Here is a 144179-nt window from a genome sequence, read left to right on the forward strand (position 1 = left end):
CGTGAAGTTTGGTCTATTTTTACTGGTCTAATAAATTTTGACAGGTCCATTTTTGGAATAAATTTGGACCAAAAAATGGACCACCGGTGAAGTTGCCCTAAGTATCAGCGTGGTGATTTTTCAACAGATTTTCGATTCCACCCCTGCATTGGGATGCTTGTTTACATTTGGAAACGTCAAATCAGGAGCGTGCTCAAACTGACCGTGATCCTGGTCAGGACGCCCCAAACACGAGCGCCAACGGAACTAACCTCAAATTACTCAAAAAAACGTTTTTGAACCTGGTGCAACCCGTTCTGAATCATAGTTTCAACCCCAACCAGATTTAGGTCTTCCTGTATACAGGAATATATTTTCCTTCACAGATTCAAAATTTAAAATCACCCCTAACAACAAATCTCTCATCCGTCCAAGAGTAACGGTATCGCTTGCGTTACAGAACCGTGTAGTGTTCGCCAGGTGCAGTCATAACCGGCCGAAGCGATGAAGGTGGTTTCCGCGGTGTTAACGGAGATTTCAGGAACCGTGAAGAAAATAGGTAGGGAAACCGCAAAGGAGCCCATTATGATGAATGAAAACATAAACAAAAATCATCTGGTCATGCCAGCTGATTATGAATTCTCCACAACGTGGTAGCAAAACCATAGGGGATAAAGGGGTCTGCATTTTTTCGAGGTTGTAGGGGACCGAGGGTTGAATTAACGTGCCGCAAGTTTTTCATTGTTTCCTAATAGTTAAAGGCTACAAAAACAAAACATATCGATTCCTTAGGAAAGTTTGTTCAGTAAATTAACAGAAAGCATATAAGCCAATATTTTTATTCACGGAAATGGAATATTTTTATTCACGGAAAATTACAAAAGTATCGCGGCATCGGCTTGGACTGCCGAGAATACGTAAGTTCCCCTATAACATAAGCCTGCATAAGTATGCAACCTCGCATTGCTATGTTTTTTTTTCACAGCTACCATTATCTTATAATCATGTTAGACAAAATCATCAAACATAGAAAATTGTGTTAGTTCCATCGATTGATACACCTAAAAATTTATGCGTACATATGAATCAGTTTGCCGTTCATGAAACTCGAAATAATTTTGTTTTCTCTCTCTTGGTATTTCGATCTGTTTGTTATATTCTGTGCTATTTATTCGATCGCGCATAACAAACATTCTATTTTTTATCAAATGTGAATTAAATCAATTTTATTCTAGATATCTGCCCCTTTCCGCCAGAATCTAGCTTTTGGTTCTCTGTCTTTGTCCATCAGATACCTTTTTTCACGGATTTTTGCCTATTTTTATCAGAAACCGTCAATTTTTCTTTCCTCCCATGTCCGTCGGAGACAGCTTTATGAATAATTTCATGGGGTTTCTGTTTTTTTCCATAAAAAACTTCATTAGATGCTAGACATTTTAATATTTCTCACCTTTATTCTACCGACTGCGCCAATGTAGTTAACTGGAAGCGTCTTTCCAAGCCAAGATTAAACTACCGTTTTGATTCATATTACGGACAGCTTCAAATTCCGGACACTCTACTTTGCATGGGAAACATTTCACATGAAATGTTTCAATTTTCGCCGTTCAAAAGTTCTCAATTTCATAGCTCGTTTCAGTAAGCTTTTTCCATAAATATTTTTCAAAATTTATAATACATGACTACCTTAGATGTCTCTTTAGTGGTTTGACGATTTCAATTGATGATTTGACTGTTCCATCAATGATTATCATGAGCTGTCCGGAATTCAAATCAAAGTGTCCGGAATATAAGGCAAAAGTAAGGAAGCGTCCGGAAAAAGAATCATGAAATGGCCACACAATTTGATTGATTTAAAATTATTCAAGTTTCGGAAGCGTATTCTTTACCCACCGTTCGAAAGTTAAGGGCTTCCGACGCTCGATAACGCTAAGGAATCAAAAAGAATGAATCATCATTTTGTATGCTCTATGCTGGGTTATACTTCACTGAGGCCTTGAGGCCGCACGGGACGTCATCATAATCACCCTATCCATTTCAAGAAGCAAATCTCAAGAACCACTCCATATATCGATGCGAAAAATGTATCACTATGATTCTATATATGTAGTACACAACCCGATACATTTTCAGCTTCATCGGTTCACTAAAACTCGAGATTTGCTTCCACAAAGTTTTGATGATGATTGTTAGAGTGAGACAAAAGATAGGGAAAATAACACGGTCTCCCGTGTCGCCTTAAGTGTCCGTAATATGAATCAAAACGGTAATAAGTGACAGTATGTTTATTATTCGGTTTCCTTATAAAATTTCTCTAAGCCTGCTAATCATCCGTTTTTCCTAAATAGATTATTTGAATACTAGTCATTACTTTCTCATAGGTCAAGACACAAAAGTCAATTTGGACAAATTGAGATGTAAAAGTGTGAAGAATAATAGAATCGTTCTGGTGGGCTTCGATCCCACGATTCCCAATACGTTAGACTGGGCGCGTTAACCAACTACGCCACAGACGGGTAACAATTCTGCTGCGTAATCTGCCAACCCGAAACAAAAGTCGGCCACGAACTCATATTCTCCTTCAAAACCCTACACCTCCTTCGGCTTTCCGAGATGTCTCTTTTCTGTTAAGAGTCCTTCAATTTCTTATTTTTAAGGCACTCAGTCGCTACCAGCCCGTCCAAAAGCTTTCTTAGTCTTGTGATAAAGACTGGCATAAAAATGAGGGGTAACAAGCACGGGTATCAGTGACAATAAACTAGTTTTATAATAATCTACTTTGCAGTTTTTTCAGCAATTTTCATTCTATACTAATTGTATGGTAGTCAAAAAAGGCAATCTTCTAAGAATTATGTATTTTTCCTGTTGAGCGGGAAAGTTACCTGAATATATCAGTAGAACGCTTATAAACAGTAGAATTCCCTCGTTTGAGCCCCTCAAATATAGTTACTTTCAATTTCCAGCCCATGGTTAAAATTGTTCTTAGCTTCACGGTGCATAAAAAAATTGCAAACGTTCACTGAGGTTTCATTGCAGTGGGCGAAATGACTATGTCGGAATGTTGGACAACAGCAAAAAATAACAAGGTACCTTGAATGGAAGGTATCGCAGCGGAACTGATCAAAATGGGTCCGAAGTACAATGGTTTTTGCGTGAAATAACTTTCAATGTCGTTCGTCACCATCCCCACCCCCATCAACAGAAACCTTGGCTACGACAGAAAATAAGCTGATTTTGGAAATGTGAACCAATAGTTAGAATAATTTAAGAATAAACAACATTCTGATTACTAGCTTCAAAGATGATTTATTGTAATAAGTCTTGTACTCGAAATATAAGCAAAATAAACATAAACGGGTTTGTAACAAAAAAAAACACTATCATATGGATGGAATAAAAAATACTTATAACCTACTAAAATATCAATTTTCTTGCCTTCGTGATTTGTTTTCTGCAATGCTCTAAAGCATTTATATTAATCAAAAAAGAAATAAAAAAAAACTAAAATCGTACTACACTTGACATGAAGTGTTCTAAAACCAGACTTAGCACATGTGTTGTTAAATGTCAATATGGCGGAATGTTTGTATCTAATTTCCTATCGATGCACCCCTTCCAATCAGTAGTGTTTGGAAGATTTCCTCGAGCCAGCTGCCGATCCGGAAGGTGTCCCGATGCGTATGGTGCTTCCTTCGTCACCATCGCTTCCTGGCTTGGCGGAGTGTTTGGTCATGCTGTCCGTTTGGAACACCTCTTTCAGCACGTGATCCATAACGACCAGCAAAAGGCGCGTATTCAGCTTTTTGTTCTGCAGCATTTGGAAAAAGTTCAGCAAACCGGAGTTGCACGTTACCGATCCGACGACGTGCTTTAAGTCGTCCGAGAGTAAAGCGAAAAGAGCTATTTTGGCGGCGAGTTTGGTTCGCAGTTTGGTGCTGTCTTCCCGGAGCGGTGGATTAGGATTGAACTGATCGCCATCAGGCCACATGTTGTTTCTGAAAAAAGGGGAAGATTGTTAGTTAATCCGTTAGTACGCAGGATGATAATACTGTGCTAAAAATGACATAACTTTGCGATTTTCTGATATTTTTATGAACAATTTTCTTTCAAATCAAAGAGAATACGCTTTTGGAATATTTTTTGACCGATATACGCGTCCAAACTACTTTGGAAATATGCCATTGAAGACCTAAGAAACAAGAAGCTTAAATTTAATGTTTAGCAAAGTTATCAAAAAGATTTGTTCTGATGAAATTTATGGAAAACAAGCTGTTCATATGGCTAGAAACCAAACTCATCATTTGAAGAATTAGCATATACCTTTCATTCCTAGATAAATTCATCGATACTTTTTCAGTCAAATCAATGTTTTAGAAACAAGAGAGACTTTCAAAATTTTCTGATTTTTTTTTTCAACAGAGCAACAATGAATGTCATACCAACATTCCACCCCTTCCCCGATGACCGTAAGGACGTGGCCAGCGCCGTTATTGACTTTATAATGTTTGGAGTTCTCGAATGTGTACATTGAAAATGAATAGCTACTGCCAAGCTACATCTCTTGATTCCTTGTACAACTTCGATTATTCTGGTCAATCACGGAATAGCAACTACGAATTGTACGGTCATCACTGCAAGCATCATTTAAGCACAAGCATACTTAAAAGGCGTGGACGAATTTTTTGCACTCTTATGCTTATATCTTTTGACTCAATTGATCCATTCTCAAAATTTTAACAGAATTTTGTAGGGAATTAGTTGCATATCCTTTTGCATGTACTAAAATTTGGATACAGGCTTCCAATTCGGATACACGGCCGGAAATATAGTGTACACCTCCAATTCCATCAGTGATTCTAAAAAAAATGAAAGTTTTGTTCATCTGAAACATTTTTGAATCCCCATAATTACTTGGCCACCGCTTTTTTTATTCGATCCAGGAGAACCAATCGAAATCAAATATTAATTCCCATGCTGTGCCAAATAAAATCATATTCATTCGACAAAATATGGCCCTTGGAAGCTGTTCCATTGGTCGTTTTTGGTTCCAAAAGACCGATTATGTTATTAGAAAACGGGGCGTCGCGCGACTTTTACATAGAAGCTTCTCTCACTGTCATCGGACGGCGAGACAATGACAGCAGTTTTCTATAAATTCTCTTTCATTTTTCCGTTGCTACGGATTGTGACGGAATTCTAAACTGGACAATTTTTAGCTCGTTATCTGGTATGATTGTTATGATTATAGTTGGAATCATGAAAGCATATCCACTTTACTCGTAAAATAGGGAGTCGATGCCGGTTATGGACCCTTTGCGTATTATGGACCCCCTACAGAAAAACATAAAATTAACACTCAAAGCAACCTTATTCCTATGAAAATCCACCGGGGGAACTTCGATTGCATTGTTAGTCAGTAGTTTCAGGCAAAATATTTGGTTTGAGGCGCATTAATACAGATATTTGAGCAGTTTTGTAAATGAAACCACACAAGAGGGTCCATAATACGCATTTCCAGGTGGGTCCATAATAAGCTCGTCGGCAGCGAGTCGGATTACATGGGAATCAAATGAAGGGTCCATAATACGCAACGTCAAATTTGTAAACAATCCTATTATGGACCCCGGGAGGGTCCATAATAGGCATTCGGACAACAGTTTTCCAAATTTATATTTCTCTGGGAAAATCGTATGAATTTGTATGTTGAATGGGTGTACTGTGAAGTAAAGACATTGAACTTGTTATTAGACTCCACAAAACGTATATCCGCCTGATATATAATTGCGGAAAGGCGTCGAGAATGAATTTCAGCTACTAAGGGGTCCATTACTAGCATTGACACCCTACAATCAATTCCTGAAATTCTCAAAAAAAAAGTTAGAAATTTTAAAAGCAAAACAACATTACAATTGCTCTCGTGAGAGCCCCGTCATTGCGACCTGATGGAGTGAGTACATGAACCCATTTTAAAGGGTCCAGAGAGCAATTCTCTTGAAAAGAAAAATAATTACGCTTTTTTGTTTAATGATAGAAAGGTATTGAAATCATTTTCTTTTTTTACTGATTACCAGTTTAAATAAAATAAATAATCACTAAATTGAAATTTTATCTTGAGTAAAAAGTAGAAAAAAGAACAAACAATTAAAAATGGATGAAATCAATGGTTTGGTGTCTTTTAGTTAAAATACCGTTTGGATACCTGTTCTAAACTTTCGTTTGGTGGGTGTTTTAGAGATTGTGATCGAACTCTCCATTCGCACTTAGGTCTTTTTGCAATTTTTCGTGATGATGTTTTGTAAATGTATTAGGTAGATTTTTCAAATCTACCACAGCCACCGCAAATTTGTTTACTTATCAATGCTATGGATCATTACGTCCGGAAAGTTTAAAGAATTTATTGACAACTCCAAGAATTCCCCTCAGGAATCGTCAATATACTATCCTAGCAGCACAGACAAACAGACGTAACCGGGTGCAGGTCGTTAGGCCGAATGCCGTAAGGCCAAATAACATTTGATAATTTACTATTATTTCAAATGGCTCATTCATCAGTGTTTTTTCCTTTTTTCAATCAAATGTTGGCTTCTAGGTAATGCAAATTATCCTGAGCCATCCCTGTTAGTTACCCAATCGACCTTACGGTTCATTACAACTAACGGCCATTTTAGGCCTAATTACCCTTTCGGCCTAACGTAATAGAACCCGAATTTATTGATAACTCCAAGAATTTCCCTCAGGAATCGTCAATATACTATCCTAGCAGCACAGACAAACTGACGTAACCATTGATTTATTTTCATTGTACAACGAAAGAGCACTCAAATCTAAAAGTCCAAAATTATAGACTTTATTAGTAGTCGTGCAATAAAAATGTGCTGGAATTTATGGTATATTGGAAAATAACATTAAAATACATTGAATGCCTTTCGAATATCTTAAAATATTTAAATAACATCATAAACGTCTATTTGCACTATTTCAAGGTACTTTGGGTATCAACGAATGCCTGCTGCATGCGCAGAGTGAATATGAATGGCGCGGGAAGTGGATAGGACAGGTAGGACATGTACTACGCACATAAACACCTGGGTAGAGTGAAGCTAACTGTTGGAATTGTTACAAGAAATTTCTTTAGCCATTACAAAAATAAACGGAGCAATCCTCTCCGGCATTTCTGAAAGAATCAATGAATGGTTTCCTAAAAAAATCTACGCCCAACCCTGTATATGTTCTTGGACAAACTGCCGTGAGCATTCCCGGAAGTTATTCTTGAGAAGTTTCTGGAACATCCATAATGAAGAAAAAATAATGAATGATAACGTAATAAAGACTAAGACCAGTCGCATCGTTCTACACACAGTACGAGAGTGATGATGCTAGCGATTTCCAAACGGGCTATCATTCTTGATATAATTTATCAAAGCATTGCTACACAATTTAAGAGAACTTTCGATGTCCTGATGCAAGTGAGGTTTCTCCACCAATCTTCTAGAAATACTTACAGCGATTTTTCAAAGGATGCTTAGAAGAAATTTCTCCGGAAATTGTTCCAAGCGCTCCAAAGCTACTATTTTCAGTAATTTCCTCAAATATTATTTTGATTTTCTTCCCTAAAACTATCCTAGAATTTCCTCCAGATATTTTTTCACTATTCCTTCAACCGAATTCTCCAGTTGTTACTCTAGGAGATCTTCCATAGATTTGTACAGAATTTCATCCCAGGAAATCCACAAAGGTGTATTTCAAAGTTTTTGAAGAAAAAATAGCTCAAGGGTTTTTAAGGAATTCTGCAAGAATTCCTTCGCTTGTTCATGTGGATTTCTTCAAGTATTCATCAACAATTCCTCCCAGAAATTCCTTTTAGGAGTTCTTCGAACAAGTCTATTTTTTCATGGAATTTCTCCAGAATTTCATCCAAGTATTACTCCCACAGTTTATCCAAAAAAATCTTTATAAGTTAAAAAAAACTCCCATGCAATCTTCAAAAAATCATTAAGGTTTTAAAACCAGTTAATATTACAGATATTTTTTCCAATTGTTCCTCCAATCATTCCTGTACAAATTTCTTCTGTCCAATCTTTTTCGAAAAATTTATTTAGAGAATCCTACGGAATACTATTCCGAGATTTGATTTATTTTATCTAAAAAAGATTGAAGGATTTTACCAATGAAATCTACTAAAACTTCGTCAAAAGTCCAGTAGTTCTTTCAGAGCTCCTTGTTTAATAAGAATTACTTTAAAACATACACAGGTTTTATCAGAGGTACTTGAGTTCACAAGAAATGCGCATATACTGAAAAGGATATGGTTCAAATAGTTGATTTTCGTAATTTATATTTTCCATTAGATTGAAGGTTTGTAAAAAATATCAGTTTTTAGTGTCACAGATCAGGTAAAAAGTGAGGTTACGAGTCACCCCTGATTTATAAATTCCCTACGGATTTATATTTCTGAACAGATTTCTTGGCATTTTACTGTCTCCTGGAAGAATTACTTTAAAATAAACTTTCAAAACTTACTTTAAACAATCTTAGCGCAGAAGAAACCTCTGAAGCATTTGCAGACGGCATCTTGTTTAGTTCAACCTATTCGTGATCAAACGTCAACATCCCACCGCAAAATCGCTAGTGTTTGGAGGTGATTTTAACCTCCAAAATGCGAAATCATCACCTCCAACTTAGTTCTAATACCCACCGTCATATAAATTATGGTGGCGCGTCGATCGTCGTAAGTTTCTCGTTAAACAGTCAATAGGAAATCCCTTGTAATTTCTGGAGGCGTTTTTGGAGAAGTTATTGATCGAGTTTTAGAAGATGTTTTGCCCAGGAATCTTCGAATGTCTCAGGGAAATCGTTGTATGAATCACTGGATAAAATAATCTTGGTGGAGTTAGGACTGTTTAAAAGAATTTAATCTCAGGAGGATCTTTTTTTTCTGTGGTACTCTTTGGGCAAATCCAGGTTGAATTCTTGAGGTATCCTTAACAAAATTCTTGGAGAAATTCCTTGGAAAATAATTACTAAATGTACTGCTTCAGAAAACTTCTGGAGTAATCCTTCAATAATTTCTGATGAAATTCCTAGAGAAGATCATAAAAACACATACACAACACGAGCAGTAATACTTATTATAATGTAACGACGAATTATAAAAAAAGTGTCTTAGATCATTGATAAATATGTGCTCTGAGGGTATGAAGAATCAAACCCTTATCTCCTGGCTCCTATTAGGTTTTGTTTTGTTTTCTCTATTCGTTTTCAGTATTTTTTCGGCCTTTTTTTGATTACTTTTAGATTTCTTTTTTTAGACAAAAGGTCTATAATTTCCTATTCTGAAGGTCTTCGATAGATGACAGCCCTGTATTGACGAAAAACTTTCTTAGTCTAAAAGTAACGACTGGCACTATTTGCGTTTGAGACTCTTAAATATATTACAGTCATCCCTCCATGAGTCGATGTTCCATTACTCGATATCGACTCATGGAACCATACTAAAAACATAAAATCACTGTTACTATGATGGTCCCTTCAAACAGCTTTCCGAAAAATAGCTGTTCCATGACTCGATATTACCATGAGTCGATGGTCCCTTCAATATCGACTCATGGAGGTTTGACTGTAGCTTTCAATTTCCAGCCTAAGATTCCATAGGGTTCACATTTTTTTTTCACGGTATACAAAATATTTGAAAACGTTTGTCCTACCCATGGTTTAGACGTGGACGCGCCTCTACGGAGAAATATTTAACTAGGGTATGTGTACCAGTTATGGACAAAGTGGTTCCCTATTTAGCCATACGTGATTACTTTAATGTCTCCAAATTTTGAAAATTTTGGTTTGTTGTAGTAGTTAGGTTTAAGTTATAGCTTGATGTTAAAACATTCAAAAATATTTGAAATGTGATACTTATCAAAATTTTACATATGGCCAAATAGGGAACCCTATTTAACTATTAATTCAATTATCAAAAAAGTATCCCAAAAAGTTTTGGCAAGAAATAAAACAAGGATTTCACCGGTTATTTTTCAACTAATGCATCAGCTGAATTTTTCAGCTGTTTCTCTAGGACATACACTGGGGCAGAATCGAAAAAAACACGGGAAAACCTGTAGTTCTTCTGAATTAAGAGATAGACGTTTGATGTCTTCTACGAAAATGATCGTTTTAATGAGATGAGGCCGATGGTTTGAGATGAAGTCATATTTTTAGTGTTATTCGCATAAATGACTCAAATGCCATTTCGGTCAAATGTAAGTTCAGGTGTATGGTTTCTTCGACAAAGTTGATCTCTATGTTATGCTGAAAATAATTGCTAAAGACGTCAAATTTCCAAGGCCTACTATTTTTGAAACAGGGATATTGCGTATAGGCCATTCTTGCGATCGGGCAAGTTCGGGCAGGTGTTTTCATCGTTATCCACTTACGAAAGGTCAGAGCATTCATGTCTAATTTTTTTCAAGGATATGATATTTATTATATTTTTTCTATGCGATCTAGAAGTATGCTAAGTATATAATAGAGTTTAACATTGTTGTATATGACAATGTAAAAGTATTCCAATAAAAACAAAAGTTCAACATAATCATGAGAATTCTTGCGGTTTACTGGTAGCTAAATGTACTTAGGGATCGTTTAAATATTACGTAACGCAACAGAGGTAGGGAGGGGGTTTTACATAGTGGTTACGGTCCAAACAAAAATTTGTAATTTTCCATACAAAAGCTGTTACGTGGGGGAGGGAGGTGGTCTAAAATTACCAAATTTTGCGTAACGTAATATTTGAATGAACCCTTAGCTATTTGCTTTTTACATTGCTTGTATATTCGCTATTCGCAAAAAGTCCCAAGTGCCAGACTCATTATATCACACCATTTAGGTCGAATTGAAATTTAGATATGTGATTTCTTCGGCAAGGTCAATCGTTATTTCAAGCAGAAAACAATTGCTGATGACAATGACAATGATTTTATTGATAATTTGTGCTAAAACTGCTATAAGTTTTGTATTTGTTAAGTTTAAACACCATTTAACGCCCCTGATTACGTCATTCATTGACATAAGGCAGAGCTGGTAAGAATTTGATGGTAAAAGAAAAAAAAAATATGTTTGATTGCTGCAAAAATAGCCTTTAGGCAATAACCCTGTTATTTTTATAAGTTTTTTTTACATTTGTTTTGTTTTTTACCATCAAATTCTTACCAGCTCTGACTAATCCCAATGAATGACGTAATCAGAGTCGATAAATGGTATTTAAACTAAAAAAACACAAAACTTATGTAAGGAACGGTTTTAAGCACAATTTATCAAAAGTTTGACAGTTTTTCAAAAATTGGTTGGCTTTGAAAATTTTACATCTTCAGCAATTGTTTGCAGCATAAAATGACGATCGACTTTTCCGAAGAAATCATATAAGGTACCGTGGGGCAAGTGGGTAATGGAATTCGTATAGTTGAGATTCTTCGAATTCTAGACTTCAAATTGAAACAAATGAGGTCGTGTACATTTTTTTGCTTGACTCTCACCAAATATAAGCAGTATGCTGAAATTGATTTTTATGTAAAATTAAAGATAAAAGAACAGAAAAAGTTTTTGACAACTGTCTTTTTACTTTTCACTTGCCCCACAAGTGGGGTAAGTGAAAAGTTTATCGTTTTGAACAATACATTCAAAAACTAACAGTTATATTCACCATTTCTGTTACTTTGAATATTTGTTAAGGCGTCTCAATGAACAATAACATAAGTAACATGTAAACAAAGAAAATTTTATTATACTTCTTTTGTTCAGTTATGTTTGTTGCAATGATTCGACAACATTATAACTGCAACATTTTCAATGTTAGTTCTTTCATTATGGTACAGCAATTGCATTTCCGCTCTGTAGAATTTCCACCGCTCGTTATTTGTTTTTAAGAAAGTCGGATAGGACGTCGGATAACTCTTTGGGAGAAATCAAACGGAATCCTTTATAAAAGTATTCAGAAACTTTTTTTTTATGTGGAAAGACCTATATTTCAAAAATAGTAGGCCTTGGAAATTTGACGTCTTCAGCAATTATTTTCAGCATAAAATAACGATCAACTTTGCCGAAGAAACCATACACCTAAACTGCCATTTGACCGGAATGGCATTTGCGTCATTTATGCGAATAACACTAAAAAATATGACTTCATTTCAAAACATCGGCCTCATTAAAAGGATCATTTTCGCAGAAGACATCAAACGACTATCTCTTAATTCCGAAGAACTACAGGTTGTTTCCGCGTTTTTTCGATTCTGCCCAGTGTGGGACATCTTCTAAAGATTCCAACAAAAATTCTCCTAACAAAATCCACAAATGTTTTTTTTTTCAGAAACGCTACAATGATTCTTTAACTTTTGCAGTACTGCGTGTTGACATCGAAGTTCAAAGTCAAACTTAGTCATTGTTCGATCGATTTTTCAAGAAAACCAAATGAGTTATGTTTTTTTGTACAGGTAATGTATCAAACATTTCATGTTCGGTGATGGTTTCAGATTCTGGTCCTTATTTGTTGGATGAAATTATGAGAAAACTTTTCAAAACTATAAAAATGTATAATTATTTAACAAACGGTCACCGTAAATCGATTCCGGTAGGGAAACAAAAGGAACATTTCCATGATGAATGCTTGAATTTATCAAAGTAAATAGAAAGCTTAATTCAAAACCATCCATGAAGACAACATTTTCAATGTATGAATTAAAAATGGTACTCATTTTCCTGAAAATTTCATCAAAATCGATCAAACGATAGTGAAAATACAGAATATTGTAACTTTCATGTGCGCAACCAGTACTGTGAAGGATAAATAATTAATGCTAGAATAAACTTACAGCACCGCAGACAGCACTACTTCCACCTTGTCCATCCCCAAGAGAGAACCAGCGAGTTGTACTATTTTCTTATTCGTTGCATGGCTGACCCAGGGGGCGCCCAGCAGTCGATTGATCAAGCCTCTTCGCAGCCACTGCGATTTGTTCTGCAGATCGAACACCTCGTCCAAAAGATTTAACGCCGACGTCAACGCAGGATACTCGGATTGTTTCATTTCCAGTGTGGGTATATCTTGGATGTCGTAAAAGGTTCGCTCCTTCGTGGGTCCTTTCCCCAGAATCATTCGGGAAATTCCACCGACTAAAGTATCTGGCATGTTCCGAATTTTACTCATACCGGACTTGAAGCTTTCAATCTGTGAATCAGGAATATCTCAAGAATAGTTCTAATTAGAGAAGGTTTAAATCAAACTCACCGTTTTTACCACAGCTCCACCGTGCATCTTCCGGTCGTCCGTATCCGGTTCCAGAAAGTTTCTCACAATTCCTCGAATGTCGTCGCTCTGTTCCGCCCTGTTGCAGATTTCCTCCAGGAATTGATTCAAAATTTCCATCCGATGCTCTAGAACGGCACGCTGAGTATTCTGGAATGCCTTTTTCGCTGGGAATGGTACTTTGGTCAGCTGCGGGAATCTCTTCACCAGAACCTTTTTCAATTCCAAGAATTTCGAGTATCGTCGGTAGATGTGCCAACTCTTCTGTTGGTTGTCCTCGATGACCTGAACCTGAATGGCGTACACTGCGTATTGGCCCTCGTTGAGTATTGCCGTGTTGATGATTTTGGCCGAAAGTTTCTGCTTGAAGACGAGAGAGTCGTCGGACCTGTTGTCGATTAGAATCTCCACCGGTGGCTGCGGTAGATTCTCGCCATCGACTGTGTCGGCCCAGAGAGTTACATCAGAAGGCGCTGTGAGTTCATTACCCGATTCGTTACTCGAACAGTCTGAGGACTTCAGTTGTTCTATGTTGAAATCGCTGATGGTAGAGAACATACCAGTGCAATCGCTATGGGATCGAGCATGTTTGATACTGGCCACCGTTGGTAGCAGATTTGATTTCGCACCTTGGATTGCACTAGCTCTAATATCGTGTTCTTCTTTGATGTCGCTGTGGAACATCCCACTCGGAGGTCCTGTAACCGCATCGTCGTCATCGGTCTCATCGAAGCGAATATCTCCGGAGTTGGTGTCACTCAGGCTGTCCAATTGATTTGAAATGCCCAAACTGTCCAACGATGGCAGATCGTGGTCTTGCGCACTGTTGAAATCCAATTCTCGAAGCAGTTGCTTATAGCCGGAACTCTGATAGAAGTTGTTCAGGAATACTTCTTCGTTCTTCTGTTTCTCGTACACGTACTTGCAAATTGAATCGAACCAGGTATTTTCTGGTGGCATGGTGGTCTCGTCGATGCGTATCCTAAGTGCCTCAATCAAACCAGGATCAATGTTGAGGTAATTAGCAGATTTTGGAACTAAATACTGTAATGAGAATAAAGAAATGAACGGTACGTATATCTGAGGAAAACATATAAGTATGGTAATTTGGCTATTATTGTGGCCTAGGCTAGCAGTTGGTTGGTAAAAGCTGTGCATGGAGTATCATTGATACCTTGCGTACCCAAACTAAACTGAAATAGACCCTTTTGTTCGGCCTTGAATCTCCTGCCCAGCAACTCCTAACCCTACCTCGTCGTGAAACTGGCTGGGGTACAAAAACCTTAGAAAAGATCGAATAATCAACCTCGGTGGGAACTTGGTTCGTAGGCGTACAGGGAAAGAAGAACAAACCTGTAGCATCTGATATACATGTTGGAAGAAAATCACAACAGCACATGGTCGCCATGTACTCTGCGTACTACGGGCCTTCGGAAATATTAGGGGGTTGATGTCAGGCCCTGCAAGCCAAAGTCAAAGAGAGAATACGGACCGGAACAATCGGCAAAGACCACAGCGACGATAATAGACTAGCGAATGGGAACTCGGTACGTAGAATTGAATAGCTCACAATCCAACTCAAACTGCTTTCTTTCAAGTCATGGTGGCTAAACGCGATACCTGCATAGGTTCGGGCACTCAGAATCTCCTACGTGCCTGATTTGGCCAGGAGTGGAGGAAACATCGGAGCATATCGTGTTCAATTGCCACGTGTCCCACTTGTTTAATGTGTTGGCATGGTGTGCCACTCACGAGAAGCGTGCTTAACCACTAAAAAAACAGTCCCTACTGCTCCGATGCATCGATCTCCTTCAAAACTACACCACGCAACTTCTTCGGGTGAGGGAAGGCTCTTGCACTTCTTCAATCCCAACCTCTAGCCATTCTGCTAGTTCGCCATTGGAGCCGTTGTCGTGAAGAACGCTGTTCACTACGACTTTTTAACGGTGTCTCTGCGATAACTCGTTTAACCCAACTAGTGGTTGAATATCGCCCGGGTTTGGCACGACTTTCTGTGCGACGACGCATTCTACTCTTGCGGTGTGGCCATTGTCATGTCTACCTATCTCATGTGATAGTCATTATCCTACTATGACTTTGGTACCTTTCACTTGATCGTACCCCCTCAACAAAAGGAGACTTCCCGGACTGTGGACTGATTAACATATTATTTTATTCTTTATTTGCAGGATATAAAAGCCATAGTAACGCGTCCGCGTGCGCGAACGCGATGCGATCAAAGGATTTCTTATTGTTGATATTTTGCTTTACGGGCTCGCACACGCACACACATCGCAGGAAGCGTTTACTATGGCAGCGCCCTTGGGGTGGCTTCACGTCAGAACCCTGCACTGTGCGCTCATTTTCGCTTCGCTACTCTACGACGACTCGTTCTTTGCTGCTCTACGCAAATTGCTGCTTTTCGAGCTCTCCTGGTTGACCAGTTGGATACTGAGGTCGGTTCAACGATTCCGGTTGGATGATGGGCTGTGCATCTGCACTTCTATTACGCTCTTGATGTTTTAATGCTCTGTGCTCTTGCACTCTGCGCAGTCTGCTAGTGGTTTGCGCTTGCATGTTGAGCAGACTGTTTTTTCATCTTCCTCCGTTTCTCTATCTCCTTTCGTCGTTCATCTTCTTCTTCCCTTCTTGCTTCCTTCTTCTCCTGACTTCCCCTCGGCGTCGGAGGTTGTCACCAGTACCGGTTGGAGAGACGTCCGCACTAATAGTGCCCGACTACCGGCGGCTTTCTCTGAAGAAATCTTCGTCAGGCTGACTCGAGTGCCGAGGTTGGTCAAACGATTCCGGTTGGGGGTTGACTTCCGGTTCATTAGCGTCCCGACGACCCGATGCCAGGCACTGCTCTCTGCCTCTCGGTTCGCTGCGCTTCCCACCAGTTTCTCTGCAAGATAGACGTTATCTCCATCACCATATTGTTCGCCAGATTCCAAAGGTTAGGAATGATTACCATTTTGTTTACCATTCTGTCTGCATTGAAGTCCTGTCCAAAAGCAGCCGCCACTGCGCTTCGTTCCATGTTGAACCTCGGGCAATCGAAGACAACATGTTCCGACGTTTCCTCTCTCTCACTACACACGGGACAGAGTGTTGACAGCGCGTGGCCGAACCGATGCAGATACTGTTTGAAGCAACCATGACCTGACAGGAACTGTGTCAGGTGGAAGTTCACTTCGCCATGCCCCCTGTTTTCCCAGATCGGCACTTGCGGGATGAGTCTGTGGTGCCACCTTTCTCAGAGGCACCCCACTCTTGCTGCCATTTGACCAGCGAGCCAACCCTCGCCAATTTTCTAACCTGTCTAGTGCCTCTCCGCTGATAACACTCGACGTCTTCACCCAAGGTGATGTAAATCGGAATCATAGCTCTGCATAATCTGGCACAGATAGCCAAGAACCCGCATTCTATACAGCTTTGTGGTGATGGCCTCCTAACTGGCGCTATTGAACGCGTTCTTAACGTCTATCGTAACTACGGCGCAATAACGATTTCCTCTTCGTTTTTGCTTCGATGCCTTCTCGGTCCTCTCCAGGATCGTCCAAATTGCGTCTACCGTCGACTTTTCCTCCCGGAATCCAAACTGTCTTTCTGATAGTCTTTTCTCGTACTGTTAGCCACCCTGTTTAGTATGACCCGTTCCAATAGACCATGTCCGTGATTGTTTTTTAATATATGCTTTCTGTCAATTAACTGATCAAACTTTCCCAACGAACCCATATGTTTTGAAGCCCCTGACTATTGAAAAACAATGAAAAACTGGCGGCACGACAGTACGCCCCACAGTCCCCTGCAATTTTTATCTCTCCGATTTTTATTGGACCCCCTTTTCTCTTAAGATTTTTTTCTCCACGTTGTGGTGAATATTTGATCAGCTGATTCGGGTCAATCATGACAGATGTCTTTATTTATGTTTTCATCTGCCACTTCCACCGTGGCTGGAAACAACAAAACCATCCGGAAACTATTTTGGTGCTGCTGCTGGTCGGTTCCACCACCGGAATTTTAAGGTTAATTGTGCGCGCAAATAATATTATTGTCCCGTTTTTATTTGTCTCAAGCACTTTCCATCGCCGTGGCTTTACTAATTTGATGGTAAATATGTAGAAGAGATCCAGCACGACGAAATCTTTCACGAGAACGACGAGTATCCTTTTCATCTCCATCGCCTGTGGCTGCTGTGGTGCTCTGCTTCTCTTCCGGTTTTGTGGCTGGCTGAGAGTGGCGAAGACATTTTGCTGAAATCCGGAAGATCGCATCTTTCGAGATTGTTCATCATTCTGTTCGGATTTCTGCATTCCATTGGAATCGACTAATCGAAACAGTATGATGAGGCACAGTAAAATCTTCGCCCCCAGTTGGCCACCGGGCACAGGGCCGTTGGGGCGGAGGAGAACCATTTTCGAGGACTATCGTGGAGCGCGGCAAAGGCTTCCGGCGGGAAGATGAAATGGATATGTTTTATGGTTGTGGAGGACTTTTCGGTGAGATCTATGAGTGGTAAAATGGGGGCACATATTGGCCATTGGCTATATGGTTCCGGAACAGTTCAAACGGTAATTGTTATCCGTTGAGTCTCAGATTTCTTCATGTCATTGACATTTCGTTATCTCTACAAATACTTAACGCAGATTGAAAGTTGTGGAAAAATCTCCACTTTGTTTACCCACAGGGTTGAAACAACTGTGCCGCACTACTCAAAATGTGGTGAATTTTCAAGTTTTCAAAAATTTATAATGAAATCAGGAGTCCGTAGAAATTAGATCTGAAAGCGCCAATAATCATTCAAAATATTCGCCTTTCGAAGAAAAATATAAAAATAGGGGGTAAGGTCTGACGGAAATAGTCTATTGTTTTCCCAGCGTATCCAACAAGCATATGGGCCTGTATGATGATCACCGTGTGGTTTTCCTGGCTTCGGTAGCAGCACCAGTTTCTATGTTTGAAGAACTCTATCACTTCGATGGTTCGTCCAACCAATTTGTTTCGCGTGTGAGGAACTCGGACTCAATATAGGATATAGTTTTAATTCATGTCGAAAAAAGTCAGATGGATAATATACAAATATACAATATACATGTTCTACTCGATGTTGTCCGGCAAGGACGCTTGCGGACTCTGACATCATATCGCTTCGTATATCCCTGAATCGAGGGCAGTCATGCTCCAGTGTCTCCTCGATATTTGAACAGGCCGGACAATGTGGAGACTCTGCGTGTATGGTTTTGTATAGACATTTTTCGGAAGCATTTATTTTTATTTTTATATATTTGATGGGCTACAGTTCGCTACGATGAATCTGCGCCGCATGGATGAGTCTTCTCCACTGGGCTCTGGGTTGAATATTATCTTTGCTTGTCGTTCTTCCGGCATACGGGCAACGTGACCAGCCCAACGCAGCCTGCCGTGTTTTATGCGCTTGACAATAGCCACCTCTTTATACACTTGGTACAACTCATGATTCATGCGACGCCGCCAGATTCCGTTTTCTAGTTTATCGCAGCACTTTACGTTCAAACACCCCGAAAGCTCTCCGGTCGACTTCCTTCCATGTCCATGATTCATGGCCATATAGGACAACCGGAAGGATCAGTGTCTTTCGATTGCAGGCTACGGTACTTCAGCTGGTTACGGAGTCCAAAGAAAGCCCGACTCGCAGCTGCAATACGTCTTTTCACCTCGCGGGTAATATCATTATCGCATGTCACTAGTGTTCCAAGATACACAAATTCTTCCACCACTTCAAACTTATCACCACCTAGCACCATTTCGCTACCACTAACACGTCTGGACCCACGTTGACCACCAGCTATCATGTACTTCGTTTTTGTGGTGTTGATCGTGAGTCCGATCCTCGCTGTCACCCTCTTGAAAGGCACGAACGCCTCTTCCACTGCCCGACGGTCAATCCCGATGATGTCGATATCGTCCGCAAAGCCAAGGAGCATATGAGAACGTGTGATAATGGTACCGCTTCTCTGCACACCGGCTCTCCTGATAGCACCTTCGAGCGCTATGTTAAACAGCAAGTTAGAAAGAGCGTCACCCTGTTTCAATCCATCTAAGGTTACGAACGATGAAGAAATCTCGTCCACCACCCGCACACTTGATTTCGATCCATCAAGCGTTGCACGAATCAGTCTAATCAGCTTCGCCGGAAAGTCATGTTCGGACATGATTTGCCACAACTTGTTTCTCTTTACTGAATCGTACACTGCTTTGAAATCTACAAACAGATGATGAGTCTGCAAGTTGTACTCCCGGAATTTATCTAGTATTTGACGCAGGGTAAACATTGGATCCGTCGTTGATCGGCCTTCTCGTAAACCAGCTTGGTATTCGCCAACAAAGGACTCCTCATACGGTCTCAATCTGTTGAACAGAATTCCAGACATGATTTTGTACGCCAAATTAAGGAGTGTTATCCCTCGGTAATTGGCGCGCTCCCGTTGATGCCCTTTCTTGTACAAAGGGCTAATGAGACCTTCCAACCAACTAGTAGGCATTTGTTCTTCCTCCCATATTCTCGAAATGATACGGTGAAGGAGTTCGTGCAGCTGCTCACTTCCGTGTTTGAGAAGTTCGGACGGGAGCTCGTCCTTCCCAGCAGCCTTGTTGTTCTTCAGCCCATTAATAGCTGTCTTTACCTCATCTAGCGTTGGAGGTTCCACAGCCTGTCCATCGTCATCGATTTGGATTCCACTTCCGTAATCTCCGTTTAACAATGACTCAAAGTACTCTTTCCACCTGGTGGCCACCATTGCTTTATCAGTCAGCAATTTTCCTTCACGTTCGTTGCACATGGCGGGAGACGGCTCTGTTTTTCGGATTCGCAGAACCGTTGCATGTCATTCTGTTCCATAGCTTCTTGCGCCTGAGCAATTACTGCTTCTTCATGCTCCATTTTCTTTTTGCGATGGATCCGTTTTTCAGCTGCCCTTGCTTCCTTGTACCGCTCTCTGCTCTGCCGGGTACCAGACACCAGCATTCGGCTTCTAGCCAAGTTCTTCTCATTCGTCACTCTCTGGCACTCCTCGTCAAACCAGCCGTTCCTTGGTCTTCGTTGAGCAGTGCCTACCACTTCTCGCGCTACTGTGCTCACCGCTCCGTGGACTGACTCCCACAGATCGCTAAGGTTGACGCATTCGTTGATTTCGCTAATCCGCTCGTCGAGCTTCTGATGGTAGTCCGCTGCTACACCATCCGCTGACAGGCGTTGAATATTGAAACGCAACGATTGTCGATTCCTAGAACTCGAAACGGTTGATAATCGCGCTCGAATTTTGCTTACAACGAGATAGTGGTCTTAGTCGATATTAGGACCCCTGAAAGTTCTAACATCGATGACATCGGAAAAATGTCGGCCGTCTCCCAGAACATGGTCAATTTGGTTGCAAAATTCGCCATTTGGGTATTACCAGGTTGTGCTTACGTGCAAAGTAGGTGCTACTGATGGACATCCCCCTGGTGGCAACAAAGCTCACTAAACGTAGGCCGTTGTCGTTGGTAACAGAGTGAAGGCTCTCTGTATCAATGATAGGGCGGAAGAAGTCCTCTCTTCCGACCTGCGCATTAGCGTCGCCGATGAGAAATTGCCCCAAATCCTCAATACGCAGATCCGCTCGTTACCGCAAGAACGACGTCATCTGTGAACCCGACAATCTCGACCCCATTCGACAGTGTCAATGTTAGCACTCCATCGTACATCATATTCCACAGTGTTGGACCAAGTATTGACCCCTGTGGAACTCTCACCGTTACTTTGGTTGACATCTTCTGCTCTTCTGCTTGGACGCTTTCTCCGCGCACGCCATGACCGTTCATGAATAGTATCCATCGTCGAAGTCTTTTCCGGAATCCGAACTTTGCCTTTTCGACAATCCGTTCTCGCATTCCGTGGAGATAGTCATCCTGCTAAGGAAGACCTTCTCCAGATGTTTATCAAGAGTATCCAGCAGGCATAGAACAATATGAAGCATGATCTCCTGGGGGTTCTTCCAGTTTTGGCAGCAACATCAGGTTCTGCACCTTCCATCTGTCTGGGAAGCAGCCTTTCGCTAGACACTTCAGCAACGCCATGATTGCTGCCCTTAGCGCTACGTTAGGGATACTATCTGGACCGGAAGCTTTGTCCAGCTTCAATTATTTCGCAACCGTTATCAGTTTGGCGTTTGAAGCTTGGATATCGACATTTTCTTTATTATGTCAGCGTACGGTGTGGGTGGACACGCGATGGGAGCATGCGTAGGAAAGAGACTGTCCACTATCACCTTCAGTTTGTTGGGCACATTTCAGCTGGTGTTACTGGGCCCTTGAGCTATACCATCACTACTCAATAAGCGTTGCCGCAACGATTTGCGTCTCCCGTTTATCGCGGCTCTGGCCAGCCGGTACGCTCTTCCATGCTGGCTATCTGTACGCGCCTTCTGGATCTTAAGCGCTCTCCACGGAGAGTGCTGAGTCTGTCGTTCCACCAGTATGCAGGACGCAGTTGATTCCTTGGCTCCAATTTTTTCGGCATAGTTGCATCACACGCTCTCGTCAACGCTTCTGTTAGCTCTGCTTGCCATGTTTGGAACGTCGCTCACTGCTCGGAGTGCTTCGACGAAAAGATCCTTATCGAAACCCTTATCTTCCAACTTCGTTCTTCATTCCTCCTCTGCCATACTGCACAATTTTTCTGGTCAACGTAGTATAGTGCATCGCTTGTAGATTACTGTAGATCAGCGACAGGCTGCAAATGGTCACGTCGATGATGGATTCCCTACCGGGAAAATGTGCTAGCAAGGCCGTCGTTGCACAGCCTTACGTCGAGCTAAAGCTAAAGCTTCCAGCAAACTGTACGCTCTTGCGTTGGTCAGTCTGCTACCCCACTCCACAGTCCAAGCATTGAAATCTCCTCCGATGATTACCAGCGTTCGACCGATCAGCTTGTCGATTAGCGCATCCAAATCTGCGTGTACTGCTCCAGTGCCCTTCTCAGGGAAGAGTCACAGCTTCACGAAGACTTCGTTGATTTCAACAATTACAAAACCCTCGTATGAGCATATGACTACTTATTGGATGGTGAATCGGCCTATTACTTAGATTACCGTCTCTACTACCCAATTGCAATACGCTTCTGCAATGATTGCAACGCCGCACTTTGTTTCCATTGTCGACTGCCGCAACAGTTGTTGTGCGGCGTCACAATGATTGAGGTTCCCCTGCGTTTATCTTCATAATCATTACTACCTGCCTTCACTTTTTTATATTTTGGGCATTTGAAGTCACTCGTCTGAAACATCTCTCTCGAATTTCGGCTCCCCATAAGGCACACTCTAGTTTCAACTTACCTCTTGAAATATGTTCTTCGCTTTATCTCTGATAATTCGCATAACCTCTTCCCGCGAAAGCTTAGACTTATTGATCTGCATGTCAGAGAAACTCTGAATCGTTGTAAATTTCCATTCTGAAACAAATCATCAGTGAATGAAGCATCAAAACGCATAAACGACACTCAAACACCAACCTTGAGCAGTTAAGTAAAATATCACATATTTTTGCAAGTTCAGCACACTGAGGTAATCCAGGTAGTACGAAACGGCCAGATCTTTGCGGAGAATGATGTCCAAGCCCAGCAGGGGCAGATTGGGCGTTCCCCGGTCCAGTTCACTGGTCTTGCCCAAGTCACTCTTGTTGCTCTGCAGGTGGCTGATCCGCAAATCGATCAGCTTCTGCGTGTATTTGAGGCTGGCCAATTCGGCACCGGAGTTCTTAATTTTATACTTGTCGTCCATTTCTTTGGTTATCAGCTGTCGACAGGCTCTTAGCTCCGAGAGGTCGTGGGACTGTCGGATCATTTTCAGGAGAAACTCTCCACTGGGGGGATCTTTGGCGAAATGCTTGGCAATTTGCAGGTTGATAAAGTCAGGATCAGTTAGATTAGAAACCAATGGTTTGAGAAGATTGTTCGCCAGGATGTTGCTGAGCAGAGCCCTTAGGGTCTGGCAGTTGAAATCTTCTTCAGGTAGTGTGAAGTATAATACTGTTTCTGCGATGCGTTTGAAGTAATCTGAAAAAATGAGAGAATGTAGATGATTTGTAATGAACTTTAATTCAACTATACCAACCGAGGATTTCTTCTTCGCTCATGCATTGTTGCTTGTAGTCGTCACAGAATCCAAAAAACGAGTTCAAAAGCATAGCTTCCGGATCAACCAGTGACTGTTCGTCTGCTTGTACACCGTAGAATTTGGAGTTCGCTACATTTTTCTGCAGGGCTGCATTCCCCAGATGCCAAGTAAGATCGGTTTCACTTTTATTCCGCCGATGTCCGTTTCCTCGTTGATTCCTTTTCTGAGGTGATAGCTTCTCGTGTATCTTCAGTCTTTTCTGGTCGGTCCCATTCATTTGCTTGGAGCTATTTTCCTGAGTGGCAAGTCGGTAGAATCTGGTGTGGCGTGCCAAATCGTCTATTATTTTAGTGGTCATCAGGGGAAGCAGCTCGGCGGATTTAACCCGTTGGCACACTTTGAGAATCAGCGTTTCTATACTGTTACGTATGTTGGTTTCGCTAAATTCACGACTGTCGGAGACGGCCGTGAACCATGAGTCGATGAAATCTCGGATTACGTAGTCTACGATGGTATGGATGAGTTTGTCAACCGATTTGTTTCCGCTGAGAATTTTCTTTTTCTTAGGCGATCCGGGAGGGGAATCTCGATGTAGAAGTATTTCCGGGTGAGTAATGTAAGATTTGAAGGATGCTAGCGGCGATGAGCTGGAGCTGCTGGTCACTTCTTCTCCAACTTGAACGGCACCCACTGAAAGAAGTTGATAGAACGTTAGCACTGATGAACATGATTTCTAGAATATCAAAATATTTATCTAAACGAACAATTTCATACCATCACCCAGAATGCAAATTTCCGGAAAACCATTCATCGGAACACCAAATCTTCCATTTTTGACGACCTTTATCAGTTCGTTTCGATACAATTTTGTACGAATTATGTCACATTAACCATGGACATTTTCGATATTCTCGAAAGACATTTCCAAAATGCTACAGACAAAATATGTTGTTTTTTCTTGCCGGCGTTAACTTCGGTGATCATTCCAAATAATTTCCAGTCAACATTATAGATAAACATATTTCCGGTAAAGGGCCTTTCCGGGTAATGGTTTTCCGTTCAATTGCATTCCGGGTAATGCCGGAGAATCTTTGAGAACTGTTTTTCTAATTCTTTTGTATTTTCAGCTCGAAAATCAGGGTGTCTACTCATTAACATAATTGAAATTCACTTGAGATTTCCAGGTTTTAAAGAAATTCTCCAAAATAAACAAATTTAAGGTGACTAAAAACTTTTTTATTCAAATGAAAGGTATCGTAGAAAATAAATAAATCTAGAAAAAAAAAATACAATCAAAAAAATTGGTGAATTTTGTTTATTTGACACGAAAATCCAGAATGTTATCAAATGATCTGAAACGGCCTTTAATCATCCTTACTTTGATGATACTTTGATATGAAAAAAATAGTCGATGAAATCTTAAGCAAAAAAAAATATCCTTTCCCTTAAAATGGGATTCAGTTGTATGGACTTCTGGAGAGTGTTTTGCATTTTTTCTTTGGGAAAACCAAGGCTGGTAGTATTGAAAAAATAACTTTAGAGACCTCTTAGTTAAAAAAACGAGACAATGTATGTATAATGCATACTAAGAGAAACGTAGCAGTAAGCACGAGATGAGATTGCTACGTTGAACAGGCATTTTTCTAAGTAAAATTCTAAGGTTTTGGAATTTCTCATGACATTATGACAAGTATAATAGCTCGATTTACTATAGATTTCTTTCACATATTACTCCGCAGATCTCTTCAGGAGTTTGTTTTGAGATTTTTCATGAATTTTCTAAGTAATTCTTTCAAAAATTTCGTTTTATATACCATCAGTGCACTAGTAGCCGCTCATGTTCCAGTAGCCCGCTCACAACGAAAAAAGATAAGTTTACGCAAAGTAAATTTAAAAACTATAGCCGCTATACGGTTCAAATCCACAAATTGAATCATATTGTGGACATTTTTTGTGTATTTACTCAAATTACCTTACTTTTTAAACTCGTGAGCGGGCTACTGGAACATGAGCGGATACTGGTACGTTGACGGTACCTTCATAAATTCAATCTTGAATTTTTCCAAGGGTAACCACATCAGAAATCATCCATCGAAAAATTATGTCATTGATTTCTCTAGGACTTCCTCCAACATTTACGTTTAGAGTACCTTCAAGAATTCAAAATTCCTTGAGGAATTCATTTTTTTTTAAATTTATTAATGAAGTTTTTATAGTCATTTGTATAAATTTCAAAGAAAATTTTGAGTTTGTTCTGGAGAAAACAAAAAAAAATCTGCGCTGAATTTCGAAAGAAAATCCTGGAGTACCCTCAGATGAATCTTGTGTGAGTTCTAAGTACGCCTTGTTGAATTCCTTCGATGAGCTCTGAAAGACCTCTTAAATGTTCCTAAAATTTTCATAAAATATAAAAAAATATTTTAATCTACAAATAATGTCCTACAAGACGTTTTGAAGAAAATAATTGGAGTAAATCGGACCGAATCCCTGAACCTTGAATAAAGTTTTAAAGAATCCAAGGAGATCGAGAAATTTTTTAGAAAAAATATTAAAGAAATGTTTGGCCCACAGCAACAATATTTTGCTGGAAACATACCAAGAAAAAATTCTGGAGGAACTTAATTAGGAATCTTAGAATCAAATTCATCGAGGAATTCTTTGAAAAGTTTATAATCGATATCATCGAATAATGCCTGAAGGATTTTTGGAGCAATTCCTGAAAGTAATCCTGGATGAATATTTAAAAAATCTTTATGAAAATGCCTGGAGCACATGAAAAATTAGGCTTAGGAATTATTGTAGGATTTCGAAGAAAAATGTCGAAACGTTGTTTTTTTCAAAAACTCTGGAATAACTTTTGTAGAAGCGTTAGAGTGCTCTAGGATTTTTGGACCAAATTCTGAAGAAATTCCTCTAAGCATCTATTGAAAAATCGCAGGAAGCATCCCTGAAGAAATTTCTGAAAGTATTCAAGAGGAAATCATTGGAGAAATTACTAGAATTCCTGAAGCATTCCTTGAGATCTGAGAAAAATATCATTGAGAACTTGTGGAATAGTCGCCTAGAAGGTTGTGTTTGTTTCTCTGGAGCCTCTTAAATTTTGCACCATGATTCACTGCAAGCTATTGAAAAAGTGACTTTTAGGATATTTTTTTTATTAAAATAGAGACTGTAGAGACCATAACCAAAAATAGAGACTGGCATTGAAATAGTGATCAAGACTGAGAAATGTAGGTACTATTTTTCTTGCCTGTTGTTATTTTTTCTCTTTTCCTACTTAGTTTATTTATTTTGTATTAATAATTGCTTTTTTTCATGAACGACACACAACCGGAACTGCATTAACTAATTTAGAAATCTTAAGTACTGATTCCTTGTTTAAACATGTTTTATGCTGAATAATTAAAAATAGTTAAAAGGACTGAACATGTCAACTAGCGTTTTTACAGCGGCGCAGCCGAAAAAAAAAATATGATTAGGGAGATTTTCTATCACAAAAACCACATATTCTACCATCTATTACTGTTTCAAAATATTTTCCCTGAGTGTAGCCGAAATTCCCTGAGAATTCCAGGTTTTTCCAGGTTGAATAAAATTCCCTGATAATTCCAGGTTTTTCCAGAGTAGACACCCTGAAAATGTAGTAAATGCTATCAGGTTAGAATACTGATCAATTAGAGAAATAAGAAGTCATGAATAGAGATTTGTTTTGGAATTACTCCAGGGTTTCTTCAAAAAATAGCTGAAGGGATTTTCCAGGAATTTCTTCGGTAGATCTCTACATTTTTTTTGAAATATCATTTCAATATGATTTTTTTTAAGGATTTTGCCAAGATTGTGTTCCAAAACATTTTCCTAAATGCAGCCATAGATTTATCCTGAAATTCCTCGAGAATTTTGAAGATATTTGTAAGATTTTTTTTTCTGAGAATTTTACAGGAATCCCTCCAGAAAATCCTAGATTTGTAGGAGTTTTTCTGGAATATAGTCAATAGATTGTCTCTGAAATCACACTAAAAATTCCTACAACATTTCTTCTGATAGCTTCTGCAAAAATTATTTTTAATTATACCATCTTATCAGAGACTTTTATAGGAATTTCTCTAAGAAGTGCGAATTCGGCCATGGATCAGAGATCAACGTAAATGCATCTGGAAAATTTCCAGTTATTCCCTTAAGAATTTCTGAAAATATTTAAGATCATCGGGGTATTTCTTACAGAGTTACTCCAAAGGTTCCAGCAGGATTTTTCATAACATTTTTCCATGAATTCTCGCATGAGTTTCTTCAGATTTTTTTTCAAATATTTTCTTAAAATTTTACTACAATCTAAGTAATTTTTCAAAATTTGATCCAAGATTTTCTCCAAAGAAATGCACAAGTAATTCGTCTTAAAACCACTCCAGGATTTTTAGGAAAGTCATGCAGAATTTTCAGGCATTTATGATGGAATTCTTCCCGAAAATCCTACAGGAGTCCATGCAGCAAAGATTGATAACAAAACGATAAGATATCTTATTATCTGGTTATCAACATTTGATGACTGATTCTGTTATTATCTTAGCTGATTTAACAGCCAACATAACAAAAATTAGAACTCAAATTTGTTCGTCCTATAGCAAAGTTACTGTAAATTCTGTTATCATTATGTTGAATGTGCATCATATTTTTTTATTTTTTGGATATTATGGTCATAAATCACAGAAATTTCCTTTGAAATTAACATAGGAGTTTCCTATTCAACATGTTTTGAAGTTGCATTGGAATTTTCTTTAGAATTTAAATTGAAATGATCATTGGAATTTCCATTGAAATTTCCATAGGATTTTTTCTCCGAACTTTCTTCAATTTTTTTCCGAAATTCCCTTTGGAATTTCTTTTGGAATTTCCTTAGGAATTTTCTTTGAAAATTCGTTTGAAATTTAGTTCAGAATTTTTTGATGAATTTACTTTGGATTTTTTTTAAATTTCTTTCTTTTTGAATTTTTTTCAGAATTTCTTGGAATTTCCTGAAAATTTCTTTTGGAATCTCCTTTAGATTTACTTAGAAATTTCCTCTGGAATTCCCTTTATAATTTCCTTTCGAATTTCCATTGAAATTTCCTTTGGAATTTCCTGAGGAATTTCTTTTATTTATTTAATATCCTTTGGAATTTCTTTCGGAATTTACTTCTGAATTTCCTCTGCAGTTTCCTTCGGATTTTGCTCTGGAATTTCCTTAGAAAATCTATATAGGAATTTCCTACGAAATATGCTTTTGTGTTTACTTCGGAATTTCATTTAAAATTTATTTCTGAGTTTCCTATGGAATTTGCTTTCAAATTTTCTTTCAAAAACCTCTTTGGAATTTCTGTTAGAATTTATTTCCTAATTTCATTTGGAATTTTCTTCGGAATTTCCTTTGAAATTTCTCTCGGAAGTTCCTCCAGAGAGTCCATTCAGGAAGTTCCTTCGAATTCAGGATTTTTTGTGGAATTCCTACAGAATTTATTCGGGGAATCCACTTCATGCATTGCAGTCCCTCCACAAATTTAATTGGATGTTCTAGGAAAATCCTTTGGAAGTTCCAGTAAATTCTTCAAAAACTCCAAAGAAAATTCTGAAGGAAATTCCGATGGAAATTTCAAAGGAAATTCCGAAGAAAATTGCAAAGGAGATTCAAATGGAAATGGTGGAGGAAAATACAAAAAAAAAAATCTGAAGAAAATTCCAGAAGAAAATTTCAAAGATAATGGCGAAAAAATTCCGAAGAGAAATCCAAAGGAAATTCCATAGACAGTTCCTAATTCCGAAGGAAATAACAAAGAAAATTCTGAAGGAAATTCGGGTGGAAATTCCCAAGGAAATTCAGCAAAATCTAGATGAAATGCCGAAGAAAATCTCAAAAAAAATTCCGAAGGATGTTCCAAAGAAAGTTCCGATGGAAATGCCGAAGGAAAATCTGAAGGAAATCCCGTAGTAAATTACGAAAAATATTTAAAGATCATTCCGATCAAAATTTCTATGGTAATTCTAGTAAAAGGTATTCCAATGGAAATGCCGAAGGAAAATCCAGAGGAAATTCCAAAAGAAATTTCATATAAATTTCGAAGGAAATTCCAAATAAATATCAAACGAAAATCCGAAGAAATTTCGAAGAAAATTCCAAAAAATTCCGATGGAAATTCCAACGGAAATTTCAAAGAAAATTATCATGGAAATGCTGAAGGAAATTTAGCAAAAGCAAAAAAATAATCCGAGAGAAATTTTAAGAACACGTCCAAAGAAATTAAAAACAAAAAATAATTCCCAGTGTTAGCGAATAGTGTGAATTATTATCTTACCTAAATTGAATTTGAAGTACTTAAGCTAAACATGCAAATTGAACTTTATTGGCCACCCTAAAACAGCTGTAACTGTTCTAAAATAAGGGTAACTCAAATATTATTCGAACACACTATTGTAAAATGAACACTTAACACAACACATGCAACACGAAGTACAACGATCGGTTCGTAATAACATGCGGATCGAATATACAGTCAGTAGCAAACCGATAGCCAACCAATAAAGGCGGTCAACTATACGCGCGCGTTTCTTTGAATCAATAAATATAGTTGTAATTCAATTACGGAATAAAGTGGCTAAGTTTTTGAACAGTTACTGAAGTGGAGTTGATTTGTAGAAGGGAAGAAAAGGTACTAAGTGCAAGGATTGGAAGATGATTGATATTGTGTCGGGAAGGATTGAGGATTTAAGGAATCGGAGTCGGAACGGGAAAGAAATTGGAATTACGGATTACACAACGTAGGAAACTTCTTGGAGGTAATTAACTCGACCCCAAACCTACCAACCCCAACACACAGGGAATCCCGAATGAAATCCCAAAAAAATCCCATAGGAAAATCGGAAGAAAACTCCAAAGGCAAATGGAATTCCGAAGGAAATTTCAAACTTAAATCAGAAAGAAATTCAAAAGTAAATCCCAAAAAAAAAACAGGCGGAAATTCCAAAGGCATATCCAAAGACAATTCCAAAAAAAAGCACAGGGAATTCCGAATTCCGAAGGAATTTCAAAAGAAAACTTTAAATTCTGAAGAAATTACGATGGAAGCTCCAATGGAAATTTCAAAGAAAATTCTGAAAAAAATTCCAACGAAAATTCCAAAGGATGTTTAAAAAAAATCTTAAGGAATTCTGAAGGAAGTTCCAAAGGGAATTCCAAATGAAATTTTGAAATAAATTCCACAGGGAATTCCAAACGAATATTTAAAAGAAACTCCGAAAGAAATTTCACAGGAAACTCCGAAGAAAATCAAAATTCCGAAGGAACTTACCGAAAGAACTTCCCAAAGGAACTTCCTGAAGCAATTTCCTGGAGATCTTTTGGAGGAATCTCATGGATACACTACCAGAGAAACTACCCAGAAGAACTTCCGGAGGAACTTCTTGATGGAACTACCAGTACGAACTTTTCCAATAAACATCTGGAGGTGGAGGATTTGAGAAAAAAAAACTTCCTAGATGTCTTCCGGAGCTGTAAGATTTTGGCAGAGATAGTAAGCAACGAAACTTGGTAAGAATAAGAGGAAGTTGAATCATAATATCAGCTGTCAAACAATTTCACCATAATTTCCAGTGTGGACGGGTTTCTTGACACAGTTGTATCACGTTGCTTGTATCATGATATAACTTCGTAGTCTGAACAAGACATAAAACGCTATTGTAAGATTTGTGGTTGAAATAATAAACAAGCTGTTTCCGGCAAAATCAATCGGAAGTATTTTCCACCAGAAAATTTGCGCTTGTGTTTGTGACAGCGTTCGGCGAGAGCTCAATGGAACGTGACGAGAAATGTCGAATGTTTACAGCACTGAGTTTGTAGGATTCCGAAGAACTGTTTCTGGAAGAATTCCCGCCAGAATATAAAATATACCACTAGAAAATGTTCAAGAAAACTTTCTGGATAAATAAAATATATAAATAAATACATCGTCTGAAAAACCTCTGAAGCAATAAAAGAACAGGAAAATTCTAGAAAAATCTCAACATATTTAAAGCTAAACCAATACAAAAGTTTCTGGAGTCAATCTGAAGATAAATTCTTCAAAAAGGTTTAAGGAATCGCATATACTACTTTGAGAATTGCGATTTGTGCTGCAATTTCTTCACGGGTCCTGTAAATTTGTACCATCAATCTGTATTCGAAAAAAATCTAAAAACTACTCATTGTTTTTCTTTTTAATTTCCTCTAGGAATTACTCCCGAATTTCTATATCTCACAGAAATAATTCACAGAGTAATTCAGAATTGTTTCGAGAATCACCTCCAGATATACTCCAAAAACAAACTCCTGCCTCTCACGTCAAGGAACTGGAACCGAATACCATCCCCAAAAATTTCAGTTATGACATTGAAAGTCACTACGATTCCTTTGGAAGGGAAGTAAAGCCGTTGGTTCTGAAAGTGAAATAACCCTGGGTCAAAAATTTCGTTTATAAAGAGAGAAAGAAAAAAAAAGAAATACCCTTTACATTTTCAAGAATATCCCACAGGTGTGTAAGAACTACAGCCCAAATATGTTTTGCATAGAATATGGCTCCATATCCGCTTTACCGAAAGCATCAATTTTTCCCCAAAAAAAAAACATACTATTGCTCCATTTTCTCGAAAGTTATCAGAAATCTCTTGTATTTGACAATTTTTGTCCATTTTGATAATTGGTCGGCGTTAAGTCAGAGTGGACCAAGTACAAAACTTAGGAAATTTGAATTATTCTGCCATTAAATGCGAAATAACCTTACCTCCATATCACTTTGATCAGACTTGGTGAATGTTTAAACTGCGAGATATATGTAAGAAATTTACTTTGGATGAACAATAAAAATCCATAAAAGTTTTCCTAGAAATTGTTCAGTCAGAGTGAACTAACTCACTGAACGGTTTAGTTCAATCAGAGCGGACCAAGTGCACATAGTCAATCAAAAAATAGTTCTATTAAAAATTTGTATTATATATTTTCATGATTATCACTTCACATTATATGGTTTGAAAGTAACTCAAAGATGTGTAGAAATATTAAGCCGAAATGTTTACGAGTTTTAAAATTACAAAGTGTTAGACTTCAAGCCCATTTTTGTCAAAATATGAAAAATGTCACTTAGTCCAAAAAATAACCCTGGGTCAAAAATCTCGTTGATAAAAAGAGAAAGAAAAAAAGAAATACACCCAAATATGTTTTGCATAGAATATTGCTCCATCCGCATTACCGAAAGCATCAATTTTTCAACAGAAAAAAAAAAATTACTATTACTTTTTGTTTTTTGATATTTTTGCACCATTTTCTCGAAAGTTATCAGAAATCTCTTGTATTTGACAATTTTTGTCCATTTTGATAATTGTTCATCTGGTTCCGGGGATACTTTGAAAGTACACGTAGTCAAAATTCGCTTAAATATTTGGAGTGGATCCATAGGAGATTTTTTGAAACCATTGTTTCAGGAATCATATGAAGGAGTGTTCGAAAAATGTATTTAAAATCATGGATAATTTGTGAATTTGCTGGGAAAATTTCTATGAGATCTTCTATGGAATTATTTGAAGGATCTTCCAACAAAAATTACACTGCGGAACACGTTTTTGTATCAAGCACCAGAATACCGTAAAATCGGGTGTAATTGATCAGATGGGTGAAATTGATTATCGTATCACACGATTTTATTTATTCGTAATGGAGCACAAATATCAATGTAAGCTGCAGTAAATGAACGTTGTTTGTCGTAACTATTGTCGAATTGTGTGTTGTGAAGTTTTTTGCGTTAAAGAATTTTTATTATCATGAAAATAATGTAAAATTTCAAAATCATTCACACGGAAGTATTGACAAACACCTATGAACTTATATTTCTAAGCAAGGATTTGAACATGGTATAGCATAGCATAGCATAGCATAGACTGATAAGCAAGGATTTGAACATGGTATAAAACTGAAAGTTTGTGATGATATATTCCCAAACCAGATTTCATCACCAAAACTCGTACAAATTAGCTCATATGGTTGAAATAATTGAATTTCTGTTAGATAGCATTGAATTCCTTAGGAAATTGCATACATTTAGGCGTTTTCCGCGTAATTCTTGAAATTTAACTATTCGTTATTTATATAAATATTGCATTGTTAAGAATTTGACAAGCATATTCGGATTCAAGGAGCTCAAATTTATCATGTAGAGTTGTTTTGAAAACTTAAAATAATGGCATTGACAAGTGATCAATTTCACCCCGCAATAAGATGCCCTGATTTTTTATTTTAGAGATATTTGTTAACACTAAAACGACATTTGTTAGAAAATTTCGGTACATGAGTCGATAAGGTTCACCTTCGTACTTGTTTTCCTGCATTTAGTTGTTTGGCTTTGTTAACATTATAGAAAACAGACTAGAAAAAACGTGAAAAATGATCAATTTCACCCGAAATTACGGTACCGCTTTTTACTCAAATAAAAAATTTAAATTTAAAAAAAAAAAAATTGTAGCACGTCTAATTTTTGAGATATTCACTGTTGAAAATGCAAAATTTGACTATTTCAACCAACTTGCATGCAAGTTTGCCAGCTTGTACGGCAATTTATTTGCTTAATTTGCCACACCATTCAGACTTCATGTGTAAAACAATGCTAATCAACAAAGTTCATAATATTTCGATGTGCGAAAGTTATTTTTTGGTGATTCAGAAAAGTATTTTATTTTGCCATATAAGTGAAACGAAGAATTTTGTTTGGAGACTTGTATCGTTCAATTTCAACTAAATTATATCTAAATTGAAAGTTTAAGTCTTATTTCGCATGCTTGGTGGATTAACTCACAAAAAAGTTTGACAAATCATACCTTAAATCTCATGTAAACATCATTGAAATCAGTGTTTAATACAACTTTGGCGACCTGTAGCTAAAAATTGTGACGTGCTGGAACATATCTTAGAACGGCATCAGATTTAGCTTAGGTTCTTGAGACACGTAAATATGTCATTTTTGTTACGCTGTGTTATGAAATAAGAGTTGAACAAATCACAACAATCAAACACACTTCAGCTAAATAATCTGCAAATAAACTTTTTTAATTTGCTTGATACTAAGGGAATTTCTAGAAGTTTATTTGGTGAGATGTTCTGGAAGAATATCATCAACCTATTAATTAGAGGAGTTGCTGGATTTTTAATGGAAAAGCTAGAGAAAATCTAATGAAGGGTATTTTCTGGAGCTATTTTTCGATTTCAGATAAATTATTTGAAGGGTTTCTGAACTATTTGTAGGAAAGCTAGTATAAAAACTACTTTATGAAAAGTACTAGAGAAGTCCTAAGCAAGCACTGGTGCTATTGTTCCCTGAAGAAAAAATGATTTAATTTCTTGGATCATTAAAGATGACGACTGGAAAAAAATTCAAATACAACGTGTGCATTCATTCGTTCACATGTCAATCATTAGATAAGTGAAAGTACACGAAAAAAAAAACAGTTTACCTAATTTTTGAGTTGACTTTACCCAAAATTAAGCATATCGATTATTCTCTCAACCCAAAATCACTCGGTATTCTCTCTCTTCCCCACCAATTGTTGTCAAAAATAGAGAGAACTGCACCTACCCAATAGAGATCTACAAGCAAACTGCCACGAATACCAAAGCACGATGAATCTCACACAAGTCGATTTCCTCAGAATGGAAACGTATTGATGTTTGTTTGACGTCATTTGAGTTTTCGGTCATCGTCAGTCCAACAAAGAAGGTAATGCTCTGCAGCATTTCTTTTTATGTTTGCTTTCTCACAGCAAACAAACAAATGCAATGTTGTGACAGTTCGCAAGGCAAACAAAGAAAATTTTGTCAACATTGCACTACTACGCAGGCAATGGACTTATCCACGGTCTTCTTTTATCCTTGACTTTCTTTTTCTTTTCTGCTCTAAATGCGGGCAATGTTTACATAAAATGACATCCGGACCAACATCCGGACGACGAATGTTCACCGGATGAACATGAAGTGGATGAATGCACAACGAAATCGTTCATTTTTTGTAAACACGGCCCGCAGTAAAAGGTGTTCCTCCCGATGGAAGAAGCAGCGTGACGTCATTGTAAATTAGTTCATTGGATTGGTTTATGGGCAGTGTTGCCACATGTTTTTCCGATTCTTATCTGTCTTCGGCTGAAAAATTTTTTTTTATCTTAAGTCAACCTCTAAAAATCTTGGTAAAAATCTGTGTCACAAGAATACCCAAAATTTTAATTTTTTTTTTTGATCTAAAAGAATTTTTGCAAACGTATTTTGGCTGTTTTTGGCATGTCAAAAAAAATTAATTTGAACTTATTCTTCTAAAAGTAAGTTAAAGGTACATAATAAATTCTAAAATATTAAAATACTTAAGTTTTTGAGAAAAACTAAACAGAGTAAATCTGATTTATATCTTCCAAAATTGTGTACTAAACTCGTGAAATATCATAAAATCTTAAAAAAAAATTATCTAAAAATTCTGTGATCTGTGATCACAGATATCTGTAGGCAAGAGCGGGAAAAAATCTGTGTAATTACAGACAAATCTGTGTATGTGGCATCACTGTTTATGGGGGTAGTTTGGCCCAATAAGCCAAATTTGGGTAAATGCATTGTTCTCAAGCTTGGGTTGGTAGTGCTTCGTGAAGCCCAAGCAGGACAGTTCGGTTTTGCGTCGTCCGATAGATTTTGCTCACGGTTTCGCGCGTTTTTTTACGCTTTTTGACTATTGAGCAAAAATATTAGTGCACAATCGACAAGCATTTTGCGAAATACTATTTATACTATAAATAAACTTTTGTTTTTTTTTTTTGATTGCCGGCATTCAAAAGATTAAATTAAAAACACTTAAACAACAAATGTTTATGGTCTATCGCCAGCTTTCTAGGCGAATCTTGATAATATACCTTTCCCAACCTCCAACTCCGTAGCACTTATGAGGGTGTCGCTGAGTCGATGGCCTCTCATTAAGTAATCAACAATTCCTTCCCCTATCACAAGTTACGGTAAAGATGGGCGTGGCCGGGAATAGTGATATTCATGCTTTTAGTATTCTTGTTTATGATTTGAACAAGGTATACTCCCCTGCCTTGTTCCTGAAAGTAGTCATGATGAGATTATTAAAAAGAAACATGTTGCTAGTATCCAATCTACGAAGTATACCGTAACTACGCTAACGCTATGCATTGCTCTCTAGCTTGGGTTGTATGAACTCAATTTTGCGTTGAATCAAACCAAATATATGTAAATTTTCCTGATGGCTTCAAAGGCAAAGTACCTAATGGAGGCTTCGGGAAATTTGGGTGATTAGGCTCAACGACGGTTTTGCGTTCAAACAACTCAGATTTGAGTAGATCCGCGTTGCCGTGTACTGTTTGAAGGATATACACTGTAAGCTCAAAGTACCCTTTAAAGGGTAAAAAAGTACCCTCCTTGAGAGAAACTAGTTTAACTTATAAAAAGAGTAAAGGGCCTTTACTCTTTAAAGAGTTCAAGGCTTGTACGTCAAATCAACGAGTGAATTTTACCCATTATTATGGATCCGATAGAAATAAGGACAAACTTTTTTTTTAATATTTTTTTTCAAAATCTTCAAGCGTCGCGACTGATATTTGAATAGTGCGCTGTGTTCATAAACATCGTAAGAATGCAGCGCCACACATGTCATTATGACAGTTCAGGAACGAATCACACGTCGCGTGTTCCACACGTGCGTTCCGATTTGGTGGGCGCGCGACAATACAAAACATATTTTTCCAGAAACAGAGTAACCCGGATAAAAAATACAATACAAAAACAATATAACGTATTGAAACAGTACCATTCAATATATTGGAAATACAATACAGTATATTGTAAAATGACAATACAATTACAGTACAATATATTGTTTTGAACAGTTCACTGTATGGTATATGAGATTTTTGCAATATAATGTATGGGTGGTTAAGTATCGTAACAATACAAATATAGATATTTTCTCATACAAACATTTTGAAAACACAATATGATATATTGTTCATGTATTGTCTTGATAAGCAATTCGTGTATTGTTGTACAATACAAAAACAATTCAACAAACTGTATATGGTTGCATGTCAGCTAATGTCAAGTGACTTCTAAAAAACTACTTATTTTGACTTTTTGAATATTTTCCACCCAACATTTCTTGCTTTTTGAACTTGTTTTGTTTAATTCTTTCAGCAAAGCTACATAGAAAAAAGCAACAGTTGTTTTACGCGAAAATAGGAATTTGACCAAAATTGTAAGGTATAAAACCAATTAAATACAATACAATGTTCTGTTACAATATATTATATTGTTTTTGAATTGTATATCCAAACATGAATAATATTGCTTCGACATTCAATTACAATACGCTGTACTGTATCCAATACGTTATATTGTACATTAATGGTTTATTCCATTCACTGAATGATACGTTTTTATCCGGGAAAATTTACCCTATTTTTGATATGAACATTTGTTTCAATTTTTATATTAATTTTCGTAGAATAATAACCAAGACAATATCATTACTATAAAACATTTTATTCAAAAATATCGCAAAAATCGAATATTGTTCTGATACGAGAAGATCAGCCATCACATGTTGAGTTTTGACCAGGTAAATGGGGCTGCTGCTCCTGGAGGTTGTTGTACTGCAGAAGCATACGGGATAAACTCGACAGAAAAGCTCCCTGTAAAATATGATTGTATAGTTGGAACATGCCAAAAGCAATTTATTGTACCTACCTTGGACATTCGCTTATTTCTGCAAACATTTTTAATTATTACGGGAAAAATCCTCGAAGTGTCCCAAACACTAGTCACTAGTGCGATCGATAACAAGATGTTTTTCACCCATTAAAGAGTAAATAAATGGAATAAGTTAGTGGGCACCCATGATTGAAAAGTTGGAAGAACCCTTTATTTTGACAGCTGCATACATCGATAAAAAATGGGCATTTTTATTCAATGCCGAGTTTACAGTGTATAACACAAACATGAAATACCATCACCTGCAGAAGCGTGCACAGAATGATGTAAGGATGAAATAAAACAAGAAATTACCCACTTCCTTTGTACTCACCATCTTTTCTCCGATGTGGTCGATCCCCGTCCTGATGAGATTGCTGCTGCAGCTGTATCGTCTTTCCCTTATCGGTATGGATCTTTATGTTATCGAACGGTCTCCATCGTCCCAAACCCGTTTTATCCTCACTCGGAGAGAGCAGTTTTCCTAGTGGCCCAGTCGAAGTCGTCGGTGGTGCATTATCTAGAATTTTATTATCCTTTTGGTGAAAGTGCAAATGGCCCTTGTGCATGAGGTTATCCGTTATCAATCCAGTCCCTATTTTGTTGGTCTGTGAGGAGGACCCACTACTTCCGTTGCTGCCGGAAGGGGAAGTCCCCTCGCCGGTTCGTTTCTTAAAGAGTAGCTCGATGCCGGCATCCAGAAGGTTGCGTCGCTTGCCTTGCTCAGAGGAAGCCGCAGCGTGCAACCTGGACTTCCGGGACTCGGTTTGGACTTTAATGTTGGGAGAGATCAATAGCATACTACTGGGCTTCTGGTCACATACTGATGGCAGAGAGTGTGAGAATAGCGCGAAGTCGTAAGAAGAGAAATACAAATGGATAATGAGGGTATACTAGTGAACATGGACATACTTTAACACACGGCAGTTTTGATACAAGAAAAAATAAATATAAAAAATAAACGCTGAATCAATGATAATTTTAACACACAATTAAGTTAATAACTTGGACAAAAAATGTATTCAAAAATGAATACTTTTCATTCGTACTAGTTGCTATAGCGTATCTGTCCTCAAAACAGGATGCTGAGCGTTAACGGGTTAATCAACTCATGAGCAATTGTGTGTCCACAAAAATAAAATTATGTTACTCACTGTACGATTAGGTGTCGAATTCGGCACGAAGCAAAATCAAAACAAACTCGTCCGTATATGCCGCACACTAACACAAGTAAACTGAACATACAAACACGGAAGACAACAGAACATGAAAACAAACCAACTCCACCTGACCAGTGCAAGGAAGGAATTTTACCTGTCCTACTCAAAGAAAAGGGTGTTGAGGAATAAGACGAAATGAAAAGTATATGAATGCATGCGAAAGCAACAAGGAAGTAACAACCAATTTGTTTAACATAAAGAGACGTAAAAACATCTATCACAAATATTACATACCAATGCTGAGCCCAAGAGTTTTTGGCTCGTCCAATGGATTCTCCAACAAGCCACTGTCGAGAAATTTATCCAAATCTCCATGTTGCAGATAAAGAACGGTCAGAAAACTTAAAATATACAAATCCAGACGCTTTGTAATCAATTCAGGGCAATAACCGTGCTATCAATATTGTCTTACCCGATAAGAAACCCAACTAGGCCAATGATGATTGCAATGAACCAAAACAGTCCGAGGATGTTGATGGAGACACCTACGGTAAGTACAATCCAGCTGGCGTATTTGAACTCCATTTTGTACAATTCCACTGCTAACGCATCGAAGAGTAGTTAATTCATTCCACTACACCGAAAAATCGCACGTTTGAAGCTGAAAATCGAAGGAAAAATCATATTTTTCTTAGGAAAAGGCAAGCAATGAGATGGTACAGCACTCCTTTTTTCACTTTTTTCGCAGTGTTGAAAAATGTTTTGACAAAGAGATTTGCAAGTTTGACAAGAGTTTGACAACAAGGCAGATAATTACCAACACACATATGCGTTTTACACTGTAGGACGGCAATCAGCTGTTTACAGTAGAGGATTGAATCGATAAGACTCGTTTAGATTTATGAAACCTTGCACCAGATGGTGTTAGTATGGAAGTTCTATGACATATTAATAGGGCGCTTGCAGCAAACAAAAGTGTGCCCAACGGCTCCCTTTGATTTTGCTGGGCAACGGTTTGAAACGGGAAACACGCTACGCAACGTTTCCCAGCAAAATCAAAGGGGTCCGTTGGGCACACTAAACAAAGGCTGCAAGTGCCCTATATGGCCACATTGTACAGTGGCGGGTTTTTGATGTTGTTGTCAAAGAAAGCTTGCCTCTTCAACTGAGTGAAAGAATATTTACTTTTGTGTAAAATATTTAAAATCACTTACACATGTTTTGTACAAATCGCCTATCAGACATTATTTACTTACAGCAAAATGAATCACTGAAAAGGTTCAATGGAATAAATGATTAGCGAAAATACCTAAGAAATAGCTATGAATTTTGATTTATATCCAAACAGGTTAAAAATCTCCTAGTTTTTGTTTCCTTTTTAATTAAAAAAAGAGTGTTAGATTTGCTTTACTAAGCTTAATTGAACTATAAGTTTGATCAAAGTCCGTGACTAATTTAAAAGTTGAAAGATAGACAACTGTTTCTAGCTAGCAATCGAATTTGTGAACAAACACAAATTTCATAACGTCGAAAATGGCCATTTTTTATACCCACCCACCCCCTTGTAACACCTTCTGTATAAATATTTTGAAAATTTTGTATGAGCTGTAACATTTTGTGGATACCCACCCACCCCCTTCAGCGTTATGAAATTTGTGAATAGGCCCTAATGATTTATTTCTCTTTTCCGTCTGACCAACAGACCTCTCGTTGTTCACTTCTGATTGTTCTTGATAACATCGCATTTCACATTCGTTTATATCAGAGTATCAGAGCACATAACATAAATGGAACTGCTAAGCGAAAGCGCATAAAAAAAGTTGACCCCTTTTTCTTGTAAAGGAAAGAGGTATAACTGGTATAAAGGACATCGTTCTGTCAATGAAAATTGTAAAAACAAATCTTTTTGACAGATCTTTGAAGCACGTCATTTTCAGCTGGTATATTAACAGTAAAGCTTAAAAAATCCGGAAATCTAATTGTGTTGTCAAAGATTCTAAATAAATTCTCCAGTTGGAATACACTTAAATTATGTTATGGATTCCTGTAAAATCTCAACAGCCGAACAGTTTGGTAAAATAAATTAACGGAGTACGGGGTTAATAATAAAAATGTTTGCAAATTTGACGTTTCCTATTATGGACCCTCCATTTGATTCCCATGTTATCCGGCTCGCTGCTGACGTACCCTATTATGGACCCTCTTGTGTGGTTTCATTTACAAAACTGTTATAAAATATCTATATATATATATATATATATATATATATATATATATATATATATATATATATATATATATATATATATATATATATATATATATATATATATATATATATATATATATATATATATATATATATATATATATATATATATATATATATATATGCACCTCCCTCAGACCTGAAACTGCTGCTGAACAAAGTATACAAATCTCCTTTGTTGGATTTTTATAAAAACAAGTTTGCTTTAAGTGTAAATTTTAGGTTTTTTTTTTCTGTCGAAGGTCCATAATCCGCATTAACACTCTACAAATATAAAATCTTCCATATAAAATTTTCAATATGAATGTTAGAGCGTGCGTGTTGTACAATTGTGAGTGTTATGACTTATAAAACAGTTTAATAAAGTTTTGTTTAGTTAAGAAAAATTACTCAAATCTGAATTGATTCAAAGCAAAATAAATTCCTTAAATTCAAGCGTGAAAAAATACATTTATCCAAATTGGGCCGTTTTGGGTTACGCTTACTACCATTTCTGCATCTAGACATTCTCTATTTTCATAAACATTTGCAATGAAAGAAATAATACTGAGTGATTTTTGGGTAACGTTGAACCAATTTTTTAAATTGTTAGTAAAGTCAACGTTAAGTAAATTTTGTGCCACAATAATAATGGAATGCTCATGAAAAGTTTCTGTGAAAAGTCTGCTGCAAATAAATTAATTTTCTACCCGGCTATACTCTTAATAATATTCGCTGACAGACGTTTTACTTAGATTCATCAACTGTTTTTTTTTTTTTGCACAAAACTTACCCTCTGGATTTATCATGGGGATTCAGAAAGTCGGAGGCCTCAAAGTGGTCTGAGCACACGTATTGCGGCTTTTTCCTGATGTGTTTGACATGCAAACTCAAATTTGAATTGAGGATCCAACGCTCTTGCACCTCTGGTGTTCTGTTTAGCGAATGAAAATAAATACGTTGTTAATTTAAGTGTAGATGTTAAGTTGCACATAGTTTCAGTGCCACTTACTAACGCGTAAAGTGACACATCACTCGTTTTGTAATTGCTGCAGCAATCGAGAAAACAGCACTTCCTTGACGGCATTTTCAAAAAAAAAAAAAAAAAACTTGTTCGCACTCGCGTAATCGCTCTAATCGGATTAAGCTGACAATGCTGTTCTGTACCAGTTTCATATTCTACACTCAGAATCCGATCAAATCGTCGATAGTTTAAATGATAATCTTTTTTGCCATTCTTCAAGTTCACACGTAAGGCCCAAACGCAATGATAGCGGAACGGCAACGGAAAGCGGAACCGGTTCGCCAGCATGAACTACAACAAGCTTAGCGACTCAGTGTTGGTTCGATTTCATTCGTTGTCAGCTCAGTCGAGATGGTGTGTTTCATGCTGGCGAACCGGTTCCGCATTCCGTTGCCGTTCCGCTATAATTGCGTTTGGGCCTGTAGTCTAGTTTTGAAGTTATACATTCTCCACATAATAAGTTAAACTATGCAAGTTTTGCACCCGCGAAATTTGACCAGTGTATAACTCCCACCGATAACCACCATCATTGTTTTTTTTTTCACGTTGTTGGTGTCAATTTTGTCGAGGTGAAATTGTAATTATTTGCGGCTAAAATACGTGTGTGTCTCGCGCAAGAAGTTGGATTTGAAACATCATTTGTTTCTAGACGATATGGGAAAATAAAAGGTAAGTCATTCTCAATATTTGTTGCTCTAAAGCCATCGACTTGTAAGAGGCGTTTTGGCCGAACAAATTCCAGCATATCTGTTTGATTTCAATGGATTGTTTTTTTGTTCTAGACACTTCCGAAGTGATGAACGGCAAGGAATCATTGTTGCAGATATTCCGGGCAACAATCCGAGACAGTTGTGCAAAATGCTGAGCGGCAGAAGAGCGAAGTGGAAGGCAGAAAGAGATCCTGAAGCACCTTGACCGGAACATTTTAGTGATATTGATTAAAGTATGCGAATGTACTCTTTCAACATTGTGATACGTAGATTCTTCATAATAAATAAATGTGTCCGTTCCGTCCGTTTACTGGTCTTTCATAGGAAGCTACTTACCTATTTCAACTTTAGATAGGTTGTCAAAAATCCAGAAGCCCTAAATCTGTTAAACTAAACACAAATATATTTAAGTTAGACATGGTTCCCTATATGTTCAACTTATACTAGACTCGATTACCCGACCCTTAAACGAGACTTGGGGTCAACCAGGCGAAACGTCATTTAGTGTGACTTTTAAACTAGTTAGTGTAAATTATTTTCAGAGTGTACCGCCGAATTCGTCTTTGAACCTAATTTGGAGCTAACACGCTAACTTGAAAGTACCCATTAAATGGGTATCATGTACCCATTTTCGAGAAAAGTGGTTTAACTCATTTAAAGAGTAAAGCTGACTTACTCATTAAAGAGTATTGGCTGCGAACTTCAGATAATGGGTATTTTTAACTCTTGGTCTCAAATATGAAAATGGGTAATAAAACCCCATTTTTTATCACAAATGCAGTTTATTGAGGTTATGAATTTAAGAAAATTCCCAATAATATAAAAGCATAATTGAAAAACTATAAAAGGATATTTATTTCACATTCTTATTGGATTTTATAATATGGTTAATTTTCCTTGGCGGAATCAAAAACGACGGTCATGCTCAATGCTGATTCTTTCCCTCCGTACTAAAACCGGAACGTGCCTCGTAAGAAACCATTTGATCCGGAATCGATGCAGCGTGCTGTATTTCCTGCCTTTAATGAGTTGACCATCTTCATAGGCGTTTTTCAGAATATAATTATCTGCAACAAGAAAACCAATCAGTGAAAATCATGATCTTAGCACAAGTTTTCCGCCAATATTACTTACGTGTTGATAGAATAGGGTATGCACTTTTCTTCGTTCAGCATTGAAGGAAATATTTTTGCTGAAGTTATACAAAACTGATCTCGAAGGGTTTTCCCGATAAATCGCACAATTTTCTCTTTGAAACATTATATTTGTTGTGGCAACTAAACAAACATGTATAATGACGGTTTTTGTTTGTTCCGAACTATCATGTGTACTATTTACTCATTTTTGGTATGAGAGAGACTTCTTCATAATGAGGTTTAAATACCCTTTTTTATGTCATTGAAAAATACTCTTTTTCTGACAGTTCCATATTGGCCATAAAAATGGGTACATGATACCCATTTAATGGGTACTTTCAAGTTAGCGTGCTGGGTACAACTTTTTGAGCACGAGTTCCACATAATGTTATGTGATCAGAGGCAAAATGGATACACTCAAAATGGAAACACATCAGAGAGATATCATTTTTTTAATTATTATGCAAAACCGTTCTCTGAACTACTGCAATGAAATAATTGTCGAAAAAAATACACATCACGCAAATAGCTAAAAAAGGTATTTACAAGTTCTATATAGTAACATAAAGTTTGAGTGTAATCAAGAATTTGTATTTTTACTTTAAAAATGTTCTCTAAACTGCTGCAATTAAATTAATGACGAAAACTACACGTTAACGCTATGAATTTTGATTAGTCAAACATTTAAAGAAAGGTATTTCTTAGTTTTTTTTAGTAACAGTAACTCAAAATTTAGAGTGTAATCCAAAATTTTCATTTCTGTTGAATCATGTGCACTGGAATTGTACAATATAATTCATGCCAAAAACTTATCGAACTTCTTCAAGCAAATTTATGTGAAAAAAGTATAATGAACAGCATTACTGAAGGATGTTTTTAACTAGGACGGTTCCCATTAAAAGATTGAGTTAATTTATTCAGTTAGGACCTATCTACATTTATCCCGTAGCAAAATGTAGTTCAACGTCTTCCAAAATATTTTGTCGAAGATACCAAATACCTCTAGCATGCATATCTAGAGCACTACACTGAAAACAGCATTGCGGTAAAAATTACCATGTTGATGGTTTAAATTAAATGCACAGCACCACTTTATTTGTGCAGACTACGCAGTGCATTCATTTCGAACTCTTCGTGTCGTTATTTTTACCATGGTGGCAACGTAAGACTGAATCAGTCAAAACTACCATGTTTCATGGTTATATTGATGACAAATAAAAGTTATTTTTTCAACCATCTCTTGCATTCAAAGTTACGACTATCGTGTAATAAATTTTACTGATTAGGACATGGTAGCTACGAATACAACTTTCAGTGGAATTTTCAACCAGTAATTGCATTTAAAATAACAAAAGCCGTATAGTGGATTTTACAGAATACATGTATTTATCTAAAGTTCCCTGGGCTTGGGATTATATTTTCCAGGGAGCGATGAATTTTGATAATTGATCGCTGTTGTTAGTAGTTTTGATTAGATGTTGGGTGAATTTCAAAGCAATGGCAACCTTTTTATTACAAAATTTAGATTTTATCTTCTGACCTAAAATTCTGGTTAAACTACTGTACTATGCAGTTGGGCTGCACTAGGCTATCACTCATCAAAATTACTTTCACTTCGGGAAAATATAATTTCAAACTGGCGAGAAGATTACGAACTGAGGGTGGGTTAGGAGCACAATTAGACCCTTGAATGTGCAATGTGGGGTAGTAATTGGGAATGCCATTGACGGTTTGTAATCTTCTACGAGGTTTTCGAAAACCAACAGGGCGCGTGCACCGGGTTGCGGATAGGAGCAAAGGGAGATCAATAGCATCTACCTAAAATAATAGAACAAAAAGCCGTTCGATGATTAGGTAATGTTTAGCGATCTTCTATGGTGTTCTAGTACTATAAAATTCTTCACTCACTGGGAATTTTGGCCTTGATAATAACAATAGTGATAAAAACATAAAATAATACCTAATACTTGATAAGTACAATGTAGCTTCAATATAGTAATAAATGAAATAAAATCAATTTTCTATACTTGACAAGGTTTTGAAGACAATCAATGAGTGAAAGAACTACCTATTAGAAAAGCCACATCAGCTAAGGCTATACATATACAAATGTTGGTCATAGGGTCATGGCGAGCATTCGGTATGTACGTCTATGATTGATTCTTATCTAATAGGGGCACTAGAAGACCACGCGGACAATTTCGAAACAAATTATTTTTATACATCGGTCTTACGATCCGAAAGGCTCAGCTATGCTGCAAAGTCATTTTAAAAGCTATTCATTACTACTGTTTAATTGTTTATAATTCTAACAAAACTACATAATTAACTCATTACTAATCACTGTTTCTATATTCTCTTTTTCTCTCCTTCTTATCTGTTGCATGATTATGAGCATCACTAATATAACGCATGAGCATGCACAATAAGAATAATTTCAGGATTGAAAGCAGTACATGGATACCTGGATAGAATAGCTTCGAAAAGGGCGCTCAAAATATAATATTTCTGATCAGGGAAGTATTATTATTAAGGGTATGTATGTTTTTCCATTATTAACACTTAGATCACACAAACAAATGAACTAATAATATCAAATATTTTTAAAATATTTTTATTTGAATCAGTATCGTCAATCAGTGCAAAAACAGATAAAGTTTGTAAAGTTATCACCATCGATTGAATTGCGCTCTGTATAGTAATGTTCAATCAGTATCAAAATCTCCTAAAGCGTCGCATTGTGCCATCAGCAGCCCTCATATTGTTATTATTTTGTTGTTTATAAAATTTCTGGAAAGCGATCAGCATATTCTTTCTTACTTGTACAATGGCCGATCTATTTGGAATTTTAATAAGTCAAATCTAACTTCAAAACTCAAATTTAATTGCTCTCAGCACATTTACATTTTGCAGCATTAATCGCATTACTGTGTCAAGTCTTCTCCATTCCCTATACCCTACCCCAACCCTTCTTATCCTTTCCGATGGTGTTCAAGTGGTCCGCATAGACTATTACGGCCATTACCTATCCCTTCCCCCGGCTTTGGACTGACTTGCGCTCTCATTGCCCCACCAAACGCTGCAAAATGAAAATGAAAATGAAATTTATCTAAAATTATTAAATCCTTTATAACGATTCACGCATAATGCATTCAGATATGCAAATTTGTACAAAATACCTATAGAACTGATCTTTATGATCGTCCGATATTTTGTAAAATTTGTTATCTGATACATAATGCGTATATCTATACTAAATAATATATATATTTTTTTAGTAAATAAACTTTGTATAATTATATTTTTAAGTTTTTGATAATTTGTACACACCTTTTTGGTCCGGTTCACAGTACAAAAAAGTGCGGAATGAAATAGAATCTAATCGAATTAACTTAACTTATCTTAGACTTTATACAACGGAGATGTAGTGACGCGTTGATCAACGAACTGTTCCAGAACTCGAAGATCTTCCGAAGCCACTAACAGTTGGCGCGATTGGTGCTTAGCTGACTACGCCCGGCTCGTTGGATGTGATGACCGTCTAACTAAAAGATCCAAAACTTTATCGGGTGGAATGGGTGGTACGTGCTAAAGAGGAATTTACCTTTTTTTGTGGAAGATTCGCTAAGGCTACCGACGTACGAATACTGATCCGATGAGCCTTTCCAGTGGAATAGTTCCGGCTCATGGAATCGGATTGAATAGTGGCACAACAGCGCGTGCAAGCATGCGGTAAAAAATACGTATAGCGCCAGCCCACGGTACAGTAAATAAAGTCACCAATATCTAGAAAACAAAACCATATTATTGATGGAGTTTTAAAACATGTCTAACATGCTAACTTACCTTATACACCAAATTGATCTTCATGATGTGTCAGCAATTGAGCTAGAACACCATGGGGAAGCCACTTCCCAATAGTAATTTTCTATGAATTTTATCACGGGCTAAAATAACAAGGAATTATTATGATTTTCCCTATCATATCATAATCATACTTACCATCAATCTCTTGATCCTCATGTATCTCTGATCTGTCGCTACTTTAATGCTTCATTTATTTTTTTTTGCTTTCAATAACCAAGTAAATTATCCACCTAACCATGCGAAAGAACTGATAAGCAAAAATGGCGTCCTTCACTGGGGATGAGCTTGAGATCTTTTTCTAGGTTGCAATTTATACCACGGCCATGGTAAAATCGAGAACATTTTTTTTTCTTATCACTACACATGTAGTCTATTTGACTTCAAGAAGTATAACTTTTGACTATAATAACAAAGTTGAAAGTACACAGTATTATAGTCTTATGACATGGTAATTTCAACAACATTGTTTTCAATATTGATACTATTTCATTTAATTTAAAAATATCTTGGAATAGTTGCGTTAACAACATTGTCATGATTAAGGTTACTACACCATTAGTTTCAGTGTAGAGGTTTTAGCTGTCGAAATAAGCTTTTTAAATTTTCCTCGTAAGCGGTGCCCGAAATATTTTTTTTTTTCAATACATGTGTTATTTTTTTAGTTATTCATGATAATATGATCTGCTCTGTAGGGGCCCAGATAGCCGTAGCGGTAAACGCGCAGCTATTCAGCATGACCATGCTGAGGGTCGTGGGTTCGAATCCCGCTGGTCGAGCAATCTTTTCGTAATGGAAATTTTCTCGATTCCCAGGGCATAGAGTATCTTCGTACCTGCCACACGATATACACATGCAAAAATGGTCAATCGGCAAAGAAAGCTCTCAGTTAATAACTGTGGAAGTGCTCATAAGAACACTAATCTGAGCAGCAGGCTTTGTCCCAGTTGAGACGTAAAGCCAGAAAGAAGAAGATGATCTGCTCTATAAAACCAAAACAACATTTTCGGTTTGATTTGGCACGATTTTCATGCAGCTTCAATTAAAAAAAAGAAATTATATTGATTAAAGTGCTAGGTGGGAAATTTGAACACCTTCGAGAACATTTTTCCAATCGTACGCAAGTTGAGGATGTGGACATGAGATTTGTGAAAGAATTGCGATAATCGTTTGCACCATCGCACAGTGCGTTGAATGTATGGAGATGCGGGACAAAAATAAAAACTTGAAGATCAAGCCATTTGAGCACCTTGGTATAGAAGGGAAAGTTATTTCTGATCAAAAGAGCAACAATTTGCATAAATGACGTATACTTGACGCATAATCACAAAACTGTCCCAAGCGCCAATTTCATTATTTGCCAACAAAAGTCTTGCAATTCGTACTTTTAATGCTTATAATGATGTAAGAAGTTATTTGCAAGTATGTCTCTTCTCACTCGTAGCTGCAAAAGTGACTTATACGCCTTTATGCAACAAAATCGCATTTTTTTTTAATTTTTCGGTTTTCAATATGAAATTTGAATAAAATCTTGAAAACTACATTTAAAATAAATTATTTTAAGCATGAACTTGCTCTTGTGTAAGGTGTCTGGTTGAGCCATGACTACATTGCGTCGCAAGATTTTCAGATTTTTCATCACAAACAACTCATTTTCATACTTGCGCTGGTTAAGAAGTATACCTAAAAATAGTCAAAAATCTCAAAGAGTTGCAGGGAGTTGCAGCTGTATCTTTCAGACCTCCTAGAGGACACTCTAAGAAACGTATCTGTGAGTGATTTAGGTTGGAACTCGGTGGAACTTTTTTTGAATCGATAATCAAAGTTACATGTAAGTATTTCATAGGTTTGATTTTATAGCCAACTCAACATGCCAATTTCTCATATTCAAAGTTAAAATTGTTGTTCTTATCACATAAAATATACTTTACCAACCTTCAGTCATGTTCTGTTTTAGATTTTGATTGAATAGATTGATTACGACACTCGCCGTGCTAGTTGAAAGGAATGCTGAAAACATGCGACAAAATTTGGTTTTTCTGCTACTTCGAAAACTGTCTCTTCCGACGCTTGTTGTAGATGTTTTAGTGCTTCGTAAAGCTTATATATACTTGTTTCGATAACGGATGGCATCTATAAACACTTGTGGATACTTATTATCGCCGGAAAAAATAACTTGAAATTTGATTTTTGTCTAAGAGCAATCGCTGAGAATTATCCGATAACACTGCGGAACACGTTTTTATCTTGAGCACCAAAATACCGCTATTCACGTAAATAAAACTGAATCCATTGCCGTTTTCAATAATATAGCACGTCTAGTTTTTGAGATATTGCCTGTTAAAAATGCAATATTTGACAATTTCAGCCAACTTGCATGCAAGTTTGTCAGCTTGCATGGCAATTTACTTTCTTAATTTGCCACACAATACAAACTTCATGTGCATAACAATTCTTATCAACAAAGTTCGTAGCTCTTTCGTTGCTCAAAAGTTATAGATGGTTTAGAAAAGTATTGTATTTTGCCATATAAGAGAAACGAAGAATTTTGTATGAATACTGCAAGCACATTGAAAAAGTCGATTTTATCTAATTTTAGTCTTGCAATTTCAATCAAATCATGTCTGAAATGGAAGTTTAAGCCATGTTTGATGCTTCACAAAAAAGATCACAAAATAGTTTTATAAATAATACACGAGGCCCAGATAGCCGTAGCGGTAAACGCGCAGCTATTCAGCAAGACCAAGCTGAGGGTCGTGGGTTCGAATCCCACCGGTCGAGGATCTTTTCGGGTTGGAAATTTTCTCGACTTCCCAGGGCATAGAGTATCATCGTACCTGCCACACGATATTACGCATGCAAAAATGGTCATTGGCATGGTAAGCTCTCAGTTAATAACTGTGGAAGTGCTCATAAGAACACTAAGCTGAGAAGCAGGCTCTGTCCCAGTAGGGACGTAACGCCAGAAAGAAGAAGAAGAAGAAGAAGAAGGCCTTCCTTAGCCGATTGGTTAGAGTCCGCGGCTACAAAGCAAAGCAATGCTGAAGGTATCTGGGTTCGAATCCCGGTCGGTCCAGGATCTTTTCGCAATGGAAATTTCCTTGACTTCCCTGGGCATAGAGTATCATCGTACCTCCCAGCAAACCAGACATCGTATATCAATGTACAATCAAAATCATATATCCCGATAAACTTTATCGGAATCCTTTATTGATATGTATATGAACTGTCAAAGACGATAAAATATCATATTATCCGACATATGAGATCATTATACAACTTTGTTATGTATTTCCGAAACTGTTTTGCTGGAATTCAACAATTCAATTTGCTAACCACTCACTTGTCAACAATTTTAGTTTTGCTGACATTCAGCAATCTCTTTGACATATGACTAGAAATCAGCAATCTATTCGAAAATTCGCTGGGCGACTATTCAGGTGAGTAAAATGATCGCCCACAAAGCTGTAATTTTAGTTTAGTGACTCATTCTCACACCGGTCACTACTATATTTAACAACTTTCGTATTGATCGTTGCTTTTTGGTCAACAGTTTTCTTCTGAGATTGTTTCTATCCAGAAAAACTTTCGAGAGATTTTCTGAAAAAAAATGTTGAAGGTATTAGAAGAAAAACATGAAGAAGAACCTCAAAAGCAAAGTTGGAAAAACAGTTGGTGAACCCCACCAAGATTTTGTGGAAATAATCCTTGATTGATGATCTTGAAAACAGTTTGGTGATACTCGTAGAATTTCTTATACTGTTTCTTCGAGAAATCCTCAGTAATTACAGATGTGTCATTGAGGATTAGTACTTTGCTGAAACTGTTAGATACATTTATCGGCTCAGCTATGGGCTGCCCAGTCGTGCAATTAGTGTTGTTAGGCAATTGATCGCATTTTATTATTCCATTCCCGCTCCAGCCATTGAAACGTATCGTCAGGAATGTGTCTCGGCTATGCCATCGGAGCATGCTTGTCCATTGTCAACTGTTAAATTACAGCCTATGAGGCTAAATGCACACTACGAAAAAATCATGTGATTTACGTCTTTTAGGATGCACATAAAAGAAGCGAGCCGAATGACGTAAATTTGTGTCGAATTTAAAATACGTTAGTGCCTGATTCGAGAAATGTCGATCACAGTCCCATTGTTTTCATGTCCTTTAACATGTAAAATTACATTTTTGGTTCAATACATCTTCAAGCACACGTTTTTGTGTCGTTCCATCACTTACATCATGTGTCATTTAGTCATAACATGAATTACGTCCACATTAACCCGTATAGGCCTGAGTGAAAGCAAAAATACTAAAACCCTTACCACTCAGCGAATATTTAACGGATTGAAATAATTTTTTGTCAGTATACTGGCCCACATATCTAGTTTCTAGAAATGGTCGGGAAAACTCTGGAATAATCCTGTAGCCGGAGTTATTGCGGTGGGTCACTGGGTCAAGTCGGGTAGAAAAAGGCGATTTTTTGGGACATGCCAAGTTATTCTTATTTATTTCCAATGGCATTCATTTTATTTTGCATAAATCATTACGATCTGATATTCAACATTACAAATGAATAGTTTTGCACCGTTTAGAGTGTACTAGATGCAGCCACTCGGGCTTAATGTCCTGAAAAACCGGCTCTAAATTTGTTAGGTTTTAAACTGTTTCAAATCTCTAAAAGTATAGATCGAACATAATAGTTCACTAAAATGCGTTCCCACAAGCTTGACTCAGATGTTAAGATACAAATTGTGCACTTTATCATAAATTTGAAGCATCCCTGGGATTCGGAAATGGTCATTTGTAGGATTAATCAAATGCAGTTGACATACTTATTCAATTTAATCGATTATCAGAAGGTTAACGTTGATGCGTTTTTCTTAAAACTCCTTGATATAGAGGCCACATTATAGCCAATTCTGGAAATTATCTGTGACGTGAAATTTGCCTACCTCCAGGGGCTCAGAAGCACAAAACCCTTGTCACCCGACCTGACCCAGTGATCCACTGCAATAACTCCGGCCACAGGAACATTCCCGAGAATCGTTGACCACTTTTAGAAACTAGATATGTGTACGAATATACTGACAAAAAATTATTGGAATCCGTTAAGTATTCGCTGAGCGGTGAAAGTTTGAGTAATTTTTCTTTCACTCAGGCCTATACGGGTTAATTTTCATTATTTTTAAGAGTGATGGCCTAAGATAGGGTGCATGTCGTTTTAGAATTTGATCTAGAATAAAACAAAAATGTATGGAGCAAAACAATACTTTGAGCCACCTTAATACACATGCGAAAATGATCAATAACCAATGAAAGCTCTTAGGTCATAACTATGGAAGTGCGCATAAGAACGTTAAATTGTGAAGCAGTCTCTGTCCCCGTTGAGACGTTATGTCAGAGAGAACATAGAAAAAGAAGATAAATATTGTGGAATACGAGATTGATGTTCAAAAAATTTTAAATAAGTGTGCGACCATTATGCTGCAATTTTTGATTACTAACAATCATGTATTTAAGCTTAAGCTAATATTGATCTATTGGGAAAAAATTGTTTCCAAAATGAGAGCGGTGGAAATAAGGAATTTTCCCTTACAACACAAACTGCTTCAGCACCGATTGTGGAGCGACTGTTTTTTTACAAGCGTATTTAAATATTGAAGAACATAAAAATGAGTTGCTTTACTTCTTAGCAAACATTCAACCTAAAAACGCAATGACCATTGACTGAGGCATGTCTGGTATGCATGTTGCCTATTTGGTGTATCATTTTCCGCGACCTGGAAAAAACTGCAACTCATGATCCGATAAATCGAAGTTCTTTTGATACACGATGACTTTTCAGTGTCATTGGTTTTTGATTCCGTTCGCCCAGACATCGTTTTAACATGTCCTCTAGCCACAATCCACAATTCTCGAAAGTAAATCAAACGACAACCATTTCGATTGATCCTTACTAAATGCCATTAGTATTCATTCAACCGTGATTCGATTCGGACTCGCAGGAAAGTGGCGCGAAACGGTTACTGAAACTGAATTGCTGGAGTGCAGATGCAAATTGCTAGAAAATGGCAAAACTACTGGCCACCATCAAGGCAATCATAACGCGCATAATTTTCAGTGCTCACGGGTTTATAGCCATCTGGCAAGTGACGCAGAACAAAAAGGATCCCCTGTACTGGTGTCTGTGTGTGCCGATTGGTGTGCTGTTCGTGGAAGGGATATTCACTCTGGCGATCAAGAAAAACCAGGAATGGCGCTGGTAATGGATTGCGTAATTTTATCTATCCGGCTGAAAACCATGTTACAATGATGTTATTATTTTTCAAATTCAAGCGTTGCACAAAGTGGCAGAGGACAAAAAATATTGGCAAATTCCGGATTTTAACTAGAATCATAATTTACGAACTTTTGGTAAAATGAGCTTGAATGATCAAGTGGTTGTTGTATAGCTATTCAAGAAAACGTGTTGACAAAATACTATAGAGAATTTCTTGAGGGATTCTTTGAGGAATCACAGCGATTTAGATGAAATACCTAGAGGGACCTCTTGCGAATCACTTGAGGAAATACTGGAAGAATCTCTGAAGAAATTCCTGAAGGAATTTTTGGAGGGTTTCTTCAGAGCTTTTGGTTTATGTGGGAATATTATTAGTTGAGTTTTGGAAGCATTAGAAGAAATTTTCCATTTTTGAAAGCATGAAGAAAAAATATCCAAGCTTTTTTGCAATCGACTACAGATGACACGCAGACTTCGTCCTTTGGCGGAGAGGCATATGTCATCCACAAACAAAGATTTTTGACATCCCTGAGGTAACTGCCTTCTCCTCACGTTTTTAAGGCGGATCAAGAGTTTAAGATCATCGTCTATAATCACGGATTCAAATTTTACTTCACATTTTGGAATTGCAATGCTCCTGGCTTCAACAATGGAATTTGTTAAAGTTTCAAAAGCATTGTCAATATCAAGTTTAGTTTGTAATGAAATGTTAACATTGAGATTGGAGTCAATATACGTTTCATATATATTCCAGTCGGCTCGAAAATAGTTGAAAGTCGAGCTGATAGGATTGAGAATCGCTTCATGGGATATTTGAAATGTAACAGGGACATGATCAGAATCAAAATCAGCATGAGTAACTAATTGGCTACAAAGATGACTAGAGGCGGTTAAGACCAAGTCAATCGTAGATGGATTTATAGAGGAGGAAAAACATGTAGGGCTATCAGGGTATTGAATTGAGAAATATCCTGAAGAGCACTCAACAAATAAAATTCTGCCGTTGAAATTACTTTGAGAATTATTTCATGGCCGATGTTTGGCATTAAAGTCACCAATGACAAAACATTTTAACTTATTGCGAGTCAATTTTCGCAAGTCAGTTTGGAGCAAATTAACTTGCTGTCCAGAGCATTGAAAAGGCAAATAGGCAGCTATGAAAGTATATTTACCAAACTGTGTTTCAACAGAAACACCTAAAGTTTCAAAAACTTTAGTTTCAAATGACGAAAACAGTTGATGTTTTATACGTCTATGAATGATGATTGCAACTCCCCCACATGCCCCATCAAGTAGAGCATTACGATAAACGAAAAAGTAAGGATCTCTTTTGAGCTTAGATCCAGGTTTTAAATACGTTTCGGTAATAACTGCTATATGCACGTTATTAACTGTAAGAAAATTAAACGGCTCGTCTTCTTTACCATTCAGAGAACGAACATTCCAATTTAAAATATTTAAATTATTATTTGGATCCATTAGAAAAACGTAATCCAATAACAGTTTGATTTGTAATTTTTACACCAACTTGGACTGCTTCAGTCATAGTGGTGGCTTTAAACATTGTACCAATCATTAGATTCAATTGTTCAGTTAGAAAATTAAAATCAGAGGCAGACATATCACTTGAAGTGGGTACATCGTCTGATGATTTCCCATTAGAATTCGTCTACCGAAGAGGCGGAGTAGGAGTTACCTGTGTTGGTAGGGTTTTTTTTTCATTTGATTTGAAACAAGTAGAATGGGTACTCATACGAATATGGGAGGAGTTCAAATTACCTGTTACGATATCGGCAAAGGATTTTCCGTGAAAATGAAAGATTCGAACGGCTACCCGACGGATTAAAATTAGTTTGTGATTGAGCATGATTATGATCTTCCTGATGAGTATGATTCATGATCAAGCGATCGTTAACTGAAAAATGAGTATTGTTCGTAGCCTGGTAGAATAGGCAAATTCCGGAAACGACCGTTATCGTAACGGATATTATCTTTCATCTGCCTGGCACGAGCCTCAATGACTCTCCTTCGCGAAGGACAATAGGGTCCTAATATGTTTAATGAAATCTTGTTTTTATTTAATAACACGAAAAAACATGTTACTGCAACTACTTTAGCAATTTTTCTCGCTCAAATAACAAATATATCATATTAAAACTTTGATTAAAACATGGATCCATAAGTGAACCTTGACACTTGAGATCATGTTTGACATTCGCTTAGTCGACAAAAACACCACAGGGGTTTTAGTTTAAACACTGGGGTTGTTCCTAGCTGACATTTCGTAGGGGACACGGAAAACAAAATGTACCCAAATTTTGAGTTTAAGCCAAGGGGTGTGACAAAATCTAAAGAAATATGAAAAAATGTTTTTTAGACTTAAACCAACGAAAAACATTAAAAAATTGAGTAAACATGTGTTTTTGGCCTAAACTTGAGCGTTTGACACTAAAATTGGGACAGGGCTTTAGGACCCTATTCCAAAAATTGGACTTATGATTGTTCCCGCAATTTGAGCATATAAACTTGGTGGTATCTTCCTTCACTGGACAGCCGTCCTTGGCGTGAGAAGAACCTCCGCAAATCATGCATTTACCATCCATGCGGCATTTTTTTGTAGCATGACCCCACTTTTGGCACCGACGGCATTGAGTGGGATTCTGGTAATTTCCTCCAGGTTTCTGGAAATGTTCCCATGTCACACGGACATCGAACATAAGTTTTGCTTTTTCTAAAGCTTTAATATTATTTAGTTCTTTTTTGTTAAAGTGAACTAAATTATATTCTTGAGAAAGCCCTTTCCGAACAATGCCAGATTTGGTTCTCTTTTTCATAATGATTACTTGGACTGGGGAAAATCCAAGTAAATCATTAATTCAATTTTTGATCTCTTCAGGTGACTTATAGTCACTTGAGAGACCTTTCAAGACGACTTTGAACAAACGTTCAGTTTTGTCGCCATAAGTAAAAAAATGTGCTTCTTCTCTTCAAGATGTTTGAAAAGAAGTTCGCGATCTTTAAGAGTTTCCGGCAAAACGCGACAGTCTCCTTTATTTTTGGCAGGAAACCATGATTCCCCTAATGGAGTCTCCTGCCTAAATCCCTCGAATTGGTTGGATACCTCAGCACCAACACTGCTAGGCCTATCTCTATCTCTACCTACAAACATGTACTTCGTTATGCTATAATTAATGGTTAGGCCCATCCTAGCTGTCTCCCTCTTTAGAGGCACGAAGGCCTCTTCCACTAACCTGCAATTGATTCCGATAAGATCGATATCGTCCGCAAAGCCAAGCAGCATATGCGAGCGTGTGATGATAGTGCCGTTTTTGCACACCAAATCTCCTAATAGCACTTTATTTGTGATCATTTACAAGGTAAATATCTGGCCAGTTTTCGATCGGCCCTCATAAAAATCAGCCTGATATTCGCGGACAAAGGTCGCATGGTGAGCACTGGAAAGGTATTGTGCCGCGAGCCGTTGACTGTTGCATAAATCTCCGCATATCATACCGGTTCGTGCTTTCTTGAGATTCAGCTACCAATCTTTCTTCGTGCTACCTTTTCCAAGTAGTGGATTCGCTTTTCTTCAGCTCTCGCTGCCCTGTACCGCTTTTTGTTCTGTCGAGTATTGGCCACAAGTATACGGCTTCTGGCGACATTATTCAAGTCTGTCACTCTCTGGCATTCTTCATCGAACCAACCGTTTCGTCTCCGTCGTTCACCAGTGCCAATCACTTCCCGCGCCGTTGTTGTCACACCTTCGTGGATAGGGTCCCATAGGCTTTTTTATCTAGCTGTTGGTGGTATTGTGCCGTTGTGTTGAAACGCATCGTTCTGTGATTTGTGGAACTCGTGACGCTGGATAACAGCGCCCGGAAGCTCCTGACTAGACCTGTGCGCCGAAATATTTTTAATCGGCGGCGCGTCAGGGCATTTTTGCACCGGCGGCGGCGGCGTCATCGGCGTCACGCCGTTGACCATTTTCGGCGGCGGCGGCGGCGTACATCGGCGTAGGGGAAAATTGAACATAAAAATTTTCATATACAGTCAGTGGCATAAGTTAGTAACCAAATGCTGTTTTTCCATACAAAATGCTCAAGTTTGGGGTACTGTATCTCAGCTTCTGGTAGTCCGAATTGGCTGAAATTTGGATGACGAACTACAAATAACTTGAAATTTTGCCTGTAAAGGAATTGTTACATTGCAACCATTTTCCATGGAGTTTTAGCGGATTATTCAAAGACAAAAGTAACTAACCGAGAGACTTTTTTATTTAATTCGAAAACGGTAAGTTGTGGGTTGTTGGTCTGTTTCACAAAGTTGTTCAATTTCAGAAGTCACACAAATTTGCAGAACACACCAACTTCCCAAGACTCATCGTTTTCGAATTAAATTAAAAAGTCTCTCGGTTACTTACTTTTGTCTTTGAGCAACCCTCTGAAACTCTATGGAAAATGACTGCAATGTAACAATTCCTTTACAGGCAAAACTTCAAGTTATTTGTAGTTCTTCATCAAAATTTCAGCCAATTCAGATCACCAGAAGCTGCGATACAGCACCCCAAACTTGAGCATTTTGTATGGAAAAACAGCATACAAACTTATGTCACTGACTGTAGGTCAAACAACAAAAATCTTTGAAACCCCAATTCCAATATCTCTAGGAAATAATTTTGTTTTCATATTTTCGGACATTTTGGTAAGAAATCAAAGGTAGCATTCAAGGTTTCTTTACAATAAATCTTCGGCTAGGTATTTTATATTTAAATGATAATTCATATGAAATAGATACATAACCAAACCTTAATACTCAAGCTTGTTTAAGCAAAGCTGCTGAATTAACAATTGTATTTCGTGCAAATTTTTTGTTTTGGTACAATTTTACATGATTTTTTAACGTTATTTTGCAAACATAAATGAGTGAATGTGTATGTATCTTGCCCAGTCCTCAAAATAAATGATGATTATTTATGTATTTCATCAAACATTAACATATTTGTGGGCTATTTATGACTGTGGGCGTGTGTTCTTCAAATAATAGAGCAATTAAAATTGTTGCCTTATATTTGTTTATCTGTAACAGTCTCTGATAAAATTTATAGGGATTTCCTAATAAAATTTCAAAACCATCCTGAAAGAGTACTCGGAGAAGTTGTTGATAAAATTCCTGTCAGATTTTTTTTAATTCTCGGAGGATGCCTGAAGATTAGTCTGGAAGATTATCTGTCAGAAAAAGAACAGAAGTAATTCTTACATGAATCTTTGAAGAAAATCTGGGATAAAGTTTAAAAATATTTTCTGAAAAGATACATGGAAGAACCTGAAAAAAAATATCGCTGGAGTATGTGAAAAAATCTTCTAAGGATCCCATGCATTATTTATTAGAGAGAATTCTTAGGAAATAATTGGCAATTTGGATTTTTTGCAGGTCTCCTCAAAGGTACTAGAACACGAATGTTCAAAAATAAAATCCACATAAAACACTTGAATTGATTCAAGAAAACCCGAAAAACTCTAGCCGGTATGTATGGAGAAATCACCCAAAGAGTTCCAAGAAAGAACTTGTGCAGAAGTCCTCTGAGAAATTAAAGAAATGTGTTGAAAAATCCTTAGAATAACGCATAGGGGAATTTGATGAGGAATTCTTGAAGTGACGCTTGAAATTATTTACTTTACTTTTCATGGCACTACATCCTTCAAGGCATGACCTGTGCCACAATGTTACGCCAACTAACTCGATCCATGGCTGCTAACCTCCAGTTTCTCGATCGCCCCACTCTTCCAATATCCTGCTCCACTTGGTCAAACCACCTAGCTCGTTGCGCTCCTCTTCATCTTTTAACGGCCGAATTCGAGGTGAACACCATTTTTGCGGGGTTGTTGTCCGGCATTCCCATAACGTGTCCCGCCCGTCGTACCCTTCCAGCTTTGGCGACTTTCTGGATACTGGGTTCACCGTAGAGTTGCGCAAGCTCGTGGTTCCTTCTTCTCCTCCATACGCCGTTCTCACATACTCCGCCAAATATCGTCCTAGGCACACGTCGTTAAAAAAAATCTCCTAGTGCTTGCAGGTCCTCTTCGAGCATTGTCCACGTCTCATGCCCGTAGAGGACTATCGGTCTTAGGGGCCGTCCATGAATGACGTAGCATTTTTTCACTGATTTTTTACACCCCCTCCCCCTCGTAGCATTTAGTCACAAATGTTAATACCCCCCCCCCCCTGGAAAATACGTAGCAAATCAAGCATCCCCCCCTTATGTATTTGTTGTTGCCCTCAGCGATTGGGCTAAAATGAAACATTGAAATCCAGAAATTTAAAACAAAGTTTGATATTATTTGATATTATTTACTTACTGAAACGTTAGGATATTATAATGAATGATACTTTGATATACCGTAGCATTCTTATACAACTCATAATGAAACAATGAAATAATAAAAATCCTTTTTCGCTGAATTACCGTGTGATTTGAAAAACTGAATGATTAGATATTTTTGATAAGATTCAAATTTGATAACCTTATTATTATCCAGGCTGTTCCATCAAGAGCATTGATATATCAAAACAAACCGATGAGTTGACTTAGTGGAAATCTCCTGCAATATGGAACGCACTTAATCAATATTTTGTTTTACTATAATAACGTTAATATTTGCCCATGAGCATATTGTATTCCTTTGAAGAATTGAAGCTCCAACAGTAAATATGAATAAAATTAAAACGGTTGATTCCATGTCTTGTTAACAAATGGAAGTCGATAATGCATTGATTTTTATTTTACTTTTAATCTTTTAATTTGTTCATTTATAAATTAAATAGCTTAGACACGGAAACAATTTAACAGTCACACAACTATTTGAAGTTTCATAAAATTTGTTTGATTGCATTTATCAGGAAATTTAAAATTTATTAGAAAAAAAAATATTTCTGTCATATTAATGTTTTGAGGTGAAGATGAATCGAAGCCAAACTTCCAAATTATTCAAAATGCTACGTCCACTAGGTAGAACCCCTCCCTCCCCCTCGTCACACATCGTCACAAATTTGTGAAGAGGGGGGTCCCCCCCCAAAATGCTACGTCATTTATGGACGACCCCTTATCAGCATCTTATACATGGTATACTTAGTACGGGAGTAAAGTTTACCAGACCGCAAGGTCTTGTGGAGTCCGTAGTAAGCACGACTTCCGTCTTCGAATTTCTCTGCTGCAGTTGTTATCCGACGCTATCAAGGTAGACAAATTCGTCCACCACCTCAAACTCATCCCCGTCGATCATCACGCGTCTGCCAATGCGAGCTCTATCGCGCTCGGTTCCTCCAGCCAGCAGAAATTTTGCCTTCGACGTATTTACCTTTCATCCAATCCGATCTGCTTCACGTTTCAGCCTTGTATACTGTTCAAAAACCACCTGGAACGTTCTTCTGACAATCAAAATCAAAACAAAGTGCACGTTGGCAAACTTGATGCGTGGTCTCCTGCGTGAGATGTGGTCAACTTAGCACCACAGACAAACAGACGTCACACTCTCATCATTGCCCATCGACCACCTTTTTAACGGTCGATTCATAAATATGGTAGGTGGCCAATCCGCCACCCGCAGCGCTCGCATCGTTTTTATTCGCGTTTGACGTTTGCACACTACCGCCATCTGTTGGCCCGTCGGCCAAATACAATAATTTTAGCATTGTGCGCACATGTCCTTGTGACTATGATTTTGATCGAGATTTGTTCTGAGGGTTACGTCTGTTTGTCTGTGTAATCTCAACATAAAAAAATTCTACTGCGTGTTCTGTATCCCAGATCTTGGCTATCAATCGGTGCAGATAAGTGGTCAACCTGTCCGGGCCCATTTGAATAAGTTCCGCTCCAATACCATCCTTTCCAGCCGCTTTGTTGTTCTTGAGCTGTTTGATAGCATCCTAAACATCACCAATTGTGGGAGTTGGCACGTCTCTCTCATCCGCCGTACTAATGAAGCCATTCCTTCTCTGCGCCATTTAGGTGTTCATCTTTCCTTTCAATCACCTCACCTTCGTCCGTCAAGAAACCTCCATTCTTATCCCGGCACATTTCGGCTTGCGGCACAAAGCCTTTACGGGATGCATTGAGTTTCTTGTAGAACTTACGCGTTTCTTGAGAACGATACAGCTGCCCCATCTCTTCGCACTCCAACTCTTCCAGGCGCCGCTTTTTATCCCGGAATAGATGGGTTTGCTGTCTTCGCTTCTGTTTGTATCGTTAAACGTTTTGACGGGTGCCTTGCTGCAGCATAATCGGCCGCGCTGCATTCTTCTCGTCCAAAACCGTTCCGTCGATTACCATCCACGAACCCTATGGCACCTTCCGCTACGTAGTTAATGACTGCTTTGACACAACTCCAGCAGTCCTCAAGAGGGGCTTCGGTGAGCTCTCCCTTTTCCGGCAACGCTCCTTCAAAGCTTTGCGCGTAGTCAGTTGCGACTTCGGGAATCGTTCCAGACGATTGTTGTTCACAACGCAAAGTCTTTGGTGCACTTTAACCGTCACAAGGTAGTGGTCTGACGTCGAATTCTTAGATATTTTTTTGTGAAATGCATGGAAAAATTTCAGGAATAATTTTTGGAACGTTTTTAAAATCATTCATGAAGAAATATCAAAAATAACCCTTTAAGAAAATCCAAATAAAAAATGCAAATTTTCCAGAAAAATATGAATCAATCCTACGATGAGTTCCTTTAAGAATTCACAGCGAAATTCTTCAAAGTCCACGAGTTCCTGGTAGAACGACATATTTTTGAAGCAATTTATGAAGATGTCACTGGAATCAATAAAAAACATATAAGATAAATCCTTGAAGAGGTTTCATGAATTAAGTTCTTGAATATATACTCGGAGTGTACTGGTGTAACTTGTACAGAAGTTTATGGTCAAATACCTTAACTATATATTTGGAAAAACATGAAAAAAAAATCCTAGAAACTATTCGGAACAAATTCACATATATTAAGAAACAGCTGAAGAAACTCCAAAAGGTAATATCAGAAGAATTTCTGATTTTCGATGCAATCCGTATTACAATTCCTGGAGAATGCAATGAATAATTCTCTGAAGAACTTCTTGAAGAAAACCCTTGAAGAACGATGTCCTGTAAAAACTCCTAAAGTAAGGCCTAAATATTTCCTAGGCCATTTTTCAAATTTATATTTTTCTGAAATATTCATCGGCGTGAAAATACAAAATAGGCGGCGGGACGCTGACCGGCGTATGGCGCGCCGCCGATACGTCAATCGGCGTCGGCGTGACGTAAAATGAATCGGCGGCGGCGGCGTGACGCGGCGCGCACAGGTCTAGTCCTGACATCTAAGAAATGTCGCCCATCTACCTGCATGTGGTCTATTTTGGAGCAGCCATCGCCATTCGGGTATAGCCAAGTGTGTTTGCGGTTATTGCCTATAACTTGACTTCTTATTCTAGGCACTATCCGTAGGCCTTATCTAGGCTCTCAAAGAACTCATCCTTCATGTCATTGGGCTAATCGTTCGTTGGCGCATATATGCTGAATAGGCTTAGCGTGGGCTTCGTGGCCGTGCGTTTAGTGTTACCAAGCATTTAACCGCATCGAATCAAGGAGTGTGGGTGCGATTCACGCTTCAGTCCGGAAAACTTTTCGTCTGAAACGAATTTCGACTGTGCCACTGGACGTTGCATGCTAGTCCGTTGTCTGCACATCAAATTTTTATTGCTGTAAATCAGCAAATTTTTGCTGATTTTTTTTGTGCTGTAAATTTAGCAATCGATCCAGAAAAATAAAATTTGCTGATCTGATCAGTAATGCATATTCTCATCCAAGTGACAGCTCGGTTACTGACCATTTAGCAAAGCGAATTTTCATTTACTGATTAATCAGCACTAGGTTATTCGTTATTCTCGTGGGATATCTTATTGTTTTCCAGCAATTTCAGTTCGGTTGATGAACAATTTTAAGTAATATTTGTTAAAGTTGTTAAAGAAAACAATGCATTCAAACGCGAATGCGTAGCATGTCATAAACATTTGTTTTTACTAAAAAATAAACACAATTTTCTGCGTTCTTGGGGGTAACGGTATTGTTGCTATTTAGAAAAAAATCATTTAAATGTTTATTAAACCATCAATATCATACTGAATGTTGAATACTTACCAATACGATATTTCGAAAAATATACATAAAAATATGAATGTTTGGGTCAACATATTTAAAGCTCCACGCTGATATTGTGAGTGAAACGAGTGAGAGAAACGTTCTCCGGTTTTGGGCTAGTATATTCCCTGGATAGCTGCCACGTTCACGCCAACATTCCGCAGTTATCGAGCCAGGAGACAAACATTTCTACTTTTTCCTTTCTTGGTTGGTGGAGTCTTCGATAGGCCACTCAACCAGTGCTGCGCTACGTACATCGTTCTAGAGGGGCTGCCTCCTCGGTACTGACTAGAGATGGTCGGGTTTCACATTTTTCAAACCCGGACCCGACCCGAACCCGAGACTGTAGTTGAAAAGCAAACCCGGACCCGACCCAAACCCGAAAAATTTTCGCTGTTCAAACCCGAACCCGACCCGAACCCGAACCCGACTCGATACCTCGATACCTCCCTAACTCGATGGTCCCTTCAATATCAAGTAAGGGAGAGATGACTGTATTTAAATTTTAATCCATTTTTGTTGAACAAGCTGTGGCTGCACAAGACTTGTGAATTCAGTTGGTATTTCGGTTCAATCTGGAAAAATGTTTGGAAAATTATCCGAGGTGTCCAAAATATATGGAACCCTAAACTATATTGGTTACCCTACACATCGCTTAACTTTATGTCCAATAACACACCACAGAATAACGATTTTTTCCTTGGTAATGTTTTCTCACATGATTTTCCATTTTTCCATTTCAGGTTCTGCCCGTCAGTGTTCATCTACCTGTCGACTATTGTCCCGGCAATATGGCTCCTAGAACTGGACAAACTGGAAAAACGTACCCTCTTCCAGGACCAGGTGTTAAACGAAACAATAAATTTCGCCGCAACGGTTGGCAAGGATCTGAAAGACCTGAACAAAATGCTCGGCGTAAAATTCCAACTGCCGGAAATTCAACTAAATGCAGATACGTGGGTGACCCTTATCGAGCAATTTCTAATGCTGGTGCTCATCATCGGGCGGTGGATGCTACCGAAGGGAGACCTGACCCGGGACCAGCTGAGTCAGTTGCTGCTGGTTTACATTGGAACCGCGGCCGATATAATTGAGTTTTTCGATTCGTTCAAAGATAGCAAAATTGCAAACGAACCGGTGCTGGTTTTGCTGACGCTGAGCATTTGGTCCTGGAGTTTGTTGCAGTTTACGATTGTGCTGTCGGCCACACGTGCCCGGAAGCCACGAGGAGGCGGAAGTGCTGCCTCCCAACGAGAAGAGGACACACACTGCTGTAACATGAGCTGCTGTAACATCGACGTGTGGGGCATTGCGTTGAACATTTTGCTGCAGGATGCTCCGTTCCTCACCTTTCGGCTTTTGATTATCATCCACTACAAAATAATTACCTATATGAACATTTTCTTCACGTGTGAGTACTCTTCTGGGAGCTGGGATGTAGTGTTGCCTTTTTCTAGATACGACCGTATGTGATAGGCACATATACATAGTGATTGAGAGTAATTTATCTCCCTTTTTGTCCGAGAAGTTCATGACTCGCCTTGAACAACTTTGCCGGGTGTCAGAAAGCCCAGAGTCTAGAGCTTCCGTACTGGATCCCTTCTATAAATTGTCCAAGTCCAGTATGCTTTATTCTTCTATCCTGCAGGTAAAAATACATTGGTTATATTACTCCAGCTCTATCGACTATACGTGGTCCATTCGGAAAATCGTAAGATGGCAATGAAGAAGCGACTGCAGGGTAAGAAGCGGACATCTGGAGGGAGTGCCGGGCCCGGTCGTCATTCGAAGCACCACAAGAAAACGAACCGAAGGTAAACAAACATTGGGTGGCGGTTGATGATATCTTACACTCTCTGTGTATGCTCTGCTCTGTATATTATTGGTATGCATGGAGTAATTAAATTTGATTAGACATGTAAGTCAATATTGTGCTGGTGGGTTATTTCCAGACTGACGATGTTACAAGTTAAACAACATGTTGATGTTTACGCAATTTTGTGGGTATGGCACGTTGTTCCAAGTTTATCAATCCATTTGAAGTTTATGGAAAATATGAATAATAATTGCTTCCATCACTTATCATAGTGAAATTCACTGACAAAAAAGGGCTTGCTTTTCAGCTTATTGTTTTTATGAGCACTTTATTGATGTTTACATGAAATTTATCCAATAATTTATCAAACTTTTTAGTGATCTTATTCACCAAACATCAGATAATTTTAACCTTATAAAGATAAAGATAAAATTTCATGTTTGATGCAGTTGAGTTTAAATTGCATGATTAAACCGATTTTCCCAACATGCGTACAGTTCCCTGACCAAATTTTTAATTTCTTCCGTATGGCAGGACATGGTATAGTTTTCTATAGCATCAAAAAATGACTTTTGAGTATGGAAAGTATTATGAATTTTGGTGATGAGTATTCTCTAACACATAAAGATTGAATTATGTGATAAATTAGATTAATAAACCAAAATGCAAGCTGATAAACTTGCATGCAAGTCGACTAATATCGTTAAATAAAGCATTTTCAACATTGAATTTCTCAAACTAGTTTTCGTACTTTGATGGTTTTGAACACTGCAATGGATTCAGCAACCTTTAATTAAATCAACGGTGCTTCAGACAAATAAATATTACCCAGTATTAATGTATTGTGAGATCGATAAAATTCTTTTAGTAGTAGCTTGAAGATTCTCCTATAAGAAAAGATACTGCAACAAACCAGAGTTCTTTCGTCAAGAAATATTGACATTTGAAAACAATTTAAATTTTTGAAGAAAATCTCTGATAACTTTGCATCCAGTAGTTTTTATCGATATAAAATTGTACAATCAAAAGTTCTAAAATTGCATAAAAAGTTATCAAGACCACTCTATCCTTTTTATTAAGACAAAATCATAACTGGTGAACCATAAGAGATAGAAATTTGGACTCTTTGGTACTTTTAAACTAATTTGTGGTAATTAGAACACTTTGACCAATAAATTTAGTGACCATTGAGTCCATTCTGCAGCACTAAAAATATTTCTTAAAAAAGATCTCCAAAAATGTTTGGCCCCCGGCCCTACATTTGTAAATCCCACCCTGGCAGGAGTCCTAGATATTTAATTTCATTTGTTTATTTTCCTGTTTCTCAACTTATGATTTTTAAGCACTTCTACAATTATCAACTGAGAGCTTTCTTCGCTAACCGGCCAATATTACATACGTATTTCGTGTGGCAAACACGAACATACTCTATGTCCTGGAAACTCGAGAGAATTTCCTTTAGTTGGCCAGGAGGAGGAGTTCAGACAGACGTTTGGAAAGTTCAGCGCCCACCGTCTGACGAACGAGAACGGCCTACGACTGATTGACGGCACTTCTCCGACATAAGCGACGTCAGAACTTATCGTGGCGCTAACATTGACTCCGACCACTACCTGGTGATGGTGAAACTGCGCCCAAAACTATTCGTCATCAATGATGTGCGATACCGACGCCCGCTCCGGCACAATCTCGAGCGGCTGAAACAACCGGAGGTCGCCAATGCATACGCGCAGCATCTTGAAGCAGCGTTGCCGGATGAAGGCGAGCTCGATAGGGCCCTTCTTTAAGACTGCTGGAGGACAGTCAAAGCAGCCATTAACGACGCTGCCGAGAGCATTGTCAAATATGTGGAACGGAGCTCAAGAAAAGATTGGTTCGACGAGGAATGCCAGGAAGTTTTAGAGGAGAAGAATGCAGTGCGGGCTGCAATGCTGCAGGATGGTACGCGGCAAAACGTGGAACGATACAGACCTATTCCGGGACAAAAAGCGCCGCCTGGAAGAGGTGGAATGTCAAGAGATGGAGTTGCTGTACCGTTCTGAAGAAACGCGGAATTTCTATCAGATGCTCAACACATCCCGCAAAGACTACGTGCCGCGAGCTGAGATTTGCCGGGACAAGAATGGGAGCATCTGACGGACGGACGTGAGGTGATTGAAAGGTGGAAGCAGCACTATGATGAACACCTGAATGACGCAGAAAACACAGGCATAGAAGGTCAGGACAGCAAAAGCGATGGCTACGTCAGCACAGCGAATAGTGGAAACTAACCAGCTCCCAAGATGGGGGAAGTTAAGGATGCCATTCAACAGCTCAAGAACAACAAGGCCGCTGGCAAGGATGGTATCGGAGCCGAACTCATCAAGATGGGCCCGGACAGGTTCTCCGCGTTTCTGCATCGGCTGATAGTCTGAATCTGGGAAACGGAACAGCTACCGGAGGAGTGGAAGCAAGGCGTTATATGCCCTATCTACATAAAGGGCGACAAACTGGAGTGTGAAAGTTATCGTGCAATCACTATCCTATACGCCACCTACAAAGTGCTATCCCAGATTCTCTTCGGTCGTCTATCACCTACAGCAAACGAGTTCGGGGGAGTTATCAAGCAGGTTTCATCGACGGCCGCTCGACAACGGACCAGATCTTTTCCGTGCGGCAAATCCTCCAGAAATGCCGTGAGTACCAGGTCCCTACGTACCATCTGTTCATCGATTTCAAGGCGACATACGACAGTATTGACCGTATAGAGCTATGGAAGATCATGGACGAGAACAGCTTTCCTGGAAAGCTCACAAGATTGATTAGAGCAACGATGGACGGTGTACAAAACTGCTTGAAGATCTCGGGCGAACACTCCAGTTCGTTCGAGTCTCGGCGGGGATTACAACAGGGCGATGGACTTTCATGCCTGTTGTTAAATATTGCGCTTGAAGGTGTCATGCGGAGAGCTGGACTTAATAGTCGAGGCACGATTTTCACGAGATCCGGCCAATTTGTTTGCTTCGCGGACGATATGGACATTATTGGGAGAAAGTTTGAAACGGTTGCAGATTTGTTCACCCGCCTGAGACGCGAAGCAACAAGAGTTGGGCTAATGGTGAATGCGTCAAAAACAAAGTACATGCTGATAGGCGGAACAGAGCGCGACAGAGCCCGCCTGGGAAGCAGTGTTAGGATAGACGGGGATACTTTTGAGGTGGTTGATGAGTTCGTCTCCCTAAGATCCTCATTCACGACTGATAACAACGTTAGTCGTGAAATACGGAGACGCATCATCAGTGGAAGTCGCGCCTATTATGGGCTCCAGAAGGAACTGCGGTCGAGAAAGATTCACCCCCGCACCAAATGTACCATGTACAGAACTGAAGCATGGACCATGCTGGAAAAGGACCTGCAAGCACTTGGAGTGTTCGAACAAAGGGTGCTTAGGACGATCTTTGGGGGAGTGCAGGAGAACGGTGCGTGGCAGCGGAGAATGAACCAAATGAACCACGAGCTCGCTAGGCTCGCTAGGCCGGAAGGGTGCGCTGGGCAGGGCATGTTGAAAGACACCGGACAACAATCCTGCAAAGATGGTGTTCGCGTCGAATCCGGTTGGCACAAGAAGGCGGGGAGCACAGCGAGCGAGTTGGCTTGATCAGGTGCAACAAGATCTGGAGAACGTGGGCAAAAATCGAAGTTGGAGAGACACAGCCATGGACCGAGTAAATTGGCGTAACATCGTTAACGAGGTTTTATCAAATTTATTGATGTAACACCAACTAAATAAATAAATAAACTTTATTTTATCACCACATTTTTCATTTTATTTTTACTTCAGCCAATTTAACCGCATAAAAATCCAAGAAATTTAAATTTTCGTTTTATATTAAGCAAGGATCATAATAAAATAATACATTTTTAAATAATTTTAAAATACTCATACCTGTTTAATCAACTGCTTTGATTTGTTTTTTTTTTTAACTCTTCACGCAGCGAACTGAACTATCTAAATTCATACATTTTACCTTATGAAAAATGGAGCGTTCATTGCAATATGAACGCTTTATGTATCGTTTTGGCATCACCCAGCATCAAGGCGTTGATAGGTGCGTGGTATACGCACGGGTCCATCGATCGCAAGGTTCTTGGTTCGATTCCAGGTTTCTGCGAAAACATGTTTTGTTTTCAAATTTTGGTTTAATAAGGCAAATCTAGAAATTTTAATCGATTTCTTTTGGCGAATTTTCATAAGGGGTTCCTATGGATTGTACGACATTTCCCCGAATGCAATTTCCTTGAATGACGTTTTCCCGAATGAAATATTTCCCCGAATGTACCATTTCCCCGAAAAAATCGTAATGTAAATAGTGGTTTCTGCGCTCGTGTACATACACGTTATATGTCACCAACACTACCTAAAGAGTGCTGGTTTAAAATGTAAACAAAGATCAGCTGTTCCGGCAGTATTTTCAACCAGCAAATTTGCACACGTGCTCGTGACACCGCTCGGCGAGAGCTCAATGACATACCGCCGTGCGGGGTGACATTGGTCCTAGGGGGTAACTTTGACCGTTCTTTTTGATGCATCTCTTGACTAGCACGGGAGGCAAAAAACTAATCCATGACCATCCAGTGGCTATTTATAACGTATTCTTGAAGCTTGCCACAATATTTTCATTATTCTGGTTTTAGTTTGCTGTGAAAATCTTGGCCCAAAGTCACCCTTATGGACCAATGTCACCCCGCACGACGGTACTGAAAGTTATCCATGTTCCTGCTGCCAAAAAGTATTTAACGTGTCAGCTGATGTAAGATTAGACGAAAATTGATTAATTTGTTATAAAAATCCATGTTTAAACAGATGTTCAAAATAATGTGGCACGAGCATTTGGCTCAAAACAACACAGATTAATTTTTGTGATACCCTGATGAAAAAAATCGAGCACATGATAGGCAGTTTCATTTGAAGCGGTATCGTTGGACTATAGATATTTGGCTTATGTACGAATTTGGCTTATGGACGAATGAACATTCGGCTTACTTTTGCCTTCTTAGAATAATACGCTGTTCTTTATATTTATACTGTTCCAATATGCAGTGACACTTAGCTGATAATCTTAAATTTCCCTTCTTTTAATAATAGGCTGTTCTTTCACATTGTTTCGCATTATTTAACAAAGATGCCTTATTTAGCCAATTACAATGAGAAAAAATGAACAGACCAAATAAACTTTTTCTTGCATACTGATAATATTCGTTTGTATCTATCGTTTCCAGGAAAGTGGCCGATTATAGTGACGACGAGTTTCATGAGTTGCGAAAGATGAAACAACGCAAAGCAGCGAGGTAAGGCTAGTCATTGCTTATGTTTTTTATCATAAAATAGCAGTCATCATTTGTCAACACTCTCTAAAATAAAGTTACACAAAATCGGACTCTTCTGGACCAATACACACATGGGTATTTTAAACACATCTTGATTTTGCGCTGATTTCCACTTCATTTTCTCAAATTTCACGACACTGGATTGCGAAGCTTATATGTCATATTCTTTGAGAGAAAGAGGAAGAATGAGCCCAAGAGCAGTTTATTAGAATGAGTCAATATCACTCATATGATGTGTTAATGCAGAAGAGCTGGACTTTGTGCAAATCGTACTCAAATTTGTGTAACTTAATTTAACCGTGCAAAACCGCCCTCTCAATTCATTACCCAAATGTCTCAACGTTATGCTCTTCTGCATTACAATTTAGGGACCGTCCATAAATGACGTAGCATTTTAGGGGGGAGGGGGGAGTCTACGATTTTGCTACGAACCATGTATTAGGTATGGGAAAATAGGCTACGATGGGGGAGGGGGGTGTCGAAAATTGGCCAAAAAATGCTACGTCATTTATGGACGCTACCTTATACTCTCTTCGAGTATCATGCGTAATTAAACAGCTAGACAATGAAAGGACCTTTTAACGTTTTTCTTTCCATTTCCCACGACAAATCGCCGCCGGGTGTCATTGTCATCGGGATGCGGTTTCATTGCTTGCGGCAATCAAAGTTTGTCGGCAAAAACGCGCAAAGACACCGGATATTCGACGGCAAGCAGTCAGACAACGGCCGAGCAAAAGCATTTGCGCAAAAAAGCCGGAAAACGTTTGGGTGCTGATGAGGCGGTTCACGATGAAGTGGCACTGGAAACGGAAACGGCGCGACGGGGCGGAAAGAAAGGAAGCCACTCAAGAAAGCTAATGACCAGCAGTCAGGATTATGAAGTGGACGGTGACGGTTTGGAGGAGTTGGAAAACGACCGGAAGTGGTCACGCAATCGTAAGGAGGGAGGCAGAAGCGACGACAGGTGAGTGTATGGCTACTCAATTTTAATTTACGAGCAGTATGAGATTGGCATCATTCAAAAACGGAAATTGTCGTTAAGATCAATCTGAGTGAGACCTGAGCAATGGAATGTCTAGGGGAGAGAGGGGTAATATGCCACTTCTAAGCAAATAGCGTAATTTATCAGTAGGTAAGGGGCGGTCCATTTATTACGTAAGACAATTTTTGGGATTTTTCAACCCCCCCTCCCCCTATGGTAAGACTTTTTGTATGAAAATAAAAAATAAATTGTATTGCGCGTAAGAAATCTCAAACCCCCTCCCCTCCCCCCATAAACCCTTACGTAATTAATGGACGGCCCCTAAAGAGCATTTCCAAGCTCATTTTACGTTATTGGGTAGTTTATATTCTTTGTCAATTCACCCAACTTTCCAGCTAATGTAAAATTGAAAAAAAAAATCAAGATATGTTTTTAAACTGATGTCTGGAGAAAAACGACTTTTGGTATGAGCCAAAATGCCCGCTAGGATTTTCCACTTTGGGCTTTGAATGAAGTATGCCACGCTTCTTCGCTCCCTTCGACGGAGGAATGGAATGAAGGAGATGCATATAACAAATAACAAGAGTAGGTTCAACATACTAAAGATGAGCGAAACGAGTTGAAGCCATTCAACGATCAGATAAAAAGTGAATCGGAAGAAAAGGAACGAACCGATTCTTTGCCACTCTTTCAGTCGTATCTTGTTTTTTTTTTTATAATGCCTAACCTGTGCTTCGCTTTGCGCGCCATGCAACACATGCACACACAGTTTGCTACTGCGTTTTCTCAGCATAGACAGACAAACAACTAATTTGCTCCACCTACTTGCATTGCAGGTAGAGGAAAGAAAAAAGAATCCCGAATGATTTCCTTGAGCAATCCCGGAAGAATTCTTGACGGAATTCCGGGAGAAATTGCTGGAAGAATCCCATAGGCAAGCCTAAAGGAATTCCTGCAGGAATCCCGTAAACTCTGGTAGGAATCTTAAGAAAATTTCTAGAGGTATATTTGGGAATCCTTGTAGGAATCTCTGGGGAACTCTTGGAGGAATCCCTGCAAACTTTTTGTAGTTGTTACCTGAAGAATTTCTGGTAAATTCCAGGAGAAATTTTTAGAAAGTTCTTGGAGAAATCCCTGGGAAATTCCTAGAGGAATCTCTAGAGAATTCTCAAAGAAAAACCTTGGCAATTTCCCAAGGAAACTCTAAGAAATTCCTGGGAAATTTCTGCAGACAACCCTGGTGAATCTTTGAAAGGATCTCTGGGACATTCTCAAAATAATATTTGAAGCATTTCTCTGATGTTCCTGAATAATTCCTAAAGAAATTTCTGAAAGAATCACTGGGGGGTTACCGGAGAATTTCTGGAAGAATCCTTAGGAAATTTCTGGAGATTTTCCTGAATAAACTCTGAGGTATTTTTGGAAGATTGTCTGTATAGTTTTTGAAGAAATCCCTGAATGATTTCTGAAGAAATTCCTGGATAATCCCTGCAGAGAAATCCTTGAGGTATTCCTGGTGAAATTCTGGAAGATTTTTTGGAGCATTCATGGAGAAATCTTTGGAAGATTCCTAGAAAAGTTTCTGAGGCATTTCTCTGCAATTCCTATGAAATTATTGAAGAAATTTTTGAAGTGATCCCTAGGAAATTTCTTGAGGAATCTGTGAAGCTCGGAATCGTTGTTGGCAAGCGGGAGCCCCACGAAGAACCTTTCATTCCATTCTGACGTTACTGTAGGAGTGAGGCGTCGAAGTTGTGCCATGCCTACTAGATCGTTTGATGTCCGATCCGATGCTACATTCTAGGAGTTCTTTCAACAGGCTTTTGATTGTCAGCCATCATAACAGGGTTGGAAGACAAGATCAATGACAATATTCTTTCAGTACCACACATCCTCCCTCTTCTCAGGAAAAAAAAAGGTTTGAAGTGATGAGTTTTCACATCGTTTTCGTCATCACGAAAGCTTTTAAGAATTCAGGATATATCTTTCACATCGCTAAGAACTTCACCGACGTATACTGTCTCATAACTCAACGGTTCACTCGTACATGCGACATTGAAACATTTTTCCGCTATAGGATACCCACACAATCAGAACGGCGTTGAAATTATTGATCGGTTGAATGTCGGCAAGCTAATTCTATGTAATGATATCTCTAAGACAAACTAATTTTGGACAAAACATTTCTATTAATAAACTGACATTTACGTGTTAAACAGAGTAGCATTAGCGTTTGATTTTCATCTTGTTGCACATTCAAACCACCGTAGGGGAATTCGGGGTAAAACCGACACCCTAAGCTTATTGATAAATTTTGTGTACTTTCGCTTGTTAAACGAACCTTAAATTGTTGTAGAATCACATATTGGTTGTAAATCTATCAATCCTTGCGATCGCTGGATGATATATTAAGGTTATATAGTGATTTAAATCAAATTGATATTTCATCATTTTTAGGTGAGATAATTGAGAGTGCGGGTAAGATCGACACCCTGTTGGGGTAAAACCGACACATCCACTTTGAATAGAATTTATACATTGTGAACATCACCATCACATTGCATATTTAAAATAATACCTTAAACATGACTTTCGACATTTATGACCCCTTCCTCTAAAGGATTATTTACATATTACGTAAATTATTAAGGAGAGGCCAAAGATCCACTAAATATATGTGAAAATATCAAATGTGCCATGCTAAGATTATAAAGTTGGGGTGAATACACATGGGTATTATTTATTATTTATTCATTATTCATGGAATACTTACGAAGATGAAGTTGTAGCGAATGATTGGTTGTGAAAATCAATATTGTTTTATTTTAACGAAACAGAAAAGTGTAATTATTTTTAGATAATAAAAACTGTCGAACCTCATGGTTTGTAAATAAACAATAAGATTAATTTATGTCAGAATATTTCAAATTGCATTATTTCTTCAATTTTAAATGAGAAAAAAAATCCTTCAGGCTTCATCAAATAAGTTGAAACGTGATAACATAGAAATATTTTTCTAATACTTAATGATAGCTTGTGGCAAGTCATATAGTGTCATATTTTACATGTTAACAAGTTTGCCATCCGTGAACTTCACTGGAATTCGAAAATAAAGACCCACATGAACTACAGAGATAGTCTTCCGATTGGGAAGATTCTCTGAAGTTAGATTATGAAGCAAAGAAAGGTGTCGATTTTACCCCAAATAAAAGTGTCGATCTTACCCCGAGTGGACATTTATTTTTCAATAGCGTTTTCAGCTGTCAAAAAAACAAAAAATAGTTTCTCCTTCATGTTGTATCAACGGAATAATAGTAAATGATGATGGAGACGCAGAACAAACAATGACATTTTAAAAATTTCACATGCCAAATAGTTAAAGAATAACTGCGAAATATTGCAACTGCTGTTGCTTGTATGTTATCCAATATGATTTTGTTGTTTATTTTGGCAATTTATTGGTTGCGTCAGTTGTAATGGCATTCGAAACACAACATTTCACAAGTTTAGATAGAGCGTGGTGGAAACTGCATGAAAATCTGCTCAAAACATGAAAAAGCAAAGGGTGTCGAGCTTACCCACAGTGTCGGTTTTACCCTGATTTCCCCTACTTTTACGGAAATACTCACTCGAAGACTTGTTTGACTGTTATTACTTGTTTTGATATAACATGTTTTGATCTACTAAATTACTAGACATATTGGGCTTACTATTTTATTCTATAGTTACCGCCAGTCGCGCATGCATGTGAGCATCACTTTTATTAGGAACCAATTTGCGACCACTAGTCGCGATAGCAGGTGTACGCCACCATTGCTTATAGCAAATATACGTCCACTAGTCGAGCTAACAACATCAATAATACTTGCTATGAACAAGTATACGACCACCAGTCGAGTTAACAACATCAATAGCAGTTACTTAGAACAAGTATGCGACCACCAGTCGTGGTAGCAAGTGTACACCACCATTGCTCAGAACAAATATACGACCACCAGTCGAGTTAACAACATCAATAGCAGTTACTATGAACAAGTATGCGACCACCAGTCGCGTTTGCAAGTGTACACCACCATTGCTTAGAACAAATATGCGACCACAAGTCGCGCTAGCAATATCAATAACATTGATTGATAGGAACAAGTTTGCGACCACTCGTCGCGTTAAGGACATATTCATTGCAACCATCTGTCGCGTTAAAGACATTACTTTTTTATATTGCAACCACCAGTCGCTTTAAGGGACATTTTTTTATTGCAACCATCAATCGCGGCAAGAATATTTTTTTATTGCAATCAGCAGTCACGTTAAGGACATTTTTTGCATTGCAAACACCAGTCACGTAAAGGACGTTTTTTTTGCATTGTAACATGTATTTTTTTTAACATGGCAATTATTTATAAATAATAATGAATTAAGCAGGTTTGAATGGTTTGAATCTCACCGATTATCGACACAAAAAATCGCAGATACAGTATGCTTCACACTTAACTTGTTCGGTAAACCTTACTGGATACACAATGTACTGAAGCAAATAGGAAAGAAAACAATCATGTGCAATATTGGGCAAATTTGACCAAAACATCGAAAATACTGAATCGATTCAAATTCGGTACGTCAAATCGATTCGTTTATTAAATCGAATCCTTTGTATCGACTTTTTTCTAAATCGATTTGATTTTTCCACTCGTAAGCAAATTTACAAGAACAACGGCTCAAAATAAGACCAAATCCCTAGCATTAGGATTTTATGTTGTTTCAACATAAAAAAATCGATTTATTGGAACGAAAAATCTACTCTTGGAACATCAATTCAAAATCGCCCATGGCTAGGAAAATTTGCACACACTAACATTCATTTTTCACTCATAAATAAATAAGTAGATAAACTTCATAGGTATTTTAGACAGATAATATATAGAAATGTATGTATAATCACAGAAGAAACGATAAAATGATCACATACGACCAAAGCGAAGTTTCATTATTGTTTATATAGAAATTTGCAGAGTTGATGTTACGGGAGTTTTTTTTTTGTACGATTGAAATTACTAATTGATAAGTTCACTTCTCTTTTGTAAAATCACATTATTATACAAATTATACAAATTATACTTTATTATACAATATTTTTTATACACATTTTGCACGGATATGTTCAATTGACTTATGCAAAAAAAAAAAATAGTTCAGTTCCTAATGTTATTCTTTATCCGTTCAATTTATGCAGAAAATAGGTCCCTGATAAAAGCAGCAAGCGCACTTCATAACTTAGATGAATCAGCTCGAAATGAACATAATCTTTGAATCGGACAAAACAGATGAAACACTTTCTCCATTTGTTTTACATTCAAATATTTCCATCGAAGCAATCTGTTTGAATTCTTAAGCAAAACAAAATATTCACTTCAAAGCCTGCATCGCGCAACTCAAATAGGTGATGCTGATGTTCAATAAGAGCAACAACAAGAACAGAGAGAAACATTGCTGCTTCAACGAGAAGTGAAGCGGCTAAAACATGTTCATGTCATATTTCCTCTTCAATCAGTTTTCTCTTATTCCTAGAAAATATCACATTACTGTTTACTTACAGATATATGCCTTATTTATCAGATTCAAACTTCACTGCACTATCACTCTGAACACATATTTTCACATTTTCACACGGTTTTAGAAGCACTTGACACAAACACATCTTCTAGTGGACACTCCCGCTTGCTAACGAATCCAGGCTCTTCAGGAACACGAAAATTTATTTAAAATTCTGGCAGATTCGCCAAATGTGAGGCTCTGAATCGTTGTTGGCAAGCGGGAGCTCCACGAAGAACCTTTCATTCCATTCTGACGTTACTGTAGAAGTGAGGCGTCGAAGTTGTGCCATGCCTACTAGATCGTTTGATGTCCGATCCGATGCTACATTCTAGGAGTTCTTTCAACAGGCTTTTGATTGTCAGCCATCATAACAGGGTTGGAAGACAAGATCTATGACAATATTCTTTCAGTACCATACAGAATCTCTGAGGAATTCTTGGAAAGATGCCTAAGGAATTCCTGGAGAAATCCTTGGAGAATTGCTGAAAGAAGAATTGTTTGAGGACATTCTGGAGAAATCTCTGAGGGAATCCTGGAGTAATCTCTAAAGAATTCTTGGAGGAATCCATAGAAGTTTCCTGGAGGAACCCCAACAAAAATCCTGGAGTGATCTTCTGGATATTTCTGGAGATATATCTGAAGAGTTCTTGAAGGAATTACTGAAAAATTCCAATGGAAATCACTGGAAAGTTGCAGTAGGATTCTCTGCTAAATTCATGAAGGAATTTCTAGTAGAATTCCGGAATAATCTCTGTGCAATTATTGTAGGAATGTAAAATTCAATTGCTTAAAGAATGGTATTTTGTCTGAAGAAAAAAAAATCCGAAGGAATTCCTGGAGGAATTCCGTAGAAATTCTTGGAAAAATCCCGGGTGAATTCTTGGAGGAATCCCGGAGGAACTTTGGAAAAATTCCTGAAAGTATCCCGCAGGAATTTGTTAAGAAGTCCCGGAAGAATTCCTGAAGGAATCGTGGAAGAATTACTGGAGGAATCCCGAAGAGATTCCTGGAGGAACCCCGATGAAATTCCTAGACGAACCCAGAAGGAGGAATCCCGGAGGAACTCCTGGAGGAATTTCTTGAGGAATTCCGGAGGAAGGCCGGAGGAATTCCAGGAGAAATTCCGAACGAATTCCTAAAGAACCCTCGGACGAGTTCCTACTGGAATCCCGGACTAGTTTCTGGATGAATCTCAGAGGAATTCCTGGGGGAATCCCGGAGGTGTCCCGTAGGAATCTTGGAGGAATTCTTGAAGGAATCCTGAAGGCATTCCTAGAAGAAAGAATTTAAAGTATTTCTGGAGGATTCCCGGAGGAATTTCTGGAGGAATCTTGGAAGAATTCCTGGAGAAATACCGAAGGAATTTCTGAGGGAATCCCGGAGGATTTCATGAAGTTAAAATTCCGAAGAAATTGCTGGAGGATTCTAGTAGGATTTCTTGGAGGAATCCCAGAGAAATTCCTGGAAGTATCGCTGCAGGAATCCCAAGAAAGTTTCTAGAGGTATATTTGGGAATTCTTTGAAGAATCTCTGGAGTATTCTTAGAGGAATCGCTGGGGAATTCCTGGAGAAATCCCTGAAGATTTTCTGAAGTAGTACCTTGGGAATTTCTGATAAATTCCTGGAGGAATTTCTACGGAGCTCTTGGAGAGAATTCCTGAAGACATCCCTGGTGAATCTTTGAAAAGGATCCCTGGGACATACCAGAAATAATCTTTGAAGCATTTCTCTGAAGTTCCTGGAGGAATTTCTGGAAGGTTCTTTATGAAATTTCGTGAAGAATTCCTGGAGATTGTTTTAAGTAAACTCTGGGATATTTTTGAAGATTATATGGAGAATTTCTGAAACCCTAGATAATTGCTGAAGAAATTCTTGGAGAATTCCTGGAAAGTAATCCCTGGGAAATTCATGAGAAATTTATGTAAATTTCTTTAGAAATCTTTGAGGAATTCCTGGTGAAATTGAGTAAAATTTCCCAAAGCATTCATGAAGAAATCTCTGGGACACCTCTTTCAAGAATTTCCGAAGCATTTCTATGCAGTTCCAGGGGAATTTTTCAAGGAATTTCTGTAGGAACCCCTAGGGAATTACTGGTGAATACTTGGCATGATCGTATTCGCCAGTAATTACCTGGGGAATCCCTGAAGAACTGCTTTAGAAATCTCTGAGGAAATCATGCTGGAGTAATCTCTGCGGGAATCCTGAAGTAATCCCTAAGGTATGCCTGGAGTTATCTCTGAGTAATTCTTGAAGAATTCCTTAGGAGTTTCCCAGAGGAATTCCCAAAAACATTTCTGAATGGATCCCCTGGATATTTCTGGAAAAATATCTGAAGAGTTTTTGAAGAAATTATTGAATAATTCCAGTACAAATTACTGAAAAATTGAAAAATGAATCGCTGTAAATTCATAGAATCCCTCCTAAATCCCTAGTGGAATTCCAGAATAATATCTGGACAATTCTTGTAGGAATGTAGAACTTAATTGCTTCAAGAATCATATGGTATTTTGTCTAAAGAACATGCCGAGGAAATAAAAGCAATCCCGAGGAAAGAAAAGCAATCCCGAAAGAATTCTGTATAAATTGTTGGAAGAATTCCTGATGAATTCTTGGAGGAATCCAGGAGGAATTTTTTGAGAAACTTTTGAAAAATTCCCGAAAGTATCCCAGAGGAATTCGTTAAGGAATCCCGAAGAAATTCCTGGAAGAACCCCGAAGAACTTGCTGGAGGAACCCCGAAGGAATTCCAGGAGGAGTGTCGGAGGAATTCTTGGAGGAATGCCAGACGAATTCCTGGAGGAATCCCGGAGGAATTTCTGGAGGAATCTCGAACGAATTTCTAGAGGACCCCGGACGAGTTCCTAGAGGAATCCCGGGCTAGTTCTTCGAGGAATCCCAGAGGAAATCCAGGAGAAATCCCGGAGAGATCTCGTAGGAATAACTGGTGGAATCTCAGAGGAATTCTTGAAAGAATCCTGGAGGAATTCCTAGAGGATTCATAGGGGATTCCCGTAGGAATACCTAGAGGATTCCCGGAAGAATTCCTGAATGGATCTCGGAGGATTTACTGGAGCAATACCGAAGGAATTCCAGAAGAAATCCCCGAATTCCTAGAGGTGAAATTTCGGAAGATTCATGGGAAAATTCCTTAGAAATTAATCGAGCAATTGATCGAGGAATCCCGTAGGAATTACTGGAATAATTCTGGAGGAATACCGGATAAATTGCTGGATGAATCTAGGAGGAATCCCAGAGGAATTTCTAGAGAAATCCCAGCAGGAATTCCGTTGTAGTATTACTTGGGGAATTTCTGGTAATGCCTGGAGAATATTCTAGGGATTTATTGGGAAAATCCCTGGAAAATTCCTGGAGGAATCTCTGAAGAATTTTTGGAGAAACCCCTGTTCAATTTCTGGAGGAATCCCTGAGAAATTCTAGGGGAAATCCTGAAGAATTCCTGGAGAGATCGCTGATGAATCTTTGAAGGAATTGCTGGGACATTCCTGAAAGGATTTTGGAACCATTTTTCTGAAGTTCCTGTAGAATTCCTGGAGATATTTCTGAAAGGATCCCTGAGGAGTTACTGGACGAATTTCTGGAAGAATCCTTAGGAAATTCCTGGAGATTTTATTGAAAACACTCTGGTATATTTTTGGAAGATTATCTGTAGAGTTTCTGAAGGAATCCCTGGATTATTTCTGAATAAATTCCTGGAAAATTCCTGCAGAGAGATCCCTGGGGAATTCCTGAGAAATTAATGTAAATTTCTTCAGGAATCTCTGAGGGATTCTTGTTGTAATTCCAGAAGATTCCCTGGAGCAGTCATGAAGAAATCTCTGGAAAATTTCTAGAAGAATTTCTGAAGCAAGCACATTCCTGAGGAATTCATTAAGACATTTCTGAAGTGATCCCTAAGGAATTTCTGGAGGAATCTATGGGGAATTCTGGAAAAGACCCCTGGGAAATTCCTGAAGAAATCCTTGTAGAGTTGCTTTAGGTATCTCTGAAAACATCCTGAAGTCATCTCTGAGGGAATCCTGGAGTAATCTTTGAGGAATTCCCGGAGAATTTCTTATAAGTTTTCTGGAGAAATCTTCAAAAACATTCTGATGGGATTCCCTGGATATTTCTGGAGGAACACCAGAAGAGTTCTTGAAAGAGTTACTAAAAAATTCCAGTGGGAATCCCTGCAAAATCCCAGAGTGAATCAATGCAAAATTCATGGAGGAATTCCAGGTTAAATTCCGGAATAATCTCTGGGAAATTCTTGTAGGAATCTAGGGGGAATTCGTGGAAAATTCCTGGAGGAATCCTTGGGTTATTTTTGTGGTGATGAATCTCTAAAAATTTCTTAAGCCATTTCCAGAAAATTTTGGAAGGAAGTTTACTGGAACTCTCGTTAGAATCATTATAAAATTTAATAGAGGAGTCCCTGGATAAGTTCTTAAAGTAAATCTAGAAGATATTTTAAGGAATACCTGCAAAAAGTTCTGAAGGAATATTTACAGAGGAATTTCTTAAGAAATCCAGGAGAATCTTCGGAAGAAGAGCTGGGAGATTTTCAAGAGGAAGCCCAGAAGGAAATATTGGGGGAATCTTTAGAAGAATTTATTAATGAATCTCATCTGGAACACCTGTGCAATCATTGGAGAATATTTGGAGATTGTTTTCTTTGAGTAAAGGCCTTCAGATCTACAAGCTCAACATGATGTTAATGAATTAGGTTTATTCAATAAAATGTGCCCTCGAGCTTCAAAATTAACGATTGTTTACGGTTTAGATAAAATCGTCTGTGAGTAAAGGTTTTCGTAACTTTAGATGTAACCTGAGATCTTTCGATGGTTTATGAAAAACATAATTCAGATCAACATACATAACCAGTAATCTCATGACGATAGATCAATAAGATTTACACTACAGATTTACACATACAATTATGGTGAACTTATTTCAAAATTCTTCGATTGTCATTGGACTTCTTTAAAAAAATATACAAGCGTAACTAGTAGAGTTATTGACATTAATAAGGTTTATAAAATTGAAGTCAAACAGGCTCAATGAAATGTGCCCTATCAAGTTTCACAATCATAGGTTATTTTCGGTTATCTAAAAACTTTTTTGAGTAAAGACCATTGTATCCACAGACGTAATTAGAGGTCTGCCGAATATGTTTTAATGAACCAATATGGATATAAATCTCTACGAAAAGTCACTTGCTACGCTAGTAGATCTGAAGATCTTACTCGAAAAAGTTCTTGTACAACCTTGAACGGTCAAGGAACCCAAAACTTTGAAGAACATGTGTTCATGAGCCTATTTGTGTGTAAATGTTGTTTATAAAACTTCGAAGTGATTTCTCGGAATTTCTCGGAACTCTAGTTACGGTTGTAGATCTAAAGACATGAGCACAAATGAGTTTTAGGATAACTTTCAATAGTCACTGAACTCAAAGCATGCGTTTATGGACAAAAGATCGGAAGACAAAACGTCGAAAGGACGAAAGGTCAAAAGAACGAAAAGTCGAAAATGATTTCCACTTATGTCCTTTCGACCTTTTGTCATATTTTTTTAAACTTGGTTAACCTGAATAAATGAATCTGTGTGGATATTATCTTAAATTGTATGGTTATGAAAGATCACTCACTGGACTTGTAGATTTGAGTAGTTGTTGGATAACTTTTAGCAGTCGTTTAAGTAGTTTTTGGGTAACCTCGAATTCAGTGGTAACGTTTCCAAAACATGAATGTTTGTAGTAGCCCCCGGAATCCAAATAGAGGTTTGGGTGTACCGAATCCATTGACCGAACTACCTCCAGAGAACATGAGCTGTCGGTGGAAATTAACCCGTTAACGCCCAGCGTCCTCAATTGAGGATAGTGATTTGCGCAAATAACTTCAAAACGATACAAATTATATTGGTATCATGTTAGGAAAACTTGGTCATAGACCTGAAATCTTCCACTCAGTTGACATTATATTTCGGAATTCACTCACCAGGTGGCGCTACAGTAAAACATACCTTATACCCGCAGATCCAACCCCCTGCAAACTCGGAAGTCTAGCATTGACAATGCATATCTCTGTTTATTGCGCATAATAGCGAAAATTTGAACCATTATAACAATAAGATTTTGTAGTACCCCTAGAAAGCGTACAACGCGATACACTACTATATTGATAAGGGCAGGAAAACCATTTATTTATTTAATAATCATCAACAAGTATTTGTTCCCTGGGCTTGGGATTATATTTTCCAGGGAGTGATGAATTTTGATAATTGATCGCTGTTGTTAGTAGTTTTGATTAGATGTTGGGTGAATTTCAAAGCAATGGCAACCTTTTTATTACAAAATTTAGATTTTATCTTCTGACCTAAAGATTCTGGTTAAACTACTAAACTATGCAGTTGGCTAGGCCAGGCTATCACTCATCAAAATTGCTTTCACTTCGGGAAAATATAATTTCAAGCTGGCGAGAAGATTACGAACTGAGGGTTGGTTTGGAGCACAAGCAGACCCTTGAATGTGCAATGTGGGGTAGTAATTGGGAATGCCATTGACGGTTTGTAATCTTCTACGAGGTTTTCGAAACCCAACAGGGCGCGTGCACCAGGTTGCGGATAGGAGCAAAGAGAGATCAATAGCATCTACTTAAAAAAATAAAGCAAAAAGCCGTTCCATGATTAGGCAATGTTTAGCGATCTTCTATTGTGTTCTAGTACTATAAAATTCTTCGCTCACTGGGAACTCTGGCCTTGATAATATCAATAGTGATAAAAACATAAAAAAATATCTAATACTTAATAAGTACAATGTAGCTTCAATGTAGTAATAAATGAAATAAAATCAATTTTCTATACTTGACAAGGTTTTGAAGACAATCAATGAGTGGAAGAACTACCTATTAGAAAAGCCACATCAGCTAAGGCTATACATATACAAATGTTGGTCATAGGGTCATGGCGAGCATTCGGTATGTATGTCTGTTGACTACATCGGGGCATCACTGTACTCAACCATGCATTCACAATGAAATGAGAAGCGAGAAGTGAGAAATCGAGTAGGCAATACGCCGATTCTCATGACACCTCAAACGGCGTTCAAACGACTTTAATTATGGTAAATAGCATCCTCGCAAAGTTTGAAATGAATCGGAAGAAATTTGACTGTGCACAGGCCATTTGAAGTTTATATGGAGATAACTATGGAAAACGCCATCTTTTTGTGTTCAGCCCTCTATCTCTTCGTCACAATGTTTTATGGAAAAGTGAATAAAATCTTCTCACGTGAAATCCTTTAAGCTACAACTTTGCCGAAGACCACATTTTGATTGGACGTCAGGATAAATTGCTATTCATAATCATAAACTGGGTATGCATTTTGCATGCTGAACCAACTGCCTGGCAGGCAACAGTGGTGCTCCCGGCGGGTAGAATAGATCAAAGTAATCCAGGCTACTATGTTCTACAACAAAAAACAGTGTTGCTCTGAAAGTAATTGAATGATCATCTCAGCATGGTTTAGACTTTGTTATCAATAATAACAAATTATCCTTACGTCCCATCAAAATGTGATCTTCGCCAAAGTTGTTGCTGGGAAGATTTCACATGTGAAGAGTTTGTTCACTTTTCCATAGATTATTATTTCGAGCAGTTAGAGGACTGAACACAAAAGCTTTGCCTTTTTCATAGTAATTTTTATATAAACTTCAAATTGCGTGTGCACAACCAAATTTCTTCCAAATCACTTCAAATTTTGGGAGAATGGTTTTTATCATAATTGACACCGTTTAAGCACAGGGGAGCAAAAATTTTAAAATTTGCATCAGTCTAATGAGTATGCACAATAAGAATAATTTCAGGATTGTAAGCAGTAAACGGATACCTAGATAGAATAGCTTCGAAAGGGGTGCTCAAAATATAATATTTCTGGTCAGGGAAGTATTATCATCGAGGGTAAGTAAAATATTTCCATTATTAACTCCTAGATTACACAAACAAATGAACTAATAATATCAAATATTTTTATATAAATCAGCATCGTCAATCAGTGCAAAAACAGATAAAGTTTGTAAAGTTATCACCATCAATTGAATTGCGCTCTTTATACCCAACTAACAATTCAGTGCCACAAATAAGCATGCATGCTTAATTATTGTTTAATAATGGTAATGACAGTTGAATAAAAATGTTGCCCTATAGCAAGCTGAGAAGATGCTTTTCAAATACAAACTTAGGTCATTGTTCAGCGTTATGCATTGAAAGGAACAAAAGTTGAATCACCACTTATTAAACGTTTCCAATGATTCTCATTCGACTAGTCAAGATTGTTTTACTAATGAGCTGAACAAGACATGTTTTCCCCAATTAAAAAGCCAGTATTCCACCAAACAAATGTATATGTATAAAGGGATATTCAGAAGACGAACTAACGTTTTATTTGCTTCGCACTTCAGCTATTTCCACATGTTGAACATAAACATGATTAAGAGCTGAATAAGTATTTTATAAAACCCTAATTCAGCTTCAGTATATTATAAGAACAGTTGATCCAATTGAGGCCAAAATAACGACTAACAAACACATTGTTCAGCAATAAATAAGCCTTGCAAAAGAGCTCACACTATAGCTAAATTTCATAAAATGGACAAAATACCCGAATTTCGTGTTGAGTTCCGTATGCATTCCAAAGCTCATAACTTATGCTTTCTCAAAACTTTTTTAATAGCTGTTCAGAAAATAAACATAGTCAGCCTTCAGAAATATAGGATTATTTTGGAAAAAAAAATCAGTCAAGTATTCGGAGTAGGAGCGAAAAACTTACAAACAAAGCGTGTTATTGACTTGATTGGCATACGAGAAAAAAGATCTGAATCCAATATCAAAATTTCGTTCTTGGAGCTTCTGGACCATGAAAAATTTGATGTTCGCAGATCTGATAAATAGCTCGCAGCTATTGGTCATATCTTATATATGGCATGACAATTTTGTTAATTTTAGATATCATTTCCAGATCTTTTATATCATATATCTATCAAGTTAATATCACTTTAAGCTATCCATATTATAGTTTGCTATTGCAAAGCTTTTCTGGCCTGCTCGGGATGTTGTTCCATACAAGAAAAGTGGAAATTTCTTTGACAGAATTGATTAAATAAATTTCTATAGCGAGCTACTTTTGAAATAACATTTCTTCACAACTGAATAAATACTGAGATCTAAAAAAAAGATTCACTTGGCCGCGCATCATGATATTCGAATATTTTTCCCTTCAGGTACGTAGTTCTCAGAACCCTACAAATGATTTAAACATATTCATACAGAGAATTATTTCTTTAATGCTCAATAGGTTTATGAAAAACACGAATCAGTAAAATAATCAATTATTAAATATATAATTTATAAAACAAAATTATTTAAATTTAAGTAAATGAATCATACAAATTGAAGTTTTGAACAAACTAAAACTTATTATGAAATAAGATCAATAATTTCGGTCTCATTTCACTTTGTGTAAATAAACATTATTGTCGACCATTATTGACATTAATTGTCTCAATGTGCGCTAAAAATAGCCGACTGAACTCAGCTTGGATCAGCACTAAACAGCAATTGAATAATATTCTTGTTCAGCTGTTAATTAGCGTACCATGTTTTGATTAGACGTTGTCGAATAGAAGCTCAAACATGATCAATATTCAGCTATGAGAGGTTTATATTTTGCACTGGACAGTTTATTCATCAATTCTAGGATGGCGCAGATGGCAAGGCATACCGCTGATGATTGGAAGGTCTCGAGTTCGAATCCAGTATCCAGGTGATTTTTAAATATGGTTGTTGATCATGATTCTTGTGTACACTACATTAAGGTGCCTAGAAAAACAAATTTTTGTTTTTTATTCGTTTTTAATTATTTTTGGACAAGCCCCATAAAAGCTGAACTACATGCTTGTAAAACGTTTTTAAAGCGGAAACATAAAGTTGGTATTCAACGACATGCTTTAAAGTTTCTCCATATTTGTGTGAACAACGCCTGAACAAAGGTTGGCTATGAAAATTATTAAAATGTTATAAAACATGATGCTGAATAAAACTGCCATAATGGTGTTTGTTGAATGAGTGAATGTTAGTTGGGTAGTAATGTTCAATCAATATCAAAATCTCCTAAAGCGTCGCATCGTGCCATCAGCAGCCCTTAGCATCACTCTCATATTGAGTGATTCCAAGCAACAACACCAAAATTTGGTAAATTTTTTAATTCATTTTTTTCTATTGAGCTGAAACTTTGCACAGTTTTCCAGTTCCATCTAAATCGTCATTTTCCGATATCAAATCTTCAAGTGGAGTCACGACTAACTTTTCAAAAGGGTGTATGTGAAAATGGTTCAAAAATATTCAAAAAGCTGCACAGCAAAAACGGTTCGTTCGATTGTTAGACAACTAAAGAAACAAAGTTAGTCAACTAAATAAAGATTTAAAAAAAAAATACACACAGTAAAAAAAAAAATTTTTTTTGCATTAAAAAACATAATTTTTGACACAAAAACTCAAATATCTCAAAACCCTATCGGAATACCAACGTAATTTTTTGAGGGAAAACGGTCCATTATATTAGCTATCTACCATAAAAATTTGGTGATGGTAAACCAATAAACAAAAAAGTTATGACATTTCAAACATGTCACAATTTTCACATCTAGTTTCGGTGTAAATTATTACGGGAACCGCAGTTTGTTGCTGATTTTATTGTTAAGGGCCTTGCGTGAATTAAACAAGTCGTTTTCATGTATTCATTAGTATTATGTATATTATATGTATAAATATTATGTATATGTATAAATATTATATGTATATGTATATATGTATAAATTAAAATGAATTAACAGATTACACGAAAATAATTTTTTTTTTTACCAGGATATTTTTTTTAGAGTATGATCGATGAGTTTCTAAATGTTATATATAAACTTTAAAAGTTTTGGATTTGGGTATGCGTTATGAGATCATGAAAACATTTTATTAATACTTATTTATTTATTTATTGTTATTCAATTTTTTTACAATATCGAACACTTTTGCATCATTATCAGTACAGTTCGAGTATAGTTTTGCTTTAATTTTATTTTCTGACAATGGAATGAAACAGTGAAATTTTTGGGTTCCTTGGATCGTTTTCGCGTTATTATATTGCTCGCTGAGCTCTGATGCCGTTAATTCGTACTCTTCAGTAGTAGTAAAACAAAATGATAATTTTGTTAAATCTTCTTCTTTTCTGCGATTCGCCCAATCAAATAGTTCTTTTGCAGTTTTAATTGGATGCTCACGTTCTTTGGCTAAACTTGCTCTTGTGGCCATGCGCTTTATGGTTCCTCCAATAGCATCACAAGGACCTTTGCCATGTGACGTAGCAAAGAAATGCCATTCTGCATCAATTCCGTACTTTGATTTAAATTGACATAGGCTCGAAAAATTCTTACGGTTTTTGTACTGCAATGCTGCTCCATCAGACATGAAATATATCTTTCTGATTTCTTTATCCTTACCAACGCGTAAAAAGTTAATCATTTTGGCAATGAACAAATTTACAGATACTGAGTCGTGTCTTAAATCTTCGGAAATTACAATAAAACTAAAATGTTCAATTTGCGTACTTCCATTGAAATAAATAACGAATGGATGAATTGTAGCTTGTTGTACGTTCCAGTGATGGGACTGCATTTCATCTTGCAATACAAAGCTAACTGAAAACTATATTTTCAGAAAAATCACAAATGACTAAAAATTCACCATCTTGTAATGTATTTTTCGTATTTTTTAAAAAGCGGGATTGCTCTGTTTTAATAAAGTCGTGAGGAATTGAACTTTCTAATTTCAAGCAAAAAAATGACACAAACTCATCTACAGGTTTTACAATAGTTTCTAGGTCACACCTATCCGTGGTCACCCATTGCTCAAATGATAACTGATCAATATAATTTTCTTCAAACTCAGCGAATAAAGTATTTTCCAATGATGAAGAATCTGGACAATCCGAACAAGATCGTAGATAGCAATTTGATGTTGTATTTTCACACAAAAGACTGCCAGTTAACATTTTAATATCCTTTGATAAATTGATTCTTTTCAAACTATGTAAGATTATGTTAATATTTTCGTGTGTTGTGCACACACAAACATTATGTGTTCCTGAATTGGATAGAAGCTTGCATTGCCTTGGACGAAGGCTTGCAAATGAGGAAAAACCTACCTTAATATTTTCGTTAATTTCCTTGAAGCGTGTAAGCGTTTTTGGATTGCTTGACGCTTTCCATCTTTTTTTAAAGATACATAATCTTTTTGGCCAGGCATAGCTCTACTTACTTCATCGTCTTCAAAATATTGAATTATTTTTTCTTTTGTCTCATCTGTTAATGAAGTACTCGACCTAGCATTTTTGGTTGCAAGACAGTTATTTTTGAATTGTTTTGCCTCTTTTGCTGTATTTCTATTGGTTTTGAACTCATCAATGGCGTCTTGAGTAGACCACGAGCTTGGCAGCATCGACAAAATCAATAATTTTTCTTTCCTTGTCGTGGCTAGATTCGAGAACCTTTCCTTCATATTCATAATTACCTCATCGTAGTCTGTATTTTCCACATCCTCAGGTCCTAATTTGAAGAGGTTTCTTCGTAGAGCTTCGTTGATTTCACGGTATTTTTTCTCGGGATAATTGACGTAACCCATCTTCGTCCATTTAATCGGAGTCACTTTTATCCCAGCTATCCCTTCGTTGAAGCGTTCGATGTTGACCTTCTGGATGCACTCATCTTCTGATTGATTTGTTGAAACAGATGTCGCTGATGGTATCGTGGCAAGACCGATCCACCGATGATGTACAGATTGCCCGTTTGTCAACGTTTAAACGGCAGGACGTACAAATGCGTAAATTTGTATTCAATGTAGACATTGGAGCATAACCAGCCGCTTTCAGTTTATCTATGGTGCTTTCGGTGAGATTTCGTAGCTCTTTCGAACACTTTTTTTCTGCAAACGGCCTGCAACAGTTGAGAAAGCGACTACTCATGTTGCTCGTTAGATTTTAATAAACAAAATCACTTTTAAGTTTTTACTGACTAGTTTGGTGTCGTTTGCTTGACTGAAGAAAAATTTTACAATTAAATCTTTTATAACCATAGTGGTAGTATATTTTTAGCTTTTTCGTGAGTATGTTCATGGTATGTACCTATCATGTTTTTGATGTTGTTGAAGTTACTCGCTTTCTCCCAAATATGATTAACAAAGTCTATTCTCTACCAAGGCGGGTCTATACCCAGGTGTAATCAGATTTTAACTTTGTGGAGAAAACCAGCGCCGAGAAAACCGACCTGCTTTACGTATACTAGATCACCTGGGTATAGACCCGCCTTGTTCTCTACGAGGTAAACTTTTTGCAGGTAAACTAGTCGTAAACCTGTATAGAAAACTTTTTTTGTAGACAATATTAGATTTTGTATAGGTTTCTTTTATCAAAATGTTTCAACACTATTGAGAGAATTTTTCTTCAGTTACGTACAAAAAAAATATGACACTATCAATACTTTAGATCACAACACTGGATCGCGTCTAACTTTCTAATAGATGCTATAATAGTTATGAATAATTAAATAAAATATCATGAAAACAACTTGTTAACCTCATGTGGTACCCTTAACAAAAAAATCGGCAACAAACTGCGGTCCTAAAAAAAAATTAACAATGAAAAAAAAAAAAAATTTTTTTTCACTAAGTGTCAAATTTGTGAAATATTTGAAATGTCATAACTTTTTTGTTTATTGGCTTACCATCACCAAATTTTTATGGTAGATAGCTAATATAATGGACCGTTTCCCTCAAAAAATTACGTTGGTATTCCGATAGGGTTTTGAGATATTTGAGTTTTTGTGACAAAAATGATGTTTTTTAATGCAAAAAAAAAAAAATTACTGTGTGTATTTTTTTTTTGGAATCTTTATTTAGTTGTCTAACTTTGTTTCTTTAGTTGTCTAACAATCGAACGAACCGTTTTTGCTGTGCAGCTTTTTGAATATTTTTGAACCATTTTCACATACACCCTATTGAAAAGTTAGTCGTGACTCAACTTGAAGATTTGATATTGGAAAATGACGATTTAGATAGAACTGAAAAACTGTGCAAAGTTTCAGATTTTTTTGAAATGGTCGATCAGAATCGACTTGCATGCCTCCGTGGAATCCCTCTATTGTTATTATTTTGTTGTTAATAAATTTCCAGAAAGCGATCAGCTTATTCTTTCTTACTTGTACACGGGTAGAAATCAGAATCCAAAAACAAGATTATGACTCATGATATCATGATTCCAGCGTGTTTTCGTCTTATGAAAACACACCATGATTTGGACTCATGATATCATGAGTCAGATTGCCGTAACGCAACACACGCGTTAGGTTTTTGTAGCTGATTGCTCGGAATCATGATTCAAATGCCAAAAATGCTGAGTCGCGCATCCGTTTATGATCGACAAAATAAAAAAAAAAGTTTGTTTGCGCTCACACTGCAGTCGTCATCATCGCTATCGTGTGTAGAAGTAACCATTCAACGCACTACCAATTATTCGGTTCCCGACGATGATGAATACCTTCAACGCATCGTCAGCCCAACGCAACGATAAGCATCATCCAACATGCAGCTGCGCGCATGTTTCTTCTGTGTAACGTTTTTCGTCTCCGTACTGTGTCACCTATAAAAGGCGACAGTATTTTTGTATGCTCGGTATACAGTTTCTCTCCATCCCCACCGAGTAGGCACGCTGCCTCTCGGTGGTAATAAAATCAATTAGTAAAGTTGAACCAGCTATTCTTTTCGTCGTCGTCCCCGCTACCATTCCACACAACGTAGGGCTCCATCTCCAATCAAACATTGGTGTGCCGTGACCAGGATTCGCGGCCCATTCCTTCCCCGGTGAAACAAGTTAAAATAGCATACATTGAGATTCGAGTCAAGAACCTTCCGATTGTAAGCCACGTACTCTACCACTCAACCGCTTCGTTATCTTGAATAAAGAGTGATCGATCCGAATGAAATGAAGCAAAGTGCGCCGCTTAGTGTTTTCACACTGGATGTTACGCTTATGAGGAATCATGATTATGACTCCAGGAACCATGATTTGTGATCCTGATATTATGACCTAACCAATTTATGAATTTCATGATTTGTAAATCATGGTGTGGGGATCAGATTTTTATCCGTGTACAAATTTTGAATAACCGTTTGATTTTGGTACGGTGTTAAAATTAATGTTGCCTTAATCGAACCGTAAAACGAACCGTGCCAAAATCGAACGGGTATTGTTCAATAATTATATTTTCTTTGAAACAGGTTTATTGGAAGGTTTTATTACTTTAAGTAACCTTCCTTAAATTTACAAATCCTTCTTCTCTCATTCCCACAGAAAAAAGCAACACTCAAGTGGACGCAAAAGTCGCCACCATAAGAAGAAATTGTCCGAAGATAACGTCTACGATAGCGAGGAGGACATTCATGACAACGACCACCACCACCATGATGATGACGATGATGATGCCATTGCCGATAATGGTATAGTTGACAAGGCCAAAGGACGAAACCAACAGCAGCAGCATGATAGCGATGAAAACGAAACAAGCGAGTTTGAAATCATCCACGAGAAAAGCCGTGACAAGAGGCCCAAGCGACATCGGCGAGGATCTGCGTCGAGTGCTGCGTCTACATCTGGATCCTACGAGTAGAAGGGAGATTTGAGGAAACGGAGTCTTAGAAGTTGAATTGAGGTGAAATGATTTTTTTTTGTAAAAAACTGTCTTGGGTTTATATAGTTTTCTTTTCAGTTTTATCCCGATGGGAGATACCGTTTGTAACTTGGAACGGAAGTCGGACAGTAATGACGACGACGATGATGGTGAAGAAGGCTCTTGTTTAGATGAGGAGCAGCAGTAACAGTTTTTGTTCAAGCAAGGACCGACAGAATCCGGAAGTGCCGTTGGAAAGCATATTATTGCCGTCAGAAGTTGCGTCAAGATGTTCTTTTTGAAGAGAAGCGACCATTGGGGTAGCTAGGGTTCGTTTTCTGGAAGTAGGTCACCCAATTCACCCTCTTCTTGGTTTCTACGCCAATGGAAGCGAACGGCAGTGGGATGATGAGTTTTGTGGATTCGTAGGTTTGTTTCGGATGTTTCGCTGCTTGCTAAATAAATTTGTATATCCGTTGAACGAAGCGGATAGAATTTGACGACGCTGGAGGGTTGCATGGCAGCGTGGACGTGCATTTTAATTAACACTAGGATCAAAAACTATTGGTAATTTGAAATGATGAACCAGACTAATTATAGCTTAATTAAGCGTTGGAATTGTTTGTAAGAAGAAAAAATTCAATAAAAACGATGTTTATTACCCGAGAATAAGAGGCACCTGCATTATTATATCCATTAGATATCAAACCCATTAGTGCAACCCACAAGTCAATTGAGTTTAAACTATTTGTAATTTACGATCAGAGCATTCATTTATAAACATTAATTAGCATGCATTAGCCTGGTATGGCTCACTTCATCATAAATTCAAATCGAGCTTTCCCTACAACTGACAGGATGTCATACACAGACAATGTGCCTTGCCCTCCTAGTTCGACCAATACCTATATGGTCTGGCTTGGGCTTTGCTGCTGATGTTGCTGGTAAAACAGAATGCTTGACCTGGGCAGGATTGTCACCTGTCAATTACACCACGATATTGGGTTTCACATCATTGTAATTTCTCCACGCATTTGAGCTGATATTGATATGGTCCGTTTTGCTGTCCTGGTGAGCTGCCTCCGTTGTGGAATGCCATGGCCAGATACGAAGTTGCTTGCGTTCACTGAAGTTAATCATGGTAGGTCAAGTTGAATGGCATTGTTTCACATGTAAAATGCGATATTTCATTTGAAATATGCAAGTATTTTGTAAACACATGATAATATGATTATGAATTATATATTCGAATTCGATCAGGGTGGGGCAAAGGGTATGCATCACGCACAGTCCTCTCGTTGATTTTGCGCGCGTCTAAACAGAGTCTTACCTTGGTGGGCTTGATCACGTGAACGCAGTTCAAAGACCAGTCTGAACTACTGCGTTCAATGATTCCCACATCAAGTAGTCTCTTCAGTTCTACTGCCACCAACTCCTGTGTTTTCGGGGACATAACGTAAGGGAATTGTCTTACTGGGGGTTGGGAACTCATTGAGTCTCAACCCCTGATCGTCGCCACTGTACTTAGAGATATTCCATTTGGAAACCGGCAGAGTATGACGAGGTTGGAGTATCGAGTACTGAGCACGTGAAAAGGGATTTCGCAAAGGTTGTGCGTGATGAGGTGGGGGTGGATTTTGTGGCGATTGCGAATGCTGAGGTGGATGAGAATTTGAAAACGTATTGACTGGAGGCATGGTGTACGTTTGATTTTGGGTAGTAAGTGGCGGAATGTGATTGAAAGTTGCTGTTGTTGGTAGTGGATCGGATAGTGCATTGGAACTAGAGGGTCTTGTTTCCCGGACTCAAAAAATCCCAGGATTCGGGATATTATTTTTAAAAATCCCGGAATTTCCCGGGATCCCGGGATAAAAATCAAATGCTTCCAAAACGACTATAGAACGTCCGGAGCGGGTATTGAAGCAATGTTCAGTTTTATAGAGCAGTTCAATATAGAACCTGTTTTTGAAGCTTAAGTTGAAACATAATAGAGATTTCATTCATCAATTTTTCACTTATCTGCAGTTGAAGTAAAAGGGCATTTATTAAAAAAAAATCAAACGTGATGCATAAAGTATAGATACCAATCACTCTTAAATGTTACCAAATCTTCAAATCTACTCTCATGACTTATTTACATTCTTGTGTCATATGGAATTTTCATGCTTTTAAATTATTGGCATTACAACCACAGGTATGTGAGTCCTGGAAAAGTGTAAAGTACACCGAGCAAACTGTAACGGTTACAAGAAGATAAAATGGCATTAATAACATTATGAAAAATTCAACCATTAAAGCATTTGTTGACAAATGGAACAAATCGTGGAGAAACCTGCTGTAGTTTATTGAAAATTATGTAGCTTACACACCAGAAAAAAAGAGTTTAATCAGTTGCCTCGAACCTCAATAAAAACGCTTATTGAGTAAGCTAAATGCAATAACTGAAATACATGCTTGCATCAACAGTCACCAGAATAACATGCAGCTTGTTATGTGCCATTATTAGAGAACAATACAACAGTATTTTTTAGTTCAAAATGCAATTTCGGGAAATCCCGGGATTTTCGTAAATATCCCGGGATTCGGGATTTTTTAGATCCCGGGATTTCCAGGTTTTTTTCCCGGGATTCCCAAGACAAGACCCTCTAATTGGAACGATTATCCAAACGATTAACAGGGGGAAAGTTGCGGTTACTGCTTGCAGTGTGGAATGGATTTTGAGTGGAATGATGAGAAAAGCTATTGTAATCTTGTTGAGATTCTTAATTAGGGTTCCAACGAACTTCAGGGGTGAATGCTTCGCAAGGATCTGTTTGGACTGCGACTTCTACTCCTGCGTTACGTACAAATAGTTCCTGCTCCAGACCTACAAGCCGTGCTTCTAAAGCATGAATCCAATCCAGCTCACTTTGGCTAAAATTTAGCATTCACGTGGACGCTTCCGGAGCCTGTTGCTCTGGAGTAGCATCTTCTTGGTTTTGTTGGGTTCTAATTCGGTTATCTATTGGACTATCCTCATCGACTGGAACAACAGTAGTCTGTTCTGTAGTCTGTCTCTGAATCGTTTCCTCTTGACCAAATGAAACAAATTGCTGCTCTAATTCCCCTACAATTTCGACTAGCAAACCCTGCATACAACCGTGTAGATTTGGCGAACAACAGTCTCACGATCTTGGCCCCGTATTGTATCAAACGATGCTGTAATACATGTTTTTTCTGCTCATCCTTTTCAGTCTCCATCTGACATCTCAATTCGGTACAGCGTTTAGAGCAAATATCCAGATCTTTTGTAGGATCGCTGGAAATATGAAAAGGATCTAAGTTTTTCCCTTCTCCCTCAGCTTTCAGTCGATCTCTCAAAAATTTACGCTTTCTTGCGATATCCATATCGCGAGTGATAATGACATTACGAGCAGCCAACTCGTTATGAAGTTCATCCTCCGTTAGGTAATCAACTCTCATTGAATGATACCATCTTATCAGAAGTATGCTTGCCTGATCGTAGAACAGCTGAGATTTAGCCATTTTGATTTAATAAATACGAAAACCCAGTAAACAAAAATAATAAATCAATGCAAAAATATATGAAACTAATTTTGCATTAAATTTAAGAAAACTGGTAATAGGCATACACAAAATGAATCGAAAAAAAAACCTACGAATTTCTAGCCTCAACAGCTTGCGAGAGATTGAACATAATTGTACTCTTAATTGAATTTTAGTAACTTGTGGAGTCGATATAGGTATTTTCAGTTGACTGTTTCTAGTTTCTGACCAGCTTCAACCCAATAGCAAACAGTATCGTCGTGTGGTTTTATCATCATCCGCAAAGCTTTGAAATTCACTCTGAAATCTTTTAACTAAAACACAACTTTTACTATTTTGAATCTCCCTAATGACCACGCGTGAATTGGAATTAATGGAAATTAATGGCAATCTCTCCCCGAAACCAAATAAAAAAGGAACTTTGACGTTGGGCATTAATTGTGACTATCTGAATTCCTCGGGGTCTGAAAGACCTTTCGCTAAGCCCCAGGACACTGGTCAAACCAACGGTGTCCACCTAGGGTGGGCATAACATGAGCCTCTTTAGAGCGATAGTCGAGTTTTTTATAGGGTCGTTATGATGCTGTTCGGATCCCGGAAGAGATTGGTTAATTTCTGTAAACTACTTCCCGCTTGGTTGGTTGGGCAAAATGATTTACATTGGAACTTTGGGAATACAAGCGAATTTTAAGAACGGAGTGTAATATTTTAATTAAATAATTCTAGTCAATTTAGCTCAGACAAAATAAACAAATGTATCGTATATTATATACATGAATATTTTCTAAAGAGGCTATAAATTTCTATTTTTAGGTGGCATTTATTAAGAGTGCAAGAGTTTAATTTAAGGTACCTGGCATACATTTAGGACCACCCTATACTCATCTTCGTTGCGACCGTTCGATGAACACACGTTGGTCGACATTCGGCTACTGGCTGCAGGGGTGATCATTGGGCGGCGGCGGCAATAGTGGCAACGGCGACGAGGGGCTTATTCTGCGGCGGGCAACGGGGTCTTGTCTTCACTTGATCGATTTCTTCGTTCCCACTTATAGGGTAAGGAAACCACATGTGACACTAAGGCCGAAATGTAGCGAGTGGCCAATGTTCCGTAGGACCAGGGAGCGGTACTATTTCGCGCGCGCATTTTCACTGTGGTCTAATCCGAGCGAGAAACCCCAGAGCTGGCGATGATGTGCTTTTTCAACGTTTACCATTAGCACAACCATCGCCGCCAGCTCGGACCACTCTTCACAGTTACCGTCTATTGTTCGCACCACGCTCACTCGAATTTATATTTTGTACGATTTTTGACCTAGCTGGCTTGACTCAATCAGAATCTAACGTTCAGTTTTCTTCACTTTTGGGGTACCTTTTCTTCTGATTGTTCGTGGTGCAGCCACTATTTTAATTTTAAGTGATTTTAGTTTGTTGTGGTGTTTTTGCTGTTGTATTTATAGAGATCACTTTCACTTTTGGTTTTTATTTTAGTTTGTAGGTTTTAATTTTAACTTTTGGACAAACTTTTACAAACTCACGGAACTACGAATCGCATATGGACGGGCTAATTCGCGGGTGTCACTATTCTTTCACTCCTCTGGAGCAGGAAAACTAAGAGAACGACCCTTTTATTGTAAGGCCTTTTATACTATTCCTGCTAGCTCCAATCCGATTGCCCATTGCCTCCAACTTCATTATTCCGGTGGCTAGACGTTGCGTTTTACGGTGTAAAGTTTTTAGTACAATGGAGGGGTTTTGGTTGGCGTTCGCTCTCAATTTTAAATTTAAAATTTAATTATTTTATTTTAATATTTTTTTACTAGATTACATGCAAAATCTGTACATTTTTATAACCTAAGTGCTTGTTTTCCGTATATTTATTAAGAAATTGTATAAAAAAACTGTATATTGTAAACTTTTAATTGAAAGCAGAAGTGGAATAAATAATTATAATGAAAAATCATGTAAATAAATAATATAAATAAATAATGTAAATAAATATTTCCTATAAATTTCACATGAACACCAACCAGGAGGTAAACAAACAAGTGTTTTAATTTAATGACAAATATGGACTCAAACGTCATCTTTTCATTTGCACGCTTGTTTATTTACACCCTAAAGCTACTATACACCAAATAAACATACTTCAAACATAGAAACATGGAACACGAATATTCATTTAGTGTATAGACATTTATTTTTTTATTTTTTTTTGTTAGTAGACGAGCACATACAAATATTTACAATATTTTGCGTGGTCTGAACTAAACTGGCCCAAAAACCAATGGGTTTAATTGTAACCTTAAAATGGCGGGTTACAAGATGTTCACTGTATCATCAGAAAGTATTTATTTTGACAAAAAATCGAAATTTTGAAAATCGACCAAAAGTTGTTCTTAGAAAAACTTTTTTATTAAAAATTTCTCCATCATGAAACTTTGTCCCAAACATCTGTGAAAATTAAAAAAATAAAATAAAAATGGGGTTTTTGTGTAATTTAAAATATAAGTTTTATGTTTGATTTTTTTTATGAAAATAAATAAAATATTTTTTCAGTGTATATTTTTTTCTTATAGTCCAAACGGTTCACTACAACTTCTTTGTAAAACATGTTTCTCTAAAATCAACAGTTTCGGAGCTAGGATTTTTCAAATAAGTTGCATGCAAAAATTCATAGGCCATTTTCAAAAGTTTCACTTGAGCCAAATGATCGATTTTTCTATGGAAAAAACTTATTCTACCATACTAAAACATGTACCAAATTTAATCCAAATCGAAGACTATCGAGCACGATTTTTATTTTTTTCGACTCATTCTGGATGGAATTCGTCATGAACGATGCACAAAAAGCTCATGGTAAAATTTTCATCAGACAATTTCCCTTCTTCATTATGCCAACTATTATTCCGAGTTATTTTGTTAATTAGTAAAGCTTTCCTATAATTTCGATAAGAGAATATTTTAAATTTGAATATTTGACATTTCTTGTATTTCTTGTTGGATAACGATTGTTGGATTCATAAGTGCAAGCATTTTATCATACATTTTCTCTTCTTTTTGAAATATGCTGTTCTTTTAAGTTATTGCTGGAAAAGTAGCCACTACTACTTTCGTTATAAACTGTGAATGTTTTGAAAAATATAATGTTCGTTAAGAGTAATTCTGTTATGGTGGTTATTGGTAAGTAAATAAAAGTATGCTCTTCTGTGCTTAGCTTACATTGACGCTGAAGCTGCTATAGTTTTGATCTGAAATTTACCCTTCTTTAAAACATAGGCTGTTTTTTTTTATTTATGTTGTAAGAGTTAAATCCATTATGAGACTGTCCATAAATATCCAACTAAAGTTTTGTTCCACTGTCTCTCATCATAAAGAATTGATCTTTCTTATAATTTTTACTGATTCTCCCTGTGACGGTGATTAATGCTCTTCATAATTGTACCGCTGCGTCAATTCATTCATATTCCATTACATATGTACTGGTTTTAAACTAGATGATCTTAGACGAGCATTTTATGTCGTTCATTATCAAGTGATTTTCCTTCTTTTTGAAATAAGCTGTGTTTTGTAGCATTTCAATTTTACGTACTCAAATCTGGAACCCGCCATTATTTGGAGAAATCTAAAAACTCTTGACGAAAGTCTCTTACAAGCATCCGGCTGCTTAAAATTTCAAATAATATATTTCAGAAATAATATATAAAACATAAGAAATGCTCGTAACGAACCATTATCATTACCAAAAATTACGTCGCCATTCTAGGGAAAAGGGTTTTTCAGGAAAAGGCTTCGATCTACACAAAATTCTCGGAGTCTCCATACCTAAAATGTTACGCATAGAGAGGGGAAGGGAAGTTGAAAATGGCCGAATATTGCATGGCTTAATTGAAGGAATTTCCCTGTGCTTTTCGGGGTAATAGCGTTCGGGGGTATTAGGTTCGAATTCCTCCGGTTGTAAACACGTAGAAGCAGAAATACAATACTAGTCAATTGACAAGGAAAGCTCTCAGACAATAACTGTGAAAGTGCTCAATGAGCTGAGAAACAGGCCTTCTCCCACACTGAAGAAGAGGAAGAAGAAGAAAATTGCCAACAGGATATTTCGAAAGAAAAGCTGACATATGGAAGAAGGAAAATATACGTTGGATATTTTACCGACAAATTTTACGCGCCATTAATTACCAGCTTACATTAGAGACGAAACATGAATGGTCAATCTTTTATTACAGCATCGTATTAGCGTTTAAATGTGAGGTTATGTTGTGAAAAATTTGCAAATTCAAGTGAATATTTACGCTTCCCTGTACTTTAAATTGCCAACTTCTTATCAGTGGTAATTTTTCTTCCAAAGCTATCACAAGTCACTTCGACTAAAATCACCATTCTAGGACAGCGCCATCTTCGCATTTTAGTTTTGCATTAGATCACCAATACAATTTTAAGTCGCAAAAACAAGATACTCCACTATATTTCATACTGTTCGGGGCAATGGCTCATTCGGGGTAGTGGAGTTCGTGGTAATGGTTCATTCGGGGTAATGACCCATTTGGGATAATGACTCTCGGGGTAGTGGCGTTCGGGATAATGGCATTCGGGGTAATAGTGTTCGGGGTAATGGGGTGGAGCCCATCATGTTAACATTTGCAATAAAATTTGACACGACTCTTATGCCGCGTCAGTGTACAAAAAATTGTATTGGTTCAATTGCTCCAGGGGAAATTTGAACACCCTTAGGAACACATAGTTTTAACTGTACTAAAATATGGAATATTGTACGATTCTATGTCTGCTAACCCTTGCGGTTAAAACGTCCATAATAGAAAAAAAATGTCTGCTTAAATGTGCTCACTTGACTTGTATAAGCAAATTTATATCGAAAAAGTTTGATTTCGTCGCTATGAATTTTGATTTACATCCAAACAAGATGGAAATCTTATTTTTTTTTTCTATCTTTTTAACGAGATTTTTAGTCCTGGGCTAGTTCATCTCGGGACCAACGGCTTTACTTCCCTTCCGAAGGAAGTCGTCACTGAAATTTTTAGTGACTGTCTCGGGGATGGGATTCGATCCCAGGTCCTCGGCGTGAGAGGCGTGTGTTCTAATTACTACACCAGGTTCGTCCCCCGAGATGGAAATCTTAAGTATTGCGTAGTTTTTTGAGTTAAACAAATTTGAAATGTTATCAACAATTTCCACTCAAAAATGATCACTGGACTACACAATCAAATGGATCTCAATGAAACTACATGTTATCGCTTCAGATTTTGTTTCGTAGGCAAACAGTTTAAAGTAAAGCATATTTATTATTATTTTCTGCTAAAATAAACTTTGAATGTAACCAAAAAACTCTATTTTTGCTGAAACCAAATATGAGCTCTGTAGTTTTCCAAAAACCCTTCTGCCCAAGTGAATGAAAAGTGCGAAGAATAGGATCCGGCTCCCTACGCATTGTCAAAGTTGGATTTGCAATTTTTTCAGGGAGTTGGATTGTAGGTGTTAAGGTACATTTGATCATGCTGTAGCGCCACTTGATGAGTGAATACCGAAATATAACGTCATTTTAGTGCAAGATACAAGGTGAGATGCTTTGCAGTACACACCGAGATGGTAGGTGTGTTATATTTTTATAACATGTTACTTATTCCTTATAACGATATGCTTCCGAATTGGTATGTATAAAAGAAAGCCATTCAAAGTCTATACCAACACGATGGAGACGCATGGTGGTTCGTTATTTTATGTGGATAATCAATTAGATACAACCCATATTGGATAGGTTTTAAAACACGACTTTACAACGTTTATTTCTCCATGTGCTAATATTTGTAATATAATTATATTGTATACTACTTACTTTCTATTTGGTAAGGATCATTACCTCCACTTGTAACTGAATTTCACTTTGTTCAGATGAAAAAAAAACAGGATTGTCGTATCGTATCAGCCATCATCTAAAATGTGTTCACAGGTAAAACTCAAAGTAATTCAAAATCAATAACAAGGCAAATATACGTGCAGAATTCCGAAACAAACACCTTAAGGATCGTACACGTCCAGCAGGAATCTACCCACGCCACCCCCAGCTCCCGGTCGACAGTAATTGGTTTTGTTACAACATGCTTTGCTTTGGATGGATCGCATAGTTTGCATTCCTTCCGGCATTCTTGAAACAGTCATCCGGTAGATGCGAGATGGCAGGAACAACAACGACACCGACATATGTGATGTTTTACTGCCGTTTCTATGTGATGCATACATATATTCAAAGCATGTCTGGAATCTAAGCGTTAAGGTATAATATTTGGATGCTTATAAGTTTATTATTACATCAAAATTCGTGGAATGAATTTCATGACTCATGCTCTATGATTTTGCTTCCATATATGAGCATATGCACATCGAGGTACGAAATTAAATTTTGATGCCTGTGTCTGTTGCGAAGTTGTTCTAGATTAGGCTAAAGCCCTTCATGCAAAGTGATAGAGGCACATTTTGATAGACACATTTTAATGGATTTTCATCAGATTCGTTATTGTGCGTGACGTAACGTTGCCGAGCTTGAGTGACGTTTATCGAATTTCAGAAGGGATGAAGAACACGCATATTTCATGGTGATAATCGTTTGTACCTAACGTACCTGTATGAGAATTTGATTTTTTATCTATTATTATCGTAAGGAATATTATTCATCACTCACAACTCTTAGAGAACAGATGGTAAAATAGAAGCTGTTGACTTCACGTCTGACCTGTATTTCCCATGTAAAAAATTAGATCAGGTCATGTTTATCTGGGCTGTTGAATCAATTACACCATGAATCGTAATGCACATGCCAGCGGGATAATGAATGAACACGATTTTCCACTCCGGACTGGTGGAGTTGTGAACGAACCTACAGAGCCGCATGCCGGAGAAGGTGACGCAAAATGACACAATATGCGAACCATTATTTTCGTACCATTAGCGACAGTGGAGTCCATCCTTTGGCCCATTATTATGACTCTAGGAGTTTTTCAATTTGTTCAACTAACAGAAGGAGAATCGAAACGTTCGTAGCAAAATACACTTGTTAAAAGAAATTTTTTGAATGAATGCGGTAACTCAGATTAGTCAGATGTGATAATATTGTACAATATTGGTCCCAAAATGCTACCTTGAGGAACACCACCTCTGACAGGTAGTATTTTAGGCTTGAAGTCTGATAATAACCCTGAAGTATACGATTTGACAGATAACTTTGTATTATTCTAACAATGTATGTTGGAAAGTTTAAGTTTATGAATTCTATATGCCAAACACTTTCGAATTCTTTTCCTATGTCTCGAAGTGCAAGAGCAATAGCATAGATTCAGATTTGTTGGAACGAATCAAATTTGTTACAAGTAAGAGTTGATGAGTGGCCCAATGTTCATGTCGGAATCCGAACTGTTCATCGGCAAGAATTTAAATTTTCGTTGATGTGGACCAACATTCCGTTCAAAATGACTTTTTTAAAAAATTTACTGATGGAATAAAGCAATCTGAAAAGGCGATAGCTAGAAGCTTCTGCAGGATTTTTGTCTAGTTTTAAATTTGCTACATCCTTGGTGTTTTTCCATTTATCAGGAAAATAAACCAACTGAAAACATTTGTTAAATATATCATCCAAGAATGATTGACTACTGCCTGGAAGTTTCTTGATGAGGGTGTAAAAAATTCCATCATCGCCAGGTATTTTCACATTTTTGAATTTTCTAATAATAGTTCTCACTTCCTCAAAATCAGTCGCCAAGTAATAGCAAGTTTTTGAGCTTTATCGCAATTAATTAATGATAATACGTTTTCCTCTTTCAATGTCGGAACTAGTCTCTGAAGTTTGTTTTCAAAATGTTAGGTAATTTCTAAAAGGGTTTCGATCAAGGTTCCAATTGTCTTCTCCTCACGTTTTTTAGGCGAATCAAGCGTTCAAGATCATCGTCTATAATCATGGATTCGAATACTACTTTTCATTTTGGTATTGCAATGCCCCTTGCTTCAACAATGGAACATGTTAAAGCTTCGAGAGCATTGCTAATATCAAGTTTTGTTTGCAAAGAAATGTTAACATCAAGATTAATACGATGTCTGTTTCATATGTGTTCAGTCGGCTCGCAAATAATTTAAAGTATATTTACCAAGCTGTGTTTCAACAGGAACGCCCAATAAAAAGTTCAAAAAGTTTGGTTTCAAATGACGAAAAAAGCTGATATTTTAAACGCCTTCAAATGACGAAAGACCACAAGCTCTACCAGCCGATCATAATAATAACCAAAAAAGTTTGAATCTCGTTTTAGTTTGGATTTAGGTTTCAAATAAGTTTCAGTAATAACTGCTATATTTACGTTATAAGCTGTTAGAAGAAAATCTTGATCGTTTTCTATCTATTTTGCTTTTTGGGGAAAAACAACTTTATTTTAAGGAGGCTATAGCAATAGCATATATGCGCATCGAACGAACCCTAAGTTACTCACATTTGCTCACAAATCATCAAATCCAATTTGCTTGCTGTCAGATTTGCGTCGATCTTGGAAAGGTTTGAAAAAAATGAAGAAGGTTTCTTCCTGGTTCAAGTGCAAAACATTTCTACTGTCATTACGAAAAAGGGATCCATACTGGTATAAGGTTCAAGAACGTGAAATGTATCTAAAAATGTTCTTATTTAATTAAATTTGGGATATAAATCTAAGATATAAGAACCCAGGTTAACCTGCGATTGAAAACATACATGCTCTCTAGCATTCCATGGTAGAAGACTGGTTCTTCACATAGCAAATAGTTTTAATAAAGAAACACACTTTCATGGAAATTCTGCGATAATTGCGTTTGAACAACTGCTTTTTGAAATCCGTATTGAGAAAATTTGAAATTCCAAGTATCCAAATTATACTGGTTTTAAATTATAGTCTACGCGAACTGTATGTAGTGCTATCATTATTATGCGACTTCTATATTAATGTGTCGATTTTACCCAATTATGTCAGGCCACACTGTAAACAAAACAAAATTAAGTGTTGTGAGAGGAAGTTTAACAACTACCGAAAAGCTAAACATTACATATAATTTGCAATTGGATTAGATGGACAAATTGATGTGAAGATTTGCGAAAAAGTTACACGTCTTCTCAGTGAGAATCGAACTCACGACTCCCTGATCTCTAGTTAGGGCGCGTTACCCCTTCCACTTTCGAAAGAGGTGCAGTTTGCGAAAAAGGACCACGTGCTTATTGAGCTGAATGAACTTCTGCGTTCATGAGTCCTCTCATGGCGTAGGGGTAACGCGCCCTAACTAGAGATCAGGGAGTCGTGAGTTCGATTTTCACTGAGAAGACGTGTAACTTTTTCGCAAATCTTCACATCAATTTGTCCATCTAATCCAATTGCAAATTATATGTAATATTTAGCTTTTCGGTAGTTGTTAAAGCTTTTATAGTGATGGATGATATGCAGAGGCGCGTGATCGGGTGGTGGCCGATCAATAAGAGAATGTGCAAGTTGAGGCTCAAAGGCCGGTTCTTCAACTTCAGCATAATAAACGTGCACAGCCCTCACTCCGGAAGCACTGATGATGATAAAGAAGCTTTTCACGCGCAGCTCGAACGCGAGTACGACAGCTGCCCAAGCTACGACGTCAAAATCATCATAAGAGATCTAAACGCTCAGGTTGGCCAGGAGGAGGAATTCAGACCGACTATTGGAAAGTTCAGCGCCCACCGACTGACGAACGAAAACGGCTTACGACTAATTGACTTGGCCGCCTCCAAAAATATGGCCATTCGTAGCACCTACTTCCAGCACAGCCTTTCATGCCGATACACCTGGAGATGATCACAGCAGACGGAATCACAAATCGACCACGTTCAGATTGATGGACGGCACTTATCCGACATTATCGACGTCAGGACCTGTCGTGGCTCTAACATCGACTCTGACCACCATCTGGTGATGGTCAAACTGCGCCCAAAACTATCCGTCATTAACAACGTACGGTACCGACTTCTGCCCCGGTATGACCTAGAGTGGCTTATGCAATCGGATGTCGCCGCTGCATACGCGCAGCACCTCGAGGCTGCATTACCGGAAGAGGGTGAGCTGGATGAAGCCCTTCTTGAGGACTGCTGGAGAACAGTAAAAGCAGCCATCAACGATGCAGCTGAGAGCAACTTCGGGTACGTGGAACGGAGTCGACGGAACGATTGGTTCGACGAAGAATGTAGGCAGATTCTGGAGGAGAAGAATGCAGCGCGGGCGATCATGCTGCAGCAAGGGACCCGGCAGAACGTAGAGCGTTATAGACGGGCAGACCCACCTCTTTCGGGAGAAAAGACGCCGCCTGGAGGAAACAGAGTGTGAGGATATGGAACAGCTGTGCCGGTCTCAAGAAACACGCAAATTCTATCAGAAGTTCAACGCATCCCGCAACGGCTTCGTGCCGCGAGCCGATATGTGCAGGGATACGGATGGGAGCCTTTTGATGGACGAGCGTGAGGTGATCGAAAGTTGAAAGCAATCCATCGACGAACACCTGAATGGCGCTGAGAGTACAGGCAATGAAGGACGAGACAACGGAGGAAATGCCTTTGTCAGTACTGCGGGCGATGGAAAGCAACCAGCCTCCACTTTGAGGGAGGTTAAAGATGCCATTCACCAGCTCAAGGACAATAAAGCTGCTGGTAAGGATGGTATCGGAGCTGAACTCATAAAGATGGGTCTGGAGAGGCTGGCCGTTTGTCTACACCGGCTGATAGGCACAATCTGGGAAACAGAACAACTACTGGAGGAGTGGAAGGAAGGGGTGATATGCCCCATCTGCAACAAAAGGCAACAAGTTAGATTGTGAGAACTTTCGAGCGCTCATCATTCTAAATGCGGCCTACAAAGTATTATCCCAGATCATCTTCCGTCGTCTGTCACCTATAGTAAGCGAATTCGTGGGAAGTTATCAAGCCGGCTTCGTTGACAGCCGATCGACAATGGACCAGATCTTTACTGTAAGGCAAATCCTCCAAAATGTCGTTAATACCAGGTCCCAACGCATCACCTTTTTATCGATTTCAAGGCAGCATACGACAGCATCGAACGCGTAGAGCTATAGAAAATCATGGACGAGAACAGCTTTCCCGGGAAGCTCACGAGACTGATAAGAGCGACGATGGAAGGTGTGCAAAATTGTGTAAGGGTTTCAGGCGAACACTCCAGTGCGTTTGGATCCCGCCGGGGACTACGACAAGGTGATGGACTTTCGTACCTGTTGTTCAATATTGCGCTAGAAGGTGTTATGCGGAGAGCCGGGCTTCACAGCCGGGGTAAGATTTTTACTAGATCCAGTCAATTTGTTTGCTTCGCGGATGATTTGGACATTGTCGGTCGAACATTTGAAAAGGTTCCTGTAACAGCCGCCTGAAACGCGAGGCACATCATCAGTGGAAGTCGGAAGAAGAAGCTGCGATCAAAAAAGATTCACGCCCACACCAAATGTACCATGTTCAATACGCTCATAAGGCCGGTAGTCCTCTACGGGCATGAAACGTGGACAATGCTCGAGGAGGACCTGCAAGCACTTGGAGTCTTCGAACGTCGGGTACTTAGGTAGATCTTTGCGTTATTTATTAAAACTATATTGCCACTTCTACTCATATCAGTTCCCTTCAAATTTAGAATATTTTTCTCCAAAAATATCGGGGAAAAATTATTATATCTGTCAAATTTTTGTACCAAAAATAACTTGATTTTTTCCATCAGGCTTCTGATTGATGTTGCTTTCGAAGAACAAGCCTATTTTGAAAATAAAAAAAATATAGATTGTCGAATTTTCTAGCCAATTTCTAACAACCAATGATTTTAATAATCTCAAAAAATCGACCGTTCTAAACGTTGTTTCATATTCGTGTGCAATTAAATTATTTTGGAGAATATTTTATTATTACAACATTGTACAATACTAGTCGAACAATGTACAGAAAACCGATTGAAATTTCATTGATAAATTAAAAAGATACAGCATGCACAAGGTGTCCACTTTATAAAATGAACAGTCCTTACCCTAACTTCCCTGAAAATATCCAAAGTCCGGAAACTAATACCCTTTATATCAAAAACTTGACGTGTTATGGTATTGAAACGGACAATTTCAAAATAATAAAAAAATGGGTGTTGTAACAGAATTCAGTTTTATGCTGTGAGAAAATCTGCTGACAAGGGAAGGTCACGATGGTGTTACATGGGATTTTCAACCGGACTATTTTTGTTAGATTCTACATGTTGAAATATGAAAAACCCTTAAGCCTTTCGGATGATGGACCAGTGGTATAGCCAGGATGGGCTCTGAAAGGGTCGATTTTGTACGAATATAATATTATTGAGTCTAGTTTATTTATTTACAACATCTTCGACATTATGCCGCACAGACTGAACTTAGGTTAACTTAATTCTATTCTTAAACACAAGTTTACTAATATTAAAATCAAAAACATCACAAACATCATTAAACAATCTACAACATGAATCGAGCGGATTTTATACCCATAGAGCGAGCGATGGGAAGGTATCCAAAGTAATTGTCGATTCCGGAGCTGACGAGCTGGCGCGTGAAACTGCACATTTGCCAGCAGACTGCTGCAATCAATGTTGCCGGTGATAACGTCGAAGACAAATAATCTCTGCAGCAGAGTTCGACGGTTAGCCAAAGACTGCACACCTATCAGCGCGCAGCGATGCTCATATGGAGGAAGGTGAACAGGATCATTCCATGGCAGACCTCGAAGAGCGTACCTTATGAAACGCTTTTGGACTCTTTCGATATTTTCGACATGAACAGCATGATACGGAGCCCAAATCTGCACTCCGTATTCAAGCACACTGCGAACTAAGGCGCAATAAAGTGACTTAAGTGCATAAGCATAGTCGAAAAACTGTGTATTGCGGCGAAGAAAACCAAGCATTGCATTGGCTTTGGCTGTCATCGTGGCGATATGTTCATGGAATCGGAGTTTGGAATCAAGGATCACTCCAAGATCCTTGATGGACGATACTCTCTCCAGCGATGAGCTATTCAAAAAATAGTCAAAATCTGTGGTGGACTGACGACGGCTGAATGATATGACTTTGCATTTGTTAGCATTCATCTGCATACCGTTAAGATCACACCAATTGGAAACTCTATCGACATCAGCTTGTAGCGCGTAACAGTCCAGCAATGTTTTGATCGTACGAAATAGCTTCAAATCATCTGCATACAGTAATTTGCCACAGTCCAGCTGATCACACAAATCGTTTATGCAGAGCACGAAAATAAGTGGACCTAGGTGACTTCCTTGTGGAACTCCGGAGGATATACCAAATATATCAGATCTCGCGCCTTGTACTTTCACAAAAGCTTTACGGGAGGATAAATAAGATTTCAGCCACTGGATGGTCCAACAAGGCAGTCCACGGCGGTTCAGTTTTGTGATGGCTAAATTGTGAGGTACCTTGTCGAAAGCTTTTGAGAAATCCACATATATGGCATCAACTTGGCTACGTTTCTCGAGTTTGTCGAACACAGCATGAGTAAACGTCATCAGATTCGACGTCGTTGATCGCTTTTTGACGAAACCGTGCTGAGACTCAGATATAGCGGGCTGCACAACTGGATACAAAGCATCGTGTAGCAAAGTTTCGAAGACCTTCGCCAAACAGCAGACAATAGATATTGGTCGGTAGTTTTCCACGTCATGTACACTCCCCGATTTATGTATAGGAGTGATAGACGCGAGCTTCCACGCTTCGGGAAAGACTCCCTCGATCAACGAACGGTTGAAAATCGATGCAATCGGCGCCGCAAGCGGTTGAGCGCATTGTTTGATGAAGCTTGACGGAATAAGGTCGGGTCCGGGACCTTTTGAAGCATCTACTTTGCTGAGTGCTGCACGAATACTATCGCCGTCAAACGTGACTCGATGGAGCTGTATGTTGTACGATGGAAGGCTGTTTACGTAGTCCTGAGATATTGAAGGTGGATTTTCAACATATACTGAACGAAAGAACTCTGCAAAGAGATTTGCGTTTTCTTCGGGTGAGCCGGCACTACGCGTGCGATAAGAAACGTCGGCAGGGATTATGGCTGAACTTTGAATTGAATTTGGCTGAAGTCAATTGAAAATTTGTCGAAATATTTTTTTTTTTCAGTGTTTATTACGATAGTAATGAACAGAATTGACATTAATGTATGTTCATAATGTATTTTTATGCCATTGGCGGACATGGAATATGAATATGGACATCAACATAAATATGGTTTCATTAGAATAGTATACCAACAAAAAACCTATCCCGATTGCACCTATGACATGGAAAAAATACATTTTAAACATACATTAATGTCAATTCTGTTCTCTACCATCACAATAAACACTAAAAAATATTTTTGTCGAATTTCCAATTAGCTTACTAATATAATATACGTACAAAATTTCCCCTTTTAGAGCCTCTCCTGGCTACACCACTAGTCCATCACCCGAAAGGCTTTGGGTCATTCATATTTCGAAATGTAGAATCTAACAAAAATAGTCCGGTTTAAAACCCCGTGTAACACCTTCGTGACCTTCACTTGTGAGATTTTAAACTTTGAAACCGAGATATCAAAGCAGCCACCCCTAAACGGATTGGTCGTATTTGTCGTTTAGATCCAATTTTGTATAGCAGGAGATCCCAGACAGCACGTAATATAGGACAATGTCAAAAAATGGAGATATCATGGTCCAACCAAGATGATGTTTTAGAAGAAAAGGAAGCTATTATAGAGAGCAAAGTTTGCAGTGAATTACACATCCTTGTAGTATGCACGTCTTGCTGAAAATGTAGAGATATTTGAAAATCAATAAAAAACTGACATATCGACTTTAATTTGAACTTGAATACTAATGATTTTGAATATGAAACAAATATTTGGATCACGCAAGTATGATCGAACACTATCATAAATAGAAAGTATGAATGTACTTTGCATCATAAATAAAAGGGGGGGGGGGTGGTTCCTATAGTTGCGGTAGTGCCATTTTCACTGATTTCATTACATTAGCTACAAAACCAACACTGCTAACCGACGTAATGGCTTGTTGATGCACGGAATAGTTGAAAAGAGCATTCTAAATGCCTTAAAACTGTTGAAATATCACTAGATTACTAAAACTTTTTTTACTTGTACCAATAGTTGCGGTTCCTATAGTGCAGGATCCCATAAGAAAATAACGGATATCACAACTATAGGAACACAAATTAAAAATATACCACAACTAAAGGAAAAGTGTACTAATAGTGGAGGTATTCTTTTTCACTGCCGTGGGTTACAGCGATGAAATCATTTTTCTCATTAAGTAAATGGTCGTTTCTTCCCGTTACAACATTAACATGTATATTAATTGCACTTCATGAATTAAGGCAATTAAATTAAGTTTAATCGTGCTTAGTACCTCCACTATTGGTACATCTACCCTACTGATGTAGTGGTTAGAACACACGCATCTCACGCCGAGGACATGGGATTGAATCCCATCCCCGAAATTATCACTTAAGTATGACTCAAAAGATATGGTGACAACTTCCTCCAAAAGGGAAGTAAAGCCGTTGGTTAGGAGATCAACTAGCCCAGGGTTAATCAGCTCGTTCATAAAGATAAAAAATGATGATGTTTATAATAAATTGGCAATAAGACCGCAGAAAAACAATAATATTGGAATTAAGAAATTATCGACTCAATTTTTCGGTACTCGGAGATCTACCCCTATAAAGAGGTAACCAAACAAATTAGTATGTGCTACGTTGTACATTGACGCAAGCTTCGAATTAGCTGCAAACCAAAGATTCAACACAGAATCAATAGCAAACTTTCATTACGAATGTTATTCCAACTGTTGTCCGTAACAGGGCCAATCATTACAAACGCTTAAAGTTCATCAAACGTCGGTAACGAGTTTTCCACTGCGGCGAACAAACTCCTCCACCAACCATTGATTGTTGCCGACCTTGTTACGGTTTCAAAAGAAAGTATCATCACCCCGAGGGTAAGTACATGAAATAAGACGTTTTCAGAGGCAACTCAAGTTGAACAACAACAAGTAGGTACATTGTCAAGGATTTTAGCAATGATGCTGTAACTCAACCGGAATTGTTCCGTTCTCCTAGCCCCCTACTAAACGGGCCCGGACTGCCGGAATTGTTATGTTTAGTTATTTATGTTTCAATATTTGCTCGTAAACTCGCTTCTTCGCCCGGCACGTGGGCATATGCTTTCTGAATGGGACTGTGTTTGGTTATGGGATGAAGCGTATCATTTTATTATAGTAGAGGAAATCTTCTCTACCATCGAATAATAGGCACTAGAAGTGGATTCATAGCCATGGAGAATGGAATCGTGCTTGAGCCGACTTGACCATTATTAGGATCGATTTTGTCATTGTCAACATTTCTGCTTGGGTTTATTTCTGGGTTAGATCTGAAAATTGAGTGGAGAAATTTTTTTCTCGTACTCAACCATTAGATTTGAGAGTGAAAAAATACTTACCGGGGAATCCAAATCATTTCGACGATCTTGAGATTTTCTCGCTTCATTAAATTCAACGCTTTTGCAATCTAATTGAATTTCCTCACATCCATCGAATGAACCTTGGGTATAATAAAGTTACGAAACAGATCGGTTGAAGTAGAAAGCAAGATTAGAGAGAATATTGTAACGGATTCAATACTGAGAGGAAAAATATACCTCATAATGGGGTCCATGCGTTCAGCTAAAGCTGAGAAGCAACCTATGTTCCAGTAAGGATATTATGCTGAAAAAATATGTAACTCATTGGTACCATATCAGGGAGGAACCTTCAGAATCATTTTCAAAATTTTATTTTGAATGCTCTGCAGTGCTTTCTTCCTGGTATTACAACAGCTAGTCCATATTGGTACAGCATCCCGAGGAGGAACAAATAACTCCCCAATAACTTATGCATACCATTTTTTGGTATCATACCAAAATTAGGTATTGTCCAGTTGTCAATACCTCAATTTGGTATTATAATGGTATTGAAAAAAATCTTTAAAACAATTAAAAATACTTCAATGAGGTATTAAACAGGTCTGCTGGAGGTATTGAAATACAATTGAAAAATTTCATTTTTATATGAAAATCCATCAAGTATTATTGAGGTATTACAATACCTAATCTAGTTATCAGTTTGGTGTTCGTAGAATATGCTTGAGATATTATTTGAGGTATTTTACCTCTTATGCAGGGCTAATTTATACCTCATTCAGGTATGTAGTATTGGAAATTATCTGGTATGGAATACCTCAATTTGGTATTCAGTAGTTATTTTCTTCTGCTCGGGATACAACATGGCTGGCCTGAAAAATTGTTTGAATGTCAAAAGCTTGATCTTAAGACAAAGTTTTGTTTTTCTAATAATACAACATTGACCATATTTGTTACGTTTGGCTTAAATGCCATCAATGTGGTTTTTGAAAGTTAATTTTTTATCTAACATGAGCCCTAGATACTCAACTTCATCTGACCAATTTTTTGGAACCTCTCTCATCGTGACAACTTGTATACTTGAAGGTTTCACATAAAGAGCTTTTGGTTTATGTGGGAATATTATTAGTTGAGTTTTGGAAGCATTAAGATAAATCTTCCATTTTTGCAAGTATGAAGAAAAATATCCAAACTCTTTTGAAATGTACTACAGATGACACGCAGACTTCGTCCTTTGACGAAGAGGCCTGTGTCAGCAAACAAAGATTGTTGACATCCCTGATGTAACTCAGGTAAGTCAGATGTGAAAATATTGTATAATATTGGTCACAAAATGCTGCCTTGGGGAACACCAGCTTTTACAGGAAGGCTTTAAGATCTGAAGTTCTGATAATTAACCTGAAGTGTACGATTTGACAGATAACTTTGAATTATTCTAACAAAGTATGTTGGAAAAATAAAGTTTTTTTTTTTTAAATTTTACAATCAAGCCTTCATGCCAATCACTGTCAAATGCTTTTTCTATGTCTAGATGAGCAAGACCAATAGAATAGCCTTCAGATTTGTTGGAACGGATCAAATTTGTTACTCGTAAAAGTTGATGAGTGTCATGATGAATGTCCATAGCGGAATCCGAACTGTTCATTAGCAAACATTGAATTTTCGTTGATGTGGACCATCATTTTTTTTTTCAAAATGATCTTTTTAAAAAGCTTACTTATGGAAGCAAGCAAACAAATTGGACGATAGCTAGAAGCTTCTGCAGGTTTTTTGTTTGGTTTTAAAATTGGAACAACCTTAGCATTTTTCCATTTGTCAGGAAAATATGCTAATCGAAAACATTTGTTAAATATATCAACTAAAAGTTATAAGCTACTTTCTGGAAGTTTCTTGATGAGGATGTAGAAAATTCAACCATCGCCAGGAGCTTTCATATTTTTGATTTTTTTTAATAATAGTTCTCACTTCTTCCAAATCAGTCTCACAGGCATTTTCGAAAAGTGATTTTGATTGAGAATATTTTCGAAGTCCTGAGTAACTTGATTTTCAATTGGACAAGTAAGTCCTAAATTAAAATTGTGCGCACTTTCAAACTTCATAGCAAGTTTTTTAGCTTTTTTGCAATAAGTTAGTAATAATTTTTTTTCCTCTTTCAATAACGGTATTGGCTTCTGAGGGTTTTTCAAAATTCTATATAATTTCCAAAAGGGCTTAGAACCTGGCTTTAATTCAGAAATCTTATTTTCAAAATGTTTGTTTCTTAATTGTGCAAAACGTTTCTTGATTTCTTTCTGCAAATCCTGCCATATAATTTTCATAGCAGGATCGCGAGTGCGTTGAAATTGCCTTCTCCTCAAGTTTTAAAGACGGATCAAGAGTTTAAGATCATCTTCTATAATCACGGATTCACATTACTTTCACATTTTGGAATTGCAATGCTCCTGGCTTCAACAATGAAATTTGTTGAAGTTTCAAGAGCATTGTCAACATCAACCATTATCTTTACTATTTAGAGAACGAGCATTCCAATTTAAAATAGTTAAATTATTATTTGGATCCATTAGAAAACCGTAATCCAATAACAATTTGATTAGTAAATTTTACGCCTACTTGGACTGCTTCAGTCATAGTGGTGGCTTTGAACATTGCATCAATCATTAGATTCAATTGTTCAGTTAGAAAATGAAAATCAGAGGCAGACATATCACTTTAAGTGGGTACATTATCTGATAATTTCCCATTATAATTTTCGGTAGACAAAGAAGCGGAGTAGGAGTTACCTTTGGCGGTAGGGTTTTTTCCATTTGATTTGAAACAAGTAATGTGTACTCATAGCACGAATAAGGGAGGAGTTCAAATTACCTGCTACGATATCGGCAAAGGATTTCCCGTGGGTAGATACATTCAAAATTAAAAGATTCGAACGGCTACCCGTCGGAATAAAATTAGTTTGTGAATGAGCATGATTATGATCTTCCTGATGGGTATGATTCTTGATCAAGCGTTCGTTAACTGGAAAACGAGCATTCTTTCTACCAGGCAAATTCCGGAAACGACCGTTATCGTAACGGATATTACTGTTCATCTGCCTGGCACGAGCCTCGACGACTCTCCTACGCGAAGGGCAAGCCCAAAAATTTGACTTATGATTGCCCTCGCTATTCGAGCATGTAAACTTGGTAGTATCTTCTTTCACTGGACAGACGTCCTTAGCGTGTTAAGAACCTCAGCAAAACATGCATTTAGCATCCATGCGACAATTTTTTGTACCATGATCCCACTTTTGGCACCGACGGCACTGAGTGGGGTTCTGGTAATTTCCTCCAGGTTTCTGGAAATGTTCCCATGTCACACGGACATCGAACATAAGTTTTGGTTTTTCTAAAGCTTCAATATTATTTAGTTCTTTTTTGTTAAAGTGTACTAAATAATATTCTTGAGAAAGGCCTTTCCGAACAATGCCAGACTGGGTTCTCTTTTTCATAATGATTTCTTGGACTGGGGAAAATCCAAGTAAACCATTTATTCCATTTTTGATCTCTTCAGGTGATTTACAGTAACTTGAGAGACCTTTCAAAACGACTTTGAACAAACGTTCAGTTCTGTCGTCATAAGTAAAAAAATTGCGCTTCTTCTCTTCAAGATGTTTGAGAAGAAGTTCGCAATCTATAAGAGTTTCCGGCAAAACGCGACAGTCTCCTTTCTTTGCGATTTGGAAGGAAACCTTGATTCCCCTAATGAAGTTCAAGATCTCCTGCCTAAATCTCCCAAATTCGGAACAACTGATTACGATAGGCGGCACTCTTTGCTTCTTCACTTGAATCAAAGAGCCTGGGCTAGAGACTGCTTCGATTTGGTGTTCGGAAAATTGGTCTAGAGCATCGAACTGATTGCTAATTTCGATGGAATTATCAACATTATCCATTTCACCCTTGGAAGAAAGTTCGCATTCCGGAGAAATGTCCTTTCTTCCATTCTTGCCACGTTTAGTGACAGTTTTGAATCCCTCTTTTTTGGAAGGAAGTTGTGAATTCAGAGATTCACCCTTCCTTTTGTTTGTAGTTGCAACCATGTTTAGTGAATAAACGAGAGAAGATGAGACCTCCTAAGAGGTTTTTTTTCTCTAGACGGTGTTCAAGAAGGATTACCACCGCTAGCTTTCGCCAACGGGTCCAACGAAAAATCGAAGGCACGGGTCCAAACAAGGATCGTGAAGGGATTAATAGTAGAAAAAAAGCACTGAAAAGTACTGTTTTAGTAGCACTGAAAAGTACCGTTTTTAATTTTAGCACTGACAAGTACTGTTTAATTGCTTTAGGTAGTTTTTAAGAAAACTTCCAAGAGCAAAGAGAATTCGTGTACGCACAGCTCGAAGGTACGATGCGCACTGCGCTGATGAAACGTTGCGAATGCATAACCAATGACCATCCCAAAGTAAATAAGCGCGTACTGGGGACCTTAGTAGTTGGTGAGATCTGGGAGAATATCGACGAAAATGGAGCTCTTCAATGTGATTGTTGTGTAGTTGACCTCCTATTCAATTGAATAAAGTAACAGATACGATAATATTCATAAACAAATAACGGTATTCAAAAATGTTGCCGAAAACGGATCCATTTTGTTGCCAAAATCGGGGGTGCCAAAAATCAAGCATGCCAAAGCCGGAATCCCATTGTATTTTGAACATGGTGTGCCTCAGAACGGCCCACAGAAATAGTGATATCAACAGGATTGTTGATTGACCCATGATCTACTTTTATTGTATATGTATATCCGTGTTGCCAAAATCGAAAAACTTTGCGAACATATAGTAGATGAATTCAGATTCACATTTTTTACCGCCAGACTGCTCTTTAAGATCTCAATATATAGCAGATTCAAAAACTATTGCTAGCAAAACCTAGCGGATGAATTCTCAACCGGATGTTTCACTGCCAAATAGCCCCTGATCTGTTGAACAGATTTACCAAATCTAGCGACACCTCGCTTCTAGCTTATCAATACCTCGAGATATAGAAAGTTCGAGAAATTGATTATTAGCCCCACCTAGGGGATGAATTTATAATACGATTTGCAACTGCCCAAAAATTCTGGATCTGCTTAACTACCAGTCAGCCCTTAGTCTACTTAATAACTTTGCCGAAGTCACAAACCTTCCAGCTTATAAGGATTTTTAAATAAAGAAGATCGACGGAAGTTTGTCACTAGCGTCATCTAGCGTATAAATTCCCAATCACTGCCAGATGGCCCTTAGTCCACTAAACAACTTTGCCAAAGACAACAACCTTCTAGCTCATCTTATCTTGAGATATAGAAGATTGAAGAAAATTTGTCACTAGCGCCACCTAGCGGATAAATTCTGAATTGAATGTTTTATTGCCGAATGAGTATATGTTAGGCATAATGAACGTTAGGCATAAAGACATTAGGCATAATGGATGTTAGGCATAACATACGTTAGGTATAATGGACGTTTGGCATAAAATAACTTGCGTGTATGTCATTCAAAACTCTTCTCATATCGAACATTTTTTGGGTCCATTTACAAATTCCATTACGTTGATGGGGATGGATGGGTATCGTTATCATGTAACAGCTCATAAAAAATAGTGAAAAATTCATACAAGAAGTGTTACGAGCGGGTGAATTTTTGGTTGGTTATAAATTACTATTTTATTTTTTTTTTTTCATTCTCAAGTCCAGCTCAATCCATTATTGTAAGTATTCATTAACATTTGCGATGAGCAGGTATTACTTGTTTCTAGAGATGTTTAGTTTGGTGCGTATATGACATTTTTTGTTATATATCTCTTACATAATTACGTTAATTCTAAAAAAGGGAAAACTTGTGGTAGTGCGACGCCAAGAAAAGCGTTACATTCCCACTCCGAGAAGGCTAATCAATTAATTGTAGTAAAAACAGTTTCTCCAGTCAACAATTTTCGATGATTTTCAAGCAATTTTGATCAGCTACATATTTAAGCATTGCCGAAAGCAGTTTGAAAATATTTGAAATTCGTCGAATTTTGAAAAGTAAAATTTGGTTGCATAATCAATAAAATAGTTTACCTTAGTTAGATACTGGGGTCATAATGACCCAAAATCGGATTTCAACCTGCAATATCTCTGTTGTTATCAAACGGATCTTTCTGAAATTCCCTGACTTTTAATATTTTGTGAACACGACGCGCAAGATCAAAATTTTTTTTTCTTAAAGTGATTCTAAGATGGCGCCACAAAAAAACAACTTAATAAGATACTGGGGTCATTATGACCCAGAAATGTATACCCCTATAAATCAGCGAAATATCAACCGAATAATGAAATTTATGCCGCATTAGAAAGATATACTCCTCAAGATTCTGATCACTACCTGGAATACCGGTTCCGGTTCCAGTGACCACTGGGAATCGGCTACGAAGGGGACCATGTTGGCCACGTGGAATTTCAGTACACTCAGTCCAGAAATCTGCAGTCGTCACCAAATTGTATTAGATGCAGGCCGTTCCTAACGCAATGTCTTCAGCAAAGTTGCTTCGGGGACCAAGAACTTCCACATAGGATACAATCTAGTTCAGAACTTGACCACCGCGTGGCGCTAGCGTCGATATGAACTTCCGGTAGGGGCTAATTATGCGATAACTCGAGATTGTGAGCATATAGAAGGATGATGTGTTCGGCAAAGTTGCTCAGGAGGATAAGTTATATGATAAGTCACATGAGTTATAATTTAGCACGGAATTTGACTACCGCATTTTGCTGGCGTTTTATTAACTTTCAATAGCTAGTTATGCGATATTTAGAAATTGCGTACACATAGAAGGATGATCGTTTTTCAGACAATTTTTAGACTAAATGCAGATCGACTTATCATGGATTTTTCAGGAAGAAATATTTTACCAAGTACGAACATTTTAGTGTTCTAATAGTTAACAAAAGTGAGATTTCCTAAACCCTCCTGGAGGAACTTGAAAAAATTCAATCAACCTCTTATATGAAGAATTAGCAATAGTTGCAAACTAGTTCTTGCAATAGTTAAGAAACTATTTCTGGAGAAATTGTGGAAGAAAATGCATAGGTAGATAATTTGTGCAAGGAACTTTCACACAATTTTCAATGAAAACAAAGAAATAAATTTCTGAAAGAAATTCGTGAGAAAATCCAAAAAGACTCAAACAGTAATTTAAGGAGTTATTTTTCAAATCATTGCAGAAATAAATAAATTGATAAACTTACGCCTTGAGGAGTACTAGGAGTATCTCTCCTAGGAAATAATTTATAAGGATGTCCTCGAAAAAAAATTCTGGGGCGTATCCCTAGAAGAAATTGGAGATAGAATTCCGAAAAAAAAACTCTTGAGCACAATTCATAAGAAACTTCTTACCTTTTCTTACCCCGAAGAATTCCTTACAAAAATCCCCGGAACATAAGACAATTTATAAGACAATTTACACCGTCTTCAGCACATAGGCTGCACAGACTGAACGATCACTAACATTAGCCAACGGACAACACGAAACACCCAGTAGCCCAGCGATGAATTTTTCGTTTGACGAAAAGTTTTCACCGACTAGAGCGGGAATCGAACCCACACCCTGTGGCTCAATACGCCTAGATGACTGACGCCGCTAACCGCAAGGCCACGAAGCCCACACATCAAATATGCTTTTCAGTTACGCAGTCTTTATTTTTCCAACGTTATATTTATTATAAAGACTGCGTAGACGAAACTCATATTTCATTTATATATACAGTCAAATCTCTACCAGTTCATTCCTGAAACGATATCTACAGGAAACCATGTAGAGATTTTTCTGAAGCGATCCTTGGAGAAATTCCTGAAGAAAAAGCTGGAGAAATCTCTACAGGAATTCCTGTAAAGATTTGCATAGAGAAATCTCTGGAGGAGTTTTTGGATAGACTCCTGTAGTCATCCATGAAGGACTCTTAGAGATATCTTTGGAGGAATCATTGGAGAATCCTTGGAGGTATCCCAGGAAGAATCGTTGTAGAGATATTGCTGGTGAAATCGCTAGAGAAATCCCTGGAAAAACCCCTGTAGATTTTTTGCTGGAAAAATCCCTGGAAGAATCCTTATAGGAAAATTTAAATGGAAAAATTTCTTAAAAAATCTAAGGAGAACTATCTAAAGAAATCCATGAATAGATTTAAAAAAAATATAGAGATTTTACTGGAGGATTATATGTAGAGATTTTTTTAATAAAATCCATAGAGAAATTTTTAGCATAAGTTCTGATAATATTCTAGCAGGAATTAATGGGAGAATCTCTGGAGTAATTTCAAGAAGAACTCTTGGGGGAATCCATGGAGTATTATTGGAGACCCAGTACGAATCCCTAGAGAAATTCTTGGGGAATCCCTGGAAGATTATCTTGAGAACTTCTTGAGGCAATTCATGTAATTTCCTTGAGGAATTTTAGAACACCTGCAGAAATTCCTTGTGGAATTCTTGTAGAATTTCCTCGTAGAATCATCCCTGGAGCGATCCGGGGAGAAATTACGGAAAAAAAAACTCCGGAATAATTTCCGGACGAATCTCGAGAGAACTGCTTGGGAATATCTTTGTATGTATCCGTGGAGGAATCCTCGGAAGAAATTATGAAGAAATCACTAGAGAAACATCTTTAGTAATCCTTGAAGAAATTTTTTTAGTGTTACTCCTGGAGGAATTCCTGGGGAAAGCCTTGAAGATATCTGTGCAAGAATCCTTGTAGACACTTTCCTGAAGGAATCCTTGCAAAAGTCTGTGGAAAATTTTTAACAAAATCGAACAAAGCAGTACCTAATTGATAATTTAAAAAATATTTTTAAGTTTACCGTCATATAGGGATGCTTTATAACAAAGTTCACCACATGCGAAACTTTCTATTAGTCAATTCGAAAAACTAAAATGGTTATTTTTGGCTCCATTCAATACGATATATGAATTACCCGTTTATTACGGCGGATCTGTATAATATTACAGTAGATCAGCGTTAAATAACTGTAAAATATTGATTAAGATAAGTAAACCAGTTTTTAAAAGGTCTAAAACCATGTTATTATCGGATATTTGGAGAAAAAATCACTTTTTGAGCAAATATGTTTGCTATTTCCTTTCTACATTTATGAAACCACAACTGGTGCCTCATTTTGGTTCATTTTTATGATGTTGTTGAAGATGTTTACATATTTATGAATGTCACTCCAACCATTTTTGTTTACCAAATAGGTGGCATACTTGCCCCAAAAAGTATAGATATCAACCAAACTGGATTTCGGATGTAAAACTTTTTTTTTTGTTCAAATGCCACAATAACTTACACATTTATATAGCTTGACGATGTACAGTACTTTCGAAAAATCTGTTATTAATTTACTTTTCACCATGCTATTTAGAAACAACGAAATCTTATAAAAAATCACTAAAATTAAAGTCGAGTCTAGTACACGACACTGAAGACGGCCTTACAGTTGAGGTCGAAATACGCGTATCTGTCAAAGGATACAAACTCTAGTGGAATTAAATGGTATAGAACTGAATTCGGTTTTTCATCTACTTAAAATTTGATTGTTTTTATAAAAGTCGATGTAAATACGTGAAAAATGGAGCAATTTTAATCATATTTTGATCATTGTATTATGAACTATAAGGGAACATATTGTTAAGCTCAAAAGGAAAATATATTTTGTAGTTTTTATAAAAATCAGGGGTGGCACAATTGCCCCAAATTCTGCTAAACAGAAATTTTGTCTAGCCATCTCCGAAAAAAATAGGTCTTAGATGTTCATTGATTATTTTCGTGCTCATTGAATAAACAGGAAAATAGAAAATTTACCAAACAAACAAAATGCCCGTCAATACAGTACCATGCTATCAATTGTTGAAAAAGCCGTTAATTAGATGATGGAGGTCCTCTGTCCGAAGTGAAATGAACCCTTTTCAATGATTTCAAGAAACCCCAGCACGATACTTAGCTGCTACTTCCACTTTACAAATGGTACACTTTCACCCACATCTTCTCCGCGCCATTGTGCGAACGAAATGGTTACAATCACTGAACAAGTCTATTTTTATCTAAGCTCGACTGGTTCGCTCCCTCCAAAGTCAGTTGTTGCTCGAGTATCGACTGGTATGGAGAGCTCGCAATAACACCACCAGAAGATGGTGAGGATTAGTTTGATGAGTTATTGCTTCATGATATTGTAATGTTGTCATATTTCTAACCATGGCAAAACGTAACATTTTTATGGGAACCTGTCCTGTCTTCGGCTTATTGTGCCTTGCAGACACGATGAGAAGTTTCGTTTTACCTTTATGCTTTCGACAAGAATTGTACCCACCACATCAGGCCTAGTTGACTCGCGCCTTCCTCACTAGACTTAATTGAAAACCCAGACATTGCAAACCATACAGGAATGGAGGCATGCGGTAGAAAAACGCATTGAATTTCAATAAAGCACCTTATCCGGAGCCCCACTGCGACAGATGCTGAAACAATATGCATGATTGACGGTGTATTGTGTATATGAGTGCCGTGATCTGTATGAAAAATGATGGAAAATCAATAATTGATTCTAAGCAAAGTTTCACTGTGGGGATGAGCAAAGATACTACAATTGCTAGCTAAAAGTTTCAGCAATTTTTTCAGGTACTGCAAGAGCTAGATAGGGGAAACTTTCATGGGAAATGTTTACTCTGCCTCTTGATGTGTTAACCTCGGCTATGTGTTCACAAACAGGTTTGTTCTCACTTGTTTGGTTTTACCTCATAGCATTGCTACAATCCTTAATAACCCCGCAGCATTTTTTCCTTAATACAAATCTCATTTCAATAAAATTTATCGATTTCTCAATATCATCTAATCTTTATGAATTGTATCGCTCCTCTCGTACAACCAGCTTGCACATCGAACAAGCTTATCTTCCTACCCCTCAACATCCCATAATTCCAATAAAAACTCATTCCATGTTCAATTCACTTCTCCCCAAAACCCCTCCTCAATTGCCGATGGCTTTTATGGGCAACTCGCTTCCGTCCTTTCCGCTAATAACTTTTGATACCTTCTATTTCTCACCTTTCCGGTTTCCTCGGATCCCGTGCGCATTTTATCTGAGCTTTGTCTCACCCGGCGACCGTTGATGGCAAATGGTAACAAACCAACATGTGGTCGAGCCCAGATTGTGTGAAATCATACACTGGCGTGCAGAAAACTCAGGATGATCATCAAAACATTCGTTCAAGTTATTGTGAAAAGCTTGGGGTCACTTGAGACGCATGTAAAACTTAGAATAAATCTTAGAAAGTTTCAATAAGTCGAAATATGGACAAAACATATTTTCACATTTAAGGATGCGGCGCTAAACTTTTGCACGTCAGTGTATTTACCTAAGTGAACAAAGCTCACAGTCCGTTCGTCCACTCGTCCAATGATGCCGACATAGAACATAGGACCCCTCAAACAGTAAACTCTCATTTTCATTGACAGAAAAAACGTACCTTCCAATCTTCCACTGCCTAGTCGTTAGTGTATGGTTCATGAGAAAAAGTATCACACAAGGGTGGAGGCGCAGGAAAATGCCTGCTTGCCGGAAATCACTCACTGGAAAGCGGGCTCGCACAACGTGCTAGCAATGGAAACCGGTCTGCTCAGAAAGCTTCGCGAATTAGAGAAACACGATTTCCACATCTATGAGAGCGGAGCATATCACGAGCTTCCATGTAATGCGACCGCATGTAGTCAACTCTGCGTACGATTGTGATGGACGATTCGGGCTCAACTTGTCGTTGGCAGCCTGTTGCTTCAGGTATTCGACTGAATAGTTGAGATTCAGCTTCTATACTGAGTGGTTAAAGGGATAGTTGTTGTGCTTTGCTGTGTAAATTCTGAGAATAGGGGTAAATGTTTGATAGATTAGATCCATCTCTATATACACTCGCATACACAAGTTCGGGTTCACCCAATCAAACACATACAAAAGTGTGTTCTCTGTAATTACACGTCTTATTGAAAATCGCTATGGCCTTAATCTTTCGTATGTATTCTGGCAGAAACATGTTTTGAATTATATTTACTAAATTTTACATGAGTTGTGAAATTTAAAAAAGCAATCCCTGAAAAAGAAACATGTTTTATTTTCGCAGCATTGAATCGACAAAAATTTCAAACTGGTGTGACATTAAAAACGTAATATCATAATCTTTGAAAAGCACTTTAAAAATTTAGGTGGTTAGTTTTTAGATTAACTATTCACGATCATTAAAACAGTAATTCAAGTCAACGTGTAAAAGTCTGGGTTTATTAAAATTTATTGAAAACACAAAAATTGTTTTTTTTTTACGTTAAGATAAACTATTAACTATTGAAATCGGTTGAGAAATTGCAAAGATATTTACAAGAATGACTTGAATGCGGCTCAAGTAAACACATTTTTCCCGTGCAAAAGTTTGGGTTTAACTCCTTTATAACATACAAAATTGTTTTGTCCATATCTTTGTGATTGCACGTCCAATTGAAACTCTCGAAAGGCAGTGAGTTATTCTTATTTCGTGGGTGGTTCCAAAAATATGTTTTTGGATTTTCTATACTCAATTTTTATTTAAAGTTACGACATTTTTCAATAACTCACTGAAAAAATATGGCTAATTTTCTCAGCATTGGATCGATCAAAATTTTAAATCAATGTCTAGTTAGGAGCGTCATCTTATAGTCTTTGAAAAGCGGAATTTTAGCGGAAAAATCCGAAAATTATTCAAATTCAATGAATCAACCATTGAAGTCATCGTGCAAAAGTTTTGATTCACCCCTTAGTAAGATGAATTTATCGTGCAAAAGTTTGGGATCACCTGAGCCGCACGCAAATCATGTTTGTCAATATCTCTGCCATTTTTCAACCGATTTTAATAGTTTATAGCTTTTTCAAATGCAAATAATGGCGCGTGCTTGATTGGCTTGAGATTTCACGATGACTTGAACAGGGACGAAAATACTCAATCTACCCTCGCCTATATTGACACTTGCTGGGTAGAATCTTCGTTGATTTTTATTTGTTTTTATCCTCACCTTGACAACACAACAAAGATAGACAAAGCGCTTGCCGCAAGATTGTCAGTTTCCTTTTAGCCTGCTGATACTCAACCGCTTTGTGATTATCGGAAACAAAAAATGATATTCATTCTAACCAGCTTAACTTTTTAACATTCCGCTTCGAGAAGTTGTAATTTTTGCACGAAGGACACTAAAGACGCGTCAATATAATCGATTCCGTGCATCGGATCGTTCATTACCCGTATATCAGAATATTTTTTAATTAATATGAACCTCATTGATAATCAATTTTTTAAAACTGACACTCTTCTGCTTCTGATAATCAAAAACACCAACGACATAAGGGCATCGTTGTTTGTTTTCTTCATTTACTTTTATGCCATCTTCATTGGTACACTCATATTGGTGGTGGTGCGGTTACTTTGATGGAGGCATACATGTCAGCGAATTGAGTATAGTGAGCATGATTTTTTTCGTCCCTGGACTTGAATGACTGTTTTAATGATTTTGAATAATTTTCCTTGTTGAATAAATTTGCCATGTTTTTTCAGTCTACTTGTTGTGGGGGTCTTTCAAATCACGTAAAGCAAACCTCAGGTTTTATTGTGGTAAGCTTTTAGCTAAAAATGAATTCAATTTTAATTTCTCCATAGTCATAATTGCCTTACTCTTCTACTTACAATTTTGGTGACCTTCGAAATCTAGGATCTTATCACACTCGACGCTGTTGATAGTTGGATTACTCTGTATGTATAAGATATGTTGAATTAACTAAAAAAACTTCTTCGATTCCTCTACTTACGGTTTGATTGGTGTTTACCAGTACCGTTTAGTGTTTAATATGCGTTTAGATTAGGATGATCGTGTAAAACCTAGATTTTAAGTATAATTTCATGTAAGGTCTCTAGCATAAGATCATAAAAACTGCATGTCATACCTCTCCGTACTATTAGCTTAAGTAATTCAGTGTTATCCGCCTCAATACTGCAATTCTATTTACTAAATTCAACGCATTTACTCGTGAAAGTATTTAGATATAAATTCCCATTTTAATATTAATATCTTTAATTTAGATCCTAATTTTTCGTAATTTTATAAGTTGGATGTTCACTTTTTGGACACGTATTTAGACTTATTTGCTTGGTCATTGTTTTTATCATTCTCCCTTTGTGGTGATGATCGTTCAGTCAACCACAGTTGTGATCCCCACATTGACCGGCCACAGTTGAGCTGCAACGGGGGGTCTCGTCGCGTCGGTTCTTGAGAACTCCTGGTTGGGGTTCACCATTCCCTCGCACGTCGAGTACTGCCAGCTTTACTGCTGGTCGCCGCAAAACTCCTGATGCTGTCCGGATGAACGCTTGGCGAACTCTTCCATCCCGTCCGGGTATGACAGCTTCCACAAGTCCTCTCACCCACTGATTCCTCGCCGATCCGTTCACAACCATCACCAGATCGCCTATCGCTATATCCGGTTTTTCTTCAAACCATTTCGCCTGACGAGTTATTACTGGTAGGTACTCCTTCAACCATCTTGCCCAGAAATCTTGCGATATTGACTGTGCTAACCTCCAACTGCTCCTTAGCACCGACGGATTATCTACCGGTGCAAACGGCGCGATTTTATCACCATTAGATGACCCCAAAATAAAATGATTTGGGGTCAGCGCTTCCTGATCAGCCGATTCTAGAGGGATGTACGTAAGGGGCCGAGTGTTGATCAGCATCTCCGCTTCGAGCAGGACGGTTTCTAGAACCTCGTCGTCTGGCGTGCGAGATGCTGCCGCCACTGATGCCAATGCTGCCTTGACTGATCGGACAAGGCGCTCCCAAGCACCCCCCATGTGAGGAGCGGCTGGAGGGATGAAACGCCATTGTGTTCCTGTGCTCGTAAATGTAGCAGCTAGTGCATTGCTTCTAGCTTCCATAATCTCTCTCTCTCCATTTACTTATTTGCTCCCTGGAAGCAGGTCCCATTATCGGTATAGAACTCCGCAGGCGCACCACGACGCGCAATGAAACGGCGTACTGCCATTATACATGATTCAGTGGACAGGCTGTATACGACCTCCAAGTGCACAGCACGGATCGTAAGGCAGGTAAAGAGAGCTACCCATCTTTTTGCCTGTCTTCGGCCGACTTTAACCAAAATAGGTCCGAAATAATCCAGCCCGACGTACGTAAATGGACGAACTAATGGTTGCAGTCGTATTGCAGGAAGCGGGGCCATCACAGGAGGATTGGGGGCGGCTTTCATCACTCTACACATCATACAGTTCTTCATTACCTTTTGTATCAAGGCTCGTAATTTGGCGATTTCAAACCGTTGGCGCATTTCATTCGTGACGGTTTCTCGGTTGGCGTGTCGGAATCGGCGATGGTACCAGTCTGTAAGAAGAAATGTAATGGAATGTTGTCGTGGTAGAATTGTTGGGTACTTAGCTTCGTCCGGCACAAATGTGGCAGCTCCGATCCTACCACGCATCCTTAGTACTCCCCTTTCATCAAGAAAGGGATTATTTTTATAAATTGGACTTGATTTTGGAACGCGCCTGTGACGCGCATCGGGATATCCCGTGGAGTCTACGAGAGCGGCGATTTCTTCGGAAAACGCTTCCGCTTGTGCCACTTTCCATAGCATCTCTTCGGCATTTTTTAGATCGTCCTGCTGGAAAGCACCCAATTGCAATGTCAAGCCTTTACGCTTACGCCGAAGATTTTGGACAAATCGTTGTACAAACGCCATAGTATGTAATAGTTTTGTCCATTTACTGAAACGCGATGCATCGATCAATGGACACGTCGAAAAGTGAACGTTGGTGGATCGAAGTTCTTCAGTTGTAGTAAGAATATTCTTTTGTTGCGGCCAATGTTCTTCTGACTGACGTAGAAAAACGGGTCCGCGAAACCACGGACTGTCAAAGGAAAGATCTGGAATGTTTTTCCACTTGGTGGCAGAGTCAGCTGTATTCATACCGGATGGAACCCATCTCCACTCTTGAATTTCAGTAGCCGAAAGAATCTCACCAATTCGTACGGCGACAAATTTATTATATTTTCGGTGCTCGGCTCGTATCCAAGCCAGTGCAGTGCTGGAGTCACTCCAGAGAACCCTACGACTGATAGGATATGTGTGATAGCCATGGATGTTTTCCAATAAACGAACTCCTAGAATAGCAGCTTTTAGTTCAAGACGTGGGATTGACAACACTTTCAACGGAGCCACCTTGGTTTTAGCGCTGATCAACGCCACTTGCACCCCATTTGCTGTTTTAAGTCGATAGTAAGCGACGCACGCGTATGCAGAGTCGCTGGCGTCAACAAATACATGGAGCTCGAGTCGATCTAAGTTCGCGGGAAATGGAGACTGAAAATAGCACCGTGGAATACGCAGATTATCCAACTGCGGAAAATAATATGTCCATTGACGCCAACGGAAGTAGAGTTCTTCGCTGATTTTCTCGTCCCAGTCTATGCCAGCAGCCCAAACATCTTGCATCAACACCTTCCCATGCACCAAGAAAAACGCCACGAAGCCTAGCGGATCGAAAAGGCTCATGACTACCTTTAGAACTTCTCGTTTTGTTGGGACATGCTTATCGTCAAGAACTGGCCTCAGATCACTTCGCATGGCAAACGTGTAAGTGAAAACGTCCTCTGCGGGGATCCATTTCATTCCCAACACTGACTCCGTGGTCTCTGCTCGTACGAGGGCGAATTCTTTGGACGAATCTGGTTCGATCTCCCCAGTTCGCTTAAGAACTTCGCTCTTGTTCGAAAGAAAGTTTCGGATTTCGAATCCAGCCCTGGCGTGAACGTGCTTGACATCATTCAAGGTTTGGACTGCCTCTTCCACCGTCCTGAAGCTGTCCAAATAATCATCCACGTAATGGTGTTCTTTAATAGCTGTTGCTGCCCGCGGGTATTCTGAGGAATATTGTTCGGCATTCAAGTTTTTGACAAACTGAGCCGAAGATGGAGAGCAGGTCGATCCGAACATTGTTACATCAACGGCGTAGATTTGCACTGGATCTCGAGAACTGTTGCGGAACATAAACATTTGCGCGTTCCGATCACTCGCTTGCAGTCTTATTTGCAAAAACATTTCCCTTATATCTCCAGAAATAGCCACCGGAAAAAGGCGAAACCCACTTAAAACCCGAGGCAAAGATGTAAGCAAATCCGGGCCCTTCAGTAAATATGAATTGAAAGATACTCCTCCAACTTTCGCGGCTGCATCCCAAATAAGCCTTATCTTTTCGGGTTTCTTTGGATTTACGACGACTCCTAAGGGAAGAAACCAAGTCTTCCTGTGATCTAATGCCGATTGCTCAGTCGCACTAACTTTGCGAATGTAGCCCTTTCTCTCGAACTCACTGATATGCTCCCGTACTCGCTGCATCATCGATGGATTACTTTGAAGCTTGTTCTCTAACGCTTTCATTAGACGCAGAGCCATTGGGTACGTGTCTGGAAACTCTCGCATATCAGATTTCCATAGAAGGCCTGTTTCGAACCCAACAGTTTTTTGCCGTGTCGTCTCCTCAAGCAACCGTGTTGCCCTCTTATCTTCTTCTGATTCTAGCTTCTTGGTATGAGAAACTGCTCCGCAGTTATCCAGCATGAAATAATCTCGTAACTGTACATTAAGAAGGTCATCAGGACTCGGCTCTGCGGTGGTGTGGAAATTGACTGTAACTCTCGTTACAGGGATCTTAGAAGTGCATCCGTAAATCCTCCACCCCAAACGACATTTTGCAGCGATTGGATCGTATATTCCTCCTTCACGCAACTTCAGTGGTATTCCTAGGCGCAGATTATCTAGTCCTATCAACAGTTTTGGTTGAACACGATCCTGATCTTCCACTGGCAGGCCTTTGAGATGTGGGTAACGCGCACACAGTGCGCGATAATTCATGCTCTGGGTTGGCAACAGCAAGCAGCTTACCGTACGCGCCTGAAGTAGATCATAGCGTACGTCACTATTCTTCCCTGCTATTTGCATGTCCACCTCCTGAGATCCTAATTCACTACACTTCACATTACCCATCCATTGAAGGGTGAGTGGCCTTCTTGGACCAGCAACGCCAAGCTCCTTTGCTACTTTGTCTTCCAACATCGTGATTTGCGATCCTTCGTCGATGAAAGCGAAGACAGTTACACATTTATCTTTTCCATAAAGAACGACCGGCAAAATTCGAAACAATGTTGGATGATCATCAGAAGATAGCTGACTCATCGATACGTTCACAGAATGCGACGTAGTGGGTGGAGCTGAAGGTGTATGAAGAAGTGAATGATGTTTCAGTTGGCATCCTTCGTTCCTACATCCTTGCCACGACTTGCAATGCCACTTTCCGTGATTATTTAAGCAGGTTCGGCACAAGCCTTTGTCGTGCACCGCCTTCCACCGCTCATCCACATTGAACTGCTTGAATGTCGAACATTCTGCAACTCTGTGTCCCTCGTGTTCACAAATCGGGCACGGCTTCGAAATTTTACGTGCACTAATGTTGGTTGGTTTAATAGATGGAGGTACCAGGGCTAAATGAGTCTGTATTATGGCTCTTTCCTTTACACGCTGTTGCTTTCCGTCGTTTAAGCCCTGAAATAACTCTGGGAGCTGGAAACTGACCTCACTGGCCGCCTTCACTAAGTTTGACATGAACTCTCCAAATGTTGCGACGGTGGCCCTTGGTCGTTGGCATTTAAACGTAGCCCAATCCATCCTCATGGACCCTGGCAACTTCTCCACCAGTTCTTGCAACAACATCGGGTTCGAAAGATGTTCCTCTTGTTGTGCCGCTAGCAGGTGATCAACGAAATTTTGAACTGCCAAGCCGAATTCGAGAATCGTTTCCGGCCTATCGTGTTTAGGACCGGGGGTTCTCCTTATCTTTTCATGAAGCGAACGAATTAATAGCTCTGGGCGACCATAGAGGGTTCGTAGCGTTTCAATGACGTGTGGTACATTGGTAGGGAGTAAAAGCCTGCTTCGCACTGCTTCAAGAGCATGACCTGATTTTCAGCGTTTGAATATCCACACGAAGCAGTTGATTGTTCAAAGCTGGATACAAACATCGGCCAGTCAGCAGGGTGTCCATTGAACGAAGGCAGATCTCTGCCGACAACTTGCCGAGCAGCTATTTGTTGTGAGCTAAGAGTGGTAGGCCTCTCAATCTCCGGTATTGCATCAGGAACTTTACGCACTTCGGAAGGATTGAAGAGTGAACTATGGTTGGATGCATTCACTGAAGCAACATGTTCTGGACGAGACTCTCGGTATCGGAGAGCTGGCTCTGCTGCCGGACTAATGCCAGGATGTGAGTTTAATCCAGGATTCGGCATTGAACCATATTGGACTGGTGTACTCCACGATGGTGGATGCCCTTGATACGTTTGGTCGGCAGGATTACCTCGCTCGGTAGATGGCAAAGCAATGGGTTGAAACATCGGTGGACAGGAATACGGTGGTCTAATTCCAGAGAACGATTGTGGATGATACAAGGGGCGTGATGATGTGACGTACTATTGGAAAGGCTCCCTAATAGTCAGTGAGTGAACTTCCCGAGGAATGGCTGTTCTCGAAGGGGTGTGCTTTCCAACCATGGGTGCTGTCGGAACATGATTTCCCGATCAAAGCGCTTCTGAAGGCCGCACATCATCTGTTTCTGGACGCGTGGGTTGCGGGGTGCTATCGTACGTTTTTGGTGAAACTATCTCTGTTGGTAACGTTTTCCCAGCGGTATTCAACGGAGCTCTCTGTACTCCGACATGGGCCAAAGGATTAGGGCCTCTTTGTACCCCCGTATCATTCCCTTCGGACGTCCCTTCCGGTTGATGAGCTGTTAACCACTTGGAAACCTTCTCAACGGAACTAGTTGTTGACTCCAACACACTTCCGCGTTCGGATATTTGCAAGAGAATTTCGTTCCTTTTCTCTAATGATTCTCGGCGGATCGATTGCTGCTTGGCCAGACGCTCCCGATTTGCTTCCAATGCTCGTTTCCGCAGATGAGCTTCTTCTTCTAATAATCTCTTCCAACTGCTTCTTCTCTTCTTCAAGCTCAAGTTTCTTGAGTTCTTCCTCCTCCTCAAGCTCCTTCTGTCTCATTCTAGCTTCCTCCTCGGCTAGCTCCAACCGCGCTCTTACGACTGACGACCGCGAAGAGTAACTGTGTACGGACGATACCTTCCCGCTCTTATTAGAAGTGGCGTCTGCCACGGATGGGTTAGTCAGGAGAATACCTTTAGTTCTTGACCGAAGCACTCGCTGGGTGCCAGTGGTTGCCATTCTGCACAGCTTACAGATGAATGGGCGATTTTGAACCGCTTCGTTGAGCCCTGCGCACTGAAAGTGCTCCCATTGGCGACACTGGTCACAGGTGAACATGTGAGCGTCCACCGAATCCGCCCCGTGGCACGTCTTGCACTGATACATTGATTGATCGTGATGTCCTATCATTTCGATTATCCACGTACAAAATTCTAAAAGAATGTTGTGGGGGTCTTTCAAATCACGTAAAGCAAACCTCAGGTTTTATTGTGGTAAGCTTTTAGCTAAAAATGAATTCAATTTTAATTTCTCCATAGTCATAATTGCCTTACTCTTCTACTTACAATTTTGGTGACCTTCGGAATCTAGGATCTTATCACACTCGACGCTGTTGATAGTTGGATTACTCTGTATGTATAGGATATGTTGAATTAACTAAAAAAACTTCTTCGATTCCTCTACTTACGGTTTGATTGGTGTTTACCAGTACCGTTTAGTGTTTAATATGCGTTTAGATTAGGATGATCGTGTAAAACCTAGATTTTAAGTATAATTTCATGTAAGGTCTCTAGCATAAGATCATAAAAACTGCATGTCATACCTCTCCGTACTATTAGCTTAAGTAATTCAGTGTTATCCGCCTCAATACTGCAATTCTATTTACTAAATTCAACGCATTTACTCGTGAAAGTATTTAGATATGAATTCAAATTTTAATATTAATATATTTAATTTAGATCCTAATTTTTCGTAATTTTATAAGTTGGATGTTCACTTTTTGGACACGTATTTAGACTTATTTGCTTGGTCATAGTTTTTATCATTCTCCCTTTGTAGTGATGATCGTTCAGTCAACCACAGTTGTGATCCCCACATTGACCGGCCACAGTTGAGCTGCCGGGGACCGGGGGGTCTCGTCGCGACACTACTGTTTTGAAAAATATCAAACTTTAGGAAACAAATTGTTGGGTGCCGGTACCAATGGTTGTAATGTACCAGTAGATTGGACTATGGAATAGAATGTACATTTTTCGATAAAAACGATATGTGCTGTTTTTGGTGGATAGATCGCCTCTAGTTTAGTCGATTTGCCAAATTTCAGCTTATTATTGTATCAAAAAGTCATATACAGGGTGTCCGCAAATTATCCGTACAAACTTTGAAGACATGGCTCTATACAATCATTTATTTATTTATTTATTTATTTATTTATTTATTTCGTCAAACGACGTAGACTAGTACATTTTACATATACATATTTTTGTTTTATTTCTTAATACTAAAATTATGAAATTTATAAAAAATATTGAAAAAAAAAAGTGTAGTGTAAGTAATGTTAATTTCATTTTGTTTTATTTTATGTGTTGCGATTTCTAGTGGATTTGAAGTATGTTTTTAGATTTTGCCGAGACATGGTAAAGTCAATAGTTTCGCAATGTTGATTGTAAATGGCCATCATTTGATTTAGAGGCCCGTTTTTGGCATAATTTGTTCGATGATGATTTGTCAAGAATAAGTTACGATTTCGTAGTTGCCTAGAAGGAGCGTAGAAATTTAATTTTGATAAGATTTCTGTAGAATCAATACGTTGCGAAACGATATCATTTACAAATGAAACTCTTGCGATTTCACGCCGCTCTTTCAAAGTTTGTATGTCAATAAGCATGCAGCGTGCTTTGTAGGGTGGAAGTGGAAATGATGTCCAACCTAATTTACGAAGAGCATATAGTAGAAATTGTTTTTGTACAGATTCTAATCTTTCTTCGTGTGTCATTGAGAAAGGAGACCATACAATGCTGCAGTATTCCATGATTGATCTTACATATGCAATATATAGAGTTTTAATTGTGTATGGGTCATGAAAGTTGTAGCAGAAGCGTTTTATGAACCCTAGCATGTTATTAGCCTTGTGAATTATTGTATTGTAGTGGTCTACGAAAGAAAGCTTAGAGTCTAAGATCACTCCTAAGTCCCTTACTCTTTCACATTTTTCTACATTTTGATTTCCTAATGAAATTGAAATTCGCGGTGTTGTTCTTTTTCTGCTAAATGATATTAGGTTGCATTTTTTTACATTCAGTTCTAATAGGCTTTTTTTGCACCATATGTAGAATATTTCTATTTCATTGCGGAATACATTGATGTCTTCTTCATTTCTTATTTCCAGGTAGAGCTTCATGTCATCAGCATATATTAACACTTTGAGTTTATTAAAAATGAAGGAAATGTCGTTTACATACATAATAAAAAGAAGAGGTCCCAAATGAGAGCCTTGAGGGACACCCGAAGTGACTTGAATTGGTTTTGATTTGTTTCCTTTGAATTTTATTATTTGTTGGCGGTCAGTTAAATACGATTCAAGCCATTTCAGCAGTCTTGGCTCGATTCCAATTTTTTTTAGTTTGAAAAGTAGCATTGGTATGTCTATGCGATCAAATGCCTTGCTAAAGTCCGTATAAAGAGCTTCTACGTGGTTTCCATTGTCCATTGCATTCAATGAATAGTCAACAAATTGAAGTAAATTTGTTGAGGTCGAGCGACCTTTAAAGAAGCCATGTTGTGTGTCAGTAATTCTATTTTTGATTTGAAGAAATAGTTTTTCGTTGACGATTGACTCGAAAAGTTTTGGAATACAAGAGATAATGGCTATACCACGATAATTACGTATGTCAGATTTTCGGCCAGATTTAAAGATAGGCACTAAAAAGGAGCTTTTCCATATTTTTGGGAAGATTCCGGATTCAAGGGATTTATTAAAAAGCCAAAACAATGGCGCTGTAAGTTCTTTTGCTAAATTTTTCATAAATATTGGTGGAATCGTGTCAGGGCCGGGACCTTTTGAAGCGTCCAAATTCATTAGAGCGCCTGAAATTTCCCGCACATTGATTTGATTCACACCAATATCTCTAGAAAATTCCGGGTAAAACGCAAAATAATTGCGATCGCGGTCTTCTTCCGAAAATGTAGTATAGATTTCTTGGAAAAAATTTGCATATAGATTGCAAATTTTTTCTGAGTTGTCGCCCACATTTTCATCAAGGTGCATAACAGATGGAAAATTGTCAGATTTTAGTTTTGTTTTTACGTAATTGAAGAAGTTCTTTGGACATGACTTTATTTCAAGTTCAGTTTTTGAATTATATTCTTCAAAAGCATCACTGATGGCAAGATTCAATTGAGTGCAAATGTCCAAATATTTTGCTAAGTTTTCATCTTTCTGGTGTTTCTTATAAATTTTGTGTGCCTTTTGCTTCCGATTTTTCAGATTTTTTATGTGGTTGTTATACCATATTGGATTTTTTGTACTGAGGTTTCGTCGTATTTTTTGGAAGGAATTTCTTGTTTTATGATTTCTAGTACAATTTCATTGAATATGTATGCAGCAGTTTCGACACTTCCTTCATTTCTGATTATTTCTTGCCAATTAACACTATTTAATCTACATTTAATTTTTTCATAGTCTGCTGATTTGTATTCAAAGGCTTCCTCGTATTCATAGTCGTTGGGTCTTGCATTTTTATGGATGAATAGGGAATATTCGATTGCTGTGTGAAACGCTTCATTTTTCCATAATGGATTCAATGACTCAGTTACACAGAAATCTTCGTAAATGTTTGTCAATAAGAAATCCAAATAACAGTTTTGTCTGTTTTTAATATGATTAATTTGATTTAGTCCTAAATTTGCGGTTTTATCGAAAATAAACTGCAATGTTTCATTGTCCCCAACGACTGGAAGTCAAATACTTTCGTTTTCAGAGTCCCGAATGAAATCAGCATTGCGTTGGTTAAAATCACCATAGATGTGAACTTTAACCTCTGGGGGGAGTTGTGATAAAATTTGTTCGGCACATTGTAAGAAATTTTCATACGTGCCTTTATGCGCATGGTCAGGTGGAAAATACACTGAGGCAAACAAGTGTGTTTCACCTGCTATGTGTGACTTTACCCAGACATGTTCGAATTCTTTAAAATGTTGTGTGTTGATTACTTCAGAATTAAAATCAGTTGAAAGAGCAACGAGTACTCCCCCACCTGATTTTCTTCCGGACTCTGAAAAATTCCGATCGCCTCTGAATACGTTGAAGCCGCTTCCAAAGACTTCTTCGCTTTTTACGCTTTCATCCCAGCTTGTTTCAGTTGCCAGAATAACCGAAAAGGATGAGCTTAAAATGTTTTTATAAATTTCCTTCATTTTTGCTGGGCTTTTCATGCGATTGAAATTTTGACAGTATATCAAGATTTCAGTCACACTCTGTCTACATTGCAAAGAAGTGTTTGGAGGCACGTCGTTTGATAAAATTATACTGTGTTCTTCCGTAGAAGTGGGCGTCCTTACTTGCGAAAATTTGACGGTCCTGGATAGGGAGAGAAGAATTTGTGCGAATTCTCCCGCAATTGTTGAAGTCGGTTAGTACGTTCGCTCGATAGGTACCGACGATACGCCTCCAGATCCGCTGCTGCTTCAGCTGGGCCAACTCCATATTCCTGATGAACGTCAGAAAAAATTCGAAGAAGATGATCGGGATCCGTTGGCAATCCTTCCGACGCGAGGACCATCCTAATGCTGGTTGGTGTGTTGCCATCAATGCAGATATTCGCAGGCTGGTCCTTCATGTATGCCAGAAACAGTCGGACGATCTTCATGATGTTGGGATCACGCAGTCTTGCTTTTAGGAAGCGGCCATCACCCTCAGCTGATTGTTGTGTTAAGGTGACGATGGGTGGTCGCAAGGGATCGAGTGACCAGCCAGGTGATTCAGTTAACGTTGATGATGGTGCAGTATTTGTTGTTGGCACTGTTGGCAATTGTGTGTTGTTCTGTGGTTGTGTTTGCTTTTCAACGCGGTAGGGGTTTATGGTTTCACCCTTTCTGAAATTGATTAATTTCGGAACCGTGAGAGCAGCGATTGGGTGGTCGGTGTTAGGTGGCGGACCCGCGAATTGCACTTTAGCAGTTGCTAGAAGCTGCTTGTCTGATGGTTTGATTTGGTTGTTGTTGCTTTTCTTGTTGAGGTTGGAATCCCGTTCATGTTTATTCTGTGTTGATCCTCTTTCAGCAATTTTATTTGAGTATGTGGCATCATACTTAGACCAGTCTTGGAGCCAAAGTCGTTTTTCCCGTTGTTTATAAATCGCCAACCACTATTTGGTGGTTGAGATTCAGTCGTTTGGACGGATCGTATTCTGGACATTTTTGCTCGACGTTCAGCGAAAAGTTCTTTGATGACATTATTTGCATGTTTATTGGGTGACGGCTGTGGTTTCTGCTGATGTTGAATTTGTTGATGAGCCCGACTTGGTTTATGGGTTTTGGTGTTGGATTTATGGATGACCGATGAAAGAATGTCTTCGGCTAACTCTTCGGCTAATGTTTTGTCGGCTTGCGATGAGTTTTTTTCCAGTGCTGGTCTCGATAGTTTCGACAGCAGATGAGACAGACTTAACTTCCTCCAATATTTCCTTCGATAAGAATAGGATTTCTGCATGTTTATGTTCCGTCGTCGTTGATGCTTCTGCTATTGCTGCAAATGCAGCTGATTTGGCTAATGAGGCCAATTCATTTCTGACCTCGTCAATTATTATTGGAAGTGGGTCAGGAGTGGTTGGAGGCTTCGTTGGCGTGATTGCATTTACTGCTACTTCTGCTGCCGAATTGACTGCCTTTTCAATAGCCAATGCAGAATCGTCAAAAAAGTTTTTAATTTTTTGTGACATTTTTGTATTCGATATGTTGATGTCGGTGATTGCTGAAGTCACGCGTGAGTCACACGACACCATGTGCTGGTCGAGTGCATTGCGTATGCCTTCGTTGTTTTTGTTGGACAAAGCCAACGATTCGTTTACTTCATTGAGCAGGTGCTCAATGCTTTCAAATAATACTGACACTAAGCTGAATTTACTTAGGTCAGCAGCAATACGCTGATTTGTGTCGTTTGGTGAGCGCACTGCTTCAAGAAGTTTTTCTTGTTGATGAAGCAGCTTCCGCACGTCAGCCTCCTTCATAAGGATGTCCTGGCAGTCGGCACACATTGGTACCATAAACGCGATAATAATGTGCTCCCGATGTCTTTGGACTCCAATATAAATCAAGCATAATAAATTCAATATTCTTGCATGGTTTTAAACATTGGCTTATTATATTCTTAAGAAGTAAGTTTGACACATTTCCGATTTCAAATAATTGCACAACCAATCCAAATGTATTGAGGTGTCTTAAAGGGAGCTGTTTTCTGAGCTTTATGATGGAAGAGAAATGTCCATACAACTCACTGGATTTGCACCGTACAATTTTGTATTTCCAGTCTAACTTGAAGCCACTTACCTGTAGATTACTTCAAATAATTATAGGACATTTGGATTCTACTCTTTTAGGTTTTAGGGATAACACATCTCCAGTATGACTAGCGTCCCTCAGGAAAAACGTTTCCGAAAAAAATAAATTTGCCTATCTCAGTAACAAGCAATTATTTCGAAATTCCTTTAAAGTTGTATTTTGTGTTAACATATAGATATATTATAAAAGGTACATGGACATTGATTTTTCATTGTTTTCAATGCGACGTCATCTTTCTAATATTTTGCTGTTCGGATAATTTGCGGACACCCTGTAAATAATTAAGTTTACGCAAAAAAAAATTTCTGCCTTGCACCAATAGTTGCCGTCGTGTTCCAGTAGTGGATCAACGGATGGAAGCAGTTTTTAAATGGATGTATAAAAATGAAGAAAAGTCCATGTTGCAACTTCTATGCACTTTACAATTAGGCGCGATCAAAGTTTTTCGACCATGTGGCCAAACCCAATCATAAGTATATAACTGCCACACAGATAACACGATAGTGTAGTAGAGCAGCTATCTATCAACTGCGAAATACTGAGCCGATCATAGCCGTAGACACAATTTGCTTTGCTCTGTATAGTCAGTCCACATTATCCATCGTCCGCGTAAGGTCGTCGTCCGTCCGTAGATTTGCCTGTAGAAGAATAAAACACGAAATAGTTGAGAAATACAGTTTACATTCGTTCCTTAAAATAAAGTTTTTTCTAGTCTAAGTGAATCAGTTTTTGTACTTACCTTGCCTGAAGCACCTGTCCGCGTTTGGTCCGTGCGTCTGATCCTTCCTGATCGAAAATTCCAGTGTTTCGTGGCGATGTTGCTGGTCTGTCTCAGCTAACAGACACAATTTGCACTGTGTACAATTTGCTCCAAATCATTACGGTGCTGAGGCAGGCGTGAAATTTCGTTTTGGATACAACAGTCCAAGATATGATATTTATGCTTCATTCGAAAGATATTAGTTGCTGTTCCGAGGGAAAAATGTTAAAGCTATGTAAAAATTTACCAATTTGTTTAAAATTCCTTATATCATTCCCGAACGTCTACTACTGGAGCACAAACACAACTACTGGAACACGTGTACCAATAGTGGCTCAATCAATTTCATGTTAAAAAATTAGTTTTGTCACTTTTTTTATACTTTTTTCCATATATTAGCGGTTGAAATCTTTCTGTTGACGCCAAAAATTCTCTGTTAAGGCTTTTCGTTATTTTGTTACGATTTTTTAAAGCTTACGTAGTCCACTAATGGCACCGGCACCCTATACAAAATTCGAAAAATGTATTTGGAAAAATACGAACCACAGAGAGTTTCAATTGGGCGTGTAATCACAGAGATATGGACAAAACACGTTTGTATGTTTTTTAAGGATGAACCCAAACTTTTGCATGGGAGTATACATCATACAGAGTGATGAACCCAAACTTTTGTACTATAGCTTGCATGACTATTCTAATAATTTTGAAAAATTTTCAGATTTTTCTGCCAGAATTTTGCAAGTACTTTTCAAAGATTATGAGATTGCGGTTCTAATGCCGTACCGGTTTGAAATGTTAGTCGATCCAATTGTGAGAAAATTAGCCATTTTTTTAGGGATTTTATTTTGAGTTTTGAAAAGTTAAGTGAACAAAATTCAATATTTCTTGTCAAAATACCTACAATATAAGAATAACTCATTGCCTTTCGAATGAGAGTTCTAACTAGATGTGTAATTCTAATAACTATCAACATATTCATAACATTCTATTTTAAGAAGTTTATTACCATTTGGATGATATTTGTAGCATTTCGTGTAAGTATTGAGTTAGTGAACTAAACTTGCAAACGAAACTGGAATAGATAGCATCGAGTTATAGAGGTATGGACTTACAGAGAGATCAAGTAATATTGACTAATTATAAAAAATATTGACCACCTGCTAAACAAGCGGTAACGTTTTAATCTTAACATTTTTTTATTTGATTTATAAGTGTGTAAACGACAAAAAACGACTGTTGAATCATCTCGACCTCAATTCACTTTCAATTCTACTTTTTCCTAAGACAGAGATTTGAGACTAATCACTGGTTCAAAGTGCAGTCTGGGGCGTTATTATCAGAAAAAAATCTTCATCGAACCTGAGCTCACCAGTTGCTTTCTAAACAGCATATCTGAACCAATTCAAAAAACCTTAGTGTCCGTTTTGAAGTTATATCTTTTATACTGTAATTATTTAAAGAAATATATCATCAAAACTTTATTTAAAAAATGATTATCTAGTGATTTGTATAGGGGGTCGTGAAAAGAATCAGTCGTAAGAACAATTTGAGTTGTAATTATGTTTTTGAACAATACAATGTCTAGATGTACTGATCCGAGATATTCGGCAAAGTTGAAGCATGGATTGAAAACATTCCAAAATGGCCATTCAAGTTTTCATATACTGATAATAGGTGGCAACACTACTCGATTGTTATCAAAAGAGCCAGACAAATATGAGGGTGTTATATGCAGATACCAATAAATTTTAAAGATTTCGATGCCGAATACAGTCTAGCGTATTGGGGGTCGGGGGATCGAAGCTGACCAGAACGATTCCATTATTTTTCACAAATTCTACATCTTTTCTTCTTCTTTTTTTCTGGCGTTACGTCCCAACTGGAACAAAGCCTGCTTCTCAGATTAGTGTTCTTATGAGCACTTCCACAGTTATTAACTGAGAGCTTTCATTGTCGATTGACCATTTTTGCATGAGTATATCGTGTGGCAGATACGAAGATACTCTATGTCCTGGGAATCGAGAAAATTTCCATCACGTAAAGATCCTTGACCAGCGGGATTTGAACCCATGGTCATGCTGAATAGCTGCGCGTTTACCGCTACGGCTATCTGGGCCACAAAATTTTACATCTCAATATGTCCAAATTGACTTTTGTGTCTACGAACTTCATGTTTTATTTTCGATCACATTTAGCCAGAGTGATCATTCATCTTTAATTGAACTAGAAAAGTTACAGGTATTCAAAATCATGAAGATTGAGCCGTTGCATGCCTAGTTTTGGTACAAAAACTGAAATGTCCCACAATACGGGTATCTCCGGTGGTCATTCGTGGGTTGTTTCGGTGGGCCAAAAGGACCAAAGTGATCATTCAACAATAATTGAACTAGCAGAGTTACTGGTATTCAAAATCAT

General features: G+C 38.1%; 2 protein-coding genes and 2 long non-coding RNA genes across 6 annotated transcripts; 2 read left to right on the forward strand and 2 right to left on the reverse strand.

Annotated features, from left to right (window-relative positions):
• Positions 1 to 3265: 3265 nt before the first annotated feature.
• LOC5565462 (sorting nexin-13) lies at positions 3266 to 40113 on the reverse strand. 3 transcript variants are annotated; one of them, XM_001649766.2, is made up of 9 exons: positions 39815 to 40113; positions 39637 to 39743; positions 38517 to 39005; positions 23395 to 24087; positions 22794 to 23336; positions 22618 to 22733; positions 13250 to 14311; positions 12834 to 13189; positions 3266 to 3974 (listed from the first exon to the last, which is right to left on the reverse strand). In XM_001649766.2, exons 1-9 carry the CDS (start codon positions 39925 to 39927, stop codon positions 3599 to 3601), a joined length of 3855 nt encoding a protein of 1284 aa, XP_001649816.2. In that variant the 5' UTR covers positions 39928 to 40113; the 3' UTR covers positions 3266 to 3598. The 3 variants fall into 3 exon arrangements, with proteins under 3 accessions (XP_001649816.2, XP_021711511.1, XP_021711512.1); XM_021855819.1 differs by having other exon boundaries at positions 38517 to 38702; positions 39815 to 40112; XM_021855820.1 differs by lacking the exon at positions 38517 to 39005 and having other exon boundaries at positions 39815 to 40112.
• A 2933-nt stretch (positions 40114 to 43046) lies between these two features.
• LOC110679646 lies at positions 43047 to 43651 on the forward strand. Its single transcript, XR_002502677.1, has 2 exons — positions 43047 to 43283; positions 43397 to 43651. It is a non-coding gene; the product is annotated as an uncharacterized LOC110679646 (long non-coding RNA).
• Positions 43652 to 47538: 3887 nt separating this feature from the next.
• On the reverse strand, positions 47539 to 48875 carry LOC110678889. Its single transcript, XR_002502020.1, has 3 exons — positions 48463 to 48875; positions 48065 to 48407; positions 47539 to 48005 (listed from the first exon to the last, which is right to left on the reverse strand). It is a non-coding gene; the product is annotated as an uncharacterized LOC110678889 (long non-coding RNA).
• Positions 48876 to 65491: 16616 nt separating this feature from the next.
• On the forward strand, positions 65492 to 94948 carry LOC5565475 (uncharacterized protein DDB_G0283697). The gene is made up of 6 exons (XM_021853020.1): positions 65492 to 66178; positions 66416 to 66581; positions 71843 to 71911; positions 72618 to 72914; positions 93967 to 94324; positions 94382 to 94948. Exons 1-5 carry the CDS (start codon positions 65674 to 65676, stop codon positions 94280 to 94282), a joined length of 1353 nt encoding a protein of 450 aa, XP_021708712.1. The 5' UTR covers positions 65492 to 65673; the 3' UTR covers positions 94283 to 94324; positions 94382 to 94948.
• Positions 94949 to 144179: the final 49231 nt, after the last annotated feature.

The sequence above is a fragment of the Aedes aegypti genome, chromosome 3 (genome assembly GCF_002204515.2).
Source record: "Aedes aegypti strain LVP_AGWG chromosome 3, AaegL5.0 Primary Assembly, whole genome shotgun sequence".
In the NCBI taxonomy this organism is placed as follows: Eukaryota; Metazoa; Arthropoda; class Insecta; order Diptera; family Culicidae; genus Aedes; species Aedes aegypti.

Excerpts from the sequence above, each read along its gene's own strand:
- LOC5565462 (XM_001649766.2), bottom strand. The coding sequence starts at position 39,927 with ATGGAGTTCAAATACGCCAGCTGGATTGTACTTACCGTAGGTGTCTCC. Across the intron at positions 22,734-22,793 it reads ATTTTACTTAACTGCTCAAG|AATGGAAATTTACAACGATT; the intron begins GTTGGTGTTTGA and ends GATTTGTTTCAG. Across the intron at positions 13,190-13,249 it reads GTGGAGCTGTGGTAAAAACG|ATTGAAAGCTTCAAGTCCGG; the intron begins GTGAGTTTGATT and ends CCTGATTCACAG.
- LOC5565475 (XM_021853020.1), top strand. The coding sequence starts at position 65,674 with ATGCTCGGCGTAAAATTCCAACTGCCGGAAATTCAACTAAATGCAGAT. Across the intron at positions 66,179-66,415 it reads TATGAACATTTTCTTCACGT|GTAAAAATACATTGGTTATA; the intron begins GTGAGTACTCTT and ends TCTATCCTGCAG. Across the intron at positions 66,582-71,842 it reads CACAAGAAAACGAACCGAAG|GAAAGTGGCCGATTATAGTG; the intron begins GTAAACAAACAT and ends TATCGTTTCCAG.